At 44.6% G+C, this 107,851-nt stretch overlaps 1 protein-coding gene across 1 annotated transcript; it reads left to right on the forward strand.

Annotated features, from left to right (window-relative positions):
- The first annotated feature begins 395 nt into the window (after nt 1–395).
- Nucleotides 396–62,082, forward strand: LOC122900664 (contactin-associated protein-like 3B). The gene is made up of 2 exons (XM_044239492.1): nt 396–539; nt 61,820–62,082. Exons 1-2 carry the CDS (start codon nt 414–416, stop codon nt 61,937–61,939), a joined length of 246 nt encoding a protein of 81 aa, XP_044095427.1. The 5' UTR covers nt 396–413; the 3' UTR covers nt 61,940–62,082.
- Nucleotides 62,083–107,851: the final 45,769 nt, after the last annotated feature.

Here is a 107,851-nt window from a genome sequence, read left to right on the forward strand (position 1 = left end):
TGTCATACATACAGGCCGGTGGAGACACTAGTCTCAAGCAGGAATGCGGTGACCTGGTGTTTGGTCAGCCACCTGTTGCCTGGGACCGCTGGACACCCGAGAGTCAGGGTTATGACCGAGAAATCAGAGCAATTCATGAGGAATGTAGGATTCGTCTCTTTACTTAACCCATGGTTTTAAGTGCGTGTGTGTCTGTTGTGATCATGGGGGGGTTATACGTTCTAGAATTTGGAACTTTGATTATTTTCGTAAGTTTTATTTATGATCTCTTTTTTCAAAGGATAATGTAGGTCTTAATGATTTCTTTCCCTTTACTATTTTCTCCTGCTTCTGTTTCCCCTCAAGGGGCCGGTGGCTGGTCTCCACTTGTGTCAGATAAATACCAGTGGCTGCAGGTCAACCTTGGAGAGAGAATGGAGGTAACAGCTGTGGCCACGCAAGGAGGGTACGGGAGCTCCGACTGGGTGAGCAGCTACATCCTCATGTTCAGTGACAGCGGGAGGAACTGGAAGCAGTACCGGCGAGAAGAAAGCATCTCGGTATGTTCCTTCCTGAGAGCCATCTCTTGGTATGATTGTGCCATCACTTCCTGTTGCTGCGGATCTGTCAGACTGAGCACAGAGACAGAGCCCCCCGAAGTGCTTGAGCGTGTTTCCAAGTGAATATAAGATGTGTGTGGCCCTGTATGATCTATGTGCCAAGTCAAACAGCCCTGTGCTGCAGTGAAACACTGAAAACATCTCCCCGTTGTTCCTGGACATAGTGTACAATCGAAGGGGTGAGATCATGTGCAGCCTAGTGTAGTTTCCCTCCCAGAGCCCGGGAGTCGGTGTCAGTTGTTCAGCCAAGTAAATTCATTCTTCCAAGTCCTCCGGTTAAGAGAGATTTCTGAAAGTCTCCAGACACTGACACACACGTCATGGGCAGTCTCTATTTGGATGACGGCATGTTGAGGGACACATGTCTGGCTCCAGCAGGAACCTGGGCTCTTGTGTGGCCCCTTGTCATTCATGGGGGGTAGATCTCCGTGACTCTTTGGAGTCACAATGACTTAAACTCTCTTACACCAGGGACGTGCTTTCTGCTTCTGATTCCATACCCGTGCTCCTTTGAGAAGAATTAAATTTCACTCACCTGACCTTCTGAATATTAAAACCTATGGACTTTATCAGATATGCAGAGTTTTAAGTCTTCAGATCATAGGGTGCTCTGAGGGAGGAGCTCTGAAGATAGAGTGGGATAAGCGTCTGCTGTGTTGCTGTTGGCCATTGGGGCAACAGGGGCAGGGCTGTGGCCTCAAGAAGATTTCTCAGGTAGAGAAAGAATTACTTTCTTCTTATTATTAAAAACATACTTGGGGTACCTGGGTGGCTCAGTTGGTTGAGCTTCCCACTGTTGATTTTGACTCAGGTTGTGATCTCAGGGTCCTGGGATCGAGCTCTCTGTTGGCTCCGTGCTCAGTGGGGAGTCTGCTTGAGATTCTCTCTCTCCCTCTCATTCTGCTCTCCCCTCTTCCCTGTTCCCACACACTCTGTCTCATAAATAAATAAATCTTTAAAAAAATACACTTTAGATGGTTGTCAGGGGCTAAGGGAAGGGAGGAATAGAGAATTACTGTTTAATGGGGACAACTTCAATTTAGAAGATGAGAAAGTTCTAGGGATGCATGACAGTGATGGTTGCCCAACCGTGTGATTGTTCGTGTTACACAATGGCATGCTTACAAGTGGCTGAACGGGTGAATTTTATATTAGGACAATTTACCCACAATAAAAAATGTACAGTTTAGGTTCCATTTAATTTAGGTAAGGATATTTCGGTTAGTCTTAAAAAAATTGTGTTGTCATGGTAAGAGGGGAAGTATCAGTGAAAAAGCCATTACTTATTAGGTGGTAGCTTGTTAGTGTATCTGTAACACTAACAAGCAACAAAATTATAATACTAGTTGGGTAACAAATTGGCCTCAGTTGAACTCCCTTAGAATTCTTTTACTTAGTATAACTTCATAGATTATGGCCTATTTAATTTTTTATCTCTGGACCTCTTTCTAGTTCATCAATAGATGTTGATTTAAATTGAATTAGGAAGAACTAGTCAGTTGTCTAACACTGGATAAAAGAACAAAATAGGTGAGAATTTGTGTATAGGGGAGCAGCTGACTTTAATACCCCAAACAAGCAGTTGCCAAGTGTGTAATCGGAAGTACATCTCAACATTGAGCTAATTCTAGGAATGCCAGGTCCAAATCAGGGCTAAGACCAACATTAATTAAGAATGAATAACAGTTAAAAGTTAAGGAAGCATTTTCCTATATAGAGAGCATTTGTTCCAAATTAGATCTTGTTTTTCGAAATCAGGTAATGGATCGCTAATGCATGCTTATTCTTGGTTGTATTAACAAAGGTTCATATTTTTACCCCCATCCCACCCCAATACATGGATGCAACATTGTGACCATTCCGGTTTTTTAGTTAAGCGCTTTTGGGGGGACCCAAACCCAAGCCTCACCATGTGGCACCTTGTTTCAAGGAGCCCAGGGGAGTAAGGGCCAAGGATAGTGGTGTTACTGACCCTAGACCAAGCAGGTGAGGATGGATGCTTGGACTCCTCGGTCTCACTGGCCGTCGCATGGTCATGACTGGTGTGGTGGCCTCCCTCCCACACCTGGGGAGCTCACTCACAGAGACCTGCCTTGGTAAATGTTTGCTGGATGAGTGCATGGGTGGAATCTACTTTCCCTTGAGGTAGGATGCTTCTCCTGAGCTCCCTGCTCTGCCCGCTTTGAGGCCTTGTCTCGGCTCAGGTCTTCTTGAAGCTCTCCAGGGCAGGAATCCCTTCTGCACTTTGGTCTCCTCTAGGAAAGGTGCTCTTCCTGGTACGTCCTTCAGCCATCCCCACAACACAAGTGGTGCTGTCTTAGCCCCAGACTGCAAATACAGCCGGCTCTGGCTGCAGTAAGTCCCACGAGCGATAATTAAGATTTTACCCACAGTCTCTTGAAGATGATTGGGCAGATTTGGCTGCTCTCTGGCCCCTCTCACACAGAGGACCTGCTCTTAACCCAAAAGCACGTACCTTCCTGGAGGCCCTTCCCATTCTTCAGGTGCTATTTTTTCGTTTTGTTTTGTTTTGTTTTTAAATTTCTTTTCAGCGTAACAGTACTCATTGTTTATGCACCACACCCAGTGTTCCATGCAAACTGTGCCCTCCCTAATACCCACCACCTGGTTCCCCCAACCTCCCACCCCCCCTCGCCCCTTCAAAACCCTCAGATTGTTTTCCAGAGTCCATAGTCTCTCATGGTTCACCTCCCCTTCCAATTTCCCTCAACTCCCTTCTCCTCTCCATCTCCCCATGTCCTCCATGTTATTTGTTATGCTCCACAAATAAGTGAAACCATATGATAATTGACTCTCTCTGCTTGACTGATTTCACTCAGCATAATCTCTTCCAGTCCCGTCCATATTGCTACAAAAGTTGGGTATTCATCCTTTCTAATGATACTCCATAGTGTATATGGACCACATCTTCCTTATCCATTCGTCCATTGAAGGGCATTTTGGTTCTTTCCACAGTTTGGCGATCATGGCCATTGCTGCTATAAACATTGGGGTACAGATGGCCCTTCTTTTCACAACATCTGTATCTTTGGAGTAAATACCCAGTAGTGCAATTGCAGGGTCATAGAGAAGCTCTATTTTTAATTTCTTGAGGAATCTCCACACTGTTCTCCAAAGTGGCTGCACCAACTTGCATTCCCACCAACAGTGGAAGAGGGGGCTCCCCTTTCTCCACATCCTCTTCAACACATGTTGTTTCCTGTCTTGCTAATTTTGGCCATTCTAACTGGTGTAAGGTGATATCTCAGTGTGGTTTTAATTTGAATCCCCCTAATGGCTAGTGATGATGAACATTTTTTCATGTGCTGGTGCTGGTTTTTAATCTGTGCTTCACTGCCATTAATTTGAGAGTGAATTTAAGATTCTAAAAACTTTCCTTGAGATATTTACCCTCTTTATTAGCAGAAGAGATACTGTCATTTTCCTGGTTTTGTGCTACTCCTGTAAAAAGCGGCCAGGCTTTCAGTAGCCTAATACAAGAAAGAGCTGTTAGGTCATGATTTCTGTAGGTCTGAAGCCTGGCTGGGTCCTCTGGGTAAGCTGTTGGCTGAGCTGCATTTTTTCCCCTCCTGTATGTCTGGAGATCCCTGGGATCCTTTTCAGGTTTTATGATTCAGTGGGGGGTTTCACAGGACCAACGCATAGTCATAAAACTATGATGTATCCAGGGTACAAAGCGAGAGGAGTAAAGGAAAAAGATAGATGGGATGAAGTCCGCAGGAAACCAGGCATGAGCCTCCAGGAGTCCTCTCCAAGCGGAGACATACAGTACTTGCTGAGTTCCCTCCAGAACAAGTGAGAGCTGTCCTCACCAAGTTTTGTCAACCATGGAAGCTCATTAGAGACTCATCAGCCTGGACATTTATTGGAGGCCGGTCACACAGGCTCCCTCCTTGCAAGACTCTGACCAGGACGACGGGTACTGAGTGTAAATGAGCTGTTTGCACAAACATTAGGCACAGTGAGCCACTTGCATTATTAGGGTCTTGAGACTGCACCAGCCTTGAGATTTGAATCGGTCTAGGTGATTTAGGAGTCCAACCACTGTGAAGAGGAAGATTCAGGTGGTCTCGGGCTCAGCTGTACCCAAGAGGGAGGCCTGCCCCCCGCCTTCCCTAGGTCAACTACTGGCATGTTTTTCCCAGTGCAGATGGATGGGTTTGGAAGCCTGGGGAAGCGCTTGGACTTGTCTGGCTCCTGCAGAGGGGCCATCTGAGAACTCCCGTCTGTGGTTGTTGGAAGAGTCCTTGCCACAGGGTGGTTCCACCTGCCCCACACTAGGCACCAAGGGTCCTGGGCTGTGGGCAGATCCACATAAGGACATTTTAGCCACCCTAATGGGCTGCTGTGGACTAAAAAGGGAGGGATGCTGGGAGGTCCATCTTTTCCAATCTCCTAGTCTTCATCTCTCTTTATGATCCTTTGCTTTTTTTTATATCTATCTGCTTTCCTCTGCCTGTACATTGCGTCTTTCTACTCCTGTTCTCCCCTTCTCTGCAAGAGAGAAAACCTGGATGACCATGGGCCTTACAACTCAACAGGAGGCCCACCGTCCATCAGCATCACCTGGGCTCCTGACAGAGATAATGGAGTTTCAACCCCCATCCTGGCCTCCTGGATCCCAGATCTGCATTTTTAAAAAATATTTTATTTATGTATTTGACAGACATCACAAGTAGACAGAGAGGCAGGCAGACAGAGAGGGGGAAGCAGGCTTCCTGCTGAGCAGACACCCTGACTCAGGGCTCAATCCCAGGACCCTGAGATCATGATCTGAGCCAAAGGCAGAGGCTTAACCCACTGAGCCACCCAGACAGCCAGCAGATCTGCATTTTAACAAGATTCCCAGAGGATCTCAGAAGTGCGGACTGAAAAGACCCATGTCCCATCTGTGGGAGAGGTGGTTCTGCTCCTTTAGTGACCTTAGCTGCCTGGATTGCAGGAGATTACAACCTGACCGAGGACGCAGCTTGTCCCGGGCACCTGTTACCCTGAGCACGTGCTCCTCCCTTTAATGGGACCTTAGGACCCTCACTCCATTGTCCTTTGGCTGCAGGACACTCTCTTTCTCCCCAGTAGTCACCAACCTAGTGGAACAAAGCCCAGAGTATCTTCTCATTGCTTCTATCAACAACGACCAAATACTTAAAGTTAGTACTATCTTTGAGAAGTAGATTATTTCCTGAACCTGTATATTTTGCATCAATTAGGGCTTTTTTCTTAACTCATTGGAACTCAAGTTCAAAGATTATGTATCTCTTGGGAATTCAAGACTGGGCTATTAACCAGAACATACTGACAACTTAGAATTTAAGTGGCGTTTTCTTTCTCTGCAGGATGTTTGCATGAGAAAGGCTTAGTCTAAGGATAGACTGGTGAATCGATTTGGAGAAAACAAAACAACAACAACAACAAAAGAAATTATCTGAAATAAACATAGGATGTAGTATAATAGTTCTGTTAAACAGATGTCTTTTGCCTTGAGAAAATGTGTATCAGTAGGTCCTCGGGTGAAAATAAAAGAGAAATAGCAAAGAATTTGAAACTTTGTTCTACTTTGGATAATTTACAACCTGAACCAAGCAGAAAGTGTTGACTGATTAGCAAGGCTAAGTAACATTATGTGGAAAGAGAGGACAACCTCGTAGTGCTCTCCAAAAGTGGCAGAGGTGACTCCAAAGGTTTAAGGTAGAAGAAATGACAGGAAAATGCTGGGAGAAACGCAGATGGGATGAGGCTGTCAGTTACTTCTGCACTGGTTCGTGTGTTTGAGGGAGGGGGTTGGTGCGCCTACAGGAAAATATTTGCTTGTGAAGTCCAGGTCACAGGCACATGTGTGTTTGTGGTTCAGGATATTTTTGAAACATGGCATCACCAGGAAAAAATCCCAAAATATTGAATTCAGATTTAAATGAATCATGGTTACTTGGTGTAAGTAGAAAAATCATGAGACTCGTACATGATTTTAGAATAAAGAGGTATAAGAACCGTGTCCAATCATAATAAGAACAACTTGAATCAGAAATAAGGAAGTGTGTGTGTGTGAGGAAGTAGGCACTCTGCTGAGTAGGCAGCTTGGCTGGAAGCCGAAGGGAAATTCACTGGACGCAGCCCCTGGGAGTTCAGTCACTAAGTCCATGCCAGTTTATTTCAGGTCTGGGTGCACACATTTACTATTCAGTTGATGACCCGACCGAACCAAGTCCCACCTTGCGCAGGCAGTTGCAGGGTCTGCAAGGTCAGACTGGGGTCTGGGCCAATGCCAGACTCACCAGGTCCAAGTGCGGCTTTGAGACCAGTTGGCTTATAGCAGAATCGGAGCAGCACTTGACAATTCCATTATCGGTCACTTCCTTGTACTCAGCCTTGTGGGGACATGGGTATCTCCCGCTTAACTGTACTGCTGCTTACCTACAGTGCATCGATCACCATGGCAGCCCCCTCTACCCTTCTGTGTGGATGGCGCTTAACCATTGTGGATGGCGATTGGATTTTCTACATGTTTCTTCCCTTCCTGGGCTCTGAGGGCCATTAGGTCAGGGACTGATCTCCAGGGAGGCCCAGGCCTATTATGCTTTCTCGATAAAGGGCTGTTGGGTTGCATTAAGGGAAAGTTGCTGTTCTCAAATAGGCCTCAACCAGATGAGTTGTTAACGATATGGAAACCTTAACCACCCGTGGGATGTGGCTTATGCAGTAGGAGGCTTTTGGTGCCAAATATGAGAGTGAGAAGTTTAACACTTCTTCCCCACAAAATTGTACAAGGGTGATGCCTATTGAGTCTAAGGCGGTCTCCCGTGTGCCCTTAAATGCAGGTCTCAGTAACAGCAGATAAATGCTGGATTCCATCCTGGAAAACTGTCCTTTTCCTTCCATCCCTCCCTCCTTACCTCCCTCCCTTCCTACCTTCCTACCTTCTCTGTCAATGGCAATCTTCCCCAACCCGAAAACCTTCACTCTATACTGAAATTTCTTGGACGCTCTGTGCATTCTCGCTCACTCCTCTCACGTCTCTCATACTACTCTCGTGTCCCGCACACTACTCTCTCGTGTCTCACATACCACTCTCTCATGTTTCGCTCACTACTCTCTTTCACTCCACTCATTCATCTCATGACTATTTCACACTGGCTCTAGAGTCAGGGTCTCTGGCTTGTTTCTCTATCTTTTGTACCTACTTCATTAAAAGTATGATTTTTTAAAGTTCCTTGAAAGAGCACAAAAACAAAAATAAAAAAATCCTTTTTGTGTTAAGCAAGAAAAGTGAACAATAAAAAAATTAAGTTCTTACAGAAAAGTTTCTGCAGTAGCACAGTCATTGAATGGAAACGTCATTGAGCTGAGTCTCAGGGAGGCAGAAGGCAGGGAAGCTCAGGGAATCTTCAGCAGAGTCTCCTGGAGATTCCTCCCAGCCCCTTAAAACTCAGGCAGTGGAGCTTCAGAGGATGTGGTAACAACAGTTGGTCTCAGATGGAGGGACCGTCAACTCTATACTTTCTACAAGTTGCAGATACTGTAAATATACAGAATGCGCAAGTGTGGTGTATACTTATGCATTCTGTATATGTACGGTATCTCTGCAAGTTGCAGAAATTGTGGCCACCTACAGTTAGAACAGTTTTCCGCCTTTGATGCAGAGTACATTTTGTAAATTTGTATAGACAAAGGCAGCAATGAAATAAATAATAGTATTTTGCAAAAGAGGATGACAGATTTTTAGTATTTAAAAAAATGTTAATGTAGCTGGTCTTAAAACTCCCAGATGGCGAGAATTTCTGATTAGCAATCCTCAAATTTCCAGCCAGTACTGTTGGGGCATCAGTTGAGAAGCTGGAGGTCCTCTAAATACGTTCAGATTTCTCACACTGAGAGGACTGCTGGTGTGTCCCGGGGGTCTGCTAGCTTGTTCTGTAAAGGGGCAGATAACAAATATTTTCAGTGTTGTAGACCATACAGTCTCTGTTGTAGCTCCACCCTTGTGTGAAAGCAGCCACAGGCATTGTGTAAGTGAACGAGCATGGCTATGTGCTAATAAAACTTTATTTAGAAAAACATGCACCAGTTGCATTTGTCTCTGGGCTACAGGTTTCTTGATCCCTGGTTTAGACCATTTTGTATCTGTCTAAGGCATGAGGTGGGGATCTGTGCTCATGGATTTTTCCAGATGGCTGCCTAGTTGTTACAGTATCATTTACTGAGCAGTGTTATGCAGGAAACAGGATTAACATGGCAATGTGAAGAAGACCAGTGTTTTTCACGTTTCTGTCATGAGGTCTTATGGGTGACTTACCTTCATAATGGGTCATCTTACTTAGGTAAAAAGTAGTCTTTCCCTTTATTGTTTGTTCATCTCCAGATTAAGTTTTAAACTTCTACATCTGTATTATTTTAGAACTTGTGTGAGAGATAATCAATCTGGGATTTCCTTTACTTTTGAGAATTTGAAGGGCTTTTTAAAAGCACTTATCCCACGTGACCTTAAAAGATGAACGTGATGGGGCGCCTGGGTGGCTCAGTGGATTAAAGCCTCTGCCTTCAGCTCAGGTCATGATCCCAGGGTCCTGGGATCGAGCCCTGCATCGGGCTCCCTGCTCAGCAGAGAGCCTGATTCCCTTCCTCTCTCTCTGCTTGCCTCTCTGTCCACTTGTGATCTCTGTCTCTCAAATAAATAAATAAAATCTTTTTAAAAAGATGAACTTATTAAGCCCTCCTTTCTAAGTCTCTAAACTTACATTCTCAAGTTATGAAGTACATTCAGATAGAGAGGGAAATAATATAAGAGGCATAAAAATTAGAAATGAAGATAAATTATCATTGTATGTTCTTGGAGAACCATAGAAAATCTCCTGGGAAATAAAAAAATAACAAAATAACTCAGCGATGTATCTCTTCATGAAAGTCATTTCCAAAATTAATTTTTCTTTGTGCCTATAAGTAACTAATTAAATGATAAAGGAACCATGGACTTCATTTATAATAGAATCACAATCAAAATTGACAAGAAATGCTCCAAAAAAATACTTAAAGCACCATTAAAGGGCATCAAAGAAAAGTGAGATTAATCCTTGTCCTTGGGTATCAAGACTTGATAGTGTAATGATGTATGATATATGCTCATCCTTAACTAACCCTGAAATAAAATAAAATGAAGGCTGTCTTCCTTCCTCCCTTCCTCCCTTCTCCCTTCCTTCCTTCCTTCCTTCCTTCCATCTTTCTTTCTATTTTATTTATTTGACAGAGAGAGAGAGAGAGAGAGAGAGACAGTGACAGAGGGAACACAACAAGCAGGGGGATAGGGAGAGGGAGAGCAGGCTTCCCATCGAGCAGGGAGCCCGATGCAGGCCTCAATCCCAGGACCCTGGGATCATGACCTGAGCTGAAGGCAGATGCTTAACCACTGAGCCATCCAGGTGACCCTAAAATGAGGTCTTTCTTTTATTTTAAAATGTTTGCATGCAGAAGTAGCCACAGCAATTGGTAAAAAGAATAGTATTAAAGGGAATTATTCCTATTAAGTTAGTAAAATGCCTTACAAAGCTTAAATGTAGCTATTTGAAACTATTTAATATTAATATTGTTTATATTAGCATATTAATGCAAAAATTAGTGAAGAAACATAATAGGGTTCGTTAATAAATATATTTACAGAATTAGCAAAAAATAAATGTGGCATTTCAAATTAGTGATGGAAAATGGATTATTCAATAGATGATACTGGGACAACCTGGAAAAAAAAATAAAGTTGGATCCCTATTTTATACCTTAAATAGATACAATTTAAAATAAGTCAGCCACAGAGAAAGGGCTAGATGCAATTAGAAAATGTTTTGTATGGCTTATTGGAAAGAGCATGCTAAGGAAAATGGGAAACCCAGATGCTACAAAAAAAAATTGATAAATCAGATTAATTTAAAAATGATGTGGGGAAAAAAAATTGCTGTGAGAAGACACCAAACATAAATTGGGGAAAATTTAAATATATATGACAGAAAGCAAGTTTTCTTCATTTATAAAACATTCTTGTAAATAAATAAGTATGATTTAAAAAATCATTTAAAAATGGGTAAAGAGGGACACCTGGGTGGCTCAGTCATGAAGCATCTGCCTTCAGCTCATGTCATGATCTCAGGGTCCTGGGATCTAGTCCCAAATCAGGATCCTGCTCAGTAAGGAGCCTGCCTCTCCCTCTGCCCTAGCCCCTGCTTGTGTACTTTATCTTTCTCTCTCAAATAAATAAATAAAATCTTTAAAAAAATTAAAAACTGGATAAAGATAGGGACGCCTGGGTGGCTCGGTTGGTTAAGCATCTTCCTTCAGCTCAGGTCATGATCCCAGGGTCCTGGGATCCAGTCACACACAGGGCTCCTTGCTCCGTGGGGAGCCTGCTTCTCCCTTTGCCTGCTCTGCCTGTTCTGCCTGTTGCTCTCCATGCTTTGGCTCTCTCTCTCTCTCTCTCTCTCTCTCTGGTAAATAAATAATCTTGAAAAGAATTGGGTAAAGATAGAAATAGGCTGTAAACAAAATGAAACAGAGAGTTTTATAAATGCATGAAAAGTTGTTCACTCTCACAATCCCTTGGAAGGCAATTTCCGTAAAATTAAGTAAAGGGGGTCCCAGACACCTGCCACGTATCTCTAAAGATGACAGTCCAGAAGGATCCTCACCTTAAGTCCCCTCAGTACACTGTCTACACCGAGTAGAAACTCCACTCCTGGGAACGAATACCACAGGGACACATGAGCGGCACAGAATACACCTGTGAGGACAGTCGTCACATCCTCACAGTCCGGTTCTCTGCTGCTGATGAGTGCAGAGATAAAGCATGCTACAGTGCAATATTGCGTAAAATGCCTTTCTTTGAAAAGAGGGAAGTGAGTCTATTTATTGATAACAAGTTTTAGGAAATGCTGTTTTAAAATGAGGAGAAGTGATGCACACACTGTGCCCCCATCCGAAGTCCCGGAGATGAACGTGCACATACGCATGCATGTGTGCACATGCAGTAATTCTGGAAAGACACACAACAAATTAGTAATAGCATTTCTCACTCTGTGGAAGGGGCTGGGAGCTAAAAATACACAATAATTGTTATTTTTAAACTACATGTATATATTGCTATTCAATTAAATACTGGTGTTGAAAGGGCTTAAAAATATAAAAGTTAATTTCTATTGTGGAAAAAAGCACATAACATTAAATTTACTATTTTAATGGGTTTTAGGTGTTTAGTTAAGTATAATTACTGAAGATAATTATATTAAGTTTATATATTAAGTATATTCATGTTGTTGAGCAACACATCTCTAAAGGTTTCTCATCTTGTAAAATGGAAGGAGGTCTGAACACACTGAACACCAAGTTCCCCTTCCTCCTCTCCCAAGCCCTCAGAAACCACATTTTAGTAACTGTGTCTAGGACTCTGACTGCTTCAGGTGCTTCATGTAAGTGGAATCCTATAGCACGAGTCTAGCTGTGGCTGGCTTGCTTCACTCAGCATAAGGTCTTTGGGGTTCATCCACATTACAATGCAGGACAGGTCTTTCCTTGTAATGGCTGCATAATATCCCATTGTTCTGATACACCATCTTTTCTTCATCTGTTGTGACGATCTGAATGTTTGTGTCCCACCTGAAGTCACTGCTCTAACCCAAACCCCCAATGGTGATGATGGTATTAGCAGGTGGGACCTTTGGGAGGTGCTTAGGTCATGGGAATGGAATCCTCTAGAAGCAGATGATGCCTTATCAAAGAGGCTTGGACACATGCCTACCCCCTTCTGCCCTGTGAGGATGCAGTGAACGTGTGTGGCCCAGAAAAGGGTCCTCACTGGTCATGTTGGCACATCATCCCCATACTTCCAGCCTCCATAACTGTGAGTGGTAATTTTCTGTCGTTTAGAAGACACCCAGTCTATGGTGTTTTGTTCTACCAGTCTGAATGGAATGAGATATCCCTTCATCCATCAGTGACCCCTTGAGTAGCTTCTACCTCTTGGATAATATGAATAATACTGCATTGAACATGGGTGTGCACCTGTCTCTTGGAGATCCTGCTTTGAAGTTTTTTGGACATATCCCCAGAAGTGTAATTGCTGGATATGGTGATTCAATTTAAGTTTTTGAGGAAGCTCCAAACTCTTTTCCTTGAGGGCTGCACCATTTTGCATTCCCACCAACAGTGCACAAGGGTTTTAATTTCTCATCTACACAGTGTGTTTCTGTGGTTCTCTTACCCTTGAGCTTTGTAAGGACAGGTAATCCCCAGTGGACCCTGAGCAGCCCCACATGTCCTTGCTGGGTATGCCAGGAGCACAAGACCCTGGCTGTGGTTAATGGAGGCCATTCTCAGGGTGTATCAGAATAGCAACCCTGAGAGCTGAGGGACTGCCTCCCCAGACACAGTCCAGATTTGCTTCTGCTCACTCTACATGGATCCCCCCAAGCTCTGTGCGCTTGTCCTCTAAAGTAGTAGGACCCTTTGCATCTCTGTGGTTCTCAAGAAGGCATGATGAGGTGACCCCATATTCACAAAGCCATGTCTTCTCTGTTGAGTGAATGGCTTCCAAAATGGTGTCATTCCTGGCTGTTTTCCTGGATGATTGTGACTTCCATGATGCCAGTCTCTCCCTGATGGCATTTGGAAACTTCCAGTTACTGACTTCTCTCTTCCATGGTGCTCTGCATTGGCCTTTCTCCCCAGATTACACCCTTGACATAAACTGTGTCGATTCTAAGATCTACAGGCTAATGGCTATAAGGCATATCATATCATTTGTGCTGTTCTTATTACACATAAAAAATAAAAATATGCTGGCTATTTATTTGAGATTTTCAGCTGAAATGAGGATTTAGGCTTGAGTGTCCTTTGTGTAAATAGAATCTTAAGTCATCTCCACTGTGACTATATTCCTAATATAGGCTTTTTGATACGATATTATAGTAAAAATATTCTACTATATAAATACTCTACTATAAATACTATTAGGTGATTTTCATCTTGCATGTAAAAGGGCAAGCTGACTCTGGAATTATGGTACAGAGGCCCTTGTGTATGGAGATGAGCGTGTCTGTCTGTCTTGTTCCTGTCCACCAGCTGAGCTCCACACCCAAGACACCAGATCTCCTGCCATTCTTAGTCACTGTGATGCTGTGCTGTGCTCAGAACTCTTTTTACTTTCTTAATGACATAATCTTTTTTCTCATGCCCTTGAGGAGAAATCAGTTAAAACTATCAAAACAGCCCAGTTTTGAAAAAGAGTCCAAGGTCAGACAACTTTTCCAGGAGGAGCAGTAGCAAGAAACAAGAAGGGTAGGCAGCGGATGTCCCCGAAATTTGCCTCGAGTCACGTCTGTGACCAAGAGACAGAAGTTTAAACTCCTCCCCTTTTGATGTGCATTAGGCAAAGGCACTTTATATGGATTTGATCCCGTCTTCTATTGTGTATTTTTTAATGGTCTTAATCATTCAAACCCGAGTGGCTTATTTTCCTTTCAGAGCTTTGATCACTGTAACAATTCAATAGCCTTCTTTCTTAAAAGAGAGAAGAAAATTATCAGGACCATGGAAAGAGAACCTCGGGGAGCTCAGTGCCTTCTGCAGCAAGAGCTTCATTATTGGAAGTTCCCACTGAAGGAAGATTCAGACCCAGCACAAGCTCCTATTTCCTCGGAGGAAACTTGAGGGTTAGCAGAAAAGTGTCTCAAAATGGAAGGCGAAGTTACTGTGGTAGGGATTTTTTCTGTATGCCCCCAAATAATAAGTGAAATGCTCAATGCATTCATCACCTTGTCAAAGATTTTCTACCCTTAAATTAAATAAATCCATTAATCGACTATTAAGGAGGCACACAGTGATCTCCTGGTTCTCTTGGAAAACCTGCCTCTCAGACCCTCCTGGGCACCTTGAGGTGGGAAGGAATTAAGTCTATCCCTATAAGATTTTCCTAGGTACTCTTACTAAGTACCTCAGGCTCAACACAACAGAAATTTATTCTTGCATGAGTCTGGAGGCTAGAAGTAAAAACTCAATCTGTTGTCAGGACCCTGCTCCCCCCAAAGGTCTAGGGGAGAATCTTCCATGTCCTTCTAATACTTTGATGTTGTTGGTGATTCTTGGGGCCCCTGGCTTGTAGATGAATCTCTGCAACATCTGCATCTATCATCACATGGCATCTTCCATGTGTCTTCTTGTTGTCTTGCTTCTGCTCTCATCTCTCTTGTTATAAACCACCCAGTCGTACTGGATTAGGGCCCATCCCAGTGACCTTAACTTAACTGTTGCAAAGACCAGATAACAAATAAGGTCACATTCACAGGTCCCAGAGCTGGGATTCCAACACATCCCAACGTGACAATGGCCAGGAAGGACAAAGGCGGCTGTAGTCAAATGATAGTTATTGGACAGGAGGAGAGAGACTTTCTCATTTTGTCTGTTGTGAGCATTTTTTATAAGGCAGGATGAGCAATAATCTGGAGTTGATAGAGAATTGAAGAAAAATGCTTTTGAAGAACGTGAGAAGATGAGCAAAGAGCACCCCAAGTGCAACATGTAGTGGGGCCCAGAGAGGGAAGCCAGTGTGTGAGCCAAGATGATGCCCGGGGGCTGGCGTCCAACATTTAGTGAGCATTTACTATGAGCCAGGCATGGTTTCAAGCATCCCAGGTGCTTTATGTCATTTTGCTTGTTCAGCAGGTGTCTTCATGTTGCAGAACATATGACAATGGTCAGTTTCAGTGCTACCCTTGAATAGTGTTAGATATGATCAACATAGTCCTTTATTTTCCTTTTCGCTCTTGTTCTTGTTACCTGATTTGAGATCCATTCCCGGCACATGCAGAAGAAAGCCTTACAAAACAGGGGGAGGAGGCATGAGAGGAAGGCCCTGCCCTTGGTGAGGTAGAAGCAGATCTGTGTCCCCCAAGGCTTGGGTTTTGCAGGTGAAGGTGCACCCAAGGACAGTGGTCAGGAGACATCTGGGCACTTGCTGCCCTCGGGATCCTCTGTGGCATTCCAGGATGATGTGTTTTGGCTGCCGTCCCAGCCCTGCCTGGCTCGGTTCCTAGAGCTCTGCCATCTTGTTCAGAGTTCCCCCACAGTGCCTCTGCTAATGGTTTCTCTGGTGGGAGTGAGACGCAGAGCAGGCATGGCAGTTCCCTCCAGGTTTGGGTGCCAGCAAAGAGAGCTGCTCAGTGTTGGGAAAACCCATTGCCTGCCTCATCCCAGGCTGGGGACTTACTCAGCATCTTGGGGCATCTTGGTTCAGGGAAATACAAGGCAGTGAAGACAGCCATCCTACAAGTCTCTGGTTTTCTGTGGCCCTTGTCTGGACACAGTGTTTCTGAGCTCAGTTCTCTCTGTCTTTCTGGCTTTCATATCCTTCCTCTCTGAAGCTGCTGTCTTAGGAGATCCTCCTTTCCAGCCCTTATACCTCTTGTTCTCTGGATCACTCCAAACCTAGAGCCTGATCCTGAGGAACTACGGTGGGCCAAGCATGAATCAGAAGGATCAAGAGATTAGGAAAGGGGACGTAGGGGAGAGGCAGCTGGAAGTTCCAGGCTCCATCACCACATGCAGAGCCTCAGACGCCTGCCACTTGACTGCCAGTCTCCCCGCAGCTCCCCAGGCAGAGGGCTGGACAGCACCCAGAGCCAAGGCTCTCCATTCATCAATGGAATTGAAAATGACTTTCATTTTAAGTTTCTCCTTCACACTTTGTGGATGAATGTGCTTCGGTTTTGCTTTCTGCTTCTTAATCCTGATGTTAGCATTGTGACTCCCAAGTTATACCTTTTCTTTTATTAGACATTTTATGTTGTTTGTGGAAGGCGGATTTTATTACCTCGGTCCTGCTTAGCTTATTGGGCAGCCTAGTGGGATTATCGGGAGATGATCCCACTCCTGCTTTGCAGTCCCCAAGAAGCCCAGTGGGGACAGGCTCACAGACAGCTTTCTGGGAGAGGCTGCTACCTGTTCTTGGGGCGGGGGTCAGTTTCAGTCAGACCTGGCTGCTCAGCTCTACGCCCTGCCCCCATGCAAATCATAAGGGCGTGGGAAGGGAAGTCTCTGCTTTTATCCTAATGGAGTCATGGAAAAAACTTCCTGTGTTTCACTACTCTGTTTGGATTAATGAGTCAGATTCATTACCCTGAAGATAAAAGGTGTTGGTGGCAGCTACATCTAGGTTAAGAGACTGGGCATTCTGAGCGCCTGGGGGGCTCAGGTGGCGAAGCATCTGCCTTCAGCTCAGTAATGATTCTGGGGTCCTGGAATCGAGCCCCGCCTCAGGCTCCCTGCTCAGCGGGGCGGCTGCTTCTCACTCTCTCCTGTGCCGGCTCATGTGCTCTCTTCTCAGTGTATGCATATGCATTCTCTCTCTCTCAAATAAACTAATAAAATCTTTAAAAAAAAAAAAAAAAGAAAGAAAGAAAGAGAAAAGAAACACCAGAGTGCGCATATTGGGGCCCTCACCATGTGGAGTTGGTGGTGTGTATATTCCCACTGTGTGAGAACAGGTGAGAAATTGTGCCAAGCGTCCTGCCACTCTGTGACTCCAAACAAGGCATGATGGCAAGTGGGTCCCATGTCACTGCCATGATGTTGGGGTGGGCATGGTGGCTGATGCACAGGGTGACCAGGAGATCTGCACTGGGGGGCGGGGTTGAGTGGGGTTCCCCATCACCCCAGGGAGTGTATGTGCAGGAACTGGGTTTCTCACTGCATCACAAATCAGGCTTGGTCTCATTCATGTTAATGAAAGCGCACTTTTTGTTTGAATATTTCTTATTGTGGTAAAACAGACATAACATAGAAGTTAACTTTGTAACTATTTTTAAGTAGATGGATCAGTGGCATTAGCATTTTCACATTGTGGTCTCTCCAGAATCCTTGCCATCTTCCCGAACGGAAACTCATTGCCCTCTAGGTACAAATTCCCCATCCCTCCCTTTCTGCAGACCCTGGCAACCGCCCTTCCACTTTCTGTCTCCATGAATTTGAGTCATCTGGGTACTTCATCTAAGTGGTGTTGTAGCATTTTTGTCCTTTCGTATGGGCAGATCTCATGTAGCATAATGTCCTCCAGGTCCATCCATGCTGGGGTGTGTGTCTAATTCTGAAGAATGTTCTACGGCATGTATATGACACTTCTGCTCATCTCTTGAGGGATCCGTGGACTTTAACACCTTTTGGCTGTAGTGAATAAAGTTGCTGTGAATTTGGTTGAACAAATATCTCTTTGAGACCTTGCTTTCAGTTCATTTGGGTGTATACCAACAAGTGGAATTCCTGGACTCTGTGGTAATTCTATTTTTAAGTTTTTGAGGAACTGTCTGCTGTGCTGTGTTATATTCCCACCAGCGCACCATGGCTCCAACTCATGCTCATCAACACATCTTATATTCCATTAAAAAAATAGGCAGAGCGTGTGAGGTGGTGTCTCACTGTAATTTTGATTTGCATTTCCCTGATGACTTCTGATGTTGTGCATCTTTTCATGTGCTCATTGGGCATTTGTATATTTTCTCTGGATAAATGTCTATTGAAGTACTTTGTGCATTTTAAGTCAAAGTGTTTGATTTATTTTTGTTGTTGGGATGTACAAAGTTCTTTATGTATTCTGGATATGAGCCTAATCAGATAGAGAATTTGCAGATATTTTCTGTCATTCATGGGTTGCCATTTCACTCTGATGATGGCATTTTTTGATGCACAAAAGTTTTAAATGTTGATGTATTTGAATTTATCTATTTTACCGTATGTTTTCTGTGCTTTTAGTGACCTAGCCAAGAAATCATCATCAAATTTAATGTGATAAAGCTTTTGTCCTGTTTTTCTTCCCTAAGAGTTTTTATAGACCTAGGTCTTATGCTGAGAACTTTGATTCATTTTGAGTTAATTTTTGTCCACAGTATAAGGTGAAGGACCATTTTTATTCCTTTGCATACTGTTATCCAATTTTCCTAGCCTCGGTTGTTGGAAAACCGTCCTTTCCCTGTTGAGCAATCCTGGCACCCATTTTGAAAATTATTTGTAGATCCCTTTGCAAAGCATTAACATCTTAAAAATATCAAGGTTTCCAAAACATGAACATGGTATAGCCTTCCAGTTATAAGTGTATTCTTTCATTTCTTTCAGCAGCATTTCATAGTTTCCAGTGTACAACTCTGCTACCTCTTGGTTAAGATTATTCCAATGTATTTTATTCTTTTTGATGCTGTTACACATGAAATTGTTTTCTTAGTTTCCTTTTTAAATTATTCATTGCTGGGGTATTGAATTGCAACAGATTTCTCTATGTTGATTTTGGTCAACTATCATTGATTAATTCTAAAAGTGTTGTTGTTTTCCTGGAATCTTCAGGGTTTTCTACATGTAAGATCATGCCATCTGCAAACAGAGATAATTTTACTTATCTCTTTCCAATTTGGATTCCCTTTCATGCCTAATGGTTCTGGCTTATACTTCCAGTATTATGTTTAGTAGAAGTGACAAAATCTGGCATCCCTGAATTGCTCCTGATCTTAGCAGAAAAGCTTGTAACCTTTCCCTGTGGGGTATGATGCTCACTGTGAGTTTTTCATATAGCTCTTATTATGTTGACATAGTTTCTTCTATTCATAGTCTGTTGATTGCTTTTATCATGAAAACATGCTGAATGTTGTCAAGTGCTTTTCTGCATCAATTGAGATGATCATGTGACTTACCCTTCCTTTTGTAATGTGACCTATGACACTGAATGTTTCTTGTGTATCGACTCATTCTTGCATTCCAGGAATTAATTGCACTTGGTAATGGTGCATAATCCTTTTCATATGCTACCAAATTCAGTTTGCTAGTATTTTGTTGATGATTCTTGCACTGGTCTTAATCAGGGATATTGGTTGGTAGTTGTTTTTTCTTGTAGTATCTCTGGATTATGGAGTAATGCTGGCCTCATTGAATGAGTCAGGGAGTTCTCTCTCCTCTTCATATTTCTGGAAATGTTTAAGAGGATTGGTGTTGGCTCTTCTTTGAATATTTGGTAGACATCACCAGTGAGGCCATCAAGTCCGATGTTTTTCTTTGTAAGGAGACCTGATGACTGATTCAGTAGCCTTACTTGTTATGGATCTGTTCATATTTTCTATTTCTTTTTGGGTTAGTCTTGGTGAAATTTCTATTTCTAGGAATTAATCCATTTCATCTCAGTTATTCAATTTGTTACTATACAGTGTTCACAGTATTCTCTTATAACCCTTCCCTATCTATAAAATCTGTCGTAATGACCAACTTTCATTGTTGCCTTTAGCTGTTTGAGTATTCTCTGTTTTTTTAATTAGTCGGTGTCACTAAGGGCTTGTCAGTTTTTTGATTTTTGAAGACTCAACTCTTGATTTTGTGGATTTTCTCTGTTTCTATTTTCTATTTTGCTTATCTTGTTTTGTTTATCTTATTTTATTCTCTATTTTGCTATCTCTATTTTTTCTAATTTTTATTATTTTTTTCCTTCTGCTAGCTTTTGATTTCATTTGTTCTTTTTTTTTCTAGTTCCTTATAGTGTAAAGTTAGATTGCTGACTTTGAGATATTTCTTCTTTTTCAATTTAAGCATTGACAGTTATATATTTCCCTATTAGCACTTCTTTTGCTACATCCCATAAGTTTTGCTAGGTTGTGGTTTCATTCACATTTTTCTCAATAAATTTTCACATTTCCTTTGTGATTTATTCCTTTAAGGTAATGTTTAATTTCCACATATTTGTAGATTTTCCAGTTTTCCTTCTGAAACCTTTCTGGTTTCATTTCATTTTGATCAGAAAAGATATTTTTCACGATCCCCACCTTTCTAAATTTTTGAAGACTTGTTTTATGGGCTAACATCTGGTCTATACTGGAGAATGTTCCATGTCTTTTTGAGAAAAGATGTGTATTCTACTCTTGTTGGATGAAGTATTTTGTAAATCTCTGTTGTGACCAATTGGCTTCTAATCTTGTTGAGGTCCCCTAATTTTTACTGATCTTCTTTCTGATTATTCTGTTTGTTATTGAAAACGTGGTATTGAAGTCTCCTTCTTTTATTCTACATCAATCTATTTCTCCCTTCAGTTTTGTCAGTTTGCTTTGTAGGTGCTCTGATGTTGGTTGCACATTTATTTATAATTCTTATATCCTTTTGGTGAATTGACCTCTTATCATTGTATAATGTTCTTCTTCATTGCTTGAAACACTTCTTGCCTTCGTCTGTTTTATCTGATATTAGTATATCCAACCCTGCTCTTTTGGTTACTAATTGCACGGAATATCTTGTTTTACCCTTTTTACTTCCCAATCTATGTATGTGTCCTTACATCTAAAATGAGAATGTTATAGAGAGAATAAAGTTGCATCCTGGGTTTTTTTGTTTTAGTTTTTTGGTATAATTCCGCCAATACAGGCCTTTTGATTGGGAAACTTAATTCACTTACATTTAAAGTGGTTACTGGTAGAATGGCCTACTATTGGCATTTTGTTATTTGTTGTCTTTATGTCTTAACTATCTTGTTCCTCCTTTATTTTCTTCTTTTGAATTTAATTTTTTACTCATTTTGATTTATTCATTTTGATTTAACTTTCATTTTCTTTTCTGTAAATTCTATGAATATTTTCTTTGTGATTTCTATGGGGATTACATATAATATGTTAAAGTTATAATAACCTGTTTTTACCTGATATTTAACTTTATTGCATACAAAACCCCTTCTTTTAGCTCTTCTACCCACATCTTATTTATTTGTTTATTTATTCACACACACTTTAGCTTATTTACAAATTACATCTTTATATATTTTGTACTTAGTAACATAGATTTATAAGTATTATATATACTTAAATATATACTTATGGCTATTTGTCACTAATCTTGTAGAAGAATAAAAAGTGGAGTTATAATGGATGTCAGTAATTTCTCAGTAAGAGTGGAAAGGCGTAACAATCCAAAATTACAATAATACTTTGCTAGTTTTTGTATTTGTCCATGTACTATTCTCTCCTGGAGAATCTGATATTTTCATATGGTTTTGAGTTGCCATCTAGCATCCGTAATTCCAACTGGATAGACTTTCTTTAGCATTTCTTTTATTGCAATGTCTAGTGGTTATGGACATTCTCAGTTTCTGTTGTTGATCTGGGAATGTCTTTCTTTCTCACTCATTTTTGCAGGACATTTGCCTAATGTTGAATTCTCCCTGACCTGTCTTTTTGCCTGAGGAACCCACTGATAGTTTTACAGAGGCTGCCCTGTATATAATGAGCCACTCTTCTTTTGGTGTGGGTCTGTTTGTGTTTATCCTACTTGGCATTTGTTAAGCTTGTATTGCTATATCCATGACTTTCCTCAGACTTGTGAAATGCATGGCCATTACTTCTCCACCTTTTTCTCAGTCATTTCTCCCCTGCATGTCCCATAATGTCTATATTGGTCATCTTGATGTTTTCCCATCATAAGTCTCTCAGGTTTTGTTCACTGTCCTTTTTTTCTCCTTTTACTCTTCAGTCTCAATAGTTTCAAGGGACCTGTATTCAAGTTTGCTGATCCTTTCTTTCTGTTTGCCTCTATATTTAACCCCTCAAATGATTTTTATTCAATTCAGTTCTGTATTTTTCATCTCCAGAATTTCCATTTGATTGTTTCTTTTTTTTTAAAAGGGATTTTACTTATTTATTTGACAGACCAAGATCACAAGTAGGCAGAGAGGCAGACAGAGATGGGGGGGGTGTGGGGGGAGGAAGCAGGCTCCCTGCTAAGCAGAGAGCTGGATGCACGGCTCCATCCCAGGACCCTGAGGTCATGACCTGAGCCGAAGTCAGAGGCTTTAACCCACTGAGCCACCCAGATGCCCCTCCATTTGATTGTTTCTAATAATACCAAATTCTTTGTAAATATTCTCATTTTTCTCATATATTTTCTTAATTTCCTTTATTTCTTTTGTCCATGTTTTCCTTTAGCCCTTAGAGCATATTTAAGGCAATTGTTTTAAAGCCATTCTCTAGTAAGTCCAAAGCCAATGTTTCTTTTGGGATGGTTTCTGGAGATGTATTTTGTTCCTTTGAATGAGCCATATTTTACTTCTTCTTTGTATAGCTTGTGATCTCTTATTAAAACTGGATATTTTTAAAAAACAGCCCCCTCTCCCAGGCTTTGCATGCTGGCTTCATGCAGGGGCGACCCTTGCTAATCAACCTGGCATGCACTTTTCTCATACCTGTGTTGTCCCTACATCTGTGCACATGCTCTCTTCCCAGGTCTCCCATTGGTATGGCTGCTTTTAATGTCTCCCTCTTTGTAAGGCTCACACCCTTGCTCATTTTAGGGATGTTAGCTGTTCTATTGTATTCCTCAATCTATAATCACTTGCTCCAGATATCTGTGTCTGTAATTACCTTTAGGACAGTTTTCACAAGTCGTACCTGCTGCTTCCAGTGTGTTCCCCCCTTCTGAGCCATGAGCCACTTTTGGTTGTCTGAACTCTGTGTTGGGTGTCCCAAGAACAGGCCCTCAGGTATCCCCTAGACAGGTTAGAAATCAAAGGGTCTCAGATTAGTCCACTTTGCTCTCTCTGGTTTGCAAAGGGGACTAGCTTGTGGCGACTACTGTGCTCAAGGTGTTCTGCCCAGCATGGTCACGGAATTTCCTACCCTACCACATGTGGCTCCTTCTTGACCAAGCACTCACTTGGTTACTGTGACTCTGTGGCCATTCCCATAGTTCCCAAAGGTTATTTTGGTCAGTGTCTAGTTGTGTTTTTGGTGTTTCTATGGCGGGAACATGCCTGGAGTTTTCTTGTGTGTCATGTTGCTGACATTCACTCTCCTGAATTTTTTTTTTTTTTTTACTCTCCTGAATTTTTAAGTAAGTTTTTAAAATATCCAGTCTATTTCAAAATGTGCTGGTGCATACATGTTCGTGTTCTGTTATTTTCGTCTCCCAGTTTCCATATTTTTAAAATGAAAACACAGTGTGAGTGGGTTCCCTTCACTGCTGGAAGAAGTCTTTACCCTGCCAGCCTGATATGTGTGATGCCTAAGAGGACCTTTAAACCGATTGACCGTGTGTGAGTGGAGAGGCTCCTCCTTGCACACAGATGTGCTTCCTGCACTGAGGGCTGGTATCCGTCTCTCCAGATGCTGCTGGAAACACGACGTGTCTGGACACTCATAGCATAAAAGGGCACTGCCAAGGCTCTCGGGTACCAGGGACCATCCCACTGGTGCTCAGGCCATGATAGTTTCTGTAATAACACACTGGCAACCAAAGCAGCCTTCCCTCCTCAGGGGAGGTTTGTGGGCAGTGTGTGACACTGACAGAGAGCTGGAACCCCACCTGGGATGCAGCACTCAGACAGGCTCCTCCCATGTCCCTGCTGACCCCCAGCCATGTCCTGTGTACCTCTATCACTGGTTCTGCAAAACCCCTTTGCCCTTCCCTCCAGCCCATTTTCAGGCACCCACACTTCCTATGAGATGTTTCCTGAGGGCCAGCTGGATGTGACCATCACCCGGGGGTGGGAAGCAGTGCCATCTTGGGGACTCACTAAATTACCACTTCTGTGAGGCACATTCTCACAGCCCAGGGACCCCAACAAGTGCAGCAGGGAGGCCACTGGCAAAGAAGGGACAGGTCCACAGGCCCCCTCTCAGGGCCCTCTCCAGGGCACCCCCTCCAGAGGAAGGAAGGACAGTCCTCTCTCTGACCTCAGCCTGTGGAGGGTCAAGGACTCGGGATCTATGTGATTCCATCAGGGTGCAGACCCTCCCCCTGGGAGCCTTGTGTGAGCTGCATCCACACGAGAAGATGGGGACCCTGCTTCATGTGGCCCCCACCCATGCCCAGCTAGTCACTGGAATTCTGCCAGATGCTGACTTCACGGCAGCTGGTTGTAAAAGAAGGGAAACACAACAACGACAAAAGCCAGTCTGGCAACCAGGAGGCAAACCACCTTGCAACTTTCCAAGAACTGGTCTCACTCCATTTCACTCTGTCCTGATCACTAATTAGCTCCATTTCAGATACAGTCTGTAAAGATAGATTCCCAGCCCAGGTTCACAGCAGCCCCACTCCCCTCCCCCACTCCAGGCCCTGCTGACTCATCCCACTGGAGCAGGTGCCGGTCTGCACCACGAAGCCTCCCTGGGTTCCACTTGCCTGGGGACCATGTCACCCTTCCTGGCTCAGACACTCAGTACCCCTCACAGAGCAACGTCCTGACCTGGTTTGCAGGTCCGTCCCCTGGCCAGCCCGTGTCCTAAACATCCTTCTGTGTCCTGGGGGCAGCCTGCCAGCCCCCTGTGTCCTCCTTCCAGCTCAGTTTCTTCCCTGCAAGTATTCTCTGCCCATGTCATCGCTGCTCTGGTGGCCTCGGTCTAAACTCTGTGCTGTGGAAACCCCGCATCCACTGCCTCCTCCTCCAGGGAGCACTCCCTGACTTCGGACCAGTGCACCTACTGCATTTCGCTGTGGATCCCAGGCTCTGGGGCTCCCGATCTGGTGGTGTTGATTCCTGGCCCGCAGCCCTGAGAGCCTGGCTCTGGCCCCTTGCACTTGGTGTCCGGTATGTTTTCTCACCCATCAGTCATTGGAATCTTGTAAGGAACGTATTTACTGCATTTTCAGGTGAAAGCAGCTGTCATCTCATAGAATCCCAGCTCCTAAAAATCCTTTTAAATGATTCTTTGTATATAGAGCATATTATAGTTTTATCACTGGTGCGTGGGCAGGTCTGATGTAAAATGTTTTACAGGATTCCTAGTGCCCAATCACCAGAGTGATGCGGAGAGCAAGGACAGCTATGACAGCTTCTACAGAATAATTTTGAATTCACAAAACCCATTCATTATAAGACTGAAAAGTCGTGTATGACATAAGCTTATGGTGACATCTACAAGCACATTGTTCCAGGTCCCCTGCCCTTAGATCCTCTCTACATGGGTTAGCCTTTCAGCTGCATTCAGAACTTCTGAATTGCTCATGCTACAATATCCCTTAGCTTTATGGTTCATCTCATTTAGTAAAATGAGGCTTAAAAATCACACTTGAATATATATGGAGCAAAGGTCAAACTAACTTTTTTCTTAATCATAAAAAGATAATATCAGGAACTCTGTCCTTTTTGTAAAGCATTCCAAAATTATATGTTAAATTATGTTTACTTAGCACACACTGTCTTTTTAAAATCAGTCGTAGATGGTGAGTGATCTGAGGGACTGGCCCGCTCAGACAGAGATGCATAGCCTCCTGTGCTAGGTATCCTGATATCTTCTGATTCAGGTTTTAAGAAGTTTCTTGGTGTTTTAAGAGACTGTGGCAGAATTATGACTTCTGTCTCAATCATTTGTCATGCAAGGTCCTCCTTCTAGTGTATTTTACACAATCGGAATTGACTAGTCACAAGCCCCTGCTGATGGTCATGAGAACAGGGTCAGTCATGAGCAGGGAAGCAAGGATTTGGGGGGGAGAGGAACTGAGCTGTTGTGATCCACCGTGCAGGAAACGGGCTCTCTGAGTTCATCAGGCATCTGGATGCAGGACACCTTCTAGAAGTCTGGTTTAGTAAGTTGCTTAGCTTTCCCAGACCACATGTATTTGTAATGAAGATTCTGTTTTCTGCCAATACCACTCTTTTGTGAGTGGGCCTGGTTAGTCCCCCTTGTGGGGTCTTTAAGGAACATTCCACGTGGTTGTGGAAGTCACACACAGGAAAGCTAAGAAATGACCAGACTTGTTACGCTCATAGGTGCTAGGGCAGGAGGCACAACCGGCACTCCTTGCTGGTGGCCGCATAGCAGGTGGGCCCAGGAGGTGACTGTATCCAGCAGATGCAGACCTGAACCACTGAGAAACCTTGGGAAGGTCCCTGTATTTCAGGTTGGGATGGCCACAAAGACTTGAGGGGATTTCACTGTTATGTTTGGAGACCCTGGGTCACAGACAGGGGAAGATAAGATGGGGACCTTGTGACAGGAGCCAGCCTGACCACCCTGGTGGGCCCAGGAGGGGGCTCACAGCCTCTGCCTGGCGATGTTGAGTCATCAGGGAGAGAGGAAATGCTAACGATTTATGATCAGTCTTCACTCTTTATTCTCATTTTCAACCTTACTTTCCTTCTCAGGTAAGAGAACCAAGACTCTGGTACTGCCCTGGACAGTTCCAAAATATATAAACAGTCTTTCATCACCTGAAACTGACAGAGAGGAGACATTTCAGTTTAATGGTGATGTGGGACTGAGATTTGTGCATTCTGCTGAGGCTCAGAGGCCCTGGACTCCATCTCCTGGCCACCTTTCAGATGCTGTTCATCTGTTACTCTCCAAAAGAAAAGGACACTGCACCTTTCTGTTTTCGTTCCTCCTTTTATTTCTTCCAACCTGGCCTGGTTCCACAAATCATTGCCCACGGGATTCCTGTGCTTTCCTCTCATTCTATAAATCACAAGCACCCCTTCCCTCCTCCATGGTGGGGGCTAGCCAGGGCATCACTGTCCCTTCAATTTTGCATGGAAAGCGTGGAAGTCCATGAAGAGTCAAAGATGTAGGAACAGACAATGCAGGACAGCCGAACTCTGCATTAGAGCTGCTTAACAGATACTGTTTTCTTCCCTGGTTCGTCACTTCCTCACTAAGATGACATGTATGTCACATGTGGGCAGAAGGCTTTTACAACCCTAATTTGTAGCAGCCACCACTGCATCCTGGGAGTGGGTGGCCAGGGGCTGAGGTGGGGTGCTGTCCCAGCGAGGTGGGGGCAGGGAGCCCAGGGAAGCAGTGCTAAGTGTTCTCATAGCCCTTGATCTTTCCTGTTACTACCCTGGGCCATGGTAGGACTCTGTGGGCAGATCATGTGGTCTCCAGGGCTCTCCCAGTGGGTCCAGCTGAGAAGCCAGGATCCCAGAACACAGACCCCCAGCAGTTCGGTAAACTGTTGGCAACACAGAGCAAGGCAAGTAAACCCAGTGATGGGACGGCAGGGCCTGAACTGGAACAGCAGAACATGTCAGCAGCTCCTCTGGGCTGAAGTGAACCTTCGAGAAACAGGCATTGAATGGAAAACACCACCCTTGTATCAGGACACCCAAGCACACTTACATCACGTTCAGTGCACAGCGTTCTCAAAAACACAAACTAAACGGCTTCGAGGCATGAGAACGGAATGAGAGAATTATATCTTTTAATATTTCCACAATATTTGAAGTGGATTCATAGAGTGAAAAAAAATAGTCAAAGTACTTTTTCTCTAAATCACTGCTTAAGCAGCTATAAACATTTAGAAGTAAAACAACCCAGGACAGAAATCTAATAGAGACTGCACACATTCATGAATCTGTCTGACCCCTAACAAGCTTAGCTTGGGAGGTATGGAGCGTTTCTTACATTAGAAGTGTAATTATAAGTCGTTAAAATGCCCACTTGATCAGAGTACAGAACATTTTTATGGCTTCACTTGAATGCTCACTTAAGAATTTTCTCTGAAACGTACTCAGAGCAGAGACAGTTAAACAATAAAAGTGAGGTATTGTAAGACCATAATACTAACTCAGGAATAGTTGAGGTAGAAACCACTGCCCCGGCTCAGCCTTTCTGCATGTTACATTTGTTTATTTGTTCACTCTTTTTTTTGGGGGGGGGTGGTAAGTTTTGAATGAAGGAAGGATGGTCTTTCAATGCTCACAGGAAGGAGTGCCAGAATTTTCTGCCTTCTTTTCCATGCGAAGCAGGCCTGTGAGGGGCTAAGCTGCACCTTTCTCCTCCAGATGTCCCTGGCTTCTTCTGATGTGGAATCTTGGCTCTCTCTGCTGTCCTTTAAACTCCTGGGCATTGGTAAAGTCTTGTCATGGGGTCTTTCTTATAATCAGAGTTTGTAGAGCTTCTGAGCCCATCTGTCCAAACCCTCCACATGCTGACATGGGTAGTTGTGGCATGAGACAAAGGGTTGTTTGAAGGCATGAGACCGATGAAGGATTGACCTAAGACAGAAGGTCACTCAGCACCCTAGTCTCGATGTTTGTTTCTTGGCGTTTCCCCTGAGAATTCCTACTTTGTGATTCCATGACTCAGCAGTCCTATTTGGTAGGAAAACCAAGAAGTATGTCTAGATAAAAACTCCTGTCAGTAAGTGCATTCCTCCCAGCACATGCCCTAGTGTGGGGACATTTTTCCATTGGTCTCAGGGGCAGGCCTCTCGGGGGAAGACCCCTTGGCTAAGAAACTTTCCAGACCTCAACCTCTGTTTTTCTTTCTTTCCATAAAAAACAGCCTGATTAACCTTAACACACAGGGTCATGGCGTGGATTTCTTGAGATCCTGCTTATGAAAAAATTCACATTTAGTGTCCTAGAAACAGATCTCACCACAGGTGATCCCTTTTCTTTAGTTGTCTCTCTGTGTGGTTCAAGCCAGCAGAGAGACTGATGGGGGGTCCTTTTCCAGGCTCCATGCAGACCCTGTTCAACCAATATGTTTGGATGAAGAAATGAAGGAAAGAACCTGACTTAAATGAATGCCACAAAAGGGTGTTTCCATTCCAGAAAGGGACTTCTCCAGATTGAAAAGCTTTTATGACTCATGGTAAATCAAAAGTTTGAGGCCTTGCCGGCCTCTCGGACTCTTTGGGGAAGAATAGGGGGATGTTTTGAAAGGCAGTGACCATTTCTAGGACTTTTCAAATCCTACATCTTAGTTTTCCCCGTGATTGCAAAGTCGAGGTCGCTTACGTGTTTCGTCCTTCTCTATAGCTGATTGACTGCAGGTCTCTGCACGTCTGCTTAAGCCTCAGGTGTGAGGCTTCAATCACTAATTCGCTGTCTTGCTTCCTTAGCATTTACATGAATGAGATAAATCTTTGCTTTTATTTATCTCTAGAAAATACTATGTATTATATTGGCATTTCTGAAATGTTTTTAGGAAAGGTTTGAGATAAAACGTGGGAAGATCCACGCTCCTAGATGAGGTAGAACTTTCTTCTAAAGCTTTGTCTAATGTCTGTGAAATAATCCAGAAGAGAGGTGGCAACAAGCAACCTTGCTTTACAAAGCAGACAACAGCAACAAACTTTCCTGCTCTTCATCAGTTACATGGATTGATTCATGGGAAGGTGGGAGTGGTTAGGGGAGTGGCTAGAGGAGGGGTTAGAGAAGTGGTTGGAAGAGAGGTTAGGGGAGGGGTTAGAGGAGGGGGTTAGGGTTGTGAGAGAGGTGCTCTAAGCCAAGGTCCTGACTCAGGGCTTCATGAGGAGGAAACCCTCCAGAAGCACAGAACATCACCATCATTACCATTTTGTGAATATTTTGGTAACGTATTTTCTCCTCTCTTGCGTACTTCGAAAGTTAGTTCAAGAATCTCAGGAGCACCAGCTGGCTCAGTCAGTTAAGGCACCAACTCTCGGTTTCAACTCGGGTCAGGATCTCAGGTCCTGAGAACCGGTGGGCCCAGGCTCAGCGCTTAGTGTAGAATTTGCTTGTCCTTCTCCCTCCCTCCTCTACTTCTCCCCCTCTGCCCCTCCCCTCCCAATAGATAGAGCCTAGAAAACAAAATTTTCTGTTAATGTAAATTTCACAAAATTTTGGAAACCGATGGTCTTCCTTTACATAAGTGGCCAAACACCATCGGAAATGGACTGCGAGGATGCCTAGCAAAGCTCCTCTGTCACGGGGAGAGGCGTGGTCCGTAGTGGTGTGCACACAAGCTTCCGGGGGAGATCCCCATCATAGGAGTCGGTGTGCAGGATGCCCGCCCTCAGGGCACTACCCCACTCCCTTGTTCACACCGGGGCATTCGTGGCCCCTGCCATGGTGTTTGTCACAGTCCAACAGCAACAGGTGTCGGGTATCACTCAGTATGGGATGGGCTTGGTCTCTGGGTGTTTCTGAGAAGGCCTTGCTGTCTACAACATGGATAATACTAAGTAATGGTATCATGATAAGCAGAAACTTAGCCCCTGCCTTTGTGAGTGTCTGGCAGAGATCTCTGTGTAGGGTCATGCTGAGGGTTCTCTGTGGAGTCTCTGTGTGGGTGTCTGTCAGAGGTCTCTGTTAGAGTTCTCTGTGCACTGTCTCTGTGTGGGTCTCCGTCAGAGGTCTCTGTGTTGGGTCTCTGTGTGGGTCTCCCATCAGAGCGATGTGTGGGGGACCCTGGAGGACAATGTTGGGCTGGGAGCGGGACACGCAGGGGGCGCCCTCCTAGACTTCACCCTCCTTCTGGGCACATCCCTTCCAGCCGGGGATGGGAGAAGCCCCACCTGAGGGCCTCCTGCCCCTCCAGGCTCTGGGGTAACCAAGACTAGGAGCCAGGCCAGTCCCTTGGCCTCTGAGTCCTCACAGTCCCCTGGGAGCCATCCTTGGGCCACACGTGTACGTAAAGGTCACAGACCACAAGTCTGTTTGGGGACCCCAGTCCTACAAGCTTATCAAATTGTGCAGAAATTCACTTCTCTGCCTGAAGGCCTTGCTGCCTCTGGGCACCTGACCGTCTGTGTGGGAGCTCAGGTGGCTTCTGTACAACCCCCACCCCACTACTCCCACCCCCCTCACCCCTGGAATTGGCAGCTGGAGTGGGGCACAGACCCTGTGGGGACAGCCCCAGGACCTCTAGCTTCTCCCCTCTGGGCCCATAGGTGGAAGTGGGACACCAAGGGTCTTCAGTCGTCACATCAGGCATGGGCACACTCTGTCACTTGGCCTCCTTCCTGGCGTCCCACCCTAAGTACAGGGACTCCTGCCCACAGCCACACTCCCTCAATCTCCCAAGAGGGGAAGCGAGTGCTGGTGGGCAGGCCCCTTCGGTGCCCTGGGCCTGGGCAGGTGGGTCCCTGGGGATCTCTGTGGCACGCCCCACACACCCTCAGCACCGGGTTCGAGTTTGTCCCTTGCAGCTCTGAGTGTGAGAAGAGGGGCTGAGGGAGCTAAGACGGGATTCCCTGGGGTGAGAAGGCTCCTGGGGTGGCCCTCCTCTACTCCCCACAGGAGACTGTGGGGGGTGGGACAGGATTTCTCACCTCTGCCCTCAAGGCCAGCCTTGTGTCTCCCAACTGCGGGCCCCACTCTGACCTAGGATTCCGTCTTCCTAAAGCCTGCGCGGGATTTCTGCCTCGAAAACCCTCCCTAAAGCCACACAAGCTCCAGGTGGAGGGAAAGCAGGAGAGGATGGGCAGAGCGAGGTCCCAGTCTGGGCCTTGTTCACCTTGTCATGGAAACTGAAGGAGAGGGAGGAAGGGGGTGGGGGTGGACCCCGAGATGAACCGTCCTCCAAGGCCCCATTCATTCTGGAAGCCAAAGCAGGTCCTCGGGGAGAGCAGATTCTGATCCTTCCCTCCCACTGCAGCAGGGCACACACAGAGGCCAGCACCACTCTTGAGGGGGGGAAAAATCACATTTATTTTGGGGAAGCAAAGTAATTGTGGCATGAAGAAGCCATCAGCCCATAGATGATGTACTAATGTGAGAAAAACGCACTGTTTGCGTTTTTTTTGGGGGGGAAAGTTGTTCTGCCAGGAAAGGCGTAAGAAGCACACAGTGGCTGGCCAGGTGAACTGTCTTTTTTAAGGAGGCAGCGCCTGGGGCAGTGGGCCTGCAGGGTGCGGCCTGAAGGGCCCGGCACCAGGGACCCATTCTGGCAGGGTCTGCTCGGGCACTCTGGCACCCTGGTGGGGAAAGGCCACCCGATCCACTCGGTCTTGTTGGCATAGTTGTGGCCCCTGGGGGTGCCCTGTGGACTGGCTTTTTCCCTCATCACTCTTCTCTGCTCTTGGTAGGAGAGAACCCTGTGGTAGCAGACATTGGGGTCTGCTGAAGTCTGGAGATCCTTTTTGCCCCAGTCAACCTTCGGGACCCTGAGTCCCTGGTTGGGCAATATTTTCTCCTCTAGGATTTGCTCCACAGCCCTCACGACCACCTGAGCCTCGGCAGAAGCCCTGTCCATGGCTGACCTGTCCATGCCTTGTCCCCAGCCCTGGGGTGATGAAGCCTTGCCCTTTTGAAGGGAATCTTCCAGTCCTCTTCCTCTACTGGGAAAGAACCACTGGAGCAAGTGCGTCATCCTTCTCCTGAAGTAGTTTTCCGGAGGCGCCTCCTCCTTCTTCAGCAAGATCTCACAGGCCTTGCTTCCCGAGGCCTCTCCTGACTCCTTGCTCTGGACTGGACGTCTCACCTCACTGATCTGGAGGAGCTTCATTTCTGATAACTCCTTGGCAGGCTCTCTCAAGGGGGACCTCCTGGAGCTCTCGCTCTCCTCGGGGGCGACACATGACCTGCTCAGACTCTTACATTGGTGCTGCAGTCCCAGGGGTCCTGGCTGCCTGTGGCGGCTCTGGCCACGGGATCTTTGGCCGTGCAGCACCTCGGAAGTAGATGTGTCTTCACTGGACCTGCTCTGGAAGCTAGACAGAGATCCCTGAGAAGCCAAGATGTCAGCAGCGAGGAACATGTTGGACTGACAGTCTTGAAGGAGACTCTCCGTCGCACAGTCTTGAAGGAGGACCCCAGTTTCACAGTCTTGAAGGCGCACGGTGGGGGTGGCATCACGAAGCCAGTTCTCTGACTCCATCAACTTCCGGGGCTCCGATCCCCTGTGCCGTGCCTCAAGGCGTAGCTCTTCGAGGTCTCGGGTGACCAACTTTGTACGTTGCAAGGGACTGTCACTTTTCCCTGCAGACCCTGATCTTCTCAGCTTGCCACGGAGGCCTTGGTTGTTGGCCAGCACAGGGGGATCTAAGGTGACTCCCCAGGCAGGGGCCTCCTTGAACTCTCCCACCTCCCCGGGCTCTTTGGCACTCAAATTCTGGGGCTCTAAGTTGAGCTCTAGCATGGTCATGTCCCGTGAGGCCCGACCCCCATTCACCCTCTTTAGCTCCTTTGTGGCCATTGCTGGACTTGGACTTGACTCCAAGCTGCTGTTCATAAGAGTCCTAGAGACAGTCTCACTGTGCCAGATTCTGCCCACAAAGCTGTATGTGAAGGTCCGAGAAGGTGACCTGGGCCCCTGTCCAGCTAGAGGGCCACCCCCAGGTGAGGTCCCTTCCAGAGCCTGCTGTATTTCCTCACATGTAGGCTGGGGAGCACCGAGGGGACCCCCCCAGGTGGGGTTAGACTCTTTCATCATCTCTCCTTGATAGGGCTGAGAAGGATTTCCCACGAACTTGGTGCCCAAGCCAGCCTTGGATATGCAGGTGGCTGAGCGGAAAGGGAAGGACTGGGAGAGGAGGAAGCCCTTCTTCAACTTGAAGAGGTTTATAGTCTTGAGAACCTTGAGGGGGAGGCCCCAACGGTGCTTCACCCTGAGTCTTTTGATATGTGCTTCTAGCATCCGCTGAGCATATGGACTGAGGATGGAAAAGTCGTGGGAGGGCTCCCAGCACTTGGAAAGCGCTGGCTTTCCAGGTTTCCCGTGAGGGCTTGGCTTTCCGGGAAGGTCCGAGGAGGGGTGGGCAGCAAGCCTGGAAGGATGAACATCCAAAGGCATCTGACCCTCTCCGAACTGCCCCAACTTCCTGAAATGGGCTCTCAGGTCCTTCTCTAGGCGCTTCACGTCTGTGCTGCTTGTGGAGGGCTTCATGTCTGTGTCTGACTCCTCAAGATTTCTTCCTGGAGCCTTCTCTGGAGAGCTCGCTGAGCCCCTGTGTAGATCTTTCCGGATCCTCCCTGCACTGGACCTTGAATCCTTGCCCAGTCTTTTTCCTGGCACGGTCCCTCCTGGGTACCTGGACCCAGTCTTCTGTGTGGCCTGGCAGCTTCCATTCATAGACTCAGACTCGGCCTTGGGACTGTGCCAGCTGTGTGCCTGGGGCACCTTCTGGAACTCTTGGTGAGGCTGTATCTCTAGGGATAGCTGGATCCTGCAGGACGGGCCCCTTCCTTGCTTCATGAGCCTCTTCCAAAGGTGCCAATCTGGTTGCTCCCGGAGCTCAGAGTTGATCAATTCTCCAGGAAGGACAGAGGCTGACGCGTGGCCCTCGGGGGACTGGCCACCCTGCAGAAGGTCAGGAGGACCTTGGCTAAAGACTTGCTGAGATCTTTTCATCACAGGGGGTACCTTGCCCCTTTCTGGTTGCTTCTCCAGAAAGTGACATTCCAGGTTTTGAAAAGCAGTTGGCGTGTAAGATGGTGTCTTCTGGGCTACAGGGCAAGACACCTCGCACCTCCCCATCTCGGGTGGCAGAGACGAGGGTCCAACTGGGACAAAGGGTGCAAGGCCTGCCTGGGTCTGGGGCTCAGTTAGAGGTGGGAGCTGGGACTGATCCAGAGGGAGGGGCTGGGGCTGAGTCAGAGGGAGGGTCTTGGGCTGAGTCCGAGGGAGGGGTTGGGGCAGGGGTTGATCCAGAGGGAGGGTCTTGGGCTGAGTCCGAGGGAGGGGCTTGGGCTGAGTCCGAGGGAGGGGCTGGGGCAGGGGCTGAGTCCGAGGGAGGGGCTTAGGTTGAGTCCGAGGGAGGGGCTGGGGCTGAGTCAGATGGAGGGGCTGGGTCAGGGGCTGGTCCAGAGTTAGGGGCTGGGGCTGAGTCAGAGGGAGGATCTTGGGCTGAGTCAGAGGGAGGGGCTGGGGCAGGGGCTGAGTCAGAGGGAGGGGCTGGGCCTGAGTCAGAGGGAAGGACTTGGGCTGAGTCAGAGGGAGGGGCTGGGACAGGGGCTGAGTCAGAGGGAGGGGCATGCGTTGAGTCAGAGGGAGGGGCTGGGGCAGGGGCTGAGTCAGAGGGAGGGGCTGGGGAAGGTGCTGAGTCAGAGGGAGTGGCTGGGGCTGAGTCAGAGGGAGTGGCTTGGGCTGAGTCAGAGGGAGGGGCTGGGGAAGGTGCTGAGTCAGAGGGAGTGGCTGGGGCTGAGTCAGAGGGAGGGGCTGGGCCTGAGTCAGAGGGAAGTACTTGGGCTGAGTCAGAGGGAGGGGCTGGGGAAGGTGCTGAGTCAGAGGGAGTGGCTGGGGCTGAGTCAGAGGGAGTGGCTTGGGCTGAGTCAGAGGGAGGGGCTGGGGAAGGTGCTGAGTCAGAGGGAGTGGCTGGGGCTGAGTCAGAGGGAGTGGCTTGGGCTGAGTCAGAGGGAGGGGCTGGGGAAGGTGCTGAGTCAGAGGGAGTGGCTGGGGCTGAGTCAGAGGGAGGGGCTGGAGCTGATTTGGAGGGAGGGGCTTGGGCTGAGTCAGAGGGAGAGGCTGGGGCAGGGGCTGAGTCAGAGGGAGGGGCTGGGGCAGGGGCAGATCCAGAGGGAGGGGCTGGGGCTGAGTCAGAGGGAGGGGTTGGGGCTGAGATGGAGGAAGGGGCAGGGGCTGGGACAATCTCAGGGTCAAGGGTTGGGGCCTGCGGGAAGGATCAGCTAAGTCGTGGGTCAGGGAGAGGCGTGGAACCACGTTGCCCTGAATCTGGAGTGGCAAGGCATGAGAGAGCTCATTGAATATGACAGACGGGAACTCCAGTGGGGGATCGGTCACCCTGACAGTGGCCACCAGGGACTCGCTGTGCAGAAAGGGGAGACCCCAGAAGAGCTGGAGGCATTTCTGCTCTAAATTGTCCCTTGGAATTTTGGGACGTGGGGGTGTCTCAGGACCAAGCAGCTGTTTTGCTTTGCCCCTCATGCTCCAGAAGGACAGATGGCCCATGGTGTCCTGCCCGTCACCTGGGGACTTGAACATTCTTCCGAAAGAGGTCAGCTGGTATTTTGACCTTTCTTTCTTGTCCTTCTCCCTCCAAGACCTCAGTTCTTTTCTTTTGCCAATGAGTATCTCCAGAAGATTCTGGACGTCCGGGTTGATGAAAGGGGGGATCCTAGTCTCTTCCTGTCTGTGTGTGGGGTCTCCCCAGATCAAGGCTTCTGGTGGGCCATGGGACAGAGGCACTTGATGGGATTCCAAGTGTGTTGAGTTGGACAGGTTCCAGGCATTGGCAGCTGCCTGCCACCAGGACAGGGCCGAAAAGGGGCAGTGTGAGCGGCCCAGGCCCGAGATGGCTGGAACAGGAGAAGCTGACCTGTCAGCTGACCAAGGCGTGTGTGGAGCCGAGCTCTGTGGGATGGGGCACGGCAGGGGTGCCCTTGAGTCACACTGAGGGAGAGTGAAAGGAGAGTCCGGCCGCTCTGGGGCCAAGGAGGTGGTCAGAGGCCCAGGGCAGGCCTCTGAAGGAGGGAGACATGGTGGGGAAGGGGGAAGAGAAAGTGGCTGGTGTGGAAAGCCATCCGGGGGGAGGAAAGGCTCTACTAGCCAGGAAGTAGTCAGGGAGGAGTGGGAAGCAACGGAAATTGAGGAGGTCATTGGTCCTGCTGGCAGGGTGGAGGCCAGAGGCCGAGGGGACCCCGTCAGTGGAGTTAGGGCAGGTGATGGGGCCACAGCGGGAGCAGCATCTTGCAGAGGCTCCCTGCATGGCTGACGGGCTCCAGCTGGCACCCCTCGGCGCACCTGCCCAGGGGCTGCTTGACGTAAGAACTGGTGAAAGCCCCCTTGGTCAGAGAGCCTCTCCAGGTGGCTGTGGGAGACAGGAGGCATGAGCTGCCGCTGTAGCAGTTGGGTCCGGGAGCGGTCCCCATGGTCCTCCATGCCTCACACCCACATCACAATGCTCCTGCTGTCCCTCACCCTGGGTCTTTGGTCACAGTCTGTCCCCATGGCTCCTCCCAGCCCCCACAAACAGCCCCAGAGCCTGTTCCCTGCAGCCCAGGGGTCACACCATAGACTCGGGAAGCCCCACCCAGGGGAGAAGGGGGCAGATTCTTCACCTTTCCAAAAGGGAGAACAGGTCCTGAACCTCTTCCAGATTTTTCAGAAATTCTCTGAAACCTGGAAACAGGAGACCGGGTCACAGCAGAAGACAGGGTCCAGGGATCTTACGGGAGGCTGGGTACAATGTCCCATTAGGGGAGACCTTTGGGGGATTGGACTTGGGAGCCCCAGACAGCACTGTCCAAGGCCACATGCCCGCATGGTGACTACAGGATTCATGATGGGGATCGCTTTGTTTTTCCAAAGTGCTTCCCCATTCATGACATTGCTGGGGGAGGAAGGACTACTGTAGCCTCCAGAGGAATCTAAGCAGAGTTGAACAGCTTGTCCACAGTGGGAGCGGGAGGTCCCGCCCCCAGTCCAGGCCCTGGGGCGCCTGGTTAGGGAATACCAGTTTCCAGCTCCTCAGGGCTTCGTTCTGGTGCAGAATCTGGGAAGCCTCCGGGTTCACTCTCCCTCCTCAGAGCCCCCAACCCCCACGCAGGGCTCTGTTTCCTGAGGCATGGGCTCAGGCCCTGGTGTCCTGGAGACAGTGGGACTGGGCCTTCAGAGCGGGGGGGGGCACAGTGTAACTGGGGCACGCAGGGGTGAGTGGCGGACACTCACCTTTCATTTTCTGATGTTTTTTGCTTCTGTTGCTCCTTCTCCGTGGCTCCACTTGGTACTGAGATAAGAGAACACGGGGAGGCTGGGACCCCCACCCCAGCAGCAGATGACCCAGTGCTCAGGGGCCTGACCTCCGCTAGAGAGGCAGCTCTTAACCTCCGGTCCTTGGCCACCGGTCACTGTGTTTGGGACGCTGCCCTGGACCCCTCCACCACACCTGGACTCCGGCCTGAGATCTTCAGGGAGAAATCCTCATGTCCCTCTAACCCTTGCCTGGTCTGGCTTGTCCTGGATGGATGGTGGTCTACTCTCTCCTGAGAATACCCATTCTATTCTTTCCCATTTCAGGGGTCTTTCCAGTGACTTGGAAAAGTGGAAAGAATAATAGAAGAGATGATCGAGTTACACTCTGCTGGGTCTGGGCCGAGGGTTTCTTACCTTCCTGCTCTTCCTGTGTTTCTTGCCTCGTGGTGAGGATGGATCAGGCTGGAAATAGGAAAGTAAAAAGACAAAGAGCCCCAGTCCACACACAAAGGCAAAGATGACATTAACTGCCCAGAGAGTGGGACTGGGGCTCAGCCGACCATCAGTAAGGGATTCCTGAGGGAAGAGATAATCCTCCATCTCTTCCCTCTAGAAAGCATTAATGTCCAATCGCACTGCTGCCCTCAGGTAACTGAGCCCTGAGAGTTAGTGACCGATCGCACTGCTGCCCTCTGGCAACTGAGCCCTGGGTGTGTCCATGCAGACACAAGCCCCCTGCCCACATCACAGAGCTGTGGTCTGGTCACAAAGGGTCCTTGAGGACAGGTAAGGGACACAAGTAGCCGGGCCACATCCCCTCTCCACCGCTAGCCCTGTAGCTCTGTCATCCCTCTGCCCTCCCAGGCCTGTGCTACCCGCTCACCATGCTAGAAACAGACCTTTGTCAATTTGCCTTTCATCCTGCGTGAAGCTCAGAGAATACCTGTTCCCCTTGAGATCTCCAGAAAAAAAAAGAAAGAAAAAAGAAAGAAGAAAAATCTGGAGTTGTCCTTGGAATTTTGGCTAATTTAGGAACTTTTGTCCTCTGTGTGCAGTTCCAGTCTTCCCACATAATATCTTCTTTCCTTGCATCACCCTAGTACAAAAGAAACTCTAACTTCTTTTGTGCTTCTTTAGCCATGTCCATTTTAAAACATCTTAAGATGTTTTATTTCAATTAATCTTCACTAACTTCAGCTAGAGGGACTTAGAAAATTAATGATTATTCAAAATTTACAAAGCCAAGGAAGTAGGTAAGGACTTCCAAATGAGTTCACATTTCTCCCAGGCTTGCAGTGAACTGCTACCCAACAGCCCAAGTTTCTCAACATTCACGGTGTTGTCTAGAAAGTAGCTTCAGTTCTGAGAATGTCTTGGGTGTGGAGTGTTTTGCTGACACCACGGAAAGCTGCCTGTTTGATGATGTCATGCCTCTGCCCATGGGTTCTGACTGTGGTAGGGCTGTGAGTTAGAGCCATCGCTTTTGAAAATGCTTCACCAGGACCTGGGCCAGGCTGAAGAGAGCAGGCCTTTTGAAAGACTGATTCTGCTGCTAGACCTAGAGAAAACCTACCATTTTGTAGTAATAAAAAATGGGACCAACCCAGTCCTGTTGTTGGGGTCCGTGATCAAAGGAACGAGACTGATACAAAGCGAAGGTCAAGCAAAACTTTATTTCGCGCCAAGCATCAGGAATCAAACTACCGGTCAGAGCTACCTCTTACGAAAAGGCGGTGACGATGAACCCAACAAGGTCACTTCCAAGAAGGCCACTCTGGACGAGGCCGCTCTAGATGACGTTGCTGCTCCACAGATGAGGCCGCTCCATGATTGGAGCCGTTCCCAAGAAGAGGCCACTCCCAAGACAAGGCCACTGCTCAATGAAGTTTCTCCCCGGACAAGGCCGCTCCCAAGAAGAGGCTGTTCTGGACAAGACCGTTTCCTGGATGAGGCCACTCCCAATGACGAAGAAGCAACAATGACAAGGAGGACAACCCAGATGACACAGACTCTGCTCCCCACGATGCTACTCTGACCAGGCTTCCACCCGGAGGAAGCCACCACTGCGGACAAGGCCACTTGTGGTTCGGGGGTGGTGAGGCATTTTGCAGCGAGGCTGCTGGTGTCTAGGGGCCGTTGGCATCTCAGGGCTGCTTATGCCTCCAGACTGCTGGCATCTAGGGGCTGCAGGTGTCAGGACCGACTGCTGGCCTCTAGGGTCTGTAGGCATCAGGACCGCAGGCGTCAAGGGACCGCTGACAACTGGACCCCAGATGTCTCAGGACCGCAGGCGTCGAGGGACCGCTGACAACTGGACCGCAGATGTGTCAGGACCGCAGGCGTCGAGGGACCGCTGACAACTGGACCGCAGGCGTCGAGGGACCGCTGACAACTGGACCGCAGATGTCTCAGGACCACAGGCGTCGAGGGACCGCTGACAACTGGACTGCTGGGCCGCCGGAGGCTGGAGGCTGCAGGCGGCGGCTCTGGGCGGCGGAAGGCTGCAGGCTGCAGGCGGCGGCGCTCGGGGCCGCCGCCGGAAGCTGCACGCTGCAGGCGGTGGCGCTCGGGGCCGCCGGAGGCTGGAGGCTGCAGGCGGCGGCGCTCGGGGCCGCCACCGGAGGCTGCAGGCTGCAGACGGCGGCATTCGGGGTCGCCGCCGGAGGCTGCAGGCGGCGGCGCTCAGGGCCGCCGCCGGAGGCTGGAAGCTGCAGGCGGCAGCGCTCAGGGCCGCCGCCGGAGGCTGGAAGCTGCAGGCGGCGGCGTTCGGGGCCGCCGCCGGAGGCTGCACGCTGCAGGCGGCGGCGCTCGGGGCCGCCGCTGGAGGCTGGAAGCTGCAGGCGACGGCTCGGCGCCGCCGCCGGAGGCTGGAGGCTGCCGGCGGCGGCTCGGGGCTGCTGGAGGCTGGAGGCTGGACCACCAAACGCGGTTATAGCTCTTACAAGAGCTGTTACAGCTCTTCTATACACCGTTGACTCCCCTGCTCTTCTGCGACTTCCACCGCTCTCCGCTCCACTTCACCGCTCTCCGCGGACTTCACCGCTCTTCGCTCCACTCTCCGCAGACTCGGCTCCACCGCTCTCCTGCAGCAGCCCCCGGCCCTCCTGCAGCAGCCCCCCCTTGGCAGCCTGGCAGAGCAACCTTTATGGGGGTGGTTAAGCCCCGCCCCTACACAGGTGGCCAATTGAATTCCAACCTTCCCAGTGGATATACATACGGCCTACTGATTGGATGACTCCACTCAGTCTGCCCCACCCTTACACTGTCAAGTGGAAGGTATGTGCTCTGCAGTATCATGCTCAAGTTACAGTGAACTACCGTGAAACATCGTAAGGGTACATTACTTACACATGCTACTGAGGAAAAGATAAAAGCGACTTGCAGAAAAATTGTGAAGGATGGTTGCATTTGTTCTAGTTTCGAAACTATACAAAATAAAATATGATTTAGCGATGCTTTTACTTTGGTAAAAATATAAAGCAAACACAGAGAATAGCGAACAGGACTGATAGACCGGGGGAGGGATGTACAGACAACTCCAAAGATGTGGATGATACCGCATTTCTTAGAATGGTTGGAATGTGTACGGGTTTCTTTTCCTTATTCCTTACATCTTCTATATAATTCATAAATGTCAGCTTGTAGCTTTTAAACACTAAGATACACTATAATGTAAACAACCCCTTTGGAAATAAAATCAGACATCGCAAAAATGAAATGGCCAACAGGAAGGGAGGAGAAAAACTGATTGTAAGATGTTTTGTCCCCTGTAGGGGACAAAGTCCCAGTGTGACTTTCAGTTTTGAAACCTCCCCACTGCCCTGTTTATGGCAAGCTGAATCCAACTAAGATCACTTTCTGATGGTTCCCAAACCTAAAAGAATAAAATGCAGGCTTTTGATTCTTAGTGGATGGTACTTGCTTCCTCCTGGCTGGAGATTTTCAGCAGTAAATGAAGGTATTGGGCTGTGGCTGTTAGCAGGCTGCATTCTGACTGTGCCAGGCAGCAGGGCCTGGGTCTGGCTGGCCCACCACCAGGGCTCGTGGAACAAGGTGACCGTGACTTGACAGAAAACAGATCAGACCAGGCCTCACACTTGGGGATGGATTTTATTAAATCAAAGAAAAGGAGATGAAAATGTATTTGAATTTAAGCCAGGGATTTTCAGGCTAACAAGCCCTGAGCTTGCCAAGTGATGGAGAAAAAAGAGCTTTTCATAAATAAAACTTGGGGAAAAGTAAACATTTGAGATATATAGCAGGTTTTGGAGAAATTTAGATGGGACTTTCATGTTTGGAGCATTTTGCTTGTTCACGTTGTAAACACTGATCTACATATTTAGGTATATAATGTGTATCTTTTTGTAAGAAAGCACAATGTTTCCATGTATTTACGCTGGGCAGACATCTGAAGTGCACTATTACATGCCTCATAATGGCACTGATGCTCACAGAGATGGATTCCACTCCTGTTTTCCTCTTCCGTGTGCTTCATCTGATACATAATAAAATCTCCAATGATAGAACACAGGGTGTACCACCCTGCCTTTTCTGTGATGAATGCGAAGGTTTGAGAGATGTTTTACCTGGGAGTGCTCACTCAACAACCCAGGTTGTAGCACTGAGCACACCCGTGCCTCTATGTCATCTATTTAAATCCGGGAAGGTCAGTTGAGGTCCTGCCCAAACTCTGGGCCGGAGAGACACAAGCCCCAGATTTTAAAACATTCCCTGAAATAAACAAGAACTCCCAAATGGTTCTGCATTTCTCCCAGGCTTACAATGAAACCTTCTTAATATTCATGTTAGTATCTAGAGAAGGAGTTTAGCTTCCAGTATAAATATTTTTTGTAAATCCAGTTCGGTGAGACCTGGAGGATTTTTGTGGTCCCTTTCACTACACAGAGGATGCTTCTGCTTCATATCCTCTCTAGCCTTTTAGCTTTCTAGGATTAGTGAAGTTGCAACTACTTTGCCTCCTACCTGAGTCTTCCATCGACAGAGCAAACTGCACACATTGGAGGATGTGATAATGTGTTTCAATTCATCAGATTGGCTAAGCTAAAAAATGCTGGGGAAGGAGCAGGATCACAGGTGCTCTCATATGTCCTGGTGAGGCGTGAGTGGTGGTCATCCACTCCAGAATATTCCAGGAGGAGTTATTGAATTTTAAAAATGGGATTACGTGCATGTTCTCAGAGCGCTGAAAAGTATGGTGCACAGAAAAGGAAACCATTAACATGATGAAGACAACCTACCAAATTATCCCAGGATCAGAGTGGGATATGCAGAAAAGTTTCAATAATTTAGGTTATTGTCATCTTTAATTGACAAGGAAATGACAGTCCCTCCCTAGATATGATGTTGGGAGATTTTTTTTTTTTTTTAAGATTTTAAGAGACAGAGACAGAGTACAAACAGGGCGGACAGGCAGAGGGGGAGGGAGAAGCAGACTTCCACTGAGCTGGAATGCCTACACAGGGCTGGGTCCCAGGATCTAAACATCAGACAGAGGCAGACACTTAACCATCTGGCCCTGAACCCCCATTAGGAAATTTTTATGAAATGGCACTAATTAGCTCCTTGGATCCTCAGAAGTCCAAGCAAGTTGAAGTGAATCTGAAGCACGCTGTATTAGGACATTGGATTGTGCTGAATGTCAAGTTGATAAGACCTGTTCTATTACATCAAGACATTTGTAGATTCTGATTTTGCCACTTAAAAGAAAACAAATGATGCATGGCTCCTCCTTGACAGTGAGATAGTCAGAGGTATTTGTAGGGGGCAGGAGCAGGAAGTCGCCAGGGCTCCTCTCTCTGCCAATGTTTACACCCCATTAGAGCAAGTTTCCTTTAAAATGCACTTCCGTGGGCCGACTTGACTCGGACTAACTCCCTGGCCCCAGCGACCACAGCTACAGTCACTTGCCGGACTGGCTGGTCACACGTGTTTCCACCTGCGCCATTGGTTACATGAAAGTATGGGAATGCTGTGTGGTCACGCTTTGTGGATCACAGTGGTGCTCCTCCTCTGGAGAACACAGAACGCAGAGCGTGAGTTTCCCCAGGTCTGGTGTGGAAATGGATAAATCCGTGCTGTGGCTACATTTCTTCTACCCCTGAAAGGGCGGGGGGTGGGAGGTGGGGGTACCAGGTGGTGGGTATTATAGAGGGCACGGATTGCATGGAGCACTGGGTGTGGTGCAAAAATAATGAATACTGTTATGCTGGAAATAAAAAATAAAAAGAAAAAAGAAAGGGATTGAAACTAGTTCCTAATACAGTCTCACTTCAAAAATTATTTTGAGCAAATATGTGCTTTTCTGAAGCTCCTAGAGGTTCTTGCAGCATTATTCAACAGCATAAACCCATGTGTCACCCCCAGTTTTTCCATGATGCTAAGTGCTGACTGTCCCTTCAGGTGGTACATAACATCCAAAATGGAAAATAGTACTTAAACTCTTCAAAGATTATTGCTTTAATAAAAATGTGCAATTTACTTAACAATACTGAGCTCTGGCCCTCTCTCTAAACAGACTTGGGAAGATAAGCCGTAGCCCACGGCTTGGCCCCTGAGCCGTGTCCGTAAGTATACAGCACCCCACAGATACCATTACAGTCACAGCCAAATTGACAAGAAATCCTGAAGCACCAGAAATTGCCTTAGCAATGCATTCTCTGATGCAGGTTCATGGCTTCTGCCTGTTTTCATGTTCATGCTCTATGTAACAGCATTCATTCCATACCTGTGCCATAAATATTCATAAGAAGCCCAATGAGTGAGTAACAGAAGATGTCCTTGGAAATATTTTCCAAGGGCACATTTTTTTAAAGGCAACAGATTTTTTTTCCCCCCGGAGTTTGGCATGTTTTGGAGGATGAGTTGTTCTCCACTTTCTTCATTATCATTTTGAAATCTGAGATGTCATGATGACTCACTGCCTATCACTTTGTTGAGCCCTGCAGCCTTTCTTATCATTCTTTTTTTAAAAAAACATTTATATATTTATTGGGGAGAGGGTGATAGAAAGTACAACAGGGAGGAGGAGCAGAGAGAGAGAGAGAAAAAAAAACCCTCCAGCCGACTCCCTGCTAAGTGCTGGTTAGCCCAGCTGATGCTGAGATCCTGACCTGAGCTGAAATCAGGAGTCAGGCCCTTAACCCACTGAGCCATCCAGGTTGAGTATCAGCCAACCACGGGTATCTGCGTTTATTTATTTGTTAGGCATCTCCACCATGCTCAATCTGACCCACTTCTTACGCTGATCAGGGAGCTAGTCAGATCTCCCAATCCATCCTGGGAATAGCTGACCCCAGAGCCATGCGCCCTGGCCCAGTGTTAATTCCAATGTGAGTCGCCTGGCTTCCGAGCTTCCTAAAATCACAATTGTGGCTGACACTGCTATTCTTTATGCTCAGGCTCAGGCTAAGTGTGTGACAGATGGTCTGTCAGCAATTCTCTGAAGGAAAGAAAACCACACCTGGGTTCTTCAGTGGGTAGCTCTCTGCCCAAGGAACAAACCCAGACTGGCTGCTCAGAGTTTGGGGAAACCCAGCATCCTGGCTCCATTGCCTCCAGGAGAAGCAAATCCCATGCTCATGTTTTGTTGATGTCTGGCTATATGTCCCTTCTTAGTTGCAGTTGTGTATGTTTCTTCTTTGATTAATTTTATTCTTACGATCACTTTGCCTACTACTTTATGCAGTTACTGGATTTTCATTTTGGTTTTTGTTTTTTTTTCTGGGTTTTAGTATATAGCCTAGACCTTTTCTATACTTTCTTTGAAGGTGCTTGTTACTAGAAACTTCTGTTGGAATTTTTATAATTAATAGCCAAGGCACATGCCAGTAATTTCCGAGTAAATATGATGCCCATCTTCCATTCCTTATTCATCATTTTCTTAATTACAAATGTGAAGTACTTTCTGTAGTAGGGTTCTAGAATGTGTATATGTGTTTACTGAGAGAGAAAGACAAAGAGAGAGATTTATTTTAAAGAATTTGCTGACTGTGAAAGCTGGCATGTTTGAACTCTGCAGATTGGTGACAGACCAAGCTGATGTGGCAGTTTGAGTCTGATCCCTGCCTGGAGGCAGAACTCCTTCACACTTGGGGACCTCAATCTTTTCTTTTAAGACCTTCAACTGAAGGAAGAAAACAAATGGATCAACACAAAAATACTCATAACAAAATAAGGAAGAAATACTCATAAGAATTAGAGTCCTGGAATGCCAGGGTGGCTGAGTTGGTTAAGCTTCCGACTCTTGGTTTTGGGCCAGGTCATGATGTCAGTGTCCTGAGATTGAGCACCACATGGGGCTCTGTGCTCAGCATGGAATCACTGGAGATTCTCTCTCCCTCTGCCTCTTTCCCACCCCCCCCCACACTTGCACTCTGAACAAAGGAACAAATGAACAAAATCTTATGAAAAAAAGAATTAGAGTCCTTATTTCTGTAACTGGTCACATGGTCATAGCTGGTCTTCTACCTGCTACTTTGGCTGCTCGTTCTACATTACATTCACTGTGAACAAGCACCTCAGCTGGTCATGATTCTTTATCTGGTGGAGTGACCCAACCCTTCATTCCTGAGTTTTGTGGACTACCAGTAGTTCTGCCTCAACTGGGCAGCTGTCGTTTTTCACTGACTTTCATACCAGGGCTTGCTGGTTCAGAGGAATCTCTTATACTACAGACATGCCTTCCATTTCCTCCACGGTGGATTAGCAGTCTCATTTTTCTGCGTAGTCAGGATCATTAAACACCTTACCTCTCATCATGTCATCTGTGAAGAGATAAGGATTTGGGCAGAAAGCTCCTGTGAATTGGCCGTGCTAAAGTCTGCAGTGCCGCCCCCTGGGCCTGGCCTGGGATCCCGAGTTCCAGCAGCTTGAACCCTGTGAGAAAGCCCTCAGTGAGCCAGGAGCTGGTGAGGCCACCACCTCCTGCTACTCAGCCTCCTGGGGTACCCTCCCTGGAGCAGGCAGATGGAACCTGGGCCCTCACCCTCACTTAGATTTTCAGCCTTCCTTTTCCAGGGTCCTGTCCATCGGGACCCTGAGTCACACCCCATGGGTCCACATGTCAACCAGGAGGAAATGGTTCCTTTCAGAGCTGCGGAATACCCTCAGAAACTTTCATGTCCCCACTGAGGCCATCCCCAACCATTGGTGCCACACTGGGCTGAAAAGTCGGAGGCTGACGCCTGGCCACACTCCGTCCCTCAACTGTGCTCCCGGAAAGCTCCCCTTCGCAGGGGCCCTTGGGTGGGCAGCGTGTTCTCGGCGTGTTTTCCAGATGGCCGCGACATGCACTGAGCGAGAAAGCACTCTAGGCCATGAGAGACACTGCGGTTTGAATAGTCACCCAACGCCAGCCAATTCTCACGAACTCTTTGCCTAAATCGATATCGATATCGATTTGGGCAGAAAGCTCTTGAGAATTGGCTGGAAAACCTGTGGCAAATTCACTTCATGCGCCACATGTCTGCAGGGCCACCCCCTGGGCCTTGCACAGGATCCTGAGTTGTCCTGACTCGAACCCTGCCAGTAAGCCCACAGGCGAGACCACCATCTCCTGCTACTCAGCCTCCTGAGGTACCCTTGGTGGCTCTGGTAGATGGGGCCTGCCATGCCCCTAGGCCAGGGCCCTGACCCTCACCTGGTTTATCAGTCTTCCTTCTCCAGGGTCCTGTTCCCAATGAATCCACCTGCCACAAAAAGGAAACGATGCCTTTCAGAGCTGCGCAAAAACCCTCAGAGCAAGAGAAAACTTCATGCCCCCACTGTCAACTTCATCCCCAACAGTCAACACCAAACCGGAAAGAAAAGTTGGAGGCTTATGCCTAGCCCCAACCCTCCCTTAACTCTGCTCTTAGAAAGCTCCCCCGGGCAGTGGCCCCTGGGTGGGCAGGGTCATCTCGGCGCGTTTTCTGGATGGCTGCGACATGCACCGAGCAAGAAATTGCTCTAGGCCACAGGGGACAGTGCAGTCCCAATTGCTGCCTAACACCGGCCAATTCTCATGAGCTTTCTACCCAAATCAATGGGGGACAGGGCGGTCCCAAGGGCCGCCCAACGCTGGCCGATCCAATTGGGCTGAGGATTGGCTGGCTTTGGGCGGCCCTTGGGACCGCCCTGTCCCCCTTGGCCTAGAGTGCTTTCTCACTTGGTGCATGTCTCGGCCATTGGGAAAATGCACTGAGACAACGCGGCCCACCTGGGAGCCCTGGCACGGTGTCCCAGAGCAGAGTTGTTGGAGAGGTTTTGGCCGGGTGTCAGCCTCCAACTTTTCAGCCTGCTATGGCACCGTAGTTTGGGGATGGCCTCAGTGGGGGCACGAAGGTTTCTCTCACACTGAGGGTTTTCCGCAGCTCTGAAAGGCACCATTTCTGCTCGGTGACAGGTGGACTCGTGGCGTGGGACTCCGGGTTCCCCAGTTGGAGGGCTCGAGGGACAGGACCCTGGAAAAGGAAGACTGAAAAACCAGGTGAGGGTTCAGGCCTGGGACTAGGGGCATGGCAGGCCCCATCTGCTAGCGCCAGGGAGGGGACCCCTGGAGGCTGAGGAGCAGGAGGCATTGGCCTCGCCTACACCTGACTCACAGGGCTTTCTGGCAGGGTTCAAACCAGGACAACTCGGGATCCCGGGCCAGGCAGACATGCGTTGCATGAAGCGAGTTTGCTGGGTTTTCTGGCCAATTCTCACGAGCTTTCTGCCCAAATTGATAAAGATTTAGGCAGAAAACTCGTGAGAATTGGTCAGTGTTGGGCAGCCCTTCAGACTGCCCTGTCCCCTGTGGCCTAGAGCGCTTTCTTGCCTAGGGCATGTCTCGGCCATCTGGAAAACGTGTGGAGACAATGGGGCCCACCCGGGGGCCCCAGCGCAGGGGAGCTTTCCTGGAGCAGAGTTGAGGGAGGGGTTGTGGCCAGGCGTCAGCGTCTGACTTTTGACCCTCCGTGGCGCCAGAGTTTGGATATGGCCCTGTTGGGTCACAAAGGTTTCTCTCCCTCTGAGGCTTTTCCACAGCACTGAAAGGCATCGTTTCTGCCTGGGTGACAGGTGGACTTGTGGAGTGTGACTCAGGGTTCCCCAATTGGAGAGCTCAAGGGACAGGACCCTGGAAAATGATTCCCCTTTCTCCATATCTTCTCCAACACTTGTTGTTTCCTGTGCTGTTAATTTTGGCCATTCTAACTGGTGTAAGGTGGTATCTCAAAGTGGTTTTGATTTGAATCTCCCTGATGATATGATGATGACCATTTTTTCATGTGTCTGCTAGCCATTTGTATGTCTTCTTTGGAGAAGTGTCTGTTCCTGTCTACTCATTTTTTTGACGAGATTATCTGCTTTTTTGAGTGTTGAGTGTTGAGTTTGAAGAGTTCTTTATAGATCTTGGATAACAGTCCTTTGTACTGTCATTTGCAAATGTCTTCTCCAATTCCGTGGGTTACTTCTTTGTTTTATTGACTGTTTCCTTTGCTGTGCAGAAGTTTTTGATCTTGATGAAGTCCCCAGAGTTCATTTTTGTTTTCATTTCCTTTGCATTTTGAGACATGTCTTGAAAGAATTTGCTGTGGATGATGTCCAATGAAGAGCTTACTGCCTATGTTCTCCTCTAGGATTTTGATAGATTCCTGCCTCACATTGAGGTCTTTTATTCATTTTGAGTTTATCTTTGTGTATGATGTAAGAGGATGGTCAAGCTTCATTCTTGTATATATAGCTGTCCAATTTTCCCAGTACCATTTATTGAAGAGACTGTCTTTTTTCCACTGGATATTTTTTCCTGTTTCGTCAAAGATTATTTGATGATAGAGTTTTGCATCCATATCTGGGCTCTCTCCTGTTTTCCACTGGTCTATGTGTCTGTTTTTGTGCCAGTACCGTGCTGTCATGGTGATCACAGCTTTGTAATAAAGCTTGAAATAAGGCAACATAATGCCCCTTGTTTTGTTTTTCTTTTTGAACATTTCCTTAGCAATTTGGGATCTTTTCTGGTTCCATACAAATTTTGGGATTGCTTGTTCCAGCACTTTGAAAAATGCTGGTGGAATTTTGTCTGGGATGGAATTGAAAGTTCCATGGAACCAGGATGGAATTGAAAGCTCTATGCAGTACAGACACTTTAACAATGTTTATTCTTCCGTTCCATGAGCATAGAATACTTTTCCAACTTTTTGTGTCTTTTTCAACTTTTTTCATGAGTATTCTTTAGTTCCTCAAGTACAGATGCTTTACCTCTTTGGTTAGGTTAATTCCCAGGTATTTTGTGGTCCTTGGTGCTATAGTAAATGGAATCAATTCTCTAATTTCCCTTTCTGTATTTTCATGGTTAGTGAATAAGAAAGCAAGTTATTTCTGTGCATTGATTTTGTATCTTGCCACATTATTGAATTGTTATATGAGTTCTGGTAGTTTGGGGGTGGAGTCTTTTGGGTATAAAGTATCACAACATCTACAGAGAGAGAGAGTTTGACTTCCTTCCCAAATTGAGTACATTTTATTTCTTTTTGCTGTCTCTTGTTTCTAGGACTCCTAGTACTATGTTGAACAGGAGTGGTGAGAGTGAACATCCTTGTCGTGTTCCTGATCTCAAAGGGAAGGCTGTCAGGTTTTTCCCATTGAGGATGATATTCGCTGTGGGTTTTGCATAGATAGATTTGATGAAGTTGAGGAATGTTCCCTCTGTCCCTATACTTTGAAGCATTTTAATCAGGAACAGATGCTGTATTTTGTCAAGTTCTTTTTCTTCATCAATTGAGAGGACCATGTGGTTCTCTTCTCTTATTGATTTGTTCTGTCACATTGACTGATTTGTGGATATTGAACCACCCTTGCATCCCAGAGATCAAACTTACCTGGTCATGGCGGATAATCCTTTTAATGTACTGTTGGATCCTATTAGCTAGGATCTTGTTGAGAATCTTGGTGTCCACATTCATTGGGATATTGGTCTGAAATTCTTCTTTTTCATGGGATCTTTGCCTAGTTTGAGGGCCAGGTTAATGCTGGCTTCATAGACAGAGATGAGAAGTTTTCATTCTCTTTCTATTTATCTCTTTTTCTATTTATTTTCTTTCTGTTTTCTGTTTATCTAAAGAACCACTTAAGCATTGGCATGGGGTCATCATGTGAAAGGTCCTACAAATGCTGGTATGGCAAATTTTTAACTCATGTTGACTGTTCTTCCCCAATGGCCAGTCTTACAGGTAATGCCCAGAAGTCAAGACAAGGATTGTGAGCAATGAGCATCCACTTGGACCCTGTGCCCTCTCTTGAGGAAAGCCTGGTGATGCTTGGGCCTCAGTTTATTGTACACCAAGTAGCACTTCAATAAACCTGGGGGAAAATGTCATCACCACTGAAAAACATGTTCACAGAGTGGTAAATGAACAAAACCACACTTCAGAATCTCTGTTAATGAGTCAGCAATAACTTCATCTAACAATAAACCTCACCTCTGAGCAGGCTTTAGATTTCCCTCATGGCATTTGATCAAGCATGAGAAAAGAAAAGGCACCATCATGGTCTTTGTGTGCTGTGTGAGGGAACAGACTTGAGGACTACTATATGATATGAGAAACTGGGCACTGAAGTTTTGGTTCCTTGTTTCCAAAGCCCAAGCACTTTCTCTCACATCTCCACTGCCTGGAAGAGACTGTAAATTTCTACTGAGTTTGGCATCAACTATGGCTTTAGTCCTTGTTTGAGGGAGCCTCCTGTGGGGACACATGCCAGGTGCAAGACATCAGGCCCAGTCCTTGCTCAGCATTCAAGTACTTTGGGCATCCAGTGGGTATTTTCCACACTGATGTTTCTCTGTTTCTCCTTCCCTCACTCACAAACTCTTTTTTGATTACAGGCAGTTTCAGAGTTAATCCTCCCATAGTCTTCATAGTCTGGAGTTCTGGAGCAGTGTTCTTTGCTGTAGCAGTCAGGCCCTGGGGCAGTCACATCCCACATTCACCTCTGGAAAGAGTTGAGGAAAATTCGCTCCAAATTTCCCCAATTGGGATCTAACATTTCACCTCAGATAATGTTGCCAAAAGTGGAAATGCCCTTGTGGGTAATCTGTCTTCTTCAACTGGGCCAGCCATTGTTTCTGTGTGATTATCAGAAGACCCTATTCTTCAGGGATTGAGCATTAAGGTGGGCACCTGGCTTCCTTACAAAGAGGAAGAAAGAATAGGTTATGTGTTGCAAGTTGGAGGAAGAAAAGGTCAGTGATGGGAGAGGAAAAACACCACCTAGATTTCTGCCAAAATGACCATTTAAAATAGGCTCTTGCTTGCTTATGTGGACCTTTTGAAGAAAAAAAACTTAGGTCATCATTTTGAATAAATATAAAATGAGACAAATTATGATTTGAATTTTCCTTTTTGATCATGTATATGTATGAAATATCTTACATTTGAATGGACTTTGTTTGCCCTGTCAGCGTCAATGTTTCCCTTCACAAAACAAAATCTGAGACAGCTAGACTGATATATATCACTTATTCACTCCAGAAACTCCTAGAAATCCATAAACTCCAGATTATTGTTCCCAAGCTATCAACAGGGAGACTCTAAGGATCATGAAGGTTACCTGGTGGACTCCATGGGTTAATGCAGCACTCAGAGCCAAGGACTGGACCTTATGAAGAAAAAGATTCCTGAGAGCAGAAGAAGACACCAGGCACATCAGACCATGAGATAGATGAAGGGTCTAAGGTTTCAAGATCAGAAGACTCGGTAGAGTGTCCTCACTTCCAGATACTGCTGAGGTAGGAAGGAAATAGCTGCACGAGTAGCAGAAGACTTAAAGCCAGAAACATTTTGGTGATCATGTGCATCTGACTTGGCTGCTTGAGGGACAAGTGTGGAAGGAATTTGCACAGAAAACCTTATGGCTCATTGGATACAGTGACACAGCAATGGTCAGGACATGCTCCCTGATCAGCAAGTACACAGGTTGGGAACCTGTGCTTGTGAGAGCATTCTGCTAAGTAGTTAGTAAGTTCCTGTGACCCAGGCATGTTTATAGGGGGCAGCTCAGGACATAGCTTTGGGGCAGTGCTGACTCAGCAAGTCCTGGGTCAGTCAAACCACAAACCTACGTCAAGTTCCCAGGGGATGGTGGGCTGGGTCTTGAAAGACTGGGGAGGCAGAACTGTGGGTACAAGGGGAATAGACTGAGAGCTAACTTGTCAGAATCTGAGTAGAGCTCTGGAGGGAAGTTTACCTGAGCCTCGGTGGCCAGGGCCCTTCACAATCTACTTCAAAGGAACAGAGACTCTCAGTGCTGGAATGAAACAGCAGGACACATAAAACTATATGCCTTCATTTTATTTTATTTTTTAAAAGATTTTATTTATATATTTGACAGAGAGAGAGAGAGACACAGCGAGCGAGAGAGAGAGAGAGAGAGAGCACAAGCAGGGGGAGTGGGAGAGGGAGAAGCAGACTCTCCACTGAGCAGGGAGCCCAATGTTGGACTCGATCCCGGGACCCTATGATTATGACTTGAACTGAGGGCAGACGCTTAACGACTGAGCCACCCAGGCACCCATATACACCTTCATTTTAGAAGAGAGAAGACTTGGATTCATTCTAATATGTAAGGGAATTGCTGGATGATATGGTTGTTCTATATCCATTTTTAAAGTACTCTCTAGAGCAGGAGATCAGCTAGAGAGCTTATCTAAAGATTGCAAACACCTGCAAATCCATCGGCAGATCGAAGAGAAGAACAGCAATTCTAGAAACAGAAAAACAACCACTTTCTGAAAGGTAGGACTGGCGGAGAAGTGAATCCAAAGCGACGGGACAATAGACCCCGGGGGGAGGGGCCGGCTCCTGGCAAGCGGCGGAGCAACGGAGCACAAAATCAGGACTTTTAAAGTCTGTTCCGCTGAGAGACATCACTCCGGAGGCTAAACCGGGGCGAAGCCCACACGGGGTCGGCGTGACCTCAGGTCCCGCGGGGTCACAGAAGGATCGGGGGTGTCTGAGTGTCGCAGAGCTTGCGGATATTGGAATGGGAAAGCTGGCTGCAGAGACAGAGCCGACAGTAAGCTCGCAGCTCGGAGTTGCCTTGAACCGGTCGCAAGCTCGGTGAGCTTGGCGCGCGGCCAGAGGTTAGGCAGACGCGAGTTACTAGGAGCTGTTCGCTGAGGGCGCACAGGGGAGCGGGGCCCCGGGCTCTCGGCTCCTCCGGGCCGGAGACCAGGAGGCCGCCATTTGTATTCCCGTCCTCCGGAACTCTACGGAAAGCGCTCAGGGAACAAAAGCTCCTGAAAGCAAAGCGGAGCAGATCACTCAGCCCGGCCCCTGGTAAGGGCGGTGTAATCCCGCCTGGGGCAAAGACACTTGAGAATCACTACACCAGGCCCCTCCCCCAGAAGATCAACAAGAAATCCAGGCAAGACCAAGTTCACCTACCAAGGAGTGCAGTTTCAATACCAAGGAGAGAGCAGCAGAATTCCAGAGGAGGAGAAAACAAACCACGGAACTCATGGCTTTCTGCCTGTGATTTTATAGTCTTGCAGTTAATTTAATTTTTTTCTTTTTCATTTTTTTTCTCTTCTTCTGCTAAAATTTTTTATAACTTTTACCCTTTTCTTTTTTAACGTTTTTAAACTAGATTATCTAATATATATATTTTTCTTTTTTATACTTTTCTTTATTCATTTTCTTTTTTTAATTCTTTTTTTTTCTTTCTTTTTGAACCTCTTTTTATCCCCAAATCAGAAGAGATCCTAATCTCTTCAATCTTTTTTTTTCTTAATTCTTTTTTAAATTCTTGATTGAATTTTTAATTCAATCTCTTTTTTTTAATTCTTTTTTTCTTTTTTTTCTTTCTTTCTTTTTGAACCTCTTTTTATCCCCAAATCAGAAGAGATCCCAATCAGAAGAGATTGGGAGATCCCAATCAAAGGAGATCCCAATCAGAGGAGATCCCTCACCCAATCGTGACAGGGGAGATATCCCCCCTCATGATTTGGGATCTCTTCTGATTTGGTTAAAGCATATTTTCCTGGGATTGTTGCCACCCTTTTAGTATTTTACTTGCTCCTTCATATACTCTTAGCTGGACAAAATGACAAGGCGGAAAAATTCACAACAAAAAAAAGAACAAGAGGCAGTACCGAAGGCTAGGGACCTAATTAATACAGACATTGGTAATATGTCAGATCTAGAGTTCAAAATGACAATTCTCAAGGTTATAGCCGGGCTTGAAAAAGGCATGGAAGATATTAGAGAAACCCTCTCCAGAGATATAAAAGCCCTTTCTGGAGAAATAAAAGAACTAAAATCTAACCAAGTTGAAATCAAAAAAGCTATTAATGAAGTTCAATCAAAAATGGAGGCTCTCACTGCTAGGATAAATGAGGCAGAAGAAAGAATTAGCGATATAGAAGACCAAATGACAGAGAATAAAGAAGCTGAGCAAAAGAGGGACAAACAGCTACTGGACCATGAGGGGAGAATTGGAGAGATAAGTGACACCATAAGATGAAACAACATTAGAATAATTGGGATTCCAGAAGAAGAAGAAAGAGAGAGGGGAGCAGAAGGTATACTGGAGAGAATTATTGGGGAGAATTTCCCCAATATGGCAAAGGGAACGAGCATCAAAATTCAGGAGGTTCAGAGAACGCCCCTCAAAATCAATAAGAATAGGCCCACACCCCGTCACCTAATAGTAAAATTTACAAGCCTTAGTGACAAAGAGAAAATCCTGAAAGCAGCCCAGGAAAAGAAATCTGTAACATACAATGGTAAAAGTATTAGATTGGCAGCTGACTTATCCACAGAGACCTGGCAGGCCAGAAAGAGCTGGCATGACATTTTCAGAGCACTAAACGAGAAAAACATGCAGCCAAGAATACTATATCCAGCTAGGCTATCATTGAAAATAGAAGGAGAGATTAAAAGCTTCCAGGACAAACAAAAACTGAAAGAATTTGCAAACACCAAACCAGCTCTACAGGAAATACTGAAAGGGGTCCTCTAAGCAAAGAGAGAGCCTACAAGTGGTAGATCAGAAAGGAACAGAGACAATATACAGTAACAGTCACCTTACAGGCAATACAAGGGCACTAAAATCATATCTCTCAATAGTTACCCTGAATGTTAATGGGCTAAATGCCCCAATCAAAAGACACAGGGTATCAGAATGGATAAAAAAACAAAACCCATCTATATGTTGCCTCCAAGAAACTCATTTTAAACCCGAAGACACCTCCAGACTTAAAGTGAGGGGGTGGAAAAGAATTTACCATGCTAATGGACATCAGAAAAAAGCAGGAGTGGCAATCCTTATATCAGATCAATTAGATTTTAAGCCAAAGACTATAATAAGAGATGAGGAAGGACACTATATCATACTCAAAGGGTCTGTCCAACAAGAAGATCTAACAATTTTAAATATCTATGCCCCCAACGTGGGCGCAGCAAACTATATAAACCAATTAATAACAAAATCAAAGAAACACATCAACAATAATACAATAGTAGTAGGAGACTTTAACACTCCCCTCACTGAAATGGACAGATCATCCAAGCAAAAGATCAACAGGGAAATAAAGGCCTTAAATGATACACTGGATGAGATGGACATCACAGATATATTCAGAACATTTCATCCCAAAGCAACAGAATACACATTCTTCTCTAGTGCACATGGAACATTCTCCAGAATAGATCACATCCTCAGTCCTAAATCAGGACTCAACCGGTATCAAAAGATTGGGATCATTCCCGGCATATTTTCAGACCACAATGCTCTGAAGCTAGAACTCAACCACAAGAGGAAGTTTGGAAAGAACACAAATACATGGAGACTAAACAGCATCCTTCTAAAGAATGAATGGGTCAACCGGGAAATTAAAGAAGAATTGAAAAAAATCATGGAAACAAATGATAATGAAAATACAACGGTTCAAAATCTGTGGGACACAACAAAGGCAGTCCTGAGAGGAAAATATATAGCGGTACAAGCTTTTCTCAAGAAACAAGAAAGGTCTCAGGTACACAACCTAACCCTACACCTAAAGGAGCTGGAGAAAGAACAAGAAAGAAACCCTAAGCCCAGCAGGAGAAGAGAAATCATAAAGATCAGAGCAGAAATCAATGAAATAGAAACCAAAAAAACAATAGAGTAAATCAACCAAACTAGGAGCTGGTTCTTTGAAAGAATTAATAAAATTGATAAACCCTTGGCCAGACTTATCAAAAAGAAAAGAGAAAGGACCCAAATAAATAAAATCATGAATGAAAGAGGAGAGATCACAACTAACACCAAAGAAATACAAACTATTATAAGAACATACTATGAGCAACTCTACGCCAACAAATTTGACAATCTGGAAGAAATGGATGCATTCCTAGAAACATATAAACTACCAAAATTGAACCAGGAAGAAATAGAAAGCCTGAACAGACCCATAACCAGTAAGGAGATTGAAACAGTCATTAAAAATCTCCAAACAAACAAAAGCCCAGGGCCAGATGGCTTCCCGGGGGAATTCTACCAAACATTTAAAGAAGAACTAATTCCTATTCTCCTGAAACTGTTCCAAAAAATAGAAATGGAAGGAAAACTCCCAAACTCATTTTATGAGGCCAGCATCACCTTGATCCCAAAACCAGACAAGGATCCCACCAAAAAAGAGAGCTATAGACCAATATCCTTGATGAACACAGATGCAAAAATTCTCACCAAAATACTAGCCAATAGGATTCAACAGTACATTAAAAGGATTATTCACCACGACCAAGTGGGATTTATCCCAGGGTTGCAAGGTTGGTTCAACATCCGCAAATCAGTCAATGTGATACAACACATCAATAAAAGAAAGAACAAGAACCATATGATACTCTCAATAGATGCTGAAAAAGCATTTGACAAAGTACAGCATCCCTTCCTGATCAAAACCCTTCAAAGTGTAGGGATAGAGGGCACATACCTCAATATCATCAAAGCCATCTATGAAAAACCCACTGCAAATATCATTCTCAATGGAGAAAAACTGAAAGCTTTTCCACTAAGGTCAGGAACACGGCAGGGATGTCCATTATCACCACTGCTATTCAACATAGTACTAGAAGTCCTAGCCTCAGCAATCAGACAACAAAAGGAAATTAAAGGCATCCAAATCGGCAAAGAAGAAGTCAAATTATCACTCTTCGCAGATGATATGATACTCTATGTGGAAAACCCAAAAGACTCCACTCCAAAACTGCTAGAACTTATACAGGAATTCTGTAAAGTGTCAGGATACAAGATCAATGCACAGAAATCAGTTGCATTTCTCTACACCAACAACAAGACAGAAGAAAGAGAAATTAAGGAGTCAATCCCATTTACAATTGCACCCCAAGCCATAAGATACCTAGGAATAAACCTAACCAAAGAGGCTAAGAATCTATACTCAGAAAACTATAAAGTACTCATGAAAGAAATTGAGGAAGACACAAAGAAATGGAAAAATGTTCCATGCTCCTGGATTGGAAGAATAAATATTGTGAAAATGTCTATGCTACCTAAAGCAATCTACACATTTAATGCAATTCCTATCAAAGTACCATCCATCTTTTTCAAAGAAATGGAACAAATAATTTTAAAATTTATATGGAACCAGAAAAGACCTCGAATAGCCAAAGGGATATTGAAAAACAAAGCCAAAGTTGGTGGCATCACAATTCCGGATTTCAAGCTTTATTACAAAGCTGTCATCATCAAGACAGCATGGTACTGGCACAAAAACAGACACATAGAGCAATGGAACAGAATAGAGAGCCCAGAAATAGACCCTCAACTCTATGGTCAACTAATCTTCGACAAAGCAGGAAAGAATGTCCAATGGAAAAAAGACAGCCTCTTCAATAAATGGTGTTGGGAAAATTGGACAGCCACGTGCAGAAAAATGAAATTGGACCATTTCCTTACACCACACACAAAAATAGATTCAAAATGGATTAAGGACCTCAATGTGAGAAAGGAATCCATCAAAATCCTTGAGGAGAACACAGGCAGCAACCTCTTGACCTCAGCTGCAGCAACATCTTCCTAGGAACATTGCCAAAGGCAAGGGAAGCAAGGGCAAAAATGAACTTTTGGGATTTCATCAAAATCAAAAGCTTTTGCACAGCAAAGGAAACAGTTAACAAAACCAAAAGACAGCTGACAGAATGGGAGAAGATATTTGCAAACGACATATCAGATAAAGGACTAGTGTCCAAAATCTATAAAGAACTTAACAAACTCAACACCCAAAGAACAAATAATCCAATCAAGAAATGGGCAGAGGACATGTACAGACGTTTCTGCCAAGAAGACATCCAGATGGCCAACAGACACATGAAAAAGTGCTCCATATCACTCGGCATCAGGGAAATACAAATCAAAACCACAATGAGATATCACCTCACACCAGTCAGAATGGCTAAAATCAACAAGTCAGGAAATGACAGATGCTGGCGAGGATGCGGAGAAAGGGGAACCCTCCTACACTGTTGGTGGGAATGCAAGCTGGTGCAACCACTCTGGAAAACAGCATGGAGGTTCCTCAAAATGTTGAAAATAGAACTGCCCTATGACCCAGCAATTGCACTACTGGGAATTTACCCTAAAGATACAAACGTAGTGATCCAAAGGGGCACGTGCACCCGAATGTTTATAGCAGCAATGTCCACAATAGCCAAACTATGGAAAGAACCTAGATGTCCATCAACAGATGAATGGATCAAGAAGATGTGGTATATATACACAATGGAATACTATGCAGCCATCAAAAGAAACGAAATCTTGCCATTTGCGACAACATGGATGGAACTAGAGCGTATCATGCTTAGCGAAATAAGTCAAGCGGAGAAAGACAACTATCATATGATCTCCCTGATATGAGGAAGTGGTGATGCAACATGGGGGCTTAAGTGGGTAGGAGAAGAATCCATGAAACAAGATGGGATAGGGAGGGAGACAAACCATAAGTGACTCTTAATCTCATGAAACAAACTGTGGGTTGCTGGGGGGAGGGGGGTTGGGAGAAGGGAGGTAGGGTTATGGACATTGGGGAGGGTATGTGCTTTTGGGTAAATTGGAAGGGGAGATGAACCATGAGAGACTATGGACTCTGAAAAACAATCTGAGGGGTTTGAAGTGGTGGGGGGGTGGGAGGTTGGGGTACCAGGTGGTGGGTATTATAGAGGGCACAGCTTGCATGGAGCACTGGGTGTGGTGAAAAAATAATGAATACTGTTTTTCTGAAAATAAATAAATTGGAAAAAAAAATAAAGTACTCTCTACCCCCAATGTGGGGCTCAACCTCATGACCCTGACATCAAGAGTCTCTTACTCTTTTGACTGTGTCAGCCAGGTGCCCCTATTTTGAATTTTTTTTTTTTTAGAAAAATTGATAACGTTTTCCATAGTGGCTGCACCCACTTACAGTCCTACCAACAGAGCCTGTTTACAGTCCCACCAAAAGAGCACAGTTCCCTTTCCTCTACATCTTGGCAAACCTTCTTGTTCAGTCTACTGGATACTAGTCATTCTGACAGGTGACAGGTGACATCATTTTGGGCTTTGATTTGCATTTCCCTGATGATATGAGTTCTTCAGTATTTTGGATATGAGACATTTAACAATTAGGTAGTTTGCAAATATTTTCTTCTCTTCAGTATGTTGTCTTTTCAGTGTGTTGATGACTGGAGATTTCCTTTGCTGTACAGAAGGCTTTTAGTTTGATGCAGTCCCATTTTATTTTTCATTGTAGCTTTTGCTTCTGATGTCAAATCCAAAAATCAGTGTCAAGAGGGAAGTCGAGAAACATTCTTCTAAAAAAATGTGTTAAGGGAGATAAATGAATAGATCTCTGCTGATGCCTCTGTGCCCCCATTGTTTTAATAGATTCTTGGCTGTCTTAGTTAGCACAGCATCTGACTCTTGATCTCAAATTTTGAGTTCAAGGGGTGTTAATAACATTCTGCCCAATTTTCAGCTACGTATTTCATGGGTGTAGCTGTTTTGTTGAAGTCCTTGACACACTGTGACTTTGTTGTTGTGGATTGGGTGGGATAGACATTCAGTTGCATTGCTTTACTTGAGGTTGCCCAGTGTTTCCAAAGCCACTTTTGGTGGAGACTGTTGCTTCCCTATTTTATATTCTTGGAGCTTTTGTTCTAAATTAATTGACTACATATGTGTAGGTTTTTTGCTGGATTTTCTGCTCTGAAAGCATGATGCCTCCAGTTTTGTTCTTCTCCAGACGGTTTTGTCTATTCAGGGCCTTCCGTGGTATCATTCACTTTGTAGGATTATTGGTTTTATTTCTGGAAATGCCATTAGATCTTGATGGGGTTTTCACTGAATATTTAGATTACTTTACACAGTGTGGACCTTTGGATTACATATATTCTAGGGATCCATTAGCATGGGATGTCTTCAGACTTAATTCTGGCTTTTTCAAATTCTTTCATTAATGATTTAAGTTTTCAGTATGCAGGTCTTTCACCTCTGGGTGAAAATAATTCCTATGTATCTTATTCTTTTTGAGTGATTATCAATTACAAACTATTTTCTTAATTTCTGTTCTTGACAGCACGTTATTCGTGTATAGAGATGAAGCTCATTTTTGCATATTAAATCTGTGTCAATAAGTTTAGGACTTAATCCATCTGTTAGTTCTGCAAGGATTTTTGTAAAGTCATTAAGGGTTCAATATATGACATCATCTTCTCCTAATAAGTAAAAAATAAGCTGGGAATATAAGTTGATGTCATCTAACTGGGAAAAGAGGATACAGATATGCTGAGTGATAGTTTTCAATTTTGTAAAATGATTTATGGTTAATGTAAGCACAGGAATCCATAAATATGGCTTTTTTTTTTCTTTCAGCTGGATATGCAGAGCTTTGGTGTAGACCAGTTATCTTCCACACTACCCCACCGTACACCCTGTGCCTCTTGGGAAGCATCCACCATTCTCCCTACTTTCTATCCTGAACTCAGGGCCTAACTAGGCTTCTCAGAAAATATTTCTCGAAATAGTGCACTTTTTTCACAGATTTCCTAGAAGACACCCTCCAAAACATTGAATTTTACAGAACTGTTTGGATCTCTCTCAATCCTTGAAGATGCCCAACGTCGACTGTGGCTTGCTTTGCAGACACATCAGGGAACTCCTGCAATGTCTCCTGTGGCCACCAGAGGGGGGAGTGTGCTCTTAACAAGGACACTGCTCCACCTCCACACAGGATACAAATTAACCTCCTTTTCACAATCTCAGCGAATTTCTTCAAGGATGGAATAAATGTTATTCTACAAATTCTTGCGGATCTATTGACCAGTCCCTTCTTACACATACAAATACATAAAATTATAAATGACTGAAGGAAGGTCCATGGCCCCTGCCCTCAGAGGAGATACAAAATGAACCCCCTATGGGTCACAATTTTAATTTAAGAGCTAAAGCTATAAACCTCAGAGAAGAATGCCTAAGAAGAAATATTCCTGACCTTAGCTTTGGCATCTGTTTCTTTTTTTTTTCTCAATTTATTTATTTTCATAAAAATAGTATTCATTATTTTTTCACCACACCCAGTGCTCCATGCAAGCTCCACAGGCCTGGAGACCTCATTGAATCCGAGGGGCAGCGGTGCCACCTCTGACTGGGGCTTGTCCCGCATCTGTTGTCTGATGATGCTGTGCCTTGGCACTAAGGGCTCTCCCAGTACCAGCCAGCTTTTGTCTGGGGTGGGGGAGGTTTCTCCCTGGGTACAAAGGCTCATGTAACCTCAGGGTTGAGAAGTCTCTTCTGAAGCATCTGGATGCAACTTTCTCGTGAGGTCAGGCCCATAATGCTGGAAGCCCTGGGTTCAAATCCTGCCTGGGACTCAATGTGGAGCATGGAAAGGGGCAGTTTCTTAAAACCTCTGTTTCTTTTATCAAATAGAGACAGCATTTCTACCTTCCTCATGGAATTGTTAGAGGGATTGACTGACATGATTAATTCTCTCAAAAGATACGGAGTAATCCTTAGCTTTGCCTGTTAAAATTAGCCCACTGGGAGCACATTGCTGTCATGGGCTCTGGGCTTCTGCCTTACTGTGTTTCTTTAGCCTGCCAGTCCAGGCTCCCCTGACTCAGTTGTCATTCCAGAAAGCCTTCATCCCCTCCAGTATGGGATCCCACAACACTGGGGCTCATCCATCAGACCCAGGCCAGCCCTGGGACCAAATGTCACCCAGAGCTTGCGTCCGGAACATGGACAGTCCTCATTGTGGAGACTGGCAGGCAGGAGCCCCCTCAGCTATCACCCGTTTTTGGAACAAATATTGGGGTGCCTTATGATGGGGCTCTTTCTCCCCAAAGCAGGGAAATGAGCTGCCCTCAATTCCATCACGACTGTCCCGCTTTTCCCCCACCGTGTAATCATTGGTACATAGCATCTTGGGCCTCCTTGGCTGCCTGGGTCCCAGAGCCTTTTTGTAGTTGGAGTTGAAAGAATTTTATGGACATCATTTTGGTTTTTGTTGGACCTATTAGTAGGATGAAACCTGGCCACTCCCTACAAGCCAACACAAAGCCTGTGCCATGGACCAATATGGCAGTGCCCACCCCATGGCAGCCCTTCCCTTAGTGCTCAGAGCTCTCCTTTCTCACTGAGTCCCACTCACTGGTGTTTCTCTCTCTTCCTGCAGAGAGAGCCCCAAATGTCCTCTCTCTGAATATGTACCTTCTGTGCCTGGTTAGCTCTGTGTTATGGCAGAGAAGACAGGAATTACTGGCGATGACCTCTATTACAGCATCAGATCAAGTGGACTCTCCTTTACCCGACTTTGTGGGAGAAAAGGGGTCTCTGCAGGAAGCACAGCCCCCTCTCTCAGACAGGCTTAACTTGAGGGATGCCAAGTTTGGGATTGGAAGGGTCAGGAGGTCACAGCTAGAGGATCCTGAGGGGTGTTTACGAGCTGTGTCCAGTGCCAAAGCCCCTGGTTGAGCCTCTGTCCATCCTGCAGCTTCCATGAGCAGCCAATGTGTTTTGTAAAGGCCTCTCTTGCTCACACAAGTTCAAGTGGTTCTTGCTGTTGCCACTAAAACTACAACTGGATGAACACTTGTCTGTAACCCACTGACATGCACTGTCCTTAGAGGTTCCTCCCTGAGAGGATGGGGTTCAGCAAGGAAGGACGGGGATCAAGCTGAGAAGAGTGGCCTGGCCTGAACCCCTCTGCTGGCCTGGAGCAGGGTCTGGTTGCTCTAGTTAGAATCTGAGTTGTGAAGCATGAGGGGCTGGAGGGGCTGGAGTGTGTCACCAGAGAGGGCATGGGTGAGGTGTGTTCCAGGACACAAGGCAAGGAATCTTGTGGGAGAGGACATATGAGGGGCATTGTGTGCAGGCTCTTCCATGCTCTATGGTCACTACCAATACCCCGATAGCATTACTGGTGGCTTGTCTTCCTCATGATTTCAGTTCTCATCTATAGAACCCGGGATCCTTCCTTTCCAAAGCAATGCTTCTCCTTAATGAAGAGGGCATAGAGGAGCCAGCAGCCAGTCCCCCCCCAAATGTGGTTAAAGTGTGTTCCAGTATTGGTGTTTATAGGAATCATTCCTAAAGAAACAGAGATTTATAGCACAGACATGCTTATCACTTACATTATGAGAGTCAAATAATTGGAAATGGCTTGGTTATTCAATGATGGGGTCTGCTGAGTGCTGTCACTGAGAATGCCCAAGGGGACAGCAGCAACAGTGCCTGTCTACTGTGGGGACATACGGTAGAACAAGAGCTCAGTCCTGGAAGCTTCTCTGACCCACTCACACACACACACACACACACACACACACTACACTTACAGGGAAAGGCAGCGAAGAAGGACACTGTGTCTTACGGGCAATTATTTCTTGGTAGAAAGAACATGACTTTTTTCATATTTAAATCATTATTTACTAAATAAACATAGTCTGGATAAAACCTAAAGAACTATTTACCTTATTACCTAACTTATTAGCAATAAATGAGAATATTTAAGATCTCATTTTAATATTTTATAATATGCCCATTAGAATACTTTAAATGTAGAGTACCCAGGAAAATGAAAGAATTGAAAGGTGTCTCATGGACCCAGACATTTCTCTTGTGCTTTCTGCTTTTCAAGGCATCCTTGTAAAAGGGAACCCTATCACAGATAATGAAAATAGTTCATTTGGGGGGCTTCCTGTGATCTTTGTTCTTTCAGGAACATTCCTATGTAATAAAATGTTATTTGTATAAAAAAATTAGAAAATGTGAATCACTCTTATGATCTGCAGACAGACACAGATGCCTATATTCCAGGCACATGAAAAACCAAGACAAGGTAAAGTACCAGAGACAGAGAGAAGAGCAGTGGTTTCAGGGACTGGGGTGAGGGACTGAGCAGTGAGTGATTAGTAGCACAGGTGTCTCTGATAGAAATGTTGTAGAGGTAAGTGGTTGTGCCAAACTCTGAATGTATCTAATGAGACCTCGATATACCATTGAAAAATATGTGAGTAAAACTTTATGCAAACTCAAATTCTACTTATTTAATGAACAAAATCTATTACAGCATTACACAGTTGTATACAAAACACAAATATTATAAAGAAGGCAATGACAGGGGAGGGGAAGGCATTGTTTGGGGCCACAGCCCGCACCAGCTAATGCTCAGGGTCTAAGGCTAGTTGCTCCACTGAGGCAGGTGGTGGTTTATGCTCTTTAGGAACCCCAGGAGCAGGGGCAGGACCCTGCTGGACCTCCAGGTCAGGCAAAGGGGTTGATGGCTCTTCCATCTCAGGAGAGTGAATTAGAGCCCTGACTACCACCTACACTGGTCCCAACAGGGCAAGTGCTGTCTCTGCTTTTCGTGATGGGTGAGCCACAGCAGCTGGGATGGTGAGGGCCAGCTCAGGCTCCAAAGATGCAGCAGGTACTGGAGCAGGTTCTGGGATGAGCTCCTGAGGTAGATCAGGACCTTGCTCTGGGGCTGGTGCTGTAGCTCCAAGAAGAGAAAGTATCATCAGCATGACCGACTTCCCTTTTGTCTCATAATAAAAGAAACTTTTCCCACCACTCAGTGTGGTCTGCGTTCAAGACCCAATTCCTGGAAGGTCTCCCCAACTGAAGCCCATGGGGACAGGGATCTGAGATGACTCACTCCACTTGGTCCAACCTGTAGCCCACACTGTCTCCTTCTCAGGCTCACATGAGCCACCCCCAGTCCTCCTCACCCCCAGGCTCTGGCTCTGTGGGCTCAAGCTGTTGCAGCTGTGAGAGCAGAAGCTGGACACGGCACTCCAGGTCTGAGTCTGGCATATTAAGCCCCAGGTATGCCAGCAGCATATTCAGGCTGTGTAATTCTGGGGGCTGGAAAAGATCCCCAAGATATTGTTCTAGCCATGTGCTCAAGATGGAATAGAGTGCCCTAGGGACAGAGGTAGGCAGAGAAGTCAGAGGACAGGGCAACCATCCTAACCAATATCCCAGGGAACCCCTGTGGGAAACTGGACCCCTGCGTTTCCAGTTCCTGTCAGAGTCCAGTCCTAGTCCTGGTCCACCTGTGATTGGGCAGTCCTGCCTGAGACAGGCCTGGTCACAGACAGCAGGCTGGAAAAAGGCACTGTGAGTGGGAGTCCTTGATTAACGGTGTGACCATTTCTGTCCTTAGACCAAGGAGTGTGTCCAGCTCCCCTGATGTCTCCTTGCCCTCTTGCCACTTGAATTCAACTGCAGGTGCCGAGGAGGGGTGGTGTCTGGCCTCCTAATTACCCTCACTGCACATGCCACTGCTCTGTGAAGATCCAACCAAGGAGGGAACTAAGGGACTTTGTCTCTAGCCAGGCCTTCCCAGGACCCTCCCAATGCCTCAAACGTTACCTCCTGTATGCATGTGCTGCCTTATTCACTAGGTGCCATGAGTGGGTCTCCTTCCACTGACACTAATATCCCACAGAGTGTGGGGTGTCTGCTCCCTTAGCTCTCACTGGGTCTCCTGAGAATCATCTTAGAACCCAGTGTCCAGGTTCCAACAGAATGCTGTGTGATGGTTCCTAAATCCTCAGTTCAGGGTCCCGGAATTTGGGTAGAGATAGGGCCAGGAGAGGGCAGGGATGGAGAATGACCCTCTTAGGGGTTCAAGATGTCCTCCATTCCCCTTTGCTCTCCCACAGTGCTCACATACCAACCACATCTCCCCAGGACAACTTCCCATTTTCCAGAAGAACCTCTCAGACCTCTACCCTAAAGCACGAATAACAGATGTGTGGTTGAAGGTCCAGCAGCCCCTCTAATTTACAGTACCTTGCTTGCCCGGTGGAGAGGGAAGGCCCTCCTTTATCAGCTAAAGCTCACTCACATGTCCCGCTTCTCCGGGGCTCCACCAACCTCATCATAGCTGGAGAAAATGCACCCATATCTAGAGGAGGCCAGGGGACACCACATGAAATGTCCTGTGGATGCTACATCTCATCATCTGACCCCCTACAACTCTGTAGCCCTGGGATGCTGCCTGTTCTCTGTAGGGATCCCATTCAGCTCCTAGATAAATGCCTCTACTGAGTGGAGATTCCTGAATGCTTGATGAATGAAGCGGCCCCAACCAGCCATCACAGATATGTGAGTGGGCCTGGCCCCTTACTCACACCCACGATCCCCAGATGGAGTCTCAGATCTCCCTTTAAATGGCAAAACATCCCAGCGCAAGATCATAGTGATAGTGAAGGATGAGGCAGAGGCTTCATCATGAGTAGCAGGAGAATGCTGAAATTTCCTGACCACAGGCCCTCTAGCAGACCTTTCCACAGGAGCAGACACCCAGGTGTACTTTCCCCACAAGACCCCACTGAGTCCCTATAATAACTCTGCCCCAGGTAGGAGCAAATTGAGGTGTGAAGTTTGGGGACATGTCAAAGTCTCACAACCAGACATTGGCCCAATCACACTTGGCAGTTAGGGGCAGGGTGCCCATCTTGCAAATAAGAGGTCCAGCACATCTTGGGTGGTGGCAAAGGCTCGGTGTGTACCCAGGAACATGTAGACATACTTAAGATCTCTTCTTAGGAAGGCAGGCACCAGGTGTTTTATTTCTGTCTCCAGCGTGTTGGCCCAGTTGGTCCATAGCATGGAGGTCTCATTTCCCTTCCTGTTTGATCCATTTTTACCATGAAGTGAATCAGAGGAGACATGAGTCAGTGCTATAGCCACCAGGAGAGCTGGGGATTGGAGGGCAGACTGAACCCCCAGATCTCAGTGACTTGTGGCAAGAGGTGGGACAAGAGGGCCCACAGTCCTAAAAAGAATAAGGTGACTCAGTGTTTCATTGGGTTCAACGTAAGCCTCTTGGTTTTGGTCCAGGTCATGGTCTCCATGTCCTGAGACTGAGCTCCTCATAGGGCTGTGTACATGAGGCAGTGTCTGCTTGAGGATTCTGTCTCTCCCTCTGCTTCTCCCCAATCTCCCCCTGCCTCTCTCTCAAATCCATCAATCGACCAATCAATTAGTAAACCTTTAAGGAAAAAGAAAAAAAATGTTCTTGGCATCTATTAAAGGAACTGAAGGACATGATGTCTGAACTTGATAGTATCTCAGGTCACTTTGTGAGCTGAGTATTGATAGCACCTCTCTGCATGAATGGCATGGGTCCTATGATTTCTGATAACATATCCCATTCTTGAGACAAGAACACAGAGATGTTTTAGGTGAGAGAGCTTAGAATATTAGGGCACGGAGGATGTAGGATGCAGTACTGTGTGTTGGTGACAGAAGGGGATCACATCAAAGTCCTGCATAAGTAAAGGGCTCAATGGCTGTGATAAATGACTGGCCTTCAGGAATGGGGTGCAGTGTAGTGAGGTCCCTCTTCCTGACCCTGGGAGGGGGCCCACAGATGTGTTCCATCAAAACAAAAGGGCAGAGCAAGAGACATAGTACCATGGGCCAGAGGTCCCTTTGGATAAAAGTCTCCCAACTCACCACGATCATTTGCAAGACTTGCCAAATTTGGGGAAGGACTGTTGGGCCAATGGGGACACCTGGGAACACGATTTAGGAAAATCTATAGCACAATGCAAAATGATTCTAGATAAATGGGATGGGACATGGTTTAAAGTCTTTTTAATAAGTCTCTATTCCTATAAATATGTGGACAGTGACTCTGCTTCTATCCAAGGCATGGGCAGGACCAAGAGGGCAAGTTTGGGGAAGAGATGGGATGCATATTCATGGGAGTACCGGGCTCTAGGAGCTCAGGCTGGCTTCCAGGAAGTGGGGCCTTTTGTGGTGCATCAGTGCCCTGGGGGTCAGTTCTCCCTAGCACCTGCACTCAGGTGCACTCACCCTGAGCCAGCACTGGGTTCTGTTGGCAGTGTGGGGCACCTTCTTGTCCTTCAAGGAGGTAGAGCAGGGGATCTCATCATTCAGCTTCTGCCTCATCTCTGTAGAGCTCTACAGAGGCAGTGCCCAGCAGCCAGGCAGGAGGCCTCAGAGCCCTGTATGGATGGCTTTGTTGGTCTTTAGATCTCGGGAACTCTATTCTAGACAAACCATACCCCAGTATGCATACACCTCCACCAAGGAGAGAAAAACGTGGCACAGCTTCAGGGCCTTGGATGTGCTCTGGCACAGGTAACAGTCACCTCAGGAATCCTCTTTCCACCCTGCCCACCATGACATTGGTGTGAACAAGAAGGGATCACCAGGGCATCCACTGTGCTCATCCTCCCCCAGCCCATGGGCGGGAAACCACACATAGCCCTCTTTCCCTAAAACTTAAGAAGAAGGAATGGGGCTGCCCTCGGATGGTTCAGAGAGGTGAGCATCGCCTAGTCTGCTCAGTATTAAGTACCTTATAGCCCCTCCTGCCAAATGCCCTGAGGCATTGTGGTTGAGGTTTCAGCCAAAGTCCCCAGCATGTAAGACGCCATTCCCCTGGGGTTTCTGGGAGCCAGAGCCCCGGGAAGTAGGCAAGAAGCAAGAGAACATCTTTCCATATCAGATGTCTCCAGCCAAGTAACTCTGATACTGGACTACACTAGAATGTGGTTGCCTGGTTGCAGGGGTACCAAGTTCTGTTGGGGTCTCTGGTCAAGGAAGTGACATCACTGCCTGGGATCCCCTACTGGAGTCCACTCTTTGTTTGGCACCTACACAAACGGTGCTCTGGTCTGCCATCTCCTCATACCCTTTCTGCATGCAAGGCCACATCTGTAAACAGCGACAACAGCACATCCCTCTCCACAGGCCCCCAGGGAAGATCTGGGTGCAGCCAGGGCCTCAGCTTGGAAACGCACCTGGTTTCAGGCACAACTCTCTATTCTTACCTGTTTTTGACTCTAGATAAGCCATTTTGCCTAACTGGAATGGTCTTCTCTGTAAAATACAGATGATTCTAGCAAGCCCTTCTACCAGATATCCACAGGCATAGATTGGATAATATCTATGATGTTAGAGGAGTAGTGTCACATGTAGGAAATATCTCCAACCAAACTTCCTTCCTCTTATCAACTTCTTTGAATCTGCTTCTAGTTAGATCCCACCCCACAGTCCCGACTGGTTTGTGTGTTTTGTGTGCACATGCACACTCGCTCCTGTGTGCATGCAAGTGTTCATCATCAGTGCTCACATTCTGGAGTCCCAGAAGATGACAGCCCCACCTACAGATGGGTGGGCAATAGCTTCCCAAGACCTTAGGCTTCTAATTTTCAATGCAAACCCTAAAGAAGGGACTGGAACCTTGGCCCTTGATGGTCAGAATCCACCCTTACCCCTAGAGACTGCCTGTCCTGTGAGGCAAGCCATTACCTCCTTTCCAAATGGTGTGATGTTGATAGGTGTACATTCACTGAGTTGCCATGACCTGGGGTCCTCCTCATACAAGAACATGGAGAGGGACATCTGGGTGGCTCAGTTGGTTAAGCAGCTGCCTTCGGCTCAGGTCATGATCCCAGCGTCCTGGGATCGAGTCCCACATCGGGCTCCTTGCTCGGCAGGGAGCCTGCTTCTCCCTCTGCCTCTGCCAGCCATTCTGTCTGACTATGCTCACTCTCTCTCCCTCTCTCTCTGACAAATAAATAAAGTCTTAAAAAAAAAAAAAGAACATGGAGAGATGTCTCCTATGTAGGACATCAATGATCACCCTCAGCCCAATACCATTTCCATGTCTACAGCCACTTCCTTCTAGACAACCTTTTCCAGAGCCCCCAGTGAATGACTAGGTACATCCAGGACCCCACCTTTGAGGAAATTCAAAGAGCTGGGTTCATGCCTAGTAATCCTTCCTACCAGCCTGATGCTGGGCAAGGCATAGATTCTGCAGGGATCATCACCTTCTCCCTGCAGGGGCTCTCCTGGTTCCCCAACTCCTCTGTATACATCCTTTTGCAACCCTCTCCCCTGAGTGTGGTCTGAATTTAGTGATTCACTTCCATTCCACAGAACATGGCAACATGACCCAAAGGCCCTGCTGAGATTTATTTTTAAAAGCCCAGTGCCTAGCCCCATGTTGACTCTGACACATGTTCTCTCTCAGATCCTCACACTGGAGTACAAGCACTTGGGTTGAACCATGACACAGACATATGCATGTGGCCTAGCACTGTGGGTCAACAACAGAGAGAACTCCGGTCTTTGAGATGGGCTGTATCTGGCCAGTGCCCCTAAGTGAGTCAGGTTCTCAGTGAAGCAGGTCCTCTCTTGGTGTTGTCAAAAGCCCCAACTACCTGAGCACTGCTGGTTACTGACCCCCTGAGACCGAGAGACAGTGTTTGTGGGTTCAGCCACTGAGTGTGGGGAAATGTGGTCACACAGCACCAGAAGAGGTGCCCTGATACTGTCAAACTGTCCTGGGCCATGGCCCTCCTACCCTCCATCTCTGCTCTCTTCCTCAGCTTCCTCTGGCCACCCTGGCCTCCTTTCTAACCTCCACTCTGGGAACATCAAATTCTGCCGCCAATCCTCTGCTGCATGCTGCCCTCTGCAAGGCTAAATACACTCAGATTCGTGCAGGGCTGTCTCCTTCCTTTCCTGCCACAGGAATTCTCAACGTCATCTCAGCATAGCCTTGTCACACCCCTCACCTGGTGGGGCTCAGGACTTAATTGTAGTCCCTTGCTCTTTTCCTATGGAGCAATTGCTCTTTTCATTCACATTTTTGTTTCTTGTTTCTCCATCTTCTCCTCTAGACCCTGAGCTCGTAGAAGGAGAACCTGGTTGGCTGATAAGCACGGGCACCATCTGAGTGGGCAGTGCCCAGTGGCTGAATGAACGGGAGACAGGACCCATCCCGACACCGACACCGGCCAGCTCCATTGTTTGAGCCTCATTCATTTTGGCCATGTGTAAGTCCTTCTGTTTTCTTTTCTTTTGTTTTTTAAGTTAACTATGCCTGAGGTGGGGCTCAAACTCCTAACCCTGAGATCAAGTATCCTACTGACTGAGGAAGCCAGGTGCCTCTTTGATCATTTTTAAAGGTTTTAGGCTGATAACTATTGAAGTTTACTTGGTGATTTCAACATGTTGTAGGTATATTACATTATGCTAAATTATCAAGTAACTCCCCCAATTTGGTAGCATGCCACAGATTTCCCCCCATGACAGTGATGAGGGGCCTTTTAGATTAGGAGACTGAAATCCTTTACGTGGTCTTTCAGGAACGCAGAGTCCCTCGACCATGGGCATTCTCACTTCCTGGGTTGTCATGCACCTCTAATGCCATCAGCACAAGAGGAAAGATGATAAAGAAAACACACAGGAGGGTGTTTCCAGCCAGGTCTTGAAGGCCTAAATGTACACTTTTATGCTCAATCATTTATTTATTTTTTTAGGATTTTATTTCTTTTTTAGAGGGAAAAGAGCACAAGCAGGAGGGGGAGGAACAGAAGGAGGGGAACCAGAGAGATGCTGAGGTGAGGAGAACAGGGTGTTTCTGATATAGATCTTTGGAGGGAATAGCTTAGGCCCCACAGAGCAAGCCTCCATCGACTGGTATTCTGGGAGTAATGAGTACTCTCAGATCCCTGTGCCCATGTCCTGCCATCAGAGGAGACCTTGCAGGGATTGCTTCATGGATTCAGGGAACACTGAATGGTGGGAAAAGTTTCCTGAGGGACATGAAAAGTCAATCATGGTGATGATACTTTTCTCTTCTTGCACCTACAGCAGCAGCTCCAGAAGAAGCTCCTGAACCACCTCAGAGCTACCTCTGGCTCCCACTGTGGTACCTGTGGCAGCTTCAGAGCTCGAGTGGCGTGAGTGGGAATAAGCTGTGCAGATGATACGGCTGTGGATACAGCAGAGGAGAGGCACCTATCTGGAGATGCCTACTGCAACGAAGTGTGTGATTGAAACACTTAGGAGTCTACTACTGTGGGGGACACTCCTGGCTTAAAAGTGTTCCAGTGGTGAAGCTGGGTGGAATCCCAGGTGTGACAGTATGATCTCAGGATCCTAGGGGTCACAAGAAGAACAGGTGGGGTCCGAATGCTTCAGAGTTTCCAGACATCAGTTGGGGAAAAATGGCTGAAAACCACGAAGCTAGATTCTGGCTTTCTGCTGTGTAGCCCTAGACTCTGAATCACAGCATGGTAGGGCGTTCACTTTCCTGAGAGGGGTCCGGCAAAAAACAGAACCATGGCAAGACCTCCAGCACCCCGCAGGTATGGTGTGGGTCTGTGCCACAAGAATCCGTAGAAATAGGAGTTGGGTCTGACTGGGTGGTTCAGATTGTTTTTTTGTTTTTGTTTTTGTTTTTCTTTTCCTTCTGTGAGGGCTCACTGAAGGACTGGGGTGCAAATTTTCATTTCCTGGGTAGAAAGCCAGGTGCAGTGATACTCATCTCACCCATTGACACTGCAAGCCTTCAGGGAGTAAAACAGCATCGTATACTGGAATCCAGAGCTGCTTACATGGAGGCCTGTTTCTGCTGCTGAGGAGAGCTGCTTCTGCGCTAGTTGAAGTACACTTAAATCAGGGCAAGGGATCCCTTCCCTAGAAGACCATCACAAAAAGCTCACTCCTCTCAAGTTTACTGATAATAGAGGGCTGCAAAGCTTCAGAGCTTAGGGAAAACACTAAGTAGCACTCTTTGTATTTTTATTTTGTAGTCTTTATTTATTTTTTTCAGGTTTTTCTTATTTTTCATCTCTTTTTAAATAATTTTTATTAGAGAGAGTGTGGGGGGGTTGTTGGGAAGAGGCAGAGAATCTTCAAACGGACGCCCTGCTGAGCATAGAGTCCAACTCTGGGCAGGATCCCAGGACCCAAAAGTAAAAGACCTGAGCTGAAACTCAACAACTGAGGCACCCAGGCTACCCTCCAAGAATAGCTTTAAATGAGAAGAAATTAAAATTAAATCAATCGTAAGTATGTAAGAATTAAAAGGAAGAATAGGAGAAGGAAAAGAAACAAGAACGACATGAGCAGAGGAAGAGTAGTCAAGAAGTATTATGAATTTTACTAAAGTGTGGCACGAGACAAAACTAGAAAGAAAAAAATTACTTTGTTAGTAGTATCTTTTTTTTATTTTTTAATTTTTTTCCCAATTTATTTATTTTCAGAAAAACAGTATTCATTATTTTTTCACCACACCCAGTGCTCCATGCAAGCTGTGCCCTCTATAATACCCACCACCTGGTACCCCAACCTCCCACTCCCCCCCCACTTCAAACCCCTCAGATTGTTTTTCAGAGTCCATAGTCTCTCATGGTTAATCTCCCCTTCCAATTTACCCAAAAGCACATACCCTCCCCAATGTCCATAACCCTACCTCCCTTCTCCCAACCCCCCTCCCCCCAGCAACCCACAGTTTGTTTCATGAGATTAAGAGTCACTTATGGTTTGTCTCCCTCCCTATCCCATCTTGTTTCATGGATTCTTCTCCTACCCACTTAAGCCCCCATGTTGCATCACCACTTCCTCATATCAGGGAGATCATATGATAGTTGTCTTTCTCCGCTTGACTTATTTCGCTAAGCATGATACGCTCTAGTTCCATCCATGTTGTCGCAAATGGCAAGATTTCGTTTCTTTTGATGGCTGCATAGTATTCCATTGTGTATATATACCACATCTTCTTGATCCATTCATCTGTTGATGGACATCTAGGTTCTTTCCATAGTTTGGCTATTGTACTTTGTTAGTAGTATCTTTGTGGTATGGCCAAATATGTTTTGTTTTTATTCTAAACACTTGAAAAAATATCTTCCTATTTTTAAAGCATGCATGAATTATTTCAGTTTTTATCTTTATCTTTTAATTTTATCTTCTGAAAGAAGAAATGTTATATAATTTACTTTCTCACATGTCTTAGGACTTCTGGCAGGAATTCTCCTCAACCACACTGCATTGCCGAGGGTCTTGGAGGTGATCCTTGACTGTGTTCTCGAACATGAACCAATAAGAGTAAGCATTCCTGCATCGTGTTTCTTTTATTGTCCTTACCACAATAAGTACCTACTAATTTAGTTATATACATATTAAATGTCTTTTTCTCTCTAACTTGTCAACTCCAAAAGGGCAGTCACCTTTTCTGTTTTATTCACCAATATATAATCAATTGCCTAGCACAATGACACATTAGGTAGGAACTCAATAAATACCTTGGAATGAATAAATATGTAAACCAAGAAAATGAAGTTGTATCAGAGTTTGGAAGTACAACTGAAAATCTATAAATACAAAATAAAATTTGATTTATTGGAGCAAATGGTTGCAAATTTGTCATCACAAAATGGGCCAATAGTGTCCAGATTTTTTTCTTTTTACTGCTCTTTCATTACTGTTTTTCACTAAGATTTGCTGTTCCCCAAACTGAAAAATAGCCATATCATCTGAGAAAAGAATAATTGTTTTTGACATAGTGTAAGCACCAGAACCAACACTAAGGTGAGGCAATTGATGCATCCAGAGCACACGATGTCAGGAGACATTCACACCTAGGTTTGCACAAGCCTCACCCATGAACTTTCATGACCCTGCAAGTGAGTGGCCCTTCAATTTTGTACCCTAGGGGCCTCACTTTTCTCATTATGGTATCTCTGTTAATTTATATATTATTTATTCTTTCTATAAACTTATCCTTGAAAGAGAAATCAGTGCACCTCCAGGTTATTTCAGCTAGCCAACAATAGGGTCATGAATGTCCTTCTTTACATACACAGATTTCTTTCCATCTCTATGTTAGGGTTACTGTTCCAGGGAGAATGAGGAAATGATAGGTGGGGCTAGGTAGGGAGGGATAGATACGGGGCCATGTGAACAGGCCCTGAGAAGGAAGGAAGCCCCTGAAGGTGTTGTCACGAGTCCCTGCTCGATGGTAGTATCAGTAGAAACGTTAAAGAGATTTCAGGTCCCTGGTTAGCTTTCTAAAAAGACCAACCCCAAAGGCCCTCGTTGCCAAAGGTTGCTGATCTTTTCTGAGCTACAGTTTCTCATCAATAACAGGGCAGTAATCATACATAGCCAATGACATTAAATGAGCAATTATAAGTGGATTCACCATTTCCCATATGACTCAGCTTACTGATGGTCAGGAGAGGGAAAGTATTAGCAACACTATTACCACCAGAAGGAGGAAGAATACCGAGGCCACAGAATTTTAAAAATTAAAAATTTTCTAAAAAAATTAAAATAATAAAATTTCCTAGCACTGAATTATAAAAGAAAATTGTTTTTGTATGGGATATTGTGTAGGGACCATCAAATAAGGTATTGGGAAATACACTTTTTTCCTGCATCTAGAAGAATTTAAGTAGTAATAAAATAATAAAAATACAGCAAAAGTGTCTTCAGTACCCATACTTTTGTTTATAGGACAAGACCACAATTTGCCAAACTTATTTTGAAAATCTTTCTGTTTGAGAAATATAGACACACTGTACATTATCTGACAAAAAAATATTCTGACATTACGAGCCTGACATGAATCCTTTTTTCCTTAAATGCAGATTCATAGCTGAGAATAAACAGTTATACTTGAGAATACCATTAAATAACCTTGGTATTTTTTTATGTACAGTTAAAAAGTATACTTTAAGCCTAAAGCTATTTTCTAATATATATTTTTTTGAGATTTATTTATTCTGGGGGGTGGGGTGTTGGGCAGAAGGAGAGAATCTCAAGCAGATTCCCTGATGAGCATGAAGCTCTCTGTGGGGCTGGATCTCACAAGCCTGAGATCATGACCTGAGCTGAAACCAAGAATCAGATGCTCAACCGACTACCCAGGGACCACTAGCCTAAAGCTGTTTTATTTCAAGAGAAGCAATGGTTGATAACTTTGGTAAAATATGTAAATAAAGAGACCAAAAAGGCTAACCAACAAAATGATAATGTCTTGGAAAAGCAATCTTTTAAGCACTTGAAAAGATACATCGACTGTAGTGATTCACGTCAGATAGGCAGTCTTGAATTATCGTGCATAACCCCAAACACACAACCAGAAAGAAACATGTTCTTGTTTCCTACATTAAAATAGGTAAAGAAGAATCCGGCAAGAAAAGATTAATAAGCCAACTGTGGTTTATTGTATTTTAATGGAAGAGAAAGAGGTTCATTCCTCTCTATTAGCATAGTTTTTCTGTGTTAGCCCCTGCACTAGCTGCTTTGTTTCCAGTATCTCTTTTAAAATCTTTTAAGTGATCCATGAAGTAGATACTGTCATTTTCAGATAAAGAAAGTAAGACTTAAAGAGTTAAGTCAGTGCCTATAAGGGAGAGCCAGACTTTCTATATCCAAGCATGGCTGAAATTCGTATTCAGTCTCTTTCCATAAGAACAACAACAAAAAATTTCTAATAAAAAATCAGGTGACTATCTTTAGAGACTAGAATATAGGCTTGCAAATGGTAGAAGTGAAATAAAAGATTTCTGAGTAGGAAGATAAGTCTATTTCAGAGGGCGGGCTATTGTAATCACCTCTCCTACAGTTGGTCACAAGTGGAAGAAAAATGACCAATAATATGAAGGATTTAAAAACGCCTGGGGCACTTTGCTGAAGGAGGGGGAGAGAGCATTTAAAATAATATGCTGAAGTATTTGAGAGCATGAACATTAGCCTTTGCTCGTTAATGCAGAGAAAATATGGGCATTGTTTGAGTTTCCTATTGTTTCTGTAAATTAATGCTCACACAGTACAAGGATATTACATTATGGTTTTGTAGGTCCGAGAGGTCCTCCTGGATTAAAATAAGATGTAGGCAGGCCTGCATTCCTCTCTGTGGGCTTGGGAGACAGAGCTGTTTTCTTGCCCTCCCCAGCTTCACCCACTGCCTCCCTCCCCTCCCTGGCTCTCATCTCCTTCCATTTCAAAGGCACCTACGACCCGTGGAGTCTCCCACCAGCATTACCCTCACACTGACTGCCCTGCCTTCTTTTACTTATAGGTACCCTTGTAATTGCATGGAGCCCACTCAGATAAGCCAGGAGAATCGATCCATCTCGTATCCTGAGTTTAGGGAACTTCTGAGAACCCTGTGCAATGTAAGGTGGCCTAGCCACACACTCTGGGGCTTAGGACATGGGCATCTCTTGGGGGAGGGAGCATTATTCTGCCTACAAAAAGGATATTGGTGATTTATTTAAAAATTTAGAATTCAGGGAAGATACTATATTTATGAAACGGGAAAGTTTTAGGGTGCTTGGCAATGACAAATTCAGGAAAAGCCCAATTCTGTGATAATACGTGCATGGTAATAACCAGAGCTCTTCTTCCTTTACAAACAGCATTACTGATGGCAGTCACTGAACGGCGGTTATGGACTGAGCTGTGTCTCCCCTACCTTCATATGTCGAGGCCCCAATCCCTGATGTGACGGTATATAGACATATAGCCATTATGGACATAATTAAGGTTACATGAGGTTACAGGGTGGGACCCTGGCCCAAAAGGCTTAGTGTCCTTTTAAGAAGAGAGAAGAGAGCTAGCACACTCTCCTCCCTTCCCCCCACCTCTCTCTCTCTTTCTCTCAGTCTCTCTGTCTCTGCCCCTGACCCTGTCTCCATCCCCTGTGAGGACACAGCCCAAAGGTGGCCATGTATGAGCCAGGAAGAGGGGTGTCACCAGAAACCAACCCTGATGTCACCTTGATCTTGGACCTCTAGCCCCCAGAACAGCGAGGAAATGCATTTTTGTTCTTTACACCACCTCATCTGTGGTATTTCGCTTTACCAGCCTGAGCACACCAAAGCAACGGCAACACTAACTCCTGAAAAGCTGAGATGTCTCTAAGCTAAGTGCTTTTTGGTGCTTTCCTGCAATTTATCCCCATAATAACACTGTAACTGATTACCCCCATCTTATCCACGCAGGGAATGGGGCTTGGAGAGATTAAATGAGGTGTCTAAGACTACACGACTAGAAGAGGTGGAAGATTCAGACCCAAACCCCTGCCAACATGTACTCCTGACCATTTCACTTTATGGCCTCCCCTCAGTCTGGGTAATTCAAAAAACCCAATGTAATCCCTAAGCCTCTCTAAAGTTTGTGGTTTATGGGGAGCTAGGACAGTCTGGGTCCACTGGCGTAAATTTTTAATTTATATTAAGGTATATGTACATTTATGCCTAAAACCACAGGAAGAACGAACAATTCACTAGGCAACGTCTAATGTTTCTAAGTCTTTAGAACTGTCCTGAAGGCTGAGAATACAGTGACAGAATGGGTCAGGCGAAATGAGTCTGCTTCTCCAGTGCATCAGGAAGATAGGTGAAAGATGCTATAGTTAATCTGGCTTAAAATTAAATCTGCTCAGTGGAAGTATTTCTGTATATTCTTTGCTGAAGACATCCTTCATCCCTGCTTTGTGGGAACTTGGGGTAAAGTAGAAACACCATGAATTCAAAATGAGAAATCCTGGGGCATGTGGGTGGCTCAGTCAGTTAAGCACCAGACTCTTGATTTTGGCTCAGGTCATGATCTCAGGGTCGTGAGAAAGAGCCCCAGGTCAGGGTGCTCAAGATTCTCTCTCTCCCTCTCCAACTCCACTCCTGTTCATTCACTCTCTCTCTCTCAAACAAACCAACCTAACAAAATGAAAAACAACAACAACAACAACAACAACAACAACAACAAAAACCCAGAAATCCCTTTTCTACATACTGGGGTATGTTTTGAATGAATCCAGACAAGAAAAAAAAAAACCTGATTTTCTTATCTATAACTTTGTTGAAAAACAATAGGCTTGTTTTGGTTATCAAATGTTACAACAGATAAGCATGTGCTTGCCATCATCAGAAAAATGTAAAGCAATAGAGTTGTTGTCACTAAAAATTGAAAAGCGTTTTGGCATACATGCTATTTTCAAAACATTTGCATAGTGAGTAGATTACATCAAAGTATATGTGAATACTTATCAGTACTACACATGTATATATGGGATAATTATATGTGAAATAATAAGAAATATATATATTGGATTCTGCCCCTACACCTGACACAGAGCTCCTAAAACTCCTTGTCATTAGGGGTGCTAGGAGCATGCTTTGTTCTAACACTTAGTCTTTGGCCTGTTTCCTGACACAGAGCTCCTACAGAATACCTAATTTCCTGAGTGACAGGAGCATCTGACATGGAACTTCTAAATCCGCTGGAATTCCTGGGTGAGAGGAATGTCTTTAGCTCTAATGAGGCCACTCTTGGTTGTCTCTGGGATGGCGCTAGTCCAGAGAGCCCCAGCTGTCATTAGAAGCTCAGAACCATCAGGGCTGCTGCCCATTCTTTGGAGACTGCAAAGGGCCTAGAAATGGAATTAATAATCTGTCATGCCTTTTATATGATGAAGCCTCCCCAAAATGCCCACAGTATGAGGTGTGGAGAGCTTCTGGATTATGAGCACAGATGTGCTCCCTCCACCAGGGTGGGTGGAGCACCGGAACTCCAGCGGCAGGAAGCTCCTTTCAGACCTCGTCCTCTGTATCTCTTCATCTGGCTGCTCATCTGTGTCCTTCATCATGTCATGAAACAACAACTGAAATTGTATTTTTTGAAGAGTACTTAATGACATAAAAATATTTTTGATGTAACACTAAATGGAAATACAAAGCCCAAGATTCTAAACAGAAAATGCATGACCAAAATGTGTGTGTGTATATATATGTGTGTGTCTGTGTGTGAAGCCCCAGGAAAAAAGACTGACAGAAATAAGCAAATTTTAAAAATATTCAGAAGTGTAGGATTATATATTTTCTTTAAATATATATACATATATATATACACATACATACATATTACATCTTATGTAGTAATAGTAATTTTATTTATTTATTCTTAAACTATTATTTATTTATTTATTTGAGAGAGGAAGAGAGATAGCCAGAGAGGGAACATAAGCAGGGGGAGCAGGAGAGGGAAAAGCAGACTCTCTGCTGAGCCGGGAGCATGATGTGGGGCTGGATTCTATGACCCTGGGATCACAATCTGAGCCAAAGGCACATGCTTATTGACTTAGCCACCCAGGCATCCCACAATAATACTTTTATAATGGAGAGAAACTTAGTATTAAAAATGTAAAAAGGGGAAATGGGAAACAAATTATGAAAAACACATTATTCGCAGAAATGAAAAATCTTGAAAGAAACTTCATTGATTCCTTTGTATGCCTTTCCCAAAATATCATGTCTTCTATCTAAAGAGCCTGGGGAGACACCGGGTACATCTCTACTTTTTCGGCATCGACAAGCTTGGGCAGATGCTAGTCAAGCATGTATTTTCCCCCAGAAATAAAATAATTTTTTTTACTTGTTTGCTTGTTTGTCTTTAAGATAGTATCTCCCCAGGCACTTGTGACTTCCTTGGGAACACTTAACCAGAAGTGATGAATAAAGAGAAAGGTGACCTTGCCAAACATAATCTAATTACTCTTTATCTGAGGATCTTTGCTTCCCTCATTAGTCATCTGGTACACAACATATTTAATAATTAGCTTTTTGCAGATTTTAGAAGCCATTTAACAACAACAATTTAGTGCAACGAACAGGCTAATTTTAGTCCTTAGAAAGTACTTAATGAATACTTGTCAAAAAGGGGTGCCGAGTCCCTGCACTATGTCATTACATGCAAGCATTATCTTTAATCTCTTCCAAAACTTCTCAGAGGATAAAATAATTTTTTGAAGCAACAGAAACTTATAAACTTTCAAAGTTTCAAGTAATCAGCTACTTAAACTTTCAAGCATCAGTCACAGTAAAAATGGAAGCTAAGCTTTCGTTATGATAGAACACGCAATCTAGTCCTGTAACTTTCAAGGAACGAGTCTCTCTTCTAGGACTGTCCCCACACTGCCTCCCTGGGCATCTCAGTCAACCACAGCTAGGTCCTAAATTGATTTTTGAAAAAATAAAGTAGAATTTTATTTTATTTTATTTGTCTGTCATCAGCCTAGGTGCATCAGATCCCCCCTCAGTCTCTTGACCTTAGCTTGAAGGTGTGTGATCCCAGGTGTCTTGATGGCATTGTCCCCAAAAGCAGTGTTTCGAGTTTCTGACCAAGATTGCCAAAGCTTACCTCATACTGTGTCCTTCTTTAGATCCTCTTCAGCCTCTCCTTTGATTATGTAAGCCACCAAGTACTCTTCTGGTAAGCTCTTTTTAGTATAAGTCAGTCAGAGGAGGTTTGTTGCTTCTAACCAAATAACCATCACAAGCACAGTGGGGAAGAGTCAATTTAGTCCACATCAGAGAATGGGGACCGTATCTTCCTACCTATACATAAAGTGTGGATTTTCCCTCTCCAGGTATCAAAAGACAGTGTTAAATGCAAATTTTCCATTTAGTGTTGCAAGACTTAAGTATGAAATTTTAGCATATTTTCTCCTTTGTCATCATGGATGATTATATTATTTTCACTGCTCTTTTTGGAAAAATATCATCTGGTATTCTGTACATACACTATCCAAAGATCAATCAAGATAAGGGCATTCAGGGGGAGGAATCAAGATGGCGGAGAAGTAGCTGGCTGAGACTACCTCAGCTCTCAGGAGATCAGCTAGAGAGCTTATCTAAAGATTGCAAACACCTGCAAATCCATCGGCAGATCGAGGAGAAGAAGAACAGCAATTCTAGAAACAGAAAAACAACCACTTTCTGAAAGGTAGGACTGGCGGAGAAGTGAATCCAAAACGATGGGAAGATAGACCCCGGGGGGAGGGGCCGGCTCCCGGCAAGCGGCGGGGCAATGGAGCACAAAATCAGGACTTTTAAAAGTCTGTTCCGCTGAGGGACATCGCTCCGGAGGCTAAACCGGGCGAAGCCCACACGGGGTCGGCGTGACCTCAGGTCCCGCGGGGTCACAGAAGGATCGGGGGTGTCTGAGTGTCGCAGAGCTTGCGGATATTGGAACGGGAAAGCCGGCTGCAGAGACAGAGCCGACAGTAAGCTCGCAGCTCGGAGTTGCCTTGAACCGGTCGCAAGCTCGGTGAGCTCGGAGCGCGGCCGGAGGTTAGGCAGACGCGAGTTACTAGGAGCTGTTCGCTGAGGGCGCACAGGGGAGCGGGGCCCTGGGCTCTCGGCTCCTCCGGGCCGGAGACCAGGAGGCCGCCATTTGTATTCCCGTCCTCCAGAACTCTACGGAAAGCGCTCAGGGAACAAAAGCTCCTGAAAGCAAAGCCAGCAGATCACTCAGCCCAGCCCCTGGTAAGGGCGGTGTAATTCCGCCTGGGGCAAAGACACTTGAGAATCACTACACCAGGCCCCTCCCCCAGAAGATCAACAAGAAATCCAGGCAAGACCAAGTTCACCTACCAAGGAGTGCAGTTTCAATACCAAGGAGAGAGCAGCAGAAGTCCAGAGGAGGAGAAAACAAAACACGTAACTCATGGCTTTCTGCCTGTGATTTTTGAGTCTTGCAGTTAATTTACTTTTTTTTCTTTTTCATTTTTTTTCTCTTCTTCTGCTAAAATTTTTTATAACTTTTACCCTTTTCTTTTTTAACGTTTTTTAACTAGATTATCTAATATATATATATATTGCTTTTTTATACTTTTCTTTATTCATTTTCTTTTTTTTAATTCTTTTTTTTTCTTTCTTTCTTTTTGAACCTCTTTTTATCCCCAAATCAGAAGAGATCCTAATCTCTTCAATCTTTTTTTTTCTTAATTCTTTTTTAAATTCTTTTTTTTTTAAAGATTTTTTATTTATTTATTTGAGAGAGAGAGACAGTGAGAGAGAGCATGAGCGAGGAGAAGGTCAGAGAGCGAAGCAGACTCCCCATGGAGCTGGGAGCCTGATGTGGGACTCGATCCCGGGACTCCAGGATCACGCCCTGAGCCGAAGGCAGTCGTCCAACCAACTGAGCCACCCAGGCGTCCCTCTTTTTTAAATTCTTGATTGAATTTTTAATTCAATCTCTTTTTTTTAATTCTTTTTTTCTTTCTTTCTTTTTGAACCTCTTTTTATCCCCAAATCAGAAGAGATCCCAATCAGAAGAGATTGGGAGATCCCAATCAGAAGAGATTGGGAGATCCCAATCAAAGGAGATCCCAATCAGAGGAGATCCCTCACCCAATCGTGGGGGGGAGAAATCCCCCCTCATGATTTGGGATCTCTTCTGATTTGGTTAAAGCATATTTTCCTGGGATTGTTGCCACCCTTTTAGTATTTTACTTGCTCCTTCATATACTCTTAGCTGGACAAAATGACAAGGCGGAAAAATTCACAACAAAAAAAAGAACAAGAGGCAGTACCGAAGGCGAGGGACCTAATCAATACAGACATTGGTAATATGTCAGATCTAGAGTTCAAAATGACAATTCTCAAGGTTATAGCCGGGCTTGAAAAAGGCATGGAAGATATTAGAGAAACCCTCTCCAGAGATATAAAAGCTCTTTCTGGAGAAATAAAAGAACTAAAATCTAACCAAGTTGAAATCAAAAAAGCTATTAATGAAGTTCAATCAAAAATGGAGGCTCTCACTGCTAGGATAAATGAGGCAGAAGAAAGAATTAGCGATATAGAAGACCAAATGACAGAGAATAAAGAAGCTGAGCAAAAGAGGGACAAACAGCTACTGGACCATGAGGGGAGAATTGGAGAGATAAGTGACACCATAAGATGAAACAACATTAGAATAATTGGGATTCCAGAAGAAGAAGAAAGAGAGAGGGGAGCAGAAGGTATACTGGAGAGAATTATTGGGGAGAATTTCCCCAATATGGCAAAGGGAACGAGCATCAAAATTCAGGAGGTTCAGAGAACGCCCCTCAAAATCAATAAGAATAGGCCCACACCCCGTCACCTAATAGTAAAATTTACAAGCCTTAGTGACAAAGAGAAAATCCTGAAAGCAGCCCAGGAAAAGAAATCTGTAACATACAATGGTAAAAGTATTAGATTGGCAGCTGACTTATCCACAGAGACCTGGCAGGCCAGAAAGAGCTGGCATGACATTTTCAGAGCACTAAACGAGAAAAACATGCAGCCAAGAATACTATATCCAGCTAGGCTATCATTGAAAATAGAAGGAGAGATTAAAAGCTTCCAGGACAAACAAAAACTGAAAGAATTTGCAAACACCAAACCAGCTCTACAGGAAATACTGAAAGGGGTCCTCTAAGCAAAGAGAGAGCCTACAAGTGGTAGATCAGAAAGGAACAGAGACAATATACAGTAACAGTCACCTTACAGGCAATACAAGGGCACTAAAATCATATCTCTCAATAGTTACCCTGAATGTTAATGGGCTAAATGCCCCAATCAAAAGACACAGGGTATCAGAATGGATAAAAAAACAAAACCCATCTATATGTTGCCTCCAAGAAACTCATTTTAAACCCGAAGACACCTCCAGACTTAAAGTGAGGGGGTGGAAAAGAATTTACCATGCTAATGGACATCAGAAAAAAGCAGGAGTGGCAATCCTTATATCAGATCAATTAGATTTTAAGCCAAAGACTATAATAAGAGATGAGGAAGGACACTATATCATACTCAAAGGGTCTGTCCAACAAGAAGATCTAACAATTTTAAATATCTATGCCCCCAATGTGGGAGCAGCCAACTATATAAACCAATTAATAACAAAATCAAAGAAACACATCAACAATAATACAATAATAGTAGGGGACTTTAACACTCCCCTCACTGAAATGGACAGATCATCCAAGCAAAAGATCAACAGGGAAATAAAGGCCTTAAATGATACACTGGATGAGATGGACATCACAGATATATTCAGAACATTTCATCCCAAAGCAACAGAATACACATTCTTCTCTAGTGCACATGGAACATTCTCCAGAATAGATCACATCCTCGGTCCTAAATCAGGACTCAACCAGTATCAAAAGATTGGGATCATCCCCTGCATATTTTCAGACCACAATGCTCTGAAGCTAGAACTCAACCACAAAAGGAAGTCTGGAAAGAACACAAATACATGGAGACTAAACAGCATCCTTCTAAAGAATGAATGGGTCAACCGGGAAATTAAAGAAGAATTGAAAAAAATCATGGAAACAAATGATAATGAAAATACAACGGTTCAAAATCTGTGGGACACAACAAAGGCAGTCCTGAGAGGAAAATATATAGCGGTACAAGCTTTTCTCAAGAAACAAGAAAGGTCTCAGGTACACAACCTAACCCTACACCTAAAGGAGCTGGAGAAAGAAAAAGAAAGAAACCCTAAGCCCAGCAGGAGAAGAGAAATCATAAAGATCAGAGCAGAAATCAATGAAATAGAAACCAAAAAAACAATAGAGCAAATCAACCAAACTAGGAGCTGGTTCTTTGAAAGAATTAATAAAATTGATAAACCCTTGGCCAGACTTATCAAAAAGAAAAGAGAAAGGACCCAAATAAATAAAATCATGAATGAAAGAGGAGAGATCACAACTAACACCAAAGAAATACAAACTATTATAAGAACATACTATGAGCAACTCTACGCCAACAAATTTGACAATCTGGAAGAAATGGATGCATTCCTAGAAACATATAAACTACCAAAATTGAACCAGGAAGAAATAGAAAGCCTGAACAGACCCATAACCAGTAAGGAGATTGAAACAGTCATTAAAAATCTCCAAACAAACAAAAGCCCAGGGCCAGATGGCTTCCCGGGGGAATTCTACCAAACATTTAAAGAAGAACTAATTCCTATTCTCCTGAAACTGTTCCAAAAAATAGAAATGGAAGGAAAACTCCCAAACTCATTTTATGAGGCCAGCATCACCTTGATCCCAAAACCAGACAAGGATCCCATCAAAAAAGAGAGCTATAGACCAATATCCTTGATGAACACAGATGCAAAAATTCTCACCAAAATACTAGCCAATAGGATTCAACAATACATTAAAAGGATTATTCACCACGACCAAGTGGGATTTATCCCAGGGCTGCAAGGTTGGTTCAACATCCGCAAATCAGTCAATGTGATACAACACATCAATAAAAGAAAGAACAAGAACCATATGATACTCTCAATAGATGCTGAAAAAGCATTTGACAAAGTACAGCATCCCTTCCTGATCAAAACCCTTCAAAGTGTAGGGATAGAGGGCACATACCTCAATATCATCAAAGCCATCTATGAAAAACCCACCGCAAATATCATTCTCAATGGAGAAAAACTGAAAGCTTTTCCACTAAGGTCAGGAACACGGCAGGGATGTCCATTATCACCACTGCTATTCAACATAGTACTAGAAGTCCTAGCCTCAGCAATCAGACAACAAAAGGAAATTAAAGGCATCCAAATCGGCAAAGAAGAAGTCAAATTATCACTCTTCGCAGATGATATGATACTCTATGTGGAAAACCCAAAAGACTCCACTCCAAAACTGTTAGAACTTATACAGGAATTCAGTAAAGTGTCAGGATATAAGATCAATGCACAGAAATCAGTTGCATTTCTCTACACCAACAACAAGACAGAAGAAAGAGAAATTAAGGAGTCAATCCCATTTACAATTGCACCCCAAACCATAAGATACCTAGGAATAAACCTAACCAAAGAGGCTAAGAATCTATACTTAGAAAACTATAAAGTACTCATGAAAGAAATTGAAGAAGACACGAAGAAATGGAAAAATGTTCCATGCTCCTGGATTGGAAGAATAAATATTGTGAAAATGTCTATGCTACCTAAAGCAATCTACACATTTAATGCAATTCCTATCAAAGTACCATCCATCTTTATCAAAGAAATGGAACAAATAATTTAAAAATTTATATGGAACCAGAAAAGACCTCGAATAGCCAAAGGGATATTGAAAAAGAAAGCCAAAGTTGGTGGCATCACAATTCCGGACTTCAAGCTTTATTACAAAGCTGTCATCATCAAGACAGCATGGTACTGGCACAAAAACAGACACATAGAGCAATGGAACAGAATAGAGAGCCCAGAAATAGACCCTCAACTCTATGGTCAACTAATCTTCGACAAAGCAGGAAAGAATGTCCAATGGAAAAAAGACAGCCTCTTCAATAAATGGTGTTGGGAAAATTGGACAGCCACGTGCAGAAAAATGAAATTGGACCATTTCCTTACACCACACACAAAAATAGATTCAAAATGGATTAAGGACCTCAATGTGAGAAAGGAATCCATCAAAATCCTTGAGGAGAACACAGGAAGCAACCTCTTGACCTCAGCCGCAGCAACATCTTCCTAGGAACATTGCCAAAGGCAAGAGAAGCAAGGGCAAAAATGAACTTTTGGGATTTCATCAAAATCAAAAGCTTTTGCACAGCAAAGGAAACAGTTAACAAAACCAAAAGACAACTGACAGAATGGGAGAAGATATTTGCAAACGACATATCAGATAAAGGACTAGTGTCCAAAATCTATAAAGAACTTAACAAACTCAACACCCAAAGAACAAATAATCCAATCAAGAAATGGGCAGAGGACATGAACAGACGTTTCTGCAAAGAAGACATCCAGATGGCCAACAGACACATGAAAAAGTGCTCCATATCACTCGGCATCAGGGAAATACAAATCAAAACCACAATGAGATATCACCTCACACCAGTCAGAATGGCTAAAATCAACAAGTCAGGAAATGACAGATGCTGGCGAGGATGCGGAGAAAGGGGAACCCTCCTACACTGTTGGTGGGAATGCAAGCTGGTGCAACCACTCTGGAAAACAGCATGGAGGTTCCTCAAAATGTTGAAAATAGAACTGCCCTATGACCCAGCAATTGCACTACTGGGAATTTACCCTAAAGATACAAACGTAGTGATCCAAAGGGGCACGTGCACCCGAATGTTTATAGCAGCAATGTCCACAATAGCCAAACTATGGAAAGAACCTAGATGTCCATCAACAGATGAATGGATCAAGAAGATGTGGTATATATACACAATGGAATACTATGCAGCCATCAAAAGAAACGAAATCTTGCCATTTGCGACAACATGGATGGAACTAGAGCGTATCATGCTTAGCGAAATAAGTCAAGCGGAGAAAGACAACTATCATATGATCTCCCTGATATGAGGAAGTGGTGATGCAACATGGGGGCTTAAGTGGGTAGGAGAAGAATCCATGAAACAAGATGGGATAGGGAGGGAGACAAGCCATAAGTGACTCTTAATCTCACGAAACAAACTGTGGGTTGCTGGGGGGAGGGGGGTTGGGAGAAGGGGGATAGGGTTATGGACATTGGGGAGGGTATGTGCTTTTGGGTAAATTGGAAGGGGAGATGAACCATGAGAGACTATGGACTCTGAAAAACAATCTGAGGGGTTTGAAGTGGCGGGGGGGTGGGAGGTTGAGGTACCAGGTGGTGGGTATTATGGAGGGCACGGCTTGCATGGAGCACTGGGTGTGGTGAAAAAATAATGAATACTGTTTTTCTGAAAATAAATAAATTGGAAAAAAAAATAAAAATAAATTAAGTCATATTTAAAAAAAAAAAAAAAAGATAAGGGCATTCAAATATAATGATCCAAAAGTTGGCCTGATCATCCTTCTAACATGTCACAACCTACAACCATTGGGTTATGTGAAGAGCTTCCTGAGAAACATGAAGTCTCTGTATTATGATACGGGAGCAGATGAAGCACTTTCATATGTGATTTCAGCATGTGATTACGGTATGTTGAAGGGTTGCTCAAATAAATCACAGTTAGTAACAACAATACAAATAATAGTGATAATAATTATTGTAGCTTTTTAATTGGGTGTTTCCAAAGTTTGCATCACTTTGCTGCAAACCTTAGGAGGTATAGGTATATTTATTCTGATAGAGTGTTGAAGATTCTAAAGCTTAAAGATGCTAGTAAAGTTCAGAGATGTCTATGGAACCCAGGCTTATCAAAAAGCAGAATCAGGGATCTTAAACAATTCATCATATTAGACTTCCTCTGCCGTTTTGTCAAGTGTAAAGGCCTATTTAGCCAGAGCGATTTTATCTCGGTTGAACAGTGATTTTGTTTTGTATGCAGTAAAACTTAAATTGACCCTTCCCCTGCCCCCCCCACCCCGCCTCCCCTCACCCAGGGGAACTTACTTAAAAGCAAGTCCAGGAAACCAGTAAAATATGGTGGACCAGTCCCTGATAACACAGCCCAAATACAAGGGCGGGTCAGGTCAGGTGGAGATAACAGCCCGAATGCAGGGATGAGTCGGGCCAGGTGGAGACATCCAATCAGTGGGGCGGGCATACTGTCTCCCTAGCTACCAAGGAGTGGGGCCCTGCCTTTTGGGCTCCAATTCTGACCAAGGTGATAAGCTAGTTCAAATAGCTATTATGGGGTGAATTGTAATTCAGTTGGCCACCCGTGTGGGACCTAGCATGACTGTGCAGCTTTCTCTGTATGTTACAATCTCATTGGCCACCTGTGTGTGGCCAGGCTCAACCACATGGCCTTTGCTCTATAAAAGTTAGTCTGTGAGGCCAGGAGTCGCTCACTCTCCCTGTAATAGGCAGGCCCGAATGGTCGGTTTGATTCTCGATGCTTGGTGCAAAATAAAGCTTTGCTTGACTTTCGTTTTGTATCAGTCTCGCTCCTTTGATCACGGACCTAACATCAAGGAAATTTTGATTTGGAATGGTTGCACTGGTCAATTTTATGTGTTATAACATTTTCCTTCATAAGTATTTTTTTACAGAATTTCTCTTTACCTCTGTTCCTTTAGTCTCATTTATTTCTCAGCATTTATGGAAAATCATCTAGTAGGAATTCTTCATAAATGAAATTGAGCTGCTGGACTGGTTAGAGTCTTTCCTGTGCATTTTAATCAAACATACATATGGTAATCACCATTAGGGAATTTTGATGCCAGCATATGCTATAAATTAATAACTGGAAACAGACTTCCAAAATTGAAAGTGACATTTAAAATAATAATTTCCTTTGAATTGTTTGTCTATAATTATTTTTAAGCTATGATGTAGGGGACTAATTAGGTACAAGATACCAAGACAGAGAAGGGACAAGACTGATGAATTGAACTTATGAAATTCCTGGGGATAAAGAATGAATTAGCCTTGGAAGAAGAATTATTTACTAGACTTGCATTTTGAGTATGATTAAAAAGAATGACAGGCTAAATTTATGTTTTTTATCTCTGAAACCTAACATTCTCAGCATCAGCTTTTTAAATATGTATAATACATAAATTAAATTGAAAGGCATGCTTCATAAATATATAAAACTAAAAATCAGGGAATGTTTAAGAATATACTAGGGGCGCCTGTGTGGCTCAGTGGGTTAAGCCTCTGCCTTCGGCTTGGGTCATGATCTCAGAGTCCTGGGATCGAGCCCCGCATCGGGCTGTCTGCTCAGCAGAGAGCCTGCTTCCCCCTCTCTCCCTCTGCCTGCCTCTCTGCCTACTTGTGATCTCTGTCAAATAGATTAAAAAAAAATCTTAAAAAAAAGAATATACTAATTATGTCTTTTGTAGAGATAAAATCAGGAAATCCTTTACTTATTACAATTTCCCTGTTTTCTTCCATATGCAAGTCTTCTCTATTTATTCAACATTAACCTTGCCACTGCATGGCCCAGCTAAGAGCCATCCATAGTAATTTCTTTAGATGCTATTTTCTTGAATATCCGTGTGTGATATTTGATGTTTCTACCACCTGCTGCCTTTCTTGAATCCCCTCTGGCCTGTGGAGAACAGGCCATTATTACACAAATTTTACTCCTGTTTCTGCAGCCTCTTCAACTGGCTGTTCCTTTCTCTCATTCACTGAATGAAGGACTTCCCTTAAACTCAGTCTTTGCTGCTCTCCTCCCCTGCCTCTTCCTGGAAGGTACAAAGCCAGAGGGCCCTGAGAGCTCGTTAATTCTCCTCTTTGGGCAAATTAACAAGTAACCAGGTCATTGGATCTGGGTTGGTTCAGTGGATCTCAACTGACTATCCCCAGTCCAGGCTGCTTGGCTCTATCAGCCTCCTGCTTTAGGCCTTATTTCCCTGACCAGGAAGACCCACTGTTATGTGGTCAATGAATTTTTCCTTTTCCTCATTTCCAGATTCTGTTTACATATGTAGAGTAGTACTGTTATGACTCCCCTGATTTTAGCACCTTTGATGGGGTGTTCAAGTATGTGCAGATTAAAGTTCTCTCTGTGGGTTACAGAAGTTAGAGAGGTAGTTTTTTTCTTTGATGCCTTTCTACCTGATCTCCCCAATTAAACCTCATTTGCATTTATACCATGTGATGCTAGTGATCCTTTGCAAAATAATAACCCTTGGATTAAGTGATCTTTCTGTATGACATCTTCCAAAATCTAAAAGCCAAGTCCTGACCATCCTTCAAAAGTTCAGTTCTTTATTTCCAACTACTTTCTAGATTTAATTTATGATACCTGGCATCAAAAATATAAAATTATTCTTGATTTATTTCTTTCTCTTTATGGCAAGGCTTCAAGTCCTATCAAATTCTCTCTTACATATGTTCTACATCTTCCCCATCTAGCTGGCTGGTGATGGTTAATTTCATGTGACAACTTCATTGGACTAAGAGAAGTCCAGATAGCAGGTAAAACATTATTTTTGACTGCGTCTATGAGGACGTTTTGAGATCTGAATCAGCAGACCAAGCAGAGAAGAACATCATCACCAATGCAGGTGAGTGTCTTCCAATCTCCTTGAGGGCCTAAATAGTGGAAAAAGATGGAGGAAGGTGGAATTTGCTCTGGGGGTGAGCTGGGTCATCCATTTTCTTCTGACATTGGTGGTCCTGGTTCTTGGGCTTCAGACGCAGATGGGAGTTCACACCATCACCATTGAGCTCTGTTGGTTCTCAGGCCTTTGATTTTGGACTGGAACTATAACACCAGATCTCCTGGGCCTCCTACCCGCAGACAGCTGATTACCGGGCTGCTCACTCTCCATAATCATGTTAGCCCATTCCTTATAATAAATCTTGTTCAGTATCTTAATCAGTTCAATTTCATTGGAGAAACCTAAGCCCAATACTAATTCATGCCTAGATTATTCTTTTTTCTTTCTTTTTTTTTTTTTAAGATTTTATTTTGAAAGAGAGAGAGAGCAAGTCCCCAGAGGGAGAGGAGAAGCAGACTCCCTGCTGAGCAGGGAGCCCAATGTGGGACTTGATCCCAGGACCCTGAGATCATGACCTGAGCAGAAGGCAGATGGTTAATGACTGAGCTACCCAGGTGCCTTAGACAAATCTTTTAATGTTCATTCTTATTCTTTCTCTCTCCAAGCTATCCTATGTGCTGATTTTTGTCATGTTATTTCCCTGCCCCTTCCCGAACAGACAAGAGAAGACTACAAACATTTATTCCCTTTATCAGTATTTTAAATAGTTGTGAAGATGTACACATACAGATGTACACACATACATGTGTGTGCACATACACACAGGGAACATCCTGAACGTTCAGATTTCTGTTGTTTGCAGGTACCTGAATTCATTAGGTTTTTGGGGAAAAATACAAAAAATATATTTTTAAACAAGCATCTCAAGTGACTGTCAAGTGGCTCAAAGACCATGTTCCGGATGGTACATTTTTTTTTCCAATTTATTTATTTTCAGAAAAACAGTATTCATTATTTTTTCACCACACCCAGTGCTCCATGCAAGCTGTGCCCTCTATAATACCCACCACCTGGTACCCCAACCTCCCACCCCCCCGCCACATCAAACCCCTCAGACTGTTTTTCAGAGTCCGTAGTCTCTCATGGTTCACCTCCCCTTCCAATTTACCCAAATTCCCTACTCCTCTCTAACGCCCCTTGTCCTCCATGCTGTTTGTTATGCTCCACAAATAAGTGAAACCATATGATAATTGACTCTCTCTGCTTGACTTATTTCACTCAGCATAATCTCTTCCAGTCCCGTCCATGTTGCTACAAAAGTTGGGTATTCATCCTTTCTGATGGAGGCATAATACTCCATAGTGTATATGGACCACATCTTCCTTATCCATTCATCCGTTGAAGGGCATCTTGGTTCTTTCCATAGTTTGGCGACTGTGGCCATTGCTGCTATAAACATTGGGGTACAGATGGCCCTTCTTTTCACGACATCTGTATCTTTGGGGTAAATACCCAGGAGTGCAATTGCAGGGTCGTAGGGAAGCTCTATTTTTAATTTCTTGAGGAATCTCCACACTGTTCTCCAAAGTGGCTGCACCAACTTGCATTCCCACCAACAGTGGAAGAGGGTTCCCCTTTCTCCACATCCTCTCCAACACATGTTGTTTCCTGTTTTGTTAATTTTGGCCATTCTAACTGGTGTAAGGTGATATCTCAATGTGGTTTTAATTTGAATCTCCCTGAGGGCTAATGATGATGAGCATTTTTTCATGTGTCTGATAGTCATTTGTATGTCTTGATTGGAGAAGTGTCTGTTCATATCTTCTGCCCATTTTTTGATGTGTTTGCCTGTTTCGTGTGGGTTGAGTTTGAGGAGTTCATTATAGATCCTGGATATCAACCTTTTGTCTGTACTGTCATTTGCAAGTATCTTCTCCCATTCCGTGGGTTGCCTCTTTGTTTTTTTGACTGTTTCCTTTGCTGTGCAGAAGCTTTTGATTTTGATGAAGTCCCAGAAGTTTATTTTCGCTTTTGTTTCCTTTGCCTTTGGAGACGTATCTTGAAAGAAGTTGCTGTGGCTGATATCAAAGAGATTACTGCCTATGTTCTCCTCTAAGATTCTGATGGATTCCTGTCTCACGTTGAGGTCTTTTATCCATTTTGAGTTGATCTTTGTGTACGGTGTAAGAGAATGGTCGAGTTTCATTCTTCTACATATAGCTGTCCAGTTTTCCCAGCACCATTTATTGAAGAGACTGTATATTTTTTCCTGTTTTGTCAAAGATTAATTGACCATAGAGTTGAGGGTCCATATCAGGGCTCTCTACTCTGTTCCACTGGTCTATGTGTCTGTTTTTATGCCAGTACCATGCTGTCTTGGTGATCACAGCTTTGTAATAAAGCTTGAAATCAGGTAAGGTGATGCCGCCAGCTTTGTTTTTGTTTTTCAACATTTCCTTAGTGATTCGGGGTCTCTTCTGATTCCATACAAATTTTAGGATTATTTGCTCCAGCTCTTTGAAGAATGCTGGTGGAATTTTGATCGGAATGGCATTAAAAGTATAGATTGCTCTAGGCAGTATAGACATTTTAACAATGTTTATTCTTCCGATCCAAGCGCATGGAATGGTCTTCCATCTTTTTGTGTCTTCTTCAATTTCTTTCAAGAGTGTTCTATAGTTCCTCAAGTACAGATCCTTTACCTCTTTGGTTAGTTTTATTCCCAGGTATCTTATGGTTCTTGGTGCTATAGTAAATGGAATCGATTCTCTAATTTCCCTTTCTGTATTTTCATTGTTAGTGTATAAGAAAGCCACTGATTTCTGCACATTGACTTTGTATCCTGCCACGTTGCTGAATTGCTGTATGAGTTCTAGTAGTTTGGGGGTGGAGTCTTTTGGGTTTTCCATATAAAGAATCATGTCATCTGCGAAGAGAGAGAGTTTGACTTCTTCATTACCAATTTGGATACCTTTTATTTCTCTCTGTTGTCTGATTGCTGTTGCTAGGACTTCTAATACTATGTTGAACAAGTGGGCATCCTTGTCTTGTTCCTGATCTCAACGGGAAGGCTGCAAGCTTTTTCCCATTGAGGATGATATTTGCTGTGGGTCTTTCATAGATAGATTTGATGAGGTTCAGGAATGTTCCCTCTATCCCTATACTTTGAAGCGTTTTAATCAGGAACGGATGCTGGATTTTGTCAAATGCTTTTTCTGCATCAATTGAGAGGACCATGTGGTTCTTCTCTCTCTCATATTAATTTGTTGTATCACATTGATTGATTTGCGAATGTTGAACCATCCTTGTAGCCCAGGGATGAATCCCACCTGATCATGGTGGATAATCTTTTTAATGTGCTGTTGGATCCTGTTGACTAGGATCTTGTTGAGAATCTTAGCACCCATATTCATCAGTGATATTGGTCTGAAATTCTCCTTTTTGGTAGGGTCCTTGCCAGGTTTGGGGATCAGGGTAATGCTGGCTTCATAGAAAGAGTCTGGAAGTTTTCCTTCTGCTTCAATTTTTTGAAACAGCTTCAGGAGAATAGGTGTTATTTCTTCTTTGAAGGTTTGGTAGAATTCCCCAGGGAATCCGTCAGGTCCTGGGCTCTTGTTTTTTGGGAGGTTTTTGATCACTGCTTCAATCTCGTTATTAGATATCGGTCTATTCAGGTTGTCGATTTCTTCCTGGTTCAATTTTGGTAGTTTATATTTTTCCAGGAATGCATCCATTTCATCTAGGTTGCTAAGCTTATTGGCATATAACTGTTCGTAATAACTTCTGATGATTGTTTCTACTTCCTTGGCGTTAGTTGTGATCTCTCCCTTTTCATTCATAATTTTATGAATTTGGGATTTCTCTCTTTTCTTTCGGATTAGTGTAGCCAGTGGCTTATCGATCTTATTGATTCTTTCAAAAAACCAGCTTCTAGTTTCATTGATACGTTCTACTGAATCTCTGGTTTCTCCCTCATTGATCTCAGCTCTAATCTTGATGATTTCCCTTCTTATGTGTGGACTTGGTTTGATTTGTTGTTGATCCTCCAGTTCCTTAAAGTGTAGAGACAGCTGCTGTGTTCTGGATTTTTCAATTTTTTTGAGCAAGGCTTGGATGGCTATATATTTTCCCCTTAGGACCGCCTTTGCTGTATCCCATAGGTTTTGGACCGAAGTGTCTTCATTCTCATTGGTTTCCATGAATTGCTTCAGTTCTTCTTTGATCTCCTGGTTGATCCAAGCATTCTTAAGCAAGGTGGTCTTTAGCTTCCAGGTGTTTGAGTTCCTTCGGAACTTTTCCTTGTGATTGAGCTCCAGTTTCAAAGCATTGTGATCTGAGAATATGCAGGGAATAATCTCAGTCTTTTGGTATCAGTTGAGTCCTGATTTGTGACCTAGTATGTGGTCTATTCTGGAGAAGGTTCCGTGTGCACTTGAGAAGAATGAGTATTCTGCTGTTTTAGGGTGGAATGTTCTGTATATATCTATGAGGTCCATCTGGTCCAATGTGTCATTCAATGCTCTTGTTTCTTTATTGATTTTCTGCTTCGATGATCTGTCTAATTCTGAAAGAGGCGTGTTAAGATCTCCTACGATTAGTGTATTCATATCAATATGACTCTTTATCTTGATTAACAGTTTTATTAAGTAATTGGCTGCTCCCATATTGGGAGCATAGATATTTACAATTGTTAGATCATCTTGGTGGATAGTCCCTTTAAGGATTATGTAGTGTCCTTCTGTATCTCTGACTACAGTCTTTAGTTTGAAGTCTAATTTATCTGATATGAGAATCGCTACCCCAGCCTTCTTTTGAGTCCCATTGGCATGAAAGATGCTTCTCCACCCCTTCACTTTCAGTCTGCGTGTATCTTTAGGTTCAAAATGGGTCTCTTGTAGACAGCATATGGATGGGTCCTGTCGTTCTATCCAATCTGCAACCCTGTGCCGTTTTATGGGTGCATTTAGGCCATTCACATTGAGAGTGATTATTGATAGATACGTTTTTATTGACATCGAGTTACCTTTGAAGTCTTTCTTTCTGTAGACTGTCTCTATATTTCTGTTCAATGCTATTCTTGGGATTTTTCCTCTTTTATAGAACCCCCCTTAATATTTCCTGCAGTATCGGCTTGGTGGTTGCATAGTCTTTTTTTTTTTTTTTTAAAGATTTTATTTATTTATTTGAGAGAGAGAGAGTGTGAGAGAGAGCATGAGCAAGGAGAAGGTCAGAGAGTGAAGCAGACTCCCCATGGAGCTGGGAGCCTGATGTGGGACTCGATCCCGGGACTCCAGGATCACGCCCTGAGCCGAAGGCAGTCGTCCAACCAACTGCGCCACCCAGGCGTCCCAGTGGTTGCATAGTCTTTTAAGCCTTGCCGGTCTTGGAAACTCTTTATCACTCCATCCATTTTGAATGTCAGTCTTGCTGGATAAAGTATTCTTGGCTGCATGTTCTTCTCATTTAGTGCCCTGAATATATCTTGCCAGCCTCTTCTGGCTTGCCAGGTCTCTGTGGACAGGTCTGACGTTATTCTGATGGGCTTCCCTCTGTAAGTAAGGAGCCTCTTTGCCCTGGTGGCTTTCAAGAGATTATACCTACAATTATAATTCCTCAATTTGACTATCAGGTGCCGTGGTGTTTTTTTGGAATGTATAATCTTGGGTGGAGACCATTCAGCCTCTAGTACATGAACGCTGGTTCCATTCGCGAGATTCGGAAAGTTTTCATGAAGGACTTGTTCCACGATATCTTCTAGACTTCTTTCTTTCTCCTCCCCTTCAGGGATTCCAATAATTCTGACGCTGGAACGCTTCATGGCATCATTTATTTCCCTGATTCTGCTTTCGTGGGATCTAAGCTGTTTGTTCCAGGCTTCCTCCTGATCCTTTCTCTCTATCTGTTTGTCTTCCAGATCACTAATTCTATCTTCTGTCCCAGTTACCCTAGCTTTGAGAGAGTTTAGATTAGATTGGAACTCATTGAGAGCATTGTGGACCTCCTCCCTGGTAGCTTTAAGCTCCGCCCTAACATTGTGAACATCCTGTCTGGTCGCTTTCAGTTCGGCCCTAATCAATTCTGTTTGGTCATCCATGGCTTTCTCCAACCTAGCTATTGCCTGGATAATTATTAGCCTGAATTCTCTTTCCGACATATTGTCTATGTTGATAGCCGTTAGCTCTGTTGCAGAAGGTCCATCCTCTGTATTTTTCTTCTGTTGGGCATTCCTCCTCCTAGTCATTTTGGTGGGAGAAGACTGAACAGATGTAGCTGGATGTATCAACTCTGGTGCAGTCAAGGTGCACCCTGGAACACTTCCTGATCTCCGTCTCAGAGAGAAGCCTCAGTCTGGGTGCAGAAGCTGAATAAATTCCCCCTTGGACGCTGGCAGTGCAGGTTCCAAGTTAAAGACCCTGGGGGCGCAGGATCTTTTGCTCATCCCCAAAGCCAAGGCTGTGGCGGCTGTCTGGGAGCTCCTGACCGCCAGAGAGGTTCCAAGCAGCGATCGCACACTGAGATTTTGCCGCCGGCCCGGGCTGGGAGTGCCCGGCTTGCGCGCACCTCTTTTCAGAGGCGGCTGTGGGTCGGGCGCGCGTCTGGGGCACTGAGAACGGGGCGCTGGTCCGTAAGCCGCAGGCTGGGCTTTTGCGCGCCTCTGTCCGGGGAAGAGTTTCGCGCGTGCGCGGCTTAGACTTTGAAACAATGGCGCAGGTCAAGAAGCGCCCCCGGGCCTTAGAAACCCAGGAGAGCTCGAGGGACGTGCGCGCGCATCTCAAGCTTTGTGGTAGGGCTAGCGCGCGTTCTGCAGACCGGCGCAGCTCCCATCCCCTCACAGGAGCCAGAACCCACGCGCTCTGGGGCGCGCTGGCGGCTTAGGGACCAGGAGCCGGTTTCTCCACCGCACTCTCTCTGCCTCCGCGCCAGGGAGGCCGTCTGGGACCGGGGACTTAAGCCCCTGTCCCTAGCCGCCCCGATTCCCACAATTTGCCCCCGCGATCCTTTGCTCTTTTGGAGTGCTTTCAACCAGTCTCCAAGTTAATGCTGGTCCCCAGACGCAGGCCACTCTCGCTCGTATTGGGGTATTACTTTCCCACCGGTCGCCTCTGGTGGCTCCCTCCCCCTTTTGTTTATCTCTGATATCAGTCCGCCATTCCCATCCCGCTTTACCTGCTCACTGGCGTCTTCTGCCCCTGTAGAGATCCAGACGTGTATAATTCTGATCTCAGGCTGATTTCATGGGTGATCGGAGTTCTTTGGTAGGTAATCAGCTCACTTTGGGGTACCAGCTGAAAAGACGCCTCTTCCTAGTACCCCGCCATCTTGTCCCCCCCCAACTTTTTTTTTTTTAAGAGAGAACTTTTTCACAATTTTTACTACAATGCTAAGTAATATGGACACAAGCGCCATCTATAGGTGAAATAGAGTCAATTCTTGGATTAAGAGAAACTGAAAGCAAATCTCCAAATCTACATTCTAGTGTTAAATTTGGGTAATGCGATAATTCCTACAAAATTTCTTTGTTAAAATAGATGGTGAATGTGAAAATATTTTAAATAGGAGTGATTGCTTTTCTCATAAGAATAAACTGCATGTCTGTGCACTTTATGGAATTAATTTCATAGAACGGTTAGATTTTCGAGCTATAACAACAAAACACAGCAGTGGTTGAGACCATTTTGACATAGCCGTAAGGCGTATTTATGTGTTAATGGTATAGCTTTATGGACATGTGTGTAATCTGAAATATCTAATATTATTAGGTCATTTGAAGATCAATTTTGACCTAAAAGAATTTTTAGAGCTGCAGTAACCAAGTGTAGGTTGCAGTAAATGGAAATGATCAGGGCTCTTTAGACAATGCAGACATCTGCATTTCCATCAAGGCATCTTGTAGCTAAAAACTGGAATGTCATTAATATTAACTCTAGGCACAAGATTACTATTCAGATTATAAGCGTACTGAGGTAATTTTGTAAACAGGATTCTTTTTTTCTCTATTATTGCAACTGTCTCCTTTGTTTCGTGTCTGGAATAGACTATAAAAGTCAGTGAGCTGAACCACATTATAAGATATGAGAATTGTTTCTAATAAGAGATACTACTTACCAGATTTAATGGAATGAAAGATCCCAAGATGCAGACACAATTTAAAATCGTGATTTTCTGATTATAAAGCAGAGCGAAATAGAAGCGAATCAGGGACAACACAACCAAACACGGTCTGTTTAACAGACTTAAAGCAGTGATTTTCAAAGTGTGGATTCCTGATGGCAATATCACTATCTCCCGGGAACTTTAGGGAATGCAAGCATGGAGACTTGCCTCAGACAGACTGAATCAGGAGCGCTGGGGGTTAACCCTAGCAATATGTGTTAGAACAAGCTTCCCGGTGATTCTGGTGTTCGTTAAAAGCTGACATGAGGAGACTCTTCTCCTGGACATGTCTGCACATCTCAGATCAGTTTTTGTTTCGGATTCTTTTCAAGGATGCTTGCATAGCCTTAGAAAACAGAGGTAGTATCTCTTTACAGGATATGGGGCAGGTTTGTTGCGGACTAGTGTAATAAAGACAGTGTCCCTCTCTGGAGCAGGGACTGGATAGGTTGTCTAGCAGCCCCCTTCATAAGATTGGGGGTTCCCTATGCTTGGGGTTCCTCTTTATGTCATAGACCCATTCTCTATGGGCAACACTGACCTGGGTCAGCTTTCACATCTTCCCAGGGCTGGGGACCAAGGGCAAGGTGGAGGTCGTGAGGTCTGCTGTGCTATGAGTAACACAGTCCTTTGTCTCTGACTTGGGAATTTCTTATCTTTTCCCAGCGTTGATGACATTGTGGCAGGCTAACTTGCTACCTTTAAGACCTTCTCCATCCTTGCTGGTGTAGAGCTTGTGAACCAGATGCTCAAATAAATGGCATCTCTCTCATTTTGGTCCATTCTCTGCTCTGGTGTCACTTCCCACAGGGGACTCTCTTGGTTGCTCCGTTTAACATAGTACCTTGTGTCCTTCCTACTCTCACACCTGCTATATCTTTATTATCAGTGATTACTATGACCTGATACCATAATATACATCTGTTTATAATTCATTACCAAGTAAATGTAAGTTTTATTGTCTTCGGTTCCTGCCCCTAGAACAGTGTTGAGCTCTGTAATTTTTTTTATTGAACATAAATATTTGTTAAATGAATATGAATATTACATATTGTATGTAACTTAGGCTTATTAAATGAATATAAATATTTTCCACAAGCAGTACAGGTTTCATAGACCAAGAAGCTTTTTAAGAAATTTAACCTAATAGATCCATTTTGGCCTGTTTGATAAATTCAGCCACATTTTGTGATGAGATGCTTCAAAATGAACGTTTGAAACATGGAATCTTAAGGTCACTAGAAAGGGTATATTAATGCTTAGATAATTAAAATTGTTTGGCAGAATATTTATTCAAGGGAAAGTAATTCTTTCTGACTGTGTGCCTGTCTCTTTGCGCACATATTCTAAGGAGTATAGGTGTGTATAAATTATGCATTATAAGTACATGTATATTATACAAAGTTTATTATGTATAAAACAGATATACACATATACACTATATAACATGCATTTGTAAATATACTCAGATATATATTTTTAGACATACATACAATGTGCATATATTCTTCCGTGTTCCATAAGCTGATCTAATGTGAAGGTAAGGAGATAAGGATTCACAAACAGAGCCACTCAATTCTCCTCTGTACTTAGTGGGGACTGACCTTGCTACAATGACACAAATCGCACAACACAGTGATGGTAAGCAAGGTTGTCTGGTGCTATTGAATCTACTGGAATCCACAAATTGTATTCACTTCAATAAAAAGTAGTGGATTGCTGGGGAGACCTTGAATTGAGGAACTTCAAAAAAGTGTTAATGCTTCTCTTAAAAGCTGAGCTCACAGATATGGCAAGATAAGGAGCCTTGGTTTGGAGAGCCAACTGGGTGATCCGATAGAGGAGAAGCTGGGAAGAATGAGCAGGCAAACCAAATGAATGCAGGAAAAAGAAAGAAGTTTCCAAATGTTTTTCAGTCTTGGAAATACACCTTGAAATAATTACAGAAGAATGTCTAAATTCAGAGAGAGATAATTCATTAAGAAATGTAAAATGTGGGTAACTATTAAAACAAAATAATCAGATGGAGGCCAGCTGGTTCCTAAGACTGAGTCTAACTTGACTCCATAATTGTGCAGAAACTTCAGTTTTCTGTTTATTTTTTAAAATTTTATTATTTATTTGACAGACAGAGATCACAAGTAGGCAGAGAGGCAGGCAGAGAGAGAGGAGGAAGCAGGTTCCCTGCGGAGAAGACAGCCTGATGCGGGGCTGGGTCTCAGGACCCTGAGATCATGACCTGAGCCGAAGGTAGAGGCTTTAACCCACAGAGCCACCCAGGCGCCCCGAGTTTTCTGTTTTTATTATTATGACTTCATCAGTTTACTTAAAGATTATCAGGTTTTGAAGAAAGGATTTATGCTAACCAAAATCACAGAAAAGACCCGATATGCCAGAATATCAATGCTTTATGTGTACAGAGAACTTACCTGTTATGTAATAGATCCAGCACTTACCTTGGCTGCTCTATGAGCTTCTCACTTAGTAGTCAGTCTGTCTTGCAGGAGCTTTTGTTGTTGCTGCTGTTGTTTGTTTTTTTCAAATTAACATATACTCTAATATTTGTTTCAGGGATACAGGTCTGTGAATCATCAGTCTTACACAATTCACAGCACTCACCTTAGCATATGCCCTCCCCAGTGTCCACCCCCAGCCACCCATCCCTCCCACCCACCTCCATTCCAGCAACCCTCAGTTTGTTTCCTGAGATTAAGAGTCTCTTATGGATTGTCTCCCTCTCTGGTTTCATCTTATTTCATTTTCCCCTCCCTTCCCCTATGATCCTCTGTCTTGTTTCTCAAATTCCTCTTATCAGTGAAATCATGTGATAATTGTCTTTCTCTGATTGACCAGTTTCGCTTAGCATAACACCCTCTAATTCCATCCACATCTTTGTAAATGGCAAGATTTGGGGGTTTTGATGGCTGCACGGTATTACATTGTATATACATATACACACGTCTTCTTTATCCATTCTTCTGTTGATGGACATCTGGGCTCTTTCATAGTTTGGCTATTGTGGACTTTGCTGCTATAAACGTTCAAGTGCCTGTGCCCCTTTGGAGCACTGTTTGTGTCTTTAGGGTAAATATCCAGTAGTGCATTTGCTGAGTCATAGGGTAGCTCTATTTTTAACTTTTTGAGGAGACTCCGTATCATTTTCCAGAGTGGCTGTACAGCTTCCACTCCCACTGACAGTGTAGGACGGTTCCCCTTTCTCTACTTCCTCACCAACATCTGTCGTTTCCTCACTTGTTAATTTTACCCATTCCGACTGGTGCGAGGTGGTATCTCACTGTGATTTTGATTTGCATTTCACTTTCAGGAGCTTTTTTAAAAAAATATTATTATTATTTTATGTAGGCTGTGTGCCTAGTGTGGAGCTGAATGCCAGGCTTGGACTCACAAACCTGAGATCAAGAGTTGGACACCCAACCAACTGAGCAACCCAGGTGCCCCAGTAGTTGTTCTACATTGAAGGTAAATTACTGTAAGACGTTTGTCTGGGACATAAGAGCCAAGGAAAATCATCTTAATAGTGCCTTGGAGCTATAAAAATATTAATAAATAATATTGATTGGGTGGTACCAGGGATCATACACTAGCTATATTAGAATGTCTGGCATAGAGAGGCTGTGCAATAGATATTTGTTCAATAAATGAATACAGATATCATCACGATTCCATGAATTACGTACTTTCATTATTTCCACTGGAGGAAACTGAGTCTTGGGAAGAGAACACCTTTTCCTATAAAATACATCATTGATCTATACTTGAACTCCAGTCAAGCTGATGTCTTAGTTCATGTTTACAATTTTATTACCCTGCTTGAAAATGTATATATCCTTCTTTACCTGGAAAGGGACTAGAATATACTCATATTTAGGTTCCCATATATCCCTACTTACTGTAGGGACCTTATCACAACATCAGCGTGTTAAGATGCCTTAAATTGTTTTATAGTTTATTTGAGCTTTTGATTTAATATTCTTGATGAGGTTTTGGACTTACTAATATTATAGGCTGCCTATTTGAAAACTACTTCGTAGGGTGGGTTATTTGAGCAGATAGCTCATTCATCTGTATTTGTGTGTGTGTGTGTTTGTGTGTGTGTTGCTTTCAAAAGAAAATTCTAGAATGGCATCTTACTTTTAGCCCTTAAATGCTTTTCCCTGTTGACTTGGGTCTTATGGCTTTTACAGTCTCTGAGTTGGCCATGTTGAAACAGGGCAAAGCAGGTGAGGTTTGTATCTGGAGGTTCAAATCCCTTTCCGTACCTTCAATATCTTGCTTTCTTGACTATTTTCTTGGCTCCACTTATTTCTCATATTTTAAAAAAATATTTTATTTATGTAATTGAGAGAGAGCGAGAAAGAGTGAGCGTGAGCGAGGAGAGGGGCAGAAGGGGAGGGAGAGAATCCCAAGCGGACTCCCAGCTGAGTGCGGAGCCTGACACACGGGGCTTGACCTCACAACCCTGAGATCAGGACCGGGAGATCATGACCTGAGCCAAAACTAAGAGTCAGACCCTCAACCGACTGAGCCACCCAGGCTCCACTCTTCTTTCTCATCCTAATGTGTGCCCAGCTACTGCTAGTTTACTTCACACTTTCAGAGAAAGATGACATTCAGCTGGCATTTTTCTCTCACCAGATATGTGTGTCAAGCTTAGGAACTCAGATACCCAGTGTGACCCTGAATGAGGCTTCACAAAATCCTCAGCAGTTCCCTCATTCCTTCCCTCAGATAACTCTATCCCTCAGGTAACTCTAGCAGCATAACAGAGCTGTTTATGTCAGCTTTGTGCGGCAAAAAGAGAAGAACCCTTGGAGTAGGGTATGTGGCTTTCAGCCCTGATAGTGCCTATTGTATGATGTTTATTAAAGGACTCATCCTTGTGAACTCCAGTAGCCTCACTGGGAGAATGTTGGGATTAAAGTGGGTAGTTGCTTAGATCTTTTAATTTTAAAATACCATGATGTTTAAAAACAGGAATTGCATTATTTCTGGTAAGTTGTCAATGACAACACGCTTATCTGTTTCTTTATATTGGTCTTCATGCGAGTTATGCGCAGAACATAGACACCTACTTGCAACCCGCAAATAGGAAGAATTTTGGAGAGGAATGTGAGGAACAATATGAAGGTGCAAGTTGAGAGGTGTATTGGAGGCATAAGGAAGAGATGATTTGACTAGAAGGAAGGGTACTGGTTAAAGTAGCTGGGGAAGAGAGAGTATTGATAAGTAACTCTAGACTTAGAAGGACTTGGTATGGCAGGTTGGAGAATTTGAATTTAAGAAATTGAAGAATGGAGAGGATCTTAGGAATCAATTTGGAATATTAAGCAGAGAGACTAGAGAAAGGAAGACCATTTCAGTTGCTACTGCAATAGTTCAAGCATTATGTGTTCATAGATACGGCAGAGAAGGAGATGAAGAGCTAATATTTGTTTAAAAATTGACAGAAAAATGAATATGAACACCTGATATATTTTTATCTTAAAGATTTTATTTATTTATCTATCTATCTATCTATCTATCTATCTATTTAGAGAGTGTGGAAGGGGGAAGGGGCAGAGGGAGAAGGAGAGAATCTCCGGGAGATTTTTGCAAGGAGTGCAGAGCCAGATGCAGAACTCAACATCATGATCCTGAGATCATCACCTGAGCTGAAACCAAGAGTTGGACACTTAACTGACTGAGTCACCCAGGCACTGCATGATGCAGTTAAAAAAAAAAAATGCCCAGCTCTCTTCATCGAAACAAAACTCAAAACAATGACCAACCCAATAACAATGATCACCGTCACTAGTAGTATATGGTTCCTTCCTAAAAGGAGCAGGACTTCTTGGAAAAATAATTGATTCCAGAGCAGGGAAGGCAAATGCACAAGAGGATAGTTAGGTCACAAGGACACCGGAGCCATTCATAGAGGCTCTCACAAGCAATAGAAGGGAATCGTTTATATATCACTTAGACTAAAAATTGCCTTGCATTTACGCAAAGGATCACAAGTGGATTATGATACTAAAAGAAGGAAAATTAATTTTGGAAATTGAAAGAAGGAAAGAGTAATATATTTTCAGCAGCCAAATAGTACATGAAGAAACTTTTCTCCTGTGGAAATATCCCAGCTAAGAAATAAAGAAAAAGTGATTCAGCTAGAATATCATCGTTCCCTAACCCCTAATGAACACCTGAATCCGGATGCTGCAAAGACGTGGCTACTGACATCGTCAGTGATGAGCTGTTTTGTGTTATGATCCTCATTCTAGAGAAACACAATATCATCTATGAAGTAACTTTTCCAAAAAAGATCTCGATGTGATCAAGGTTATATATAATTCATAAAAATGGTTCTTGGTAGGGAGGAGGTTCAGTTTTTCCCTTAAGGTGATATTTGGCAATATCTGGAGACATTCTTAGTTGTCACTCATTCGGGTGCATACGCCGCTGACACCTGGTGGGCAGAGGCCAGAGATGCTACTAAATCCTGGGATGCCCAGGATCCTCTGGGCATAATTATCTGGCAAATAGAATGTCCATAGTGCTGCAATTAGAAATCCTGACTTATGGGAATTGTGAAGTGGAGAGGAACATGTTAAATAATACAACTGGTCTGTAATGAGCAAAATCTCAGTGGTAAGAAATTACAAGCCCAAGACACAGTGTCATTAACAACAATTACCAAAAAATTCAAGAACTAAAAAGAAGGGGGGGTGGATGACCTACAGACCTAAAGAGATAAAAGGCAGATCAACAAATACAAGGTGAAGAGCTGGGCAGCCTGGGGTG

This window comes from Neovison vison, chromosome 2, assembly GCF_020171115.1.
Source record: "Neovison vison isolate M4711 chromosome 2, ASM_NN_V1, whole genome shotgun sequence".
Lineage (NCBI taxonomy): Eukaryota > Metazoa > Chordata > Mammalia > Carnivora > Mustelidae > Neogale > Neogale vison.

Coding starts and splice junctions, on each gene's coding strand:
- LOC122900664 (XM_044239492.1), top strand. CDS start 414: ATGGAGGTAACAGCTGTGGCCACGCAAGGAGGGTACGGGAGCTCCGAC. Junction 540..61,819: donor GGCGAGAAGAAAGCATCTCG/GTATGTTCCTTC, acceptor TTTTTCTTTCAG/CTGGATATGCAGAGCTTTGG.